Raw genomic sequence first — 128,372 nt, 5'->3', positions numbered from 1 at the left:
CCTGGAACTGGAGTTGTGGATGCTTGTGAGCTTCCCTGTGGGTGCGTCAAATCAAACCCGGGTCCTCTGCAGAAACAGCGGGTGCTCTTAACTGCTAAGCCATCTCTCCAACCTCTTAGATTTAATCAACTCATTGATTAATTTTGGTTTTTCAAGACAGGGTTTCTCTGTGTAACAGAGTCCTGGAACTCGATTTGTAGACCGGGCTGGACTCAAACACAGAGATCCTCCTGCTTCTGCCTCCTAAGTGCTGGGATTAAAGGTATGTACCACCATTCCCAGCTTCTTACTTTTATTTTTAGCATATAAAAAGTTTTTTAAAAATTGTACATATGCTGTTTGATACATGCATGCTTTGTTTAATGCTTAAATCAGGGCAAACATCTCAAATATTTATCACTTCTTCATGGAGAAAATATGAAAGTCCTTTCTTTTAACTTCTTGAAATCCATAGTACAGGGACTGGAGAGAGGACTCAGGGCGTAAGAGCACTGGTAGCTCTTCCAGAGACCCAGGTTCAATTCCCAGCACCCACCTGGCAGCTCACAGCTGTCTCTAACTCCAGTTCAGGGAATTCAACACCCTCATACAGACATATATGCAGTGAAACATCAGTGCTCATAAAATAAGTGAAATCCACAGTACATGCCTGCTGTGTGTAGTCACATGAGCTTATTCTACCTGTAACTTAGTAGCCAGTGGCAAGAGCTCAGCTCTCTCTAGAGCAGTGGTTCTCAACCTTGCTAATGCTTTGGCCCTTTAATACAGTTCCTCATGTTGTGGTGACCCCCAACCAGACAATTATTTTCATTGCTACTTCGTAACTATATTTTTTTCGAGATAGAGATTTGCTAAAGGGGTTATGACCCACAGGTTGAGAACCACTGCTCTAGACATTCCCTCTTCCTGTTCTCCCTAGCTGCTTCTTCCTCTTCCACTTCCTCTTCCTCTTCCTCTTCCTCTCCTTCTCCTTCTCCTCCTCCTCCTCCTCCTCCTCCTCCTCCTCCTCCTCCTCCTCCTCCTCCTCCTCCTCCTCCTTCTTCTTCTTCTTCTTCAAGACAGGGTTTCTCTGTGTAACAGAGTCCTGGCTGTCCTGGAACTTGCTCTGTAGATCAGGTTGGCCTAGAACTCACAGAGATCCTCCTGCCTCTGCCTCCCGAGTGCTGGGATTAAAGGCATGTGCCACCACCGCCCCGGCTCTCTCCCTAGCTTCTTAAAATCACCCTTCAACTCCCTAATTTCAAGGAGATTAGCTTTTTTTTAGATTCCATAAGAGTGAGATCTTTTCTGTGCTTGGACTATTTTATCAAATCTTACGTTTCATCCATGTTGCTGCAGATAACAGACTCCTACCCATCCTTAATGGCTGAGTGGTACTTTCCATTGTGTATGTGTACCGTATTTCATCTCCTGATCAACTGGTGCACATTTAGATTGCATCCTTGGCCATGGTGATAGTGAATTATTAAACACGGGTGTGCAGATGTCTTATAAATTAGGAAGAAATAGGAAGATTTGTGTTTAAAAAAAATCTGTATACATGCACCTTGATCTATTACAATTTTTAAGGTTCCTTGAAAATTTTTGTAGGGTTTATTTGTTTGTTTTGTATCCCAGGTTGGCCTCACACTTTGTAGTGAAAGCTGGCTTCTACCCCCAAATTCTTGGGATTACAAGTGAGTGTCACCATGCCCAGCTCAATGTCTTAACTTTTAAATTTTTTCCTGCATATGAGATGATTTCAGTTTCTGTAAACTGGATTCCAGCCTCCCGGGACTGAGAGCCGGAGAGTCTCAGTTGTCGTTATGGTGTTGACCCCTAGGTGTCACTGTTGTTCAGGGCCGTGTTTGAGCAGGTGTGTTGAGCGGACTGGCTATTAGAAGTCGTTCTGGAAGTTTGCCCCATTTTTATCAGCTTCCTTACCTTCCAGCACACTTCTCTCAGCCACACGGACCACCCGAGCTTCCATGGGATAAGCCCCAAAGAGAAACACAATGTTTGAAACTGTGGGTTTCTATCTTTTAAGTAAAAAATATGATTATGGGGTCTGGATAGATGGCGCAGCAGTTAAGAGCACTGGCTGCTCTTCCAGAGGTCCTGAGTTCAATTCCCATCACCCAAATGGTGGCTCACAACTCTCTGACTCTAGTCCCTTTTGACTGTAGTCCCATGGGATCCAATGCCCTCTTCTGGTGTTCATGCATGCAGACAAGCTGGGAGGTAGTGGCAAACGCCTTTAATCCCAGCACTCAGGAGGCAGAGGCAGGAAGATCTCTGTAAGTTCAAGGCCAGCCTGGTCTACAGAGTGAGTTCCAGGACAACCAGGACTACACAGAATCCCTGTCTGGAGAATCCAAAACAAAGCAAAACAAAAACAACAAAACAAACAAAACCCCCTAAAACCCAAGTGGCTGGGTACATCTGTGAGGGATTAAAAAAAAAAAATGTCTGGGACCATGGTCCTACCGCAGCTAGGGTCTGCATTTGCATTGATGTCTATGGCTCCCGTTACCACCGAAGGCTGAGCGGATGTCCCGGGGCTGAGCCGACACCTGAGGTGCCCAAGGGTCATGCTGCTGCCAGGACCATACAGATCCGGGTGGCCCGTGCTGCTGCCAGGGACCATAGTGATGTCTGGGTCTGGGTTGTGCCTGGGGACCATGTCTGGGTCCGTGACCCTACCGCAGCCAGGATCTGTGTTGATTTCTGTGGCTCCCGTTACCACTGAAGGTAGTGCTAGCCTGGGGTCTGGGCTGCCACCTAGGGTCATTCTGGGGATCTCGTTGCTGCTGGGCCCATGCTGACCTGAGAGTCCTACGCTATCACCGAGGCCCATGGTGACATCCAGGCCCAAGCTGTTTTGCTACCGGCCGTGTCCAGGTCCGTGGTCCTGCTGCAGCTGGGGGTCTGTGTTGACGTCCGTTGCCCATGTTAGCACAGGAGCCCGTGCAAACCATGGGTTGAAGTACAAGGGCTGTACCAAGATGGCCCCGCCCCTCACTGGCCTGGGGAGAGCCACTTCCCCTCTCCATGAGCATGGGAGAGCTGGCTCCGCCCCTTACCTGATGGAGGTGGGGTGGGGTGGGGGTGGTTCCATAAGCCCGGACTGACCAGCTCAGCCACCACCAAGGCATCCATCCAGAGCTTTTTTGAGTTGGCACTCCCCAACATCTATCCCAATCTGCTGGAGCATGGGAAGGGCCTGGTCCTGCAGAACCATAGCCACAGGATCTCGATGACTCCTGGCAGCAGCAGGATATCTGAAAGGAGTTTCGGTGAGTATCCAGTATTGATGGTGTAGCAGAAACTAGAGGCCCTGACCCTGACCAGCAACACATTAATTACACAGTGAACACTTGCAAGGGAAGCTGTTTGGACAAAGGGATGTACTGCACGACACACAGCAGCTCCCAATGCCACTGAGACAAATGAAGAGGTGGGAAAGACCGAGGATCGAAGAGCTTTTTTGTTTGTTTTTGTTTTTACATTTGTTTGTTTTTTAGTTAATATTCTGGTTTGTAGTTTTTGTTTTATTTTTATTATTTCTTTTTGGGTTTTCTTTTGGGGGGGCCTCCAGGGGGAGGGGTAAATACAGAGGGGCTGGGAGATGGGTGAGATTGGGGTGCATAATGTCTAATTCCCAAAAAATCAATTAAAAAATGTTTTTTTTTTTTTTTTAAAGATTTATTTATTTATTATGCATACAGTGTTCTGTTTGCATGCATCCCTGCAGGCCAGAAGAGGGAGCCAGGTATCATTACAGATGGTTGTGAGCCACCATATGGTTGCTGGGAATTGAACTCAGGACCTCTGGAAGAACAGCCAGTGTTCTTAACCTCTGAGCCATCTCTCCAGCCCCTAAAAAATGTTTTAAACAAAGTAAAGCCGGGCGATGGTGGCACACGCCTTTAATGCCAGCACACAGGAGGCAGAGCAGGTGGATCTCTGTGAGTTCGAGGCCAGCCTGGTCTACAGAGCGAGTTCCAGGATAGCCAAGGCTACATAGAGAAACCCTGTTTCAAAAAAAAAAGATTAAGGAGTTACAGAGATAGCTCCATAATTCAGAGTGCTTACTACTACTCCAGAGAACCCAAGTTGGGTTCCCAGCACCCACATGGCTGCTCACAACCACCTGAACTCCAGTTCCAGGGAATCTGATGTCCCCTTCTGGCCTCCACAGTTTCCTGAACACATATGGTGGACATGAACTCATGCAGGCAAACATACACATACACACACACACACACACACACACACACACACACACACACACACACACACAGAGAGAGAGAGAGAGAGAGAGAAAGAGAGAGAGAGAGAGAGAGAGAGAGAGAGAGAGAGAGAGAGAGAGAGTTAGTTTGGTTTTTTGAGAGAGGGTTTCTCTGTGTAGTCCTTGCTGTCTTGAACTCTTTCTGTAGACTAGGCTACCCTTGAACTCAGAGATTTGCCTGCCTCTGCTTCCTGAGTATTGGGATTAAAGGATGCACCATCACATAGGGCACTTGCAGATTTTTTTTTTTTGAGTCAGAATCAAAGTAGTGCCAGATTGTCCCTTGTTGCTATGACAGTGAGTAAGATGCTTGCAACTTCAGTGAGAAGAGGGGGCCAGGTGGTAGTGGGCACAAGTCCTTGAGATGGGCACTCATGTTCCAGGTACAGTTGCCTAAAAAAGAAAAGGAGGCTGAATTATCTTAGAGCAACAATCTCACTTCATGGCCAGGTATGGTGGCAAACTCCTTTAATTTTAGCACTCGAGAGGCAGAAGCAGGTGGATCTTTGTGAGCTCAAGGCCAGCCTGGTCTATATAGTGAGTTCCAGGACAACCAGAGTTATGTAGGGACCCTGTCTCAAAAACAAAACCAAACCAATCATGAGCATGATTGCCTCAGTTAGGGTTTCTATTGCTGCGATGAAACACCATGGCCAAAAAGCAAGTTGGGGAGGAAAGGGTTTATTGGGCTTACACTTCCATATTACCATTCGTTACTGAAGAAGTCAAGACAGGAACTCAAACAGGGCAGGATCCTGGAGGCAGGAGCTGATGTGGAAGCCATGGAGGAGTGCTGCTTACTGGCTTGCTCAGCCTGCTTTCTTATAGAACCCAGAACCACCAGCCCAGGGATGGTACCACCCACCATGGGCTGGGCCCTCCTCTGTAGATGAATTTCTAAATGGTCTTATTAAAAAAAAAAAAACACGGAGCCAAAAATTTGGGTTAAAGCCTTAGAGAGATCAGAGAAAGCCACCAGCCAATCTTACCTCACCAACTCTGCAGCTTCCAAATGCCCATCACTTCCTGTCTACCCAGGCCTTTATTGCCTTGCTGTTCTGGCCTCTCATTGGCTATCATAGCCCAGCTACCTCACTTCCTCTTCCTACACAAACCTGTCACTTTCTGTCTGTCTGTACAGACCTCCAGGTCTCTATGGTTGGTATTGGGGTTAAAGATGTGTATCACCACACTCGGCTCTATTCTCTAGTGTGGCCTTGAACACACAGAGACCCTGCCTGCTAAGTGATTAAGGGCGTGTGCTGCCTTGACTTCTTGTTTACTTAAAATGGCTGGCCTTTTCCCCTTGATCTCTAGGCAAGTTTTATTTATCAAAGCACAAATAAAATATCACTACATTTCAGCACAAATAAAATATCACCGCCCTCCTCCATTGATCACTCATTGGGAAAATGCCTTACTCTAGATCTCATGGAGGCTTTTCCTTAACTGAGGTCCCTTCCTTCCTGATGACTAGCTAGTGTCAAGTTGACACAAAACCAGCCAGTACACCAATCATCATGACCATCACTATTGTCATCATCATCTCATGTTTCTCATTGTAATCCAGGTGAGCTGGGCTAGCTGTGAAGTCAGTTGGGGGTGAAATCAACCTGCATGCAAACACATGCCAAGTAAGACTGATGGCCCACATTTAGTCCCTGTGATCCATGTAAAGGTGGAAGGAGAGAACCACTCCATAAAGTTGTCTGTAGTGGGTAGCCATTCCAGCTTTGATCTGGAAGTTCCAACCCCCATTGAGGCTTCGGTAACTGTCACGCCTACAAGGCGGGGCCAAGAGAGGACCCTGAAGACCAGAGATCCGGATGTGCCGCCTCTCTTGGTTCCTGGACCCTGGATGCTGGAGGTAGACCGAGCAGAGTTCTCCAGAGAACACTGCTGGACTGCGCTGCGCCTTTCCCAGACTCTGTAAACTATCCATTCACTTGTAAGTTACCCCACAAAATAAACCTCCCTTTTAACTATGTGGAGTGGCCTTAATAATTTCACCAATAGTTGTCTTCTCCCTCCAAGCATATGCTGTAGCTACTGCATCCTCCCTGATATACTATATACACAATAATAATAATGAATAAATAAACTGCAAAAAGTCACACTTCAGTTTCTTTGGGTCCCTCCAGGTAGGCCAGGAGGTTCACAGCTCTGTTCACCTTTTCCAATTGCACACATTTCTTTTATCCAGGCCAAGTGACATTTGGAGTCTCTTCCAGACACAACAGCTCACGGGCTTTATTCTTCAGGCACTGATAAGCCAGGCATGCCTCCAACTCCCCTTTAGACAGCCACTCCATTTAGAAGGATGAAACAGACTGTGCCCTTCTAGGCAGAACCTTTGTACGATAGAGATATATTTTAGCTGCTCCCACAGATGGGGAAACAGGATTGTTCCCCATTAACTAGCCCAGGTAGAAACCATCCGGGGCGAGCCTGTACCAGGCCTCTGGCTTCTAGTTGCTGTCTTGAATAGCTGGGCATGGTTCACTGCCATGTCTGTGTTTCTGTGGGTGGATGGGGCAGAGCACAGCCTTCCTGTTTCAGAGTGTGATCAGAAGTGGACACATTTCTTCCACTATTACATATAGGCAGAACCCAGTCACAAAGCACATGCAGCCTTATGAACCCAACTTTACTTATGGAAGCTGCCCATTAGTCAAGAACTCCGTGTTTTATGTTGAGAGGGTAGGGTGGGAATGAGGCAAGTAGCCTTCACCGGGTGCTGGGGTATCTCCTCCACGCAGTCTGACTGCCCGCCAACTCTGGATTCACTTGGATTCTTCTGTCATTTCCCAGGACAATCAGAGCCATCCGCTTATAGAAGCAGCCCATCATGGAAAATTCAAGGTTGATTAGGAAAGAGAGGGAAGGGAAGAGAGGATTGTGGACAAGGTGGGCAGCTGAGGCTAGGGCTTGGCCATGCTGGAAACCCTGTGGTGGCTACTGGGTAGACCAGAAGGCCTGGCTACCTGGAAAAGACTGGCTGATTAAAGAGAAGTGGATAACCAGAACAAGGTCGTGGCTAGCGCTGTTTCCAGCTGCCTCTGCTTCATTTGCTGTGCCCAGTGCTGCTTCTTTTACGGCCCCTGGCTTCTAGGAGCCCTGGATTTGTGCTATGATTCCCAGCATCAGACCATACATGTAACACCAGGAAATCATCTCTGTTTTAAGGCACTGTGTCCTCCTCTACAAAGGTGGTAGTCTTGTCTACCACACTTCTTCAAGATGTTTGAGCAGAGATGTAATATCGAGCATGAGAGCTTTGTGTCTGAAGTGGAATAGGCTGATAGTAGGATTCAGGGATAGGTCTCCAGATTGTTCTGTGTAGAGTGAGGTTTGGGCTGGAGAACCCCAGAGGCACTCATTCAATCAAGAGAGACTCGGCAGTCTGGGCAGGTGGGGACATCCCTGATTCAAGGGTCTTTTGTTTTTGGAGTCAGGGTTTCTATGTGTAGCCCTGGCTGTCCTGGAACTTGCTCTGTAGACCAGGCTGGCCTTGAATATAGAGATCCATCTTACCTACCTCTACCTCCAAAACGCAGAGATTAAAGGCATTTGCCACCATTGCATGACTGTGTGAAAAATTAGGAAGAATCTCTACTCTGAGGACTCTGAGGTGCACAGGCATCAGCTCTGGCCTGCCCACCCCTAGGCCCTTCTCTGAGAGATGACCTCCTGTCTTGTTTCTGTTGTGATTCTCATGCGTCCATGAGGCTGGACTGGAACAGACATGTTAGTGGTGCAGGTTGTATTTATTTGTTTGTTTTGAGACAGGATTTCACTCTGTAGCCCTGGCTGGCCTGTAGCTCTGAGCAGACCAAGTTAGCCTTCAACTCACAGAGGTCCTTCTGCCGTTGCCTTCCAAGGACAGGGATTCAAGGTGTGCACCACCACACTCCAGCCCTTATTTCCTTTTTTGAGACAGAATTCCATTCAGCCCAGGCTGGTCTCAGCTTCACTATGTGGCTGAGGATGACCTGAACTGATTCTCCTGCCTCCATCTCCGAGTGCTGGAATTATAGGTGTGCACCACTGTATATAGTTTATGAGGTGCTGGGAATGGAGACCAGAGCCTAGGGCACTCTACCAATCGAGTCACGCCCTTCCATAAGGGGTGGTGACTGAATGAACGTTGTGGGTGATGCAGATAGTGGCGGGGGGAGGGGGCTCAATCTATGAACTAGCCCATAAATGAACAGATTGCCCAGCCTCAGCTTAATGGGAAAAGTCTTTCCTTGATTTTTAAGTGAACAATACATTTTTTTTTCCTTATGGGAATTCTCATATGGGAATTTAGTACAATCATATACTTGGGAGTTTCCTTAATGTCATTTTAATTGTGGGTCATTAAAATAAAACATTTCCCTCTGAATGACCCTGAACCCTAGAGACAAAAGGTTGGGTTATTTGGAGTTAGACTTGGTATCTCAACCAACATACTGCAAACTGGGAACAAGCTGCCACGTCCTTGAATGCTTGGAAGTAGTTCCTTTGGGATTGAGTAAAAGCTCATAAGTGGGCCTTTTACTTATCGGAAATGATTCTTTTGTCGTTATTGTTGCTGGCTGTCCTGTTTGAAGTACTCACAGAAGACAAAACCTAATCTGTACCTAGTGTTAATACCATCAATTCAATTACAATACCGACCTGTTCTTGTTGCCTCTAGAATGTCATATAACTTCACGTTTACACAGAGCAGTAGTCCAGTCTTCTCCATGCTGGCGTGAATGTGCCTTCTGCCTTGCAGCTGGTCGATAGGGACATGTGTGGGACTTGCTGAGGCTGACTTCCCAGGTAGATCAGAGACAGGGTGGGTGGTGCTTGCTTAGTCTCACATCACAGCTTTTCTCTGGTCACAGTTTCCATTTGACCCCTGAATGACCTCAGGGCTACGGAATGTGCCAACCAGTGCTGGGATGTGGGCTGCTGCTTCCATATTGAGAGGCACAGCAGCAGTCTCGTCCAGTCAGATTCCATAGGCTCAGGAGAAACAAACAAAGAAACGAAAACCACTGCAATGTTTTGAGAGACAAGTCTGGCATATTTTAGTGGCAGGTTCTTACCTAAAACAAAACAAATCGTGGGCTGATTAACTCATAGTGTGTCGCTTCCCAGAGTTTGCAGACATCTTAGAGAAGATAAATTATTTTCAGGTTGTTTTACTGGAAGGCTTTGCTTGGTTGGGAGCGAGAAGTGAGACCTCAGCCCTTTCTCCCATTTAATCTGAGGGAAGCTTGGCTCTCAACTCCAGCCAAGCTGGAATTCCCCATCCAGTCACCTTGTTACATCTAAGATCTAGGATAGGACCTCTGGCTTCAGCTTCTGTCCCTGAGCCTAAAATAACCATGAGATATGAATATCAGTTTCAGAGGGTGAGTCCATGATTATCATGGTGGGAAGCATGGTATCAGGTAGGCGGACGTGGTGCCGGAATAGTAGCTGAGAGCTTACATCTGATCCACAAACAGGAGGGAGGGAGAGAGGAAGGGAGGGATAAAAGAAGAGAGGGAGGGAAGGGAGGGAGAGAGAGATTGAGAGAAATTGAGAGATAGAGAGAGAGGGAGCATGAGGGAGAGAGAGAGAGTGCATGAGAGAGCTAGCTGGGAATGTTTTGGGCTTTTGAAACTTCAAGACCCACCCCCAATGACATACCTCCTCCAATAAGGCTTTACCTCCTAATCCTTCCCAACCAGCTCCACCAACCGGGGACTGAACATTCAAATATGTGAGCCTATGGGGCCACTCTCATCCAAACCACTGCAGGTACCATGTTTATGGCTGGTACCCAATACCAATATATATATAAATAAAAAATCATAATTATCAAATGCCAAATAAGGAGTGTTTGGGAGATACTAAAGAGTTCATGAAAACCAAATCCACGAACTAGGCCATTTGAATTTAAACGGTTCCTACAGATTCATGTACTGACGGTTTTATCCTCAGCTGGTGGGGGCCGTACACATTCCTGGATGTATGGTTTTGAAGGTTATACCTGGGTGACAGGCATTTCTCTGTGGGCCATGAGGTAAACAGCCTCTGGCACATGCTCTTAGCACCACGATGTTGTGTGTAAATGTGTGGGGCCAGGAAACCATGGACTGGACCCGGTGAGCTGGTGAGCCCAAATGATTATGTCCTGTGTACGCTGTTCTCTCGGGGACTTTGTTCTGGCCCAGGAAAAGAGACAAGGCTTGTGCTCTTGTGTTTCCTCATAGCCAGGGTTTAACCAGCACAGATATGCATGAGGACAAACATCCAGACCTGAAAGGAAGTCGAATAGTCGGTCTAATGTTAGCCAATCCTACCTGTTTGGTCACTTCCGCTAGCTCAGGCACTGTTTATTTTATGTAATGTTTTAATTTTTATTTTCACATGTATGAGTGTTTCGCCTGGCATACGTCTGTGCATGTGCATGCCCGTTACTCAAGGAGGCCAGAAGAAGGCATCAGATTTCCTGGTACCGGAGTTACAGATGGTTTTGAGCAGCTACATGGGTGTTGGGACTCAAACCCAGGTCCTCTCAAAGAGCAGCCAGTGTTCTTAGCCATGGAGCCATCTCTCCGACCCTCCAGCACTGTTCAGGAAGCTGGACGGGGGTAGCATAATTTGTCCTTTATAAGTGTCATGGTCTGATTCATTAAAGTTTACCCAAATGTCAGGAAGTGGCCCATGTATAGAGATCCTGGCAGTGCCAGAACAAAAGATCATAAAAACATCGATTCGTATTTTTCCAGGAAGACCAGGTATCTGGTTTTATGCAGCTATTTTAATAGCAGGAGTGGCCATGTGGGAATATTTACCTGGAGGAGAACCAAGAGGAAAGCTGAGAGATTCTCAGCATTGCTCTCAGAGAATAATGTGCCACATCCCCAGATCCCCATCAGAATTTGCTGCCACGCCGCAGCTTTGGAGTTTTCACAGTTGTTCCGTGTGTGTGTGTGTGTGTGTGTGTGTGTGTGTGTGTGTGTGTGTGTGTGTTCAAGACAGGATTTCTCTGTGTAGCCCTAGCTGTCCTGGAACTCACTCTGTAGATCAGGCTGGCCTTGAACTCACAGAGATCTGCCTGCTTCTGCCTCCCGAGTGCTGGGATTAAAGGCATGCGCCGCCGCCGCCACCACTGCCCAGCTATGTTCCTTCATTTTTATCACCTCTTTCCTAGACAGAATTTAGGGCGTTGAACTATTTCCACGTACAAGTGGAAGGTTCTAGTTCTCCAGCAATGTTCTTTCCTTCTTTGACTAAATCAGGGGAGGGGATATTCCCAAGACCTTTCTTCCTGAGGCCATAGTTGACATAGAGGTGCGATTCCCTCTGGCTATTACCTAGTCCCTGGGAAGGGGAAATCAATTAGTTTTTCATGTGACTTGTTCCAAATGACTACCAAATTCTTATTTTAAAAACTCACTTTCGTTTAGATTATGGATGAGCCTATAGAGAAATATCTGCCGTAAATCAAACAGTGAAGGGGAAGATGAATAGGAATCTCTCATACACAGCTTAAGTAAAACATAGCTCTCTGAACAGATGAAGATAGGTCTCTTCTGTATCCCAGAATCTAATCAATATTTATATGTATAATTCAGCTATCATTTGGCTTAGAAGGGCTTCTTGGGAAACGTTATCATTTATACTATTTTCTACAGAGAAAATATTTTACTGTTTAAAATAAATTTAAAAAACTCACTTTCGTATTATTTGTTATTTTATTTTTTTGTATGTGTTCATGGGTACCATATGTGTGTGTGTGTGTGTGTGTGTGTGTGTGTGTGTGTGTGTGTATGTGTGCGCGCGCACAGGTGTATATGTGTGTGCTCCGAGGCTGGAGGTCAGTATTGTGTGTCTTCCTTATTATTGAGATGGAGTCTCTCACTGAGTCTGGAGCTTACTGATTCAGCTAGACTGGCTAGCTAGCAAGCATCAGGGGTCCCCTAATTATGCCTCCCAGTGCCAGGATTATAGGCATATGCCACTGAGCCTGGCTTTTTGTGTAGGTATTAGGGATCCAACTTAGGTTCTCATATTGTGTGACAACCCCTTGCTGAATGGGCCTCCCCCCCCCCCCCCCCCCCCCCCCGAGATAAGGTTTCTCTGTGTAGCTTTGCGCCTTTCCTGGATCTCGCTCTGTAGACCAGGCTGGCCTTGAACTCACAAAGATCCACCAGCCTCTGTCTCCCGAGTGCTGGCATTAAAGGTATGTGCCACCACTGCCCGGCAAATGGGCCATTTTTTAATGAATGATTATTGCTGATATTGAAGTATTGATATAAGAAGGTGAATACTTGTGGGACTCAATTCTCTAGAAATATTTATATATACTGTCATTTTCCTAAAAATCTTCATTCAAGGGGCTGGAGAAATAGCTCATCAGGTAAAGGTACCCGCAGCTGCAGCTGATGACCTGATCTGAGTTTAATCCGGGGCGCTCACATGGTACACACCGTAAAAAGAGAGAGATGACTCCATGTTATTCTCTGACCTCCACATGCTTGCCATAGCACATGTGTGTCTACACACACACACACATACACACACACACACACACACACACACACACACACACACACACGTGCATAGGCATACACTAAATAAATACAATTAAAAAACTTCACACAGAGACATGCACATGAAATAAAGAAAATGGAACTAAAAAACTCCATTCCAAAATCCGTTTAGGATCTAGGGATATAGCTCAGTTGGTAGAGTACCTGTCTAGCACTCACAACATGGCATAAACTGGATGTGGGAGTTACACACCTGTAATCCAGCCCTCGAGAGGTGGAAGCAGGAAAATCAGGTGTTCGAGGTCATCTTTGGCAAAATGTCAGGTTTGAGGCCAGCCTGAGCCACATGTGACTCTGTCTCAAAAACACAAATCCGTCTGGGCAAAAGGAACCTGCCTCCGCTTAATTCCATGGTGCAGGGTTAGTGGAAGCAAGAGCTTAGAGGGATCAGTATCCTGTCCTGCTTACTGATCCACAAAGGGGTAAGAGTCACCACTGACAGTAGCCTTTGAGGTTTCCCCAGAATCCAAAGGCTGCATGTGCTGGCCTGAAATGCATGAACTTCTCTGGTCAAGTGTGCTAACAGGATTCTGGTCATGGGGTGCCATCTGAGCCCAGGCAGAGATCAAGTGACTGGATTAGCGCACTAATTTAAGACTGTATATTTCATGTGGGTGAAGATTGGCTGAATTAGTCCATACACTGGTGATGGGAATGTATATTTAGGATAGTAGATTATGGTTTCATTTTAATTTTGTTTTTGTTTTTGTTTTTTTGTTTTTCGAGACAGGGTTTCCCTGTGTAGCTTTTCGTCTGTCCTGGATCTCGCTCTGTAGACCAGACTGGCCTCGAACTCACAAAGATCCTCCTGGCTCTGCCTCCCGAGTGCTGGGATTAAAGGATACTTATTTATTGTGTGTGTATGCATGTCTCTCTCTCTTTCTGTGTGTGTGTGTGTGTGTGTGTGTGTGTGTGTGTATGTTTACAGATGCCTGAGAAGGCCAGGGAGCATTGGATGTCCTGAAGTTGTAGGTGGTTGTAAGCTGCCTGACGTGGCTGCTGGGAACTGAACTCAAGTCCCCTGAAAAAAAACAGTATGTTTTTCACCTCTCCAGTACATTTTTTAGTTTCTTAAAAAGTTAATCATATAATTGTCATGAGACACAGCCTTTCAATTCTTAGCTGTTTTCCAAGGAGAAATGAGAATACCCATACAGACTTGTTCTAGAATGTTGCGCGAATCTCAATGGTCTTAATAAAAACCCAGAGTCAGATATTGGGGTAAATGCTGAAAGATCAGAGAGACAAAGGAACAAGCCACAGCCACTTCTCACCTCACCAGCTCCCCCGCTGATGTCCATGAATCCTCAGACTGAATGCCTCGGAGTCCTCAGCCGAAAAGGCCTCTAGTTCCTGTCTCCTCACACCTTGTATGTCTTTTTCCGCCCAGCCATTTCACTTTCTATCTCAACCTTCCTAGTGCTGGGATTAAAGGCATGTGTGCCTCCCAAATACTGGGGTTAAAGGTGTGTGCCACCACAGCCTGACTCGGTTTCTCTCCTATACTGGATCAATCTCCTGTAGACCAGTGTGGTCTTGAACTTACAGAGATCCAGACGAAACCCGTGAATAAAACTGAGAAAGGCTCTAAAGGGATGTATGTGACTTGGTACTGGAGAAGCTACGGCTAAAAGGGCTGAGGTCCTTGGAAAGAAGGGAACGAAAGCCGGGTTGGCATGAGAGAAAGGAGCCTGGTTAGGGTCCCGGGGTGCAGGCGGAACTGGATACAGCTTAGCTCTCTCCGTAGCATGTAATGGAGTCGTGAGAGTTTGGAAGAGCAGAGGCCGTCTGAGCTAGAGCTCTGCCGTCACTCTCCTGCAGCCCAGGACTGACGAGTACCTGGGACTCAGAGTAGAGGGCGAACCCCACAACTCAGAGAAAAACAGAGAATGCCCAGCTGCTAAGCAGGCACTCGGCGGCCGAGCAGACAACCCGTTCACCCCCAGGGACAACTCCTGCAGTTGTCCTGATACCTCACCCACCACACAAAATAAATGTCATTTTTAAGAGGGCTGTCTTGTCGTCCGTTCAAGTGGGCACTTTCACAGGTTTCGGAGAAAGTTTGCTTTGAGGTTTAACTAGGTATGTGATTTCTAGGGAACGCTACCTGGCTGTTCTGTGTGGATTTCCTCATCTGTGAAAAGGAGTGGTGTCCACCGGTAGGAGCCTGCCCTCACTCCTGCACATGCGCAGCTCGGGGTCTTGCGTCTTATGTCATCAGGGCGATACATCCGTGCCTTAAAAAGCCGGATGCAGACCCCACGCTCTCTCTCTGTTCCTGCTCTGCTCTGCTCCTGCCATCTTTCTCCCTCTCCAGGCCAGGCTCTCCTCTCTCCTATCCCCTCCTTCCCCCCCAAAAAGCTCTCTGTAACTCTGGTTATCATCCTTTCACATACGTGCTTGCAGGCAAAACAATTCACGTACAAAATAAGATAAACACATCTTTAAAAAATTAGGTAGAGTGATGGCAGGACAAATGGATGCATACTCCTCCACGATGCGTTTTCTCATACTTTTGTGTATTAAGGCTACTTTCAGAAAGCATTGTCCAAGTGAGGCTTTCTGGCCAGATTCTTAAAGATCTAAAGGATAATGAGTTGTGTGAGTCATAAGGACCCATTTATACAGTGGCTTTATTGGCAGGCAAGGGCTATTTCATCTCCCATTTCTCATTACCATACACAGACTATTGGTGTGGTGGATGCTGTGTGTGTGTGTGTGTGTGTGTGTGTGTGTGTACAGAGGGGTTAAAAAAGACTACATTAAGTGGTTAGAAACACAAAAGATAAGAAAAACCACAATAGAAAACGTGGTTTTCAGTCTTTCTTCCCACACTAGAAAAGGCTTTGTGTCTAGAAACAACAAAGACGGCCTGGAAATTCAGGCAATCAAGCATGCTGCATTAAGCAGTACGGGGCAGCGTATGCCTGAAAGCCCAGCACCAGGGAAGCCGTGGTGGGGGATCACACGTGTGATGGCAGCCTTGGCTCTGTCAGTTAATCTGGCCACAGCATTTGTGTCAGGATACACGCTTAAAAGCAGCACATGAGGGGGCTGCTCAGTGGGGAAAGGGGGGCTTGCTGCCAAACCTAATAACCTGGATTGATTCCTGGGATCCATAGGTTCAGAGAGTCAACTCCTGCAAGTTGTCACCTGATGGTCACACATGTGCCATAGTATATATACTGCCCCCCCTCCAATTAGATAAGTGTAATAAAATGGGGGTGGGGTGGGGAGCAGTACATAAAAGGATATCCTGGGCTGGTGAGATGGAAGGAATTCTAACAGGGAGGCGTCCAAACGATGGCAACGTTCCACAATGTACCTTTCTTAAAAACTGTTCGAGCTGGGCGGTGGTGGCGTAAGCCTTTAATCCCAGCACTCGGGAGGCAGAAGCAGGCAGATCTTTGTGAGTTCAAGGACAGCCTGGTCTACAGAGTAAGTTTTAGGACAACCAGAGCTACAGAGAGAAACCCTGTCTCTAAATAAATAAATAAATAAATAAATGCCCCAAATCCAAAACAAAACCTGTTCTGCTACCAGAAAGCTTCAAAGATCATTCTTGGAGGCTGGGTATGGCACGTGCTTTTAATCCCTGTACTTAGAAGACAGAGGTAGCCAGACCTCTGTGAGTTAGAGGATAGCCTGGTCTATATATAGCAAGTTCCAGCAAGAGCTACATAGTAAGATCTTCTCTCAAAAAATATTCCTACACGTAAAACTGATTTTTACTTGATTATTGCTTTAAGATGAACCTCTAGGTGGCAGGTCACGAACAGTGAGGTCCTAGGGGGTAAAAGTGCTTGCAAAGCAAGCCAGACAATCTAAGTTTGATGCCTGGAAGTTGTGGTTTAGAGAGAGAACCGACTCCTGAAAGTTGTCCTCTCAGACCGCCTGCATACACGTGCACAAACACACACACAGGTAAAACTTCTTTTGATTGATTTATTTATTATGTATACAGTGTTCTGTCCACATGTACGCCTGCAGGCCAGAAGGGGGCACCAGATCTCATTACAGATGGCTGTGAGCCACCATCATGTGGATGCTGGGAACCGAACTCGGGACCTATAGAAGAGCACCCAGTACTCTTAACCACTAAGCTATCTCTCCAGCCCCCCACACAGATAAAATAAAATTAAAAAAAAAAAAAAAGAACATGGTACCTGTTAAGAGGGAAACTACTCGCCCAACAAAGTTGTGTGTTTTAGCGGCTTCATCATATCCACACTGGCACTTTTTCTTTGGTACTTTCAGTCTCATGAACAAAGCAGGCAAGAGGATGGCCAGTTACCTTGTCTGAGGCCAGACACCTCATAAAATGTCAATCAAACCTAGGAATCAAAACTCGTCTCCTGATTTCAAAGCTCATTTTCTTTCCTTGACATCATTATAACCCAAAAAACTTAACGTATCTTTTTTGACTTTTGAAATAAATCCTCCATGGTGGTGGTGGTGAATATGAAAGTCACAGTGTGGAGGTGAGGACATTTAAAAGGCACAGCAAGTCTGAGGTAAAAGAGTCGACAAACCCAGGAAACAGTGTTACGTAGAGTGTTTTAGCCAATGAGTATTTATTAAAAGTCAGTGCACCAGGCACAGTTACCCAGTAGGCTGACAAAATACAAATGATGTAACCAATCCACTTATTAGCTTATCTGATTAAACAAAATACATTTCATAGAAATGATTATAAAACGCATTGCAGATAGAATGTTTTACACTTACAGATCTTACGGTACCCTAAATAATTATTAATAAAAAACATCCAACCCATACTGTAAGTAAAGTTAGCAAACCACCACTTAATTGCTTTATTGTAGGAGAGAGACAGCCAATTACCATGCTGAAATGGGATTTAGAGTCCAACACAGACATCCTGGCTCAAAACTGCTACTGTAGCCCACTTAGAATCTTAGAAACAGTACTTTCCATTGCATAGGAAATCACTATCACAACTTTTGGCTTAAGGATTAGTTGTGGTTTCAGAGTGAATCTAATTCAGTACTTCAGTCTGCCACCTCAAAGATTCCTGATCAGAGGTGGGGGAGAATCACTCCAATTAAGTACCAGTCACGGGGAACAAAACAGCCCAACACAGATGCAACCTTTAATTCACTTTACCAGACATGCTCACAAAACTAAAATGAAAAACCAAAACTCACAGACAAAAGAAATCAGAACATAAGCACAGAAGGAAAAAAAAAACCAAAACAAAACAGAGACCAAAACGCAGGTGTCTGAAGCAAGCCTGTTCATCTGGAAATATTCACTGCCTTGTTGGAGGCTCATGGCTAATTTAAAGGACCATATTGAGTTTGCTGGCATACGGTGTACCCCTTAGGTCTGAAGGTTGGTTGGGATGGGTGAAGGGAGCCGAGAGGAGGCTGGGGAGGGCTGAAAAGCATGGAGTGCAGTGTTTACTGACCATCACCATAACTCTCCCGCTACAGGGGTCCTCCAGGACCTTGCTCACCTCCCGAGATGGGTCTGTTTTCTTCAGGCAGCAGCAGAGACAAGGTCAACTTTTATTGCACAAAAGCAAAATCATTCCCTTTCCCCCTTTCCGGAGCTGGAGAGCTCCAAGTGCAAACACATCTGGATTCTCAGCCTCTTGCGCCTCTGGCCAGCAGGGGGCGCACAGCAGACTCTCTCGGGAAGCACCTTCTTCAAGGGAAAACGAGGTATTATGTTGGCCCCAGCATCTGGTCCCTCAGTCACCATTCTCAAGCAGCTTTTGTAGGTTGTTCTGTATCTTGAAACGATAAAAGAGATGCTGCTGTTATAAACTGCAATATGTATCTTAAAAGTATATCTATCTATCTATCATCTATCTATCTATCTATCTATCTATCTATCTATCTATCTATCTATCTATCTATCTATCTATCTAGTTTTTCAGAGCTGAGGACCAAACTCAGGGCCTTGTGCTTGCTAGGTAAGCGCTCTACCACTGAGCTAAATCCCCAACCCCTCTTAAAAGTACATTTGCTATGGCCGGGAAGTGCTAGGACCTTGTTCTACCCAGAGTAAAAAGCTATGCGGAGGTTAAATTTAAATATACAGCTCCGCCCTGTGGTTTTAACTAGCGACATAATGTTTAGCAATTCCATTACACATTGCTATGCATAACATCCACAGAAGACTGGCTTCCAGAGAGACCAACTACGTCATATGTTTGGACCTCAAGACTACAGTCCACAGTTGGGCATTAAAATGTTCTCAGGAAACACAGAATAGGCGAGTTTTAAAGAATTCACAGCAAGGGATTCTGAACAACCAATATTACTGATAGGTGTAGAGAACCTGTGGATTAAAAAAAAACATATTCTTCTACAGCCTGCTATTTGTGTCCCCCAACACAACGCAGGTTGAAATGGAACCCCCAAAGTCCTATGCCGATGGTACTTTAAGGTGGGGCTTTACTCATCATGGCGTTAATGGTTTGATATGAAGAGACACCCACGGCAGCAAGCTCTCTCTGTCTCATCACGGAGCTCCCATCTGCAGGAAGTCCTTCACTAGGTACGCCCTCCCTACTTTGAACCTCCCGGCCTCCAGAACTGAGAGCTTAATGTGCCCCTTCTCTTTATGAATTACCCAATTTGAAGCCTTCACTGAGAGCACTGCATAACTAAGACACCGCCTGGAGGAAGTCTATGACATCCTACAGGCCCGCTCAGGGTAAGAAAAAGAAAGGGCCTCCAGCATGCGTGGGCAGGTCCTCGGGTATTCTCGCCTTGACCGTGGCACCCCATACACAGGCTGGGTCTACATCTGACACTGAGGGTGAGGGAGGATAAGTAACAGGACCGTGTACACAGACAGCAAGTGACAGAGTAAGAATAAAAACAGAAATAAGACCCAAATTTATGTTCTTCTTACTACATCATTCTACCATGAATGCCACTTCCAGCCCGAAGAAAATAATAATAATAACTATTATTATTATTTTTTTTTTTTTGGTTTTTCAAGACAGGGTTTCTTTGTGTAGCTTTGGAGTCTTTCCTGGATCTCATTCTGTAGTCCAGGCTGGCCTCGAACTCACAGACATCCGCCTGCCTCTGCCTCCCGAGTGCTGGGATTAAAGGTGTGCGCCACCACCGCCCGGCTCTAATGACGAATTTTAAAGCATTCTGAGCTGGGGAGATGGCTCAGGGGATGTCACAGCTAGCTGCACCTTGTCACACATCTAGTGACACCTGGGAAAAGGGAGCTTCAGTGGAGGAGCTGCCTCCATGAGACCGGCCTGCAGCCCTGTCTGTGAAACATTTTCTTAACTGATAATTGATGGAGGAAGGCGCAACTCAGAGGGCAGTGCCGTTCCTAGGCAGGTGGGCTTGGGGTGCATGAGAGAAGTAACCAAGACCCGAGTTCCCAGCACCCAAGTGGTAGCTCGCTACTGTCTTTAACTCCAGCTTTAGGTGTGTGTGTGTGTGTGTGTGTGTGTGTGTGTGTGTGTGTGTGTGTGTGTCCACCTCCCTCTTCTGGCCTCTACATGCACTGTATACACCAGGTGCAAATACACACAACTCAGTCAAAACATTCAGATACATAAAATAAAATTTTTTTTTAAATCTAAAAAATAAAATTGGCCAGGCGGTGGTGGCGCACACCTTTAATCCCAGCACTCGGGAGGCAGAGCCAGGCAGATCTCCGTGAGTTCGAGGCCAGCCTGGGCTACCAAGTGAGTTCCCGGAAAGGCGCAAAGCCACACAGAGAAACCCTGTCTCAAAAAACAAGAACCAAAAACCAAAAAAAACAAAACAAAACAAAAAATAAAATTGGGGGTGGGGAGAGGTGGCTCAGTGGGTCAGAGAACTTGCTGTTTTGCAGAGATCCTGGTGTCAGTTTCTAGCACCCACACAGTGGCTTCCAACTGTCTGAAACTCCAGTCACAGGGGATCTGATACTCTCCTCTGTTCTCTCTGGGCATCAGACCCACACGTGGTGCTCTTATGTACACGCAGGCAAAATACTCATACACATAAAATACGTCTTAAAAAAGAAAGAGAGAGCTGGGCGGCAGTGGCACATGCCTTTAAGCCCAGCACTTGGGAGGCAGAGGCAGGAGGATCTCTGTGAGTTTGAGGCCAGCCTGGTCTACGGAGCGAGATCCAGGACAGGCACCAAAGCGACACAGAGAAACCCTGTCTCAAAAAACCAAAAAAGAAAAAAAAAGGATAAACATACCTATAAAGACAAACAAACAAACAAAAAAAGAGCAAAACCCAAACAAAAGAGATAAATAAGCAACTGATAGTCAAAAATCCAGTAGCCAATAAATATATCAAATGCTGATTTTCAGGAGTATTAGAAAATATAAATAGGGGCCATGGAGATGGCTTGATGGGTGTACTTGCTGTTCAAGTTTATTGAACCCCAGCTCTGTTCCTGGAACCCACTAAAGAAAGAACTGACTCCCCAAAATTGTCCTCTGACCCCTACATGTGTTCAGGGGCCCGTGTCTACACATTCCTCATACCCTCTCACATCCCATAATAATAAATAGAAACTCTAAGGACAATTCACGATGGGATTCGATTTCACAGTGTCAGACGATACTCAGGGGCCAGCACGGTGGGACTGAAAGACAAGGAATGGGGAGACATCTGAGGGCAGACCTCACGGGACTTGAGGGGCAGGGGTGGGGTCGCCCCTGGGTTTCCTGTGAGCGTGACTGAAGGGGCAGTGACAACCGTGAACAGAAACAGGGGAGCAGAGCTGAGGACTGACCACGAAGCATAGATACGACCGGTCTCCGACAGCGGGAAGGGATTGCTGCAAAGAGCCGAGCCACGTCTCAGGATTTCCCACAGTGTATTTGGGCCTTTTCGTTCCCGGGCTGCGCCAGGCAACTGCTCAGCCACCTCTGGGAACATTTCGGCCCCAATCTACTTTTTACAGACTCTGCTTCGGGAGGCGAGTGGTCGCCTTTCATTTCCAGCAGTCTCCCCAGCTGCCCAGCTGGGCTGGGTCTGAGCCCTACACAGACATGCCAACTGTGGATGGTGAACAAACCCTTCTGTGGCGTCCTGGCAGGGCCAGGCAGGGGAGGAGGGAGGATTCTGTGGGCATCTGATCCAAAAGAACAGCATTTACAAGTCAGAATGGGTAAAACTGAAAAACAACAGTGTCCCGCTCCGGAGAGCCTCAGATTAGGGTAAGACCGAAGGAGATTCGAAAGGACTGGACTGTTTGAAAGGAGAAGTAAACCCTGGTAATTAGGTGTATGTCCAGGATAGTTATGAATGGTCCTCTCCTCATTCATCCTCTTACCGTCTTAAATCTATGAATGAAGCTAAGGACAGGCCCGACCCAGGGAAGGCACTTTGGAGATAGAAGCATGAGTAGCAAATGAGAGGCAGGTTTATTTACTGTTAGGATGGAACCACACCCTTTCGAGTGCTAAAGACACTTTCTACCACTGAGCCAGTCCTAAGCAGAAGACTCCCCGCCCCCACTCCCGCAAGACAGGGTTTCTCTGTGTAGCTCTGGCTGTCCTGGAACTCACTTTGCGGACCAGGCTAGCTAGAACTCAAGAGATCCCCTGCCTCTGCCTCCCAAGAGCTAGGATTTAAGGCGTGTGCTACCACACCCAGCTTTTTTCTTAAATGATTTTATTATTTCATTTTATGTGCGTTGGTGTTTTGTTTGCATATATGTCTGTGTGAGGGTGTTGGATACCTTGGAGATGGAGTTACAGACAGCTGTGAGCTGCCATGTGGGTGCTGGGAATTGAATCCATGTCCTCTGGAGGAGCAGTTAGTGTTCTTAACGGGACACTTGCAGAAAGCAAGCAGTAGACTTCTAACCACAACTTGGCCAGCGGTTCAAATTCCAGGTCCCCAGATAACAGCCTTCGACCTCTGCCACTTGGAGCAAGGTAATTTAAAACTTTATTTATTCCTTATGAGTCAAGGTGGTAACGGATTAGACACATTGTTTTGTGTGAGCTGAGAGTCCACTCTGTAGCTAGTCAGTAGTTTCTAGTTGACTCCCAAATGCAAACCTCCATGAACCCCAGTGTCACTGATCACTTACCAGTGGTCTCATGTCCAGCCGGGGACACAAGCGATAGACCAGCTAAATCACTATTTTGTGGTGAGATTAAATTCTGTTAAATTCTGTTTGTTTATGGAAATAAAAGAGGCCAGTAGCAGCCGAGCGGCGGTGGTGGCGGTGGCGCACGCCTTTAATCCCAGCATTCAGGAGGCAGAGCCAGGCAGATCTCTATGAGTTCAAGGCCAGCCTGAGCTACAGAGCGAGATCCAGGACAGGAACCAAAACTACATGGAGAAACCCTGTCTGGGGGGGGGGGGGGGGGGGGAGAAAAGAAAGGCCAGTAGCAGCAGAAAGGAACCACCAGATTGCTTGCGTACTTGGGAAAAATCAACTTACCTTTTCTAATTTCACTATGTTAGCTGTAAGTTCTTGGCAAAGGGCCTCCACATTTAACTGTACTGGTGATCCCAGGCCCGATGGGACTGTCTGCCTGTAAGGAAAAAGAGAAACATCATTAAGAGCGACCATGGCAAAGACAGGCATGGAATGTTATGTTTGAACAGAAAACTATGGGGTGGAAGAGAGGACCAGCATCGTTTTGCCTGTAACTGTCACAAAGGCTGGGTAGTAATCCTCAACTCTAAGGTAGATGTGTATTGACCAGTTCTGAGTTTAGCATGAAATCTCTTAAGCGAATTTTCTTCAAGTGCCTTGTTGTGTGTTGGCTTGAACACAAAACTCAGACAATTGTTCTCAAGAATGTGGTTTCTTAGGGCCTTTGTTCAGATCCTAGCATCCTTGCCATCCCCACGACAGCGACGTGTTCATGACGGACTGCTGGTCTCAGCCATGATAGATGGTAGAAAGGGCCATTTACACTAGAGTGGTTGAAAAGCCAGGGAGTATCCTTATGAAGCCAGTTAAATTTCCTCACAGCCATGAGGGTCACCCCTCCCTCCCAGTTCTTTCCTTATGACTTGTATAAATATACAAATATAGCTCATCATACTCATCATACCAACTGACTACTCATGGCTGGAATTCTATACCGGGATGTTGTACCAGCTAATCCCACAGGAACTTTGGAGAGCTACAAGTAGGTACATTTCCCTGGAGGATGCGCTAATATCACTTCTTATATTTCCGTGGTCTGCATCATCTGTATATTTCTTGGGTGTGCTTCCTTAAAATTTTATTTATTTTTATTTTACATGTACGAGTGTTTTGTCTGTATGCATATCTGTGTACCACATGCATACAGTGCCCTTGGAGGCCTTATGGATGGTGGTAAGCTGCCATGTGGGTGTTGGAAACCAAACCCAGGTAGGTCCTCTGCGGAGCAGCAGTCATGCTTTGCATAGCCGAGCCATCTCTTCAGTGCCACTTGGGTGGGATTTAATTTTGGTGATTGAGTTCTTGGATGTCAATGACTGGTCTGACCTATTTTCTATCGGGTTCATTTTTGCGACAAAGGTGCTTAGTAAATTGCTGATGGCTGCTCACGTCTTAAGAGAGGTGTCTATTAGGAGCATGTGCATATGCTCATAAGTCCTTAATTCCTGGAAACGGAATTTAAACTCTCGATTTTCTAGTTGAGGGGAGTTGAGGTTGAGAGGACTGATGTATCAACAGGCAATTCTGAGGGACAGTGATGGTCTCACCAGCAGGCATGGAGCTGGAGAAGAGTGGTGGTCCCGAGGAGCCTGCCGCTTGCTCATAACACTGGCCAACTGTACGGGCTCAAAGGGAAGGCTCCTCAGCAAGTGCGGAATCAGATTACATGTGTGGATTTAGCTACCTGGCTCACTCTGGACAAAGGGCCCAGGGAAGGTCAGGGTCTGGAATGATGCTGTATCAATCGTCCTTCCATTGTGGGTGTCCCCTGACCTTACTTTGTATGTGGTATGTATGTGTGTGTGTGTGTGTGTGTGTGTGTGTGTGTGTGTGTGTGTGTGTGTATGTGTGTGTGTGTTTCACTTTTCCTTGTAAATTATTTTTTAGATAGTACTTCTTCTTGGGCTGATTTTAAGAGGGGAATGAACATTTTGTTTGTTGGAATTTCCCCCCTTTACTGCTAAGTTAATTATATGGTACTAGAACATGAGGTATATTTTTCTAATAAAAGCAACTCCTTGGAAGATAGGAAGCAACAGTGTGCAATCGTTTGGAGTCACCTCTAATACAAACAGAGAGTTGTATTAACATTTTTGAACATGACGGGAGGGCAATGGTAGGGTATATGGATCTGTTCTAAATTGTTTATTAGGCTTCTGAATACATGTATTGGTTCAAATATGTATTCGTGATCTCCAAATGACCTGTATGCAAGCATAAGACACAGAACAAGACCTTTAAGTAATTTAGGTGGACAGTGAAGAAGGGTCTAGAATGGTATATGGCACAGTAGAATGTTGTGGATATTTGCACACTGTGTAAAAATGTATTGCAGTGATTGGTGTGATATAAAGCCGAGTGGTCAATAGCTAGGCAGGAGATGTAGGCAAGACTTCTGGGTAGAGAGAGAACTCTGAGCAGAAGAAGGTGGAGTTGCCAGTCAGATGCAGAGGAAGCAGCATGGGCAGTACAGAGAAATGAGGTAACAAGTCACACGACAGAATGTAGATTAAAATAAATGGGTTAATTTAAGTCATAAAGCTAGTGGGACAAGCCTAAGCTGAGGCCAAACTTTCATAATTAATAAGAAGTCTCCTTGTTGTTATTTGGGACTGGAGGCAGAAAAGAAGTCTCTCTACATTAGGAGACTGAGAAGTGCGGGGCTGTGGTGGTGGTGGCGCACACCTTTAATCCCAGCACTTGGGAGGCAGAGGCTGGTGGGTCTGTGAGTTTGAGTCCTGCCTGATCTACATAGTGAATTCCAGTACAGAGAGGGCTAGGTAGAGAGACCCTGTCTCAAAAAAAAAAAAAAAAAAAAAAAAAAAAAAAAAAAAGTGATAGATGAAAAATCTTCACAGACACATTCAACTAATTAGTAATCATAAATATGGGCATGGGTTCCGTAAATAAATTTGTTAATATAAAGAATTACAAGTGATGACATGTGCTGAGTTGCTTGAATCATTTTTTTTAAACAAATGTTTTGACTCACTGCCACTTTCTTTTTCTTTTTCTTTCTTTTTTTTTGGGGGGGGGGGTAGTGGTTTTGAGACAGGGTTTCTCTGTGTAGCTTTGGAGCCTCTCCTGGAACTCACTCTGTAGATAAGGCTGGTCTTGAACTCATAGAGAGCTGCTTGCCTCTGCCTCCCCAGTGCTAGGTTTAAAGGCGTGCGCTGCCACCGCCGCCGCCGCCGCCGCCGCCGCCGCTGCCGCCACCACCAGCACCAGCACCACCACCAGCACCACCACCACCACCACCACCACCACTACCACCACCACCACCGCCTGGCATACTGCCATTTTCTAAAGATAGAGGTGAATGGTTTAAGGCCAAGGTCACAACCACCATCTTAGGATAATTAGCAGAATAACATTCGGCATGTTTCTTGTAGTATTGTTGGAGATGTTGACAGCAGCACAGGAATCATGCAGGGTTAAGTCACTCATTTCTGGACCCTTCTCCCTCTTTACACCCCCATTGCACACCCAGCTGAGTACTTCACACAGAACGTATTCTCAGTGTCTCCTAGGGAGGACTCTACACTTAGGTCAACCGTTACACCAATCGGAAGAGCAAGCACGGGGAAGCCATCTTACTCAGTACTGTAGGGATCCACAATGGACGTCAGGGACCCCAGCCGCTCCTCCAGAGTGTTAATTCTGTATCTCATGTAGAAGGTGGAGACGATCAGTGCACAGACACTAGAGAGGGGTAACGAGAAATTTCCAGTATGTTAATGGCCAGGAACTGATGTTTAAAAAACAGTGAACTTGGAGCCGTTTTTTCCTACTTTGGGAGCATTTTCAAAAAGAACCACAGGCTTAAGAGACTTTGGGCTAAGTTGAGGGACTGGAGAGATGGCTCAGCAATTGAGAACATCTGCTGCTCTGCCAGAGGACCTGAGTTCGATTCCTGGTACCCACAGCCATCTGTAACTCCAGGTCCAGAAAATCCAGTGGCTTCTTGTGACTTCCATGGGCACCAGGTGTGCATGTGGCATATAGACATACATGCAGGCAAAACATTCAAATGAAGTAAAAAACAGAAAAATAATAATAAAAAAGAAAAAATAAAGGTTTGATACATATTATAAAACTTACACCAAGGAGACTTAAAATCCCGCCACCCAAGTCCTCAAAGTGCAAAAATCAGCCATTCTTATAGGATTGTTTAAGGCCTGACCCAAGCTGGATGGCTAAGCTGAAGTTCCTTTTTGACACTTTCTTCCTCTGGCCCAGGAGCCTGAACAGAGAGCAACAAACCTTGTTCCCTGGAGAATCACAAATTCCTTGCTTTAATGGGGACCAGATGAGCATATTTATTCCCCTCTGGTATGAAAGACACCCTAGAACTGAACTGGATCTTCTCAGAAAAGCAATTGGTTATAGACTGGAAGCTGATGAAAAGTTAAACAACGTCTGTGCCTAAGTTGTCAGTAAAGATGACTGATATCTTGTTACAGATGGATGACATCTTGAAGATATTTTGGCTTCCGTTCAGAAGAAGTTGAACGCACAGAAAAATAAATAAGCAAGACAGAGACGCTTCAGAAATTACTGACTGTTGCTCAGGACTCAGTCCTGTGGCAGGCTCAGCACAATCATTATGAATGGCTAACCTAAGCCTGAGGGGAAGAAAAAAAAAAAAACGCCCAAGAAGGAAACGGAAATTGCCAAGAAAAATATGTGGGTTGTGTCAGCACAAGTGGGATTTACAATGACTCTTGGCAACATGAAGAGATTATTCATCTGCAAAACCGGATCGTTTGCATAAACCACTTACAGTAAATATATGGACTTACACAATTGCATAGAATATAAGAATATGACGGAGAGTTGGGCATTTCTGAGACGTGACTTTAGGCAAAATCCCGACAGTTTCTGACTGACCTGTTGAGTGGAAACCAAAATAGGAATATGTTAGCACCGCAGCATACTTCTTTCACTCAGCAATATTTCAACAGGGAAGAGGTACTTGAGATGGGGTCATTCCCAGGAGGAAGGGAAAGTATTAGTAGAAGCCTCCTCCTTGGTATTTTAACCAGTAGGTTCATTTATTTTTCCAAGTCATTTCATCTAATAATATATATTTGAGAGGATTTTTCCAGCCAAGTATTGTATTGGGGGGGGGGCAATAGAACAATGCAATACCATTATCATCATCATTATTATTAATTATTATTATTATAGTTAATAAGTAAGAAACAAGTCAGTCACGAGTTTTACCACCAACTTTTGGTTCATAATCTCAAAGTACTGTGAATAATGTGGCAACTTCCACGGTGACCCCTGGTAAAGCCCAGAACCAGGAACTACTGATTGAACATGGAAGTGGGATTTGACGTGCAAAGTCCCACCAGAGGAAGGAAGGGAGGGACCATGAGAGGCAATCCCAGTGTGAAACACTGGGGCTCTTTACAGGTCAACCAACGGGAATCTCCTGCCCATCAACAACCCTGCCCCTCACCGTGCGTAGGCAGGCTCTTGGCTTTCCCATCAGGGGCTCTGCTCCCGTGGGCATCTGTCCGAGGTGGTTTTGTTTCTCCCTTGGTGACATTCAGAAGTGTCTGAGACTCGGTCACATGGAAGTCTGTCAGGAAAATGAGGCAAGGTCAATTCGCTCCTCAATATATTTAACAATCATAGGGTCAGCTACAAAGCCCACGACTCCTTCATCTACATAATGGCCATTTTGTGGATCTCTCATGAGTGGGATGTGGTGCCTGGAGACTGAAGCCCAAAGTTCTCCAAGAAATAAAACGATGCGAGGGTGCTGAGGCAGCATCCACAGACAGTATCACCGACTCCTACTATTACTATTACTGAAACAGGTGAGAAACCTCACGTTGATCTCTCTCAGCCACCGTAGCATATCCGTGTAAGAGATGCCTGTTAAATATGGACAAAGGAGATGGATTTTTGCCATGGAGGCTACTCTCTTTCTTAGGAACCTTTTCCCCAGTTCTCCTTTGCAACTGTTAACTGGGAAGAGAAGGGTGGGTCTTGTTTTTCTTATTTGTTTGTTTCGTTTTGAGGTGGGCGAGGGGAGGGTGTTTTGTGGGGCATGAAATTTGAATCAGGACACGATTTCCCCAGACCTCGGGAGTTCTCGGATTCTGGAGTCTGCGAGCCAGAGCTGCTGTACCCTTCCATGTCTTGTCTTCGTCGTCGAACCACTCCATCCAGGTCTGAGAATTCATCGTTGAAATCCTGAGGGGGGACAATGACGTGAGGAGACAGGCAGGCCTTTGTAAACCCGAGCCCTCGGGCTTAAGCCTGACCCATAAAATATGAAAATGAAGCATGGGTTACCACACGCTGCAGGAGTTTCCTAACCTGGGAGTATCTGGTTACGGAAACTGAGATTCTTCAGCATGGTTAGAATTCTCCTTAGAAACAGCCCACGGCTTGTTTGAAACAAATATCTAGAGAAAAGCACCGGATGGCCGGTGAGAAATGACTAGTGGGAGGCTGAGAAGTCTCAGCAGTACTGTGCCCTGAAACATCGGACTGCTGCAGACACCATAAGAGAAGAGTAAACAGCTCAAATCCATTCAAATATGTAAACAAAAATATTGCAAATTATAATTAAAAAAAATGACCCTGGGCACAGAAAAGCAAAAAATACTGCTGGCCAAACAAACCGAGAAAAAAAAGCTGCAACCTTTTAAATTAGGTCCGATCAGGGTCGGCTGAGGTACAGAGGGTAGGAAGAAGATGTGAGAAAAGGTCACAGTTTTAATTTGCATTCCACTGGCTTCCCTGAAGTGCTAAGGCCTAGGGAGACACATAGTGTTCCCAGCTGGCCCCGGCAGAGGCAGAATTAGGCTAAGCTCTTAACCGTTCAGCTGCCAACTGAGAAAAGACTCATCTGGTAAGCAAATGAGCAACGTCTGTGTTTGAGTTTGTGGTCTTTGGGTCATCTCAACATTCATTAGATTCCTTACAATGATTTATAGGGTGACAATTCGATTGACTGATTTATACTTAATGGTTTGAGACAGGGTCTCCATCTATCTCAGGCTGGTCTCCAAGTCTCAAGGTAACTGAGGATGACCTTTAACCTTGGACCCTCCTGCCTCGACCTCTATAGGTGTGTGCCGCCATGCCCGCTCTGTTTGGTGCTGGCTCGGGACAGAACCATGGCTTCGTGCATGCTAGGCTGGCACGCTACCAACTGAGCTACAGCCCAGTCTGAACAGTGAAAAACTTTAGTCTCTTCAACTTACTCCCGACTTACTGGACGCTTATCCTGTACGGGGCAGTGTGCGAGCCACCTTACACACACGGATGCGCTGGATCTCCCCGCCCATGTGGTGAGCTCAGCTAGCATTACAGTGGATGAAAGAAGAGGGCCAGAGTGGAAGGAACTTCCATGAGAATGGACTCCAGCTGGGTGGGCTCAGACTGGAAACCATGTTTGCTGAAGTCTAAGTCATTGTGTGGATTCTGTACTGCCCATACCTTTCCCCTCCCCATGCTGTGGATCATCCTGACAGCTTTGTGGAGATGGAGATCCATCCTCACTTGAGAAGCATCAGTAAATGCAGTCATGTAATATCTAGCCTTTGTGGTTTTTGTTTGTCATAATGATTTTAAGGTCCATCTATGTGGTAGCATGTATTAATACTTCAATTCCTTTTTATGAGTGGGTAATATTCCACTGTATACTATATTAAAGACATCCCATTCATTAGTTAAAGGATGTCAGGGTTTTATCCTACTTTGGGGCTATTATGAAAAATACTGCTATAAACATTCCTTTTTGTTTTTGAAACAAGGTTTTGCTATGTCTTCTAGCATGGCTTATGTAGCCCAGTCTGGCCTAAAACTCAGAGCAATTCTCCTGTCTTAGGCCCTTAAGTACTGAGATTGCAGGTGCATACCACCACACCCAGGTAAACTTTCCTGTTCGAATTTTTATGTGAACATGTTTTAATTACACTAGTTTTTCAAAATGCAAAAGAAGATTCATAGATGTTGAAACTTTTTTGTTTTTGTTTTGTTCTGTTTTCTCTGGACAGCCCTGGCTGTTCTGGAACTCACTGTGTAGACCAGGCTGGCCTCAAACTCTGAGATCCACCTGCCTCTGCTTCCTGAGTGCTGAGATTAAAGGTGTGGGCCACCACCCACTGAAACTATGGGTTTATATTGCTTGACTCAAGGCAAACACCAATAATCAGTGTGGGGTCAGTGGTTTATATGATATTGTTAGACCTCTCTTGGAAAAACAAAATTCTATTATAGGTATGCATTGTGTACAAATGGGAGATACCACTGGAGGTGTTCACTGTAGTCTACAAAGCCTAAGGAACCATAACAGCGCTATACCTGCTACCTGAGGATAAGAGCTTTGCCTAGTCATTTCTGAGTTTGCCCATCTTTTCTAAGCTAAAGTCTTGGAAGGCGAGAATTAGTTTTAATTTTCCATGGTTTCTGATGGTGTACACCAGTAAGTACCCTGAATGGACCTTTGTGAGCTGAGCCTGCCTCAAAGAGCTTTGTGGCTCTCTTTAGAGGATCATTGTGTCTGGAATGTAGCTTAGTGGAGAGTGCTTGGCTAGCATGCATAAGGGCCTGGGTTTGACTCCCAGCACCACACACAACAAAACCGACAAGCAAGCGAAGCAAGGTCTTAGGTACCTCTGGTCTCGCTATCACATTTCTTCTCTGTAGAACAACCTATAGATTACTAGAAAAAAAGTTAGTGGCCTCCTTTGGTTCCTCTGCTTCTGGAGAGATAAGCTGTGCACTGCAGCGATCCCCCAACTACACTGGTCATGAGTTCTTCCCAAGCCCTGGCTGTGATGTGAGCACAGGGTAGCTGTGGCTCCATCTTTTGCTCATGCATTTAGATCATTATTTGGATGGCTTACCAGAGGCAGAGATGAAGGGCGATCTGTCCGGAAACTATTTTCAGCAGAAGATGGGTTGGGACTGTTACCAACACTAGTGTTCTGAAATCACAGGAATAAAATGAAAATCCGGATCAACTACAGAGCTTAGGAAACACCGAAGAAAGGCAGCATAGAATTCTGATGTCATACGCACCTCCAAGTGTCCACACACAGATTTTAGCAGTTTGTATGTTGAATCTCTGGAGAGTAAGGAGACAAATATGTACTGGAAAAAAAAGCACAATCAAGAGTTTAGAGTTAAAAAATTATTTGTCACGTAGGTTTTGTGTTTTCTTATAAACTTTTAAATTACATTAAGTGTTGGGTGTATGTGTGTGCACACGAGCACTCACATGTGAGCCATGGTGTCCCTGTGGAAATCAGAGGACAACTCTTTCCATCATGTGGGTCTTGAGGGTTGAGCTCAGGTCATGAGGCTTTGTAGTTCACACATACCTTTACCAACTGAGCCGTCTTTTTAGCCCCTAGCTTTTATATTTTCAAACGACAAAAGACCATCACTTTAACTATAACCTCATTTTTTTTTATCTGAACATTCAATTTTTATTTTATTTCTTGAATAAAACAAGTACAATCCCCCTTGTGTCTTTTTTTTTTTTTTTTCTTTTGAGGCAGGGTCTCATGTGGCCCAGGCTGGCATCAAACTCCCTATACAGTCAAAGATGCTCTTGAACTCTCGATAGTTCCGCCTCCACCCACCAAGGACAAATATTATAGGTGTGTACCACCATTCCAGTTTATGTGATGTTGCAAATTGAATTCACGGTTTCATGCTGCTAGGCAAGCATGTTACCAATGGCGCCACATCTCTGAGTCATTATCTCACTTACTATAGTAATAAAATCCCCAAATTCAATTTAAGCATAATTTAAAAAAATGGAGTAAAATGAAGACACCCAAAGGCTGACATGGGTGTTCCCTAAAAGCATAGATGCGGGGGCGGGGCACTAAGGCAAGGCTGGTAGTACAGGCTGGGTCCTCCAAAGTCCCCTCCCCTCCCGAGTGTTTTGTTTTTAAAGGTATTTTGTGATTCCTGGAGGAGGCCTGCGTTCTCTGTTCTGTCCTACATTTCTGTAGAAAACTTCCCAGCAGCTCTAACAGGGTTGCTCTTTTTCATGGCACTTCTAGATTCTTCCTTGTACTAATATGGACATTCCTCACCATCCCCTCCGCCCACACCATGGGATGCTTGTGAGTTACGGGGAAAAAATAAAAATCAAAGCTAGCCAAGTATTTTGGAAACAAATGACATATGGAAAGATTTTACTTCTGTGTAAATGATACATCTACAAGATTTGAAAATCTCCTTGTGTGTGTCATGGGATCTTTTCAGACTGAGTTTGAATGATCCCTCTCATTGACCACCAAGAGAATGATGCATGCAACCTCCAAGTCAACATCATAGTATTCCAGAGTAGTGGGTGCCGTGGGCTCTAGTACTGGACAGATCTAGGTGCAAAGTCTAGCTCTGATGTACACTGGCAAAGAGTAAGTGCTTGATCGCTATTTGTATTAAAAAAAAGGCGTGTTAATTTCTTTTTTAGTTTATCAGAATCTATCTATCTATCTATCTATCTATCTATCTATCTATCTATCTATCTATCTATCTATCTATCTATCTTTATCTATCATCTGTCTATCACATAGTTTGGTCATTTGTCTATCTTACTACATAGTCCAATCTGACCTCAAACTTATGATTCTCCCGGTTTGTTCCTCAGTACAGAGCTCCCAGATGTGCACACTTGGCTAGAACAGCTGTTATTTTCCCTTCTTATCCATACTCAGTTATCTAGCATGGTTAGAAAGTGAAGGCAGCTGCTACACTTTCATAAAAATAACAGGTGAAACAAATGTCTAAATGGAAAGGTTTCTGGCTGTGCATGTTAGGGCAGCCCAGTTCAGGAGTTATTCCAGCACATTGGTACAGAAGAGAGGCTTTGTGCGTGCATGCGTGCGTGCGTGTGTGCGTGCGTGCATTTGCACGTGTGTGCATGTTGTGGTGCATGTGTGGATGTCCAAGGATAACTTGGACTCAGTTCTCTCCTTCCATCACCTGGGTCCTGGGGATAGAACACAGATCGTTAGGCTTGGTGGCATGCCTGGTTCACATTAGGATTAGAAAAAACTCTAATTAATTGTGTGTGTGTGTGTGGGGGGGGCTGTAACCTGTGAGACTGGGGACCAAACTTAGGCTGCCAGGCTTTTGCCAGTCCCTTAGTTGCTTAGCCCAGGCTTCTCCCCTCTAATCCTCCCTCCCCCCCTGGGTTTCTGTCTGTCTGTCTCTCGGTTTTTAACACAAAGCCTCTCTGTAGTCCTGGCTGTCGTGGAACTCACTATTTAGATCAGGCTGACCTTAACCTCACAGACATCTGTCTACCTTTGCCTCCCAAGTGCTGGGATTAAAAGCATGCACCACCATACCCAGTCCAAAATTTTTCTTTTTCCTTTTTAGTTTTAATCTATTATTATTATCAGTGCAAGCATGCATGTGTGTGTATGATGTGTATGTGGACATGAGTGCTACAGTGCACACATGTAGAGGGCAAAGCACTATATTTGGGAGTTAGTTCTCTTTCTCCATTGCGGGATCTGGGGACTCAATGCTAGCTGTCCGGTTTGCAGTTAGCATTCTTATCCACTAAGCCAACTTGCCAGGCTCCCAGATCTTTTTTTTTTTAATGAATAAATTCTGTATTGGTGTCAACTGGATGGTGGGGGATGCGTTGTTAGTACACAGTAGGTTCCATGCCTTCGACGTACTTTCCAGAGTTGTTCTGCGTACAATGCACGGTTAACGCTGTTTGTTTTCTGTGCAGTTCCTGTAAACTTGCTATTGAAAAGCATTAAATTATAACAATCACAACAATAACCACAGACAAAGCAAAGGTGGTCCTGCACTGCGGTACTCACCCTGTCTGTGACCGTCGATATGATCAGGGCATTTGGCACCAGAAGGGCGGTTTTGGTTTTCTTTATCAGGGTGACGGAGAAAGCTGGGATAGAGATCTGAAACAGAACCATCCAGTCAACACCAGCTCAGACGACCCACAGCACTTCAAATCTACACTTGGCTCAAGATACTACCAGCAGGCTTCATGAAAAACTGAATCTGGGAGTGGTGGGAACATATCACTGAGCTGTTCAGACAGGGGTATCCAAAGCCACAGGGCACAGCTGGGAAGCTCTAGACATGGTAACAGAACAAATATTTATCCTGATGTTCATGCATCAGGGCTCAAGGCTCCGTGAAGGTCTAGGGCTTACGGGATCTGCTCTGGACTTGGTTTTTGGGTTGAGTGCAGGTGGGAGGGGAAAGCATGCCGGACAGAAAGTCTTGAACTTGAATTTAGTCCCGTTACTATATACATGACCTTCTCAACCTGACATGCTATCCAAGCAGAGCTTCTGCCTCCTGATTTATAAGTTCAGACAGCCTTCCTTAATATTCAGAATTTTTTTCGGGATTAAATAAGATAAGGTTTGGAGGACTTTCAGTGCTGAATAGAAACTTTTACCAGGTTCCTCATTTGTCTCATGATATCAGAATGCACAACATGTTCATTTCTGGCTCAAATAAGTAACAACACTCCTTACTTATCAAGTGAGACTGTCATTTAATTATGTCAATCATGTAAGGCTTAGATATCAGATCACGAAATCTGTTTGGAGAAATGCATGGCTCATTCAAGGTCCTGTACATCAGAACTTACAAACGTTGGAATCTGAACTGATCTGATCCAAAATGGTTATTTCCTCCCATATGATAGGCTATAAGAGTATATCAGATGACACAGAGAACAGGGACCACCACTGTTTGGTTTCAAGTGAAAATGACCATATCACCGTGAATCCCCAAACAGCCTCACACACAGGCATGGTTTAAAATAAAAATGATTCGACTTGATGCATAGGTACACACACTTACTGGAACATGTATTTTATAAAAAAGCTTCATGAATTCTGAAAGAGGTCAGTGGGTCAGTGGGGGAAGAGGAGGGCCTTGGGCTGGTTCTGCCAGTTTGAAGGAATGGAAACAATTTTTTTTTTTTCCGAGACAGGGTTTTTCTGTGTAGTTTTGGTGCCTGTCCTGGATCTCGCTCTGTAGACCAGGCTGTCCTTGAACTCACAGAGATCCGCCTGGCTCTGTCTCCCGAGTGCTGGGATTAAAGACATGTGCCACCGCTGCCCGGAAACAACCTCTTAATTTTGAATATCTGCATTCACATTTGGTTCCCTGAGATGGGTTATCCTCTCCTCTGAGGAGTTCTAGGAAGGGAGACTGTGAAAAATGAGGGACTGATCCCATTTAGATACTTTCCTAAAAGCTATTGTTTTAAAGATTTCTACCCATAAACATTCTCAAGGGCAGGGGATAATTCTGACATTGGAATTACTTTGGAAAAAAGTACTTGAGATCTACTATGATAATGATGAGTCCGATTTGACTTCTGAGCAAGTACCACAAGCACACAGTGACAAGGGGCCATAACTTCAGGCTTTCCTGAGCCATAAATGACCCAGAAGGAATTTTAATCCTCTGTTCCATGGCTATAAAATTATAACCGAATAACTTGTGAAATGAAGACGACGTGAACTTTCAGTGAGACTAGACGGAACATGATATATGCATGTCAATTTTACCGGCATCTGAAAAGACCTCGCCGGTAACGTGTGTTTCAGGGTAGACGTTTAGAAAGAGAACAAGCTGGCAGTCTTTAATCTTATTAGATCATGTTGGACTGAGGTCTGGTGATCCTTGAGGGAATTCTCCAAGACCTCTGAAGCCCAAACCTCTCTGACACCGTCTTTGGGGTGGGAAGACACAGACAGACCACTGTCCTGGTTTTCTTCCTGTCCCCTGCTAATTCTGTCTTCTCTCTCTGAGGATTAGCTATAGCTCACACAGAAGAAGCCCAAGTGTGTCCATGTATTAAAAAACCAGGGATACTCCTTTCAGTTTCTTTTTGTCACTGACGTACACGCACAATTTTCAAACCATTGCTAAATCCCACTAGCTGGAAGCTCACTCACTGCCTTGGTGAACTTATACGTTATTAAAAAAGAAAAATCCTTTGTTCAGAATGTCTTCAGTTCCTGGATTCTGATTAGAGACCCAGACTCACTCTGAATTCAGAGCCATGTTTATCCCACTGAAAAGCAGGACCAGATCACCCATGGACCAGCTTCTTTTAAATATAATTTATTTATTTTTATTTTATGTGCATTAGTGTTTTGCCTGCATGTATGTCTGTGTGAGTATTTCAGATACTGGAGTTACAGACAGGTATGAGCTACCCTGTGGGTGCTGGGAACTGAATCCAGGTCCTCTGGAAGAGCAGTCAGTGCTATGAACTACTGAGTCATCTCTCCAGCTCTGACCAACTTCTTATAATCCTGAAATCTAGAGTAATGGTGGAATACTACTTTGCATTGCACTAATTCAGAGAATGCCCCAATTCAAAATATGCCTGTCTAAGAATAACGTATAATAATAGAAAGGAACATGAAGTATGCTGCTCTCCAGAGCTAACACCAGCACAATAGAGAATATTCATCATATTCGTTGAGTGGTCCTTATAGGATTACCAGTGGCTGTAGGGAGAATGTTTAGATATAGTATATTTATTTCAAAGGGTTTTATTTCATAACTGGCTACTTTATGGCTATTAAGTGGCTTACTCATAATCTCAAGGTACAGTACCTGAAAACTCACTGAGGTCATGCAAAGCAGGAAGGTACTCCTCTGACCTCTGGCTGCCTGAATGAACTGTGCTAGAATGCCATAGTTCACAGGCACGACTGTCCTTTCCTTCTTTGTGGGACAGTCTCAGAAAGCAGGGCCTCGAGAAACTGCTATTTCCTTCATCACTGAGGCTGTTTGCAAGCTCTGGGTGTCCTGTGTCTCAGCCCAACTTTGTGTTTGACGGAGGATTCAAGGCAGCCACACCAAAGCATATTTGAGGTCATGGGGCTCTGACTTCCACACACAAAGCCTTGTACACTCAAGTTCCAGGTCCCTTGTGCCAGCAAGGGTAAGACACTAATTTACAAACCTGTTGTCCTAGGAACTGTTATGGATACAACAAAAATGGATACGTTTTAAAAGTTGTTTTTTTTTTTTTTTTTTTCCAAAGGGGGTAGTTGTTTGAGGCAGGGTCATATACAGTAGGTTAGGCTCACCTGGAACTCACTTAGAGCCCAGTCTGCCATCAAACTCATGGAAGCCCTCCTGCTAGGATTATAGGGTTGAGCCACCACACCCAGCTACATATTTTGGTTTTTAATGAATGCCTTTGAGATAGATGACAGCATGTTTCCCAGAAATGCATCAGTGTCTCTGATGACATGTGGGTAAAAGGGATTCAGGACTAAGGGTGGGAGACGTACAGGGTGATGTGTGTAAGGAAAGGGGGAAGCAGGCGGTGCTTTGGGGAAGGGAGGGAGTCAGAATCATCTGGAGGCATTTAGAGCCATCGGATTTGGAAGCACAAGAAAGGAAACTGGATATAAACTCAGGCTAAGGAGGGAAATATTTAAATATAGCTAAATTTAAAGTAATTTCTACTAAAACAGGCAATACCATGTTAACCCTTTCTTCTAAACACACCAACCTTAGTGTCTTTTCCAAAGACTTTGGAATGAAAACAAATCCAGTTTTCCGACACGAAGAGCTTTCCTTGGTATAGAATTTCTTTCTGGAGAGCACAGGTAAAGCCTAAGAGACAGACAGGTGGAGCAGCACCATTTAGAATCTTACCAAACTACTATTATTTCCATGATTTCTATTTCAAATAAAAAATTGTCTCTACTTTGGTGACAAAACACACATTCATACTCCAAAGTCCCATTGCTAGCCACTAAGAAAGGCAGGCCTCTTCAGGGCCAATGCCTCCATTTAATGCAACTCCATAATGGCCTGTCTTGTTTTGTTGTTGTTGGAGAGAGTTCAGCATGACCAGAGATGCTCCTGTCCACCATCTTTGTGACCCTGACTGAGCATGCCCCAAAACATTCAGGTCTGTCACTTTAACTTCCAAGCATGAGCTCTGTGAATTTGGGTTAAAGCTTGCCCAGAAGTATGTCCGTCCACCATCTTTCCTTCTTGAACTATGACCTTAAAATGGGCATGCTCAGAAGCATGTCCACCCTCAAAGTGATTTCCTACATGTCTAGCTTCCCAGAATAAAACTCCTAGGCTTGCTTTCTTTGAGGAGGGCATTGCTTTGGAAATAACTCCTGTGCTCTTTATCCGCTGCAGGCAATAGACTGTTCCCCATTTTAAAAAATTTCTCGCTATACATGTTTTTGCACTTACATACAATATGTGAATGTACTTTGCTTGGCTACACTATCACTTCTTTATGAGTTTTTTTTTTTTCTTTTAAGCTAAGGTGGTGGGGTTGGGGATTTAGCTCAGTGGTAGAGCGCTTGCCTAGCAAGTGCAAGGCCCTGGGTTCGGTCCTCAGCTCCGGAAAGAAAAAAAAAAAAAAAAAGAAAAGGTGGTGCTGTGTGGTCCAGGCTAGCCTGGAGTTCAAAATTTAGATCTGGTTGGGCTCAAATTTGAAAAGTTCCTGCTGTAGTCCTGAGTGCTGGGATTACAGGCACACATCACCATGCCCAGCTCCTGAGTCACCTTTAGCATAATAAAGTCGTCGTGACTAGCATGTATTTTTCAATTCAAAGTGTTAGAGACATACTATTGTAGAAATGGGAGGAGTGCAAGTCTACCTCCAGAAATCAAGAATGGTGTTTTCCAGACCTCTTCTATCTGCAACAGTGTGTCACCTGCATGCTAATATAAGCACTCCTCTCTTGCCAAGATCCTAATGACTCACTGATGGTCTGCCTGGGGAAAGAGCACCTGACCACACCTTCTGCGGGTTAATGAACAAGTATACATTAACAAGTATACACCGAGAGAGGCTAGAGTTGCATCGTGGGTCCTGTGATGAGCCACACGCCGACCCGGCATGCTGGGAAGCTGCTTGGGTGTGACCACTATGCTCTGCACTGCACAGGCATGGATGCTTCTGTACACCGGGGACGACTACGCTTCCTTTCAGCCTCTTGGGGCAGCCTTTCCTGCCCCAGGCTGAGTATCCTAAATCTCAGGATGACTCAGGCAAGGACGTCACTGTGGAACCTTCCTGAATGACTCGGTATCACGAGAGCAGACTGTTCCTTCTGTCTTACGCTCCAGGGTGCTAGTGAGAAGTGAGCGCAGCAGGTACTACTGTCATGGCACGACCTATACCTTCCAGAAATGTTTTTCTTGGTGAGCAAGTCCCTGAAATGTGCTCTCTGTCTCCCTATACTGTTGAGACAACTCAAAAAACATTTTTCTAATATAATTTTTATTTGAAGTGTATGCATGTTTTGTGTGCATGTATGTCTGTGTACCGTGGTCATGCTAGTGCCCTTGGAGCCCAGAAGAAGGCACCGATGCCCTGGGACTGGAGTTACAGAGAGTTGTGAGCTGCCATGTGGGTGCTGGGAACTGGACCCAGGTCCTCTGAAACTGCCGAGCCATGTCTCCAGCTCCTTCAGACAGACTTTTAAATATATAACTTAAACCAATTACAGGTAGGACTTACTTTGCCTCAGCGGCTCTTCAGTCGGGACATCAAGAAATAACTTGTGAAAGTGCATGTTCGCCTTGTACTGCGGGAGGGCAAAACACACACATCAGCACCGTCACCAGAGGTTGCCAACCATCACACTAGTTTAACTACTAATTTTCCAATTCAGTCCTTCAGGGAGACACAGGGGACGCAGGATCACATAGGTTCATGTTCCAACATAATTAACACCTTGTTGGGTGGCCAGCTGAGCATCAGATCAGGGCAAAGGTACTCCCGATAAGACAGCAGACGACATTCTAAGCACTTTCACCAGGGAAGGTGCTAGAGCCATACACCCAAGTGCCCTGGGGAAAGCTCAGGACTTAGAAGCTTTGCACTCAGCTAACCCTGAACTTGAAGTCCTTGGCCCTACTTCTGCCTTGGTGTGTGGTCATGCCCTCACCATTTAGCTCCCCTGGGTCTCTCAGTTTCTTTTTTTCTGTTTCTGATGTCAAAGGAATTCCCTCCCTTAGAGGGATACTTCCAGGCTTACACAGAGTAACACATTGGGAGAGCCCACCACTCAGGACAACATGTGGTCACCAGTACTACGCGGCCACAAAAGCACCTGAGGCCAAAGGCAGACGAGCAGGATATAACACTCCAGGGTGGTACAAGGCCCAAGTGTCTGCAAATTGCACCTGGCTCTACAACTGTGGAGATAATATACAGCCAGCAATTTGTAGCTAGTGAAATGCTTGCCACAAGCATCATCAGCACCCCAACTCCAAGTAGGTGGCACCCCATTCCAGGGTTAGGACACTGTGAATCAGGGGTATTGAGGAACATGGCCACACAGTGACTGAGAGACTGATCTAGGTCCTTTAGTGACCGGTTGCTCTGCTTCTAGAACGCTCCTAAGAAAGTATGTGCTAAGACAGTGGTTCTCAACCTTCCTAATACTGCCCATCCATACCATAAAATTATTTCATTGCTATTTCAAAACTGTAATTTTGCTACTGTTATGAATCAAAATGTAAATGTTTTATATTCAGGATATCTGATATGTGACCCCTGTGAAAGGGTCGTTCAACCTCCAAGGGGGTCACTACCCATAGGCTGAGAACCACTGTGATAGGAACTCTGGAAAGCAGGGTCTTTGATGCTGTGCTATCTGAACCAGCAGAGCTCTCAACGACAAAACCAGACCATCTATTGGCATAAAGAAAAGCTCTAGATCAGGCTATTAAGTCTGAAAAAAAAGGTAAGAAAAAAGGTTGGAGATATTCTATTATAGCTCTTGGAAGAATAAACAAGAGGACCATCATGAGTTCAATGGCAACCTAGGCAGCAGAGTATTGTTGTGGGTGGGTGGGGGGGCTGGGGAGAAAGAAAGGAAGAGGGGAAAAAAATCAACACAGCATATAAGTATATTATCTGACTGTTGACTGTCCCCCATGAGGGAGGGCAAAAAACAATCTTTTTTTTTTTTTATGGTTTTTCAAGACAGGGTTTCTCTGTGTAGCTTTGCTCCTTTCCTGGGACTCACTCTGTAGCCCAGGTTGGCCTCGAACTCACAGAGATCCGCCTGCCTCTGCCTCCTGAGTGCTGGGATTAAAGGTGTGAGCCACCACCGCCTGGCTTCAAAAAACAATCTTTAAAAAGGGCACACCTTGGTAGGATAGCTGTGGAAATTGAAAATCAAAAAATTAAATTTCATGCCCGTGCCCACTCTTTTGCTTAGTTCTTAAAAGGCACGAGTTCATGCATTTAGGGGAGACGTGTATAAAAACAACCTGCAGGACACTGGTGTTGAGGGGTCTTGCTTAGTAGTGGAGTATGTCCTTGGCACACAGGACTTGGGTTCAATTCCTAGAACCAAAACCCCCAAATAAAACTCGAATTCCCCCAATCTGGCCCCAGTAAAGGTGGATTCTGTCACCTCTCTGGGTGTATTCAGCACAGACAGAGTTGTGACCTGTGTGTTCATAGGTCTTGCTTCTCTGTGCGGCAGGTACCTGATGAGACTGTATTATAATTCGTGGATGCAGCGCTCCCCCCCACTCTGTGAGATATCAGACAAGCACCCGAGTGTCAGGCTCTGTCCCACAGCCTTGCATTCCGCCTCTCCATGTGTGCAGATGGCTCAGCTGTGGAATCAGGTCGGCCAGACGAGCAGCGCCCATCTGTCCTTCACATTCTCTAAACCCGGTGCCTACTTTGGCCCTGGTTGGTAGTCCACTGCATTTCTGGATTCTTACTCTCCATTGGCTCCCATGGCTGTGTCACCCCCAGAGCCCACACACCCTGCAGTCCCTCATTACCTGGCTGGAAGACGAAGACTTCTTTCTTTCAGTCTTACTTTCGGCTTTACACTCATTCTTATCACCCGACCAAGTGGAACCATCAAAACTGGATTTTGACCTGGGGAAATAAAACCCACAGAGATTACACAAGGAACTGTCTATGCCACTCATTATAAACCCTCACTGTTGTACCATGTCACGCGAAAGACTGACATTAGTTTTCTTCTTCTAGGTACTGGTCAGAGCTCACTGAACTCTGAGGGCATTTGTGAATCACATGACCAGGATGAACTCAGCAGGCTGCCATGATGAACTGCAGAAAGGGCATTTGAGATGTGAAAGTAATTATATCAGTTCAACAGTGTTTCTAATCAGTAGAAAGAGGAGTCCTTGAGGCCCATTACCCAATAAAATTACAGCTGAAGCTCAATCAAGGAATATTTTTGTTTCACAATCCATTAATATTTAATAAGAATTAACTAAGTGGAGCATTGTGCTGAAGGCCTTAGGCACACAAGACAGTCTTTATCCTTAGAGAGCTTGTGGGCACATGCATCAAACATTTTTTTTTCTTCTTCTTTTTGCTAAAGGCAGTGCATGCCGGGCATGGTGGTGCATGTCTGTGATGCTAGGACATGGAAGGCTAAGGCATGAGGCTTTGGATAAGGGGGTCTGACAGTTTGATTTCCCACTTGTTTTCTGGTCCTGCTCATGGCGCCTGTAGGGAGTGAGAAGAACGCATTGAGAAGTCTCAGAAAGCAATACTGTGTAAGGAAGTGCTCCACCCACCGAGGGTGGTGCTCCACACGGCTGTGCCTCTTCCAGATCATCAAAGGTAGCATTGTCGGTCCCATTTGTCCACAGTCCACACCTCTTCCAAAAGTCTCCCTGTTTCTGCAGTTTGGTTGGCAGGGATGAATGCATTTGAGGCCACCCTGAGCTACTCAGAATCTTCCAAACACAAGAGTGGGGTTTGGAAAGACGGCTTAGTGGGTAAAGAATGAGTGTTATTAACGCATGAAGACCCAGTCTTGGATCCCGAGTACCCACGTAAAAAGCCAGGCATGTCTGTGTTAGTCTGTAACCTCAGCATTTTGGGTTGGGTAGAGATAAGGGGGTTTGCTGGGTTTATTGCCACTGGCCTAGCTGAAAATGGTGGACTCCATGCTCAGCAAGAGACCTTGTCAAAAGGAATAAGATGAAGAGAGAGAGAAAAGGACACTTGAATTCCTCCTCTGGTCTCTCAGTGTATACACATGGGCTCACATAACCTTCCCCATCGTGCGCACACAAGGCATACCACACAGACACCATCATAAAATCCGAATCTTCCCTTGTCTGTTAAAGGCAGAGGCTAGAACTCTGGAATCTTGGTTGCAGGTTGATTTAAGTCTGCCTCTCCACTTTAAGCAGATGTGTGTGAGTCTGAGCATTTACTTCAACCCTGGAGCTGAGAACAGTCATTTCAAAGTGGAAAGCGTATATGAGTTCTAGAATTGATGCACGCATGTATTTTATAATTATGTAGTTGCTTTATTGCTAGTGGCTGGAAATAGTAGACAGCAGGTCCATAATATGACACAGTTTCCTAAACTGAAACTACTTATTTGGTTCAAAGTAGATCTAGGGGGAATCTGAATGAATTCAGATGCCACAGAGGGACAGACAGGACGGACGCTGGGCAGACAGTAGATGCTGGTTTTCTCTGCTATGAGAACATAGGCTGTACAATGTTTAGGCTTCTCCCAGCAGTTTATGATCCGTAAATCAGGAAAAGGACCTCTCAGCAACTCACAGTAGATGGACTTGACCAGCTCTGGACTAGCTAAAATGTTCTCTGGGAATTCTGGGATTATTATTATTATTATTATTATTATTTTAAACTATGTATGAGTTTGCCTATACTCGACCTGAAAAGATAATTATTTTTACAAATGTCAAAAATAATAATGACATTTAGATAGGTATGACAGTGCCCGACTGTAGTCCTAGTATTTGGGAGACTGAGGCAGGAAGATCATGAATTTAAGGCCATCCTGGGGGATACAGTGAGTTAGGGGCAAGCCTCAGCTACACAGTACATCACATATAAACAATGACAACCAAACAATGCTGGGTGTGGTGGTGCACACACTTAACCCGAGCACTCGGGAGGCAGAGGCAAATGGATCTCTGTGAGTTTGAGGCTAGCCTGGTCTGCACAGAGAGACCCTGTCTCAAAACAAACAAACATCAAGAAAACAAAATGACAGCAGCAAATAAAATAAGGATGGAATGCACCACTTCTGTTGGTTCAACGCACGTTATTGGAATTAGAAGGTGGCAGGCAGATGTTCTGAAGGACTATGCAGGGTAGGCAAACACAGTAAGAAGGGCAGCTCTCTCTTTAAGGGCTTGAAAGGCACAGTGGCATAGGGGCAGCCCTGTGGTGCAGACGGGAAGCTTCTTTGCATAGTACTGATTTCTCCGCATCGTCTCGGCCATGGTAGTCTCACTTCCTACAGCTGCCCACAAGCAAGACCAAAGCCCAGTGCTAAATGAAGGTGCACGCAAACGGTTAAGAATTTCCAGACGTCATGAGCAGAGCGTCAGTGCCCGGCCCTCTGCACCACTGCCAGGCCGGATACCCTCGTGGTTCCCCACATCTCCTACTGATGCACGCACAGTTCTCATTTGAAGCCTGGGGAAGTCAGAGAGAACCCAAGCAGTTGCAAGGTAACTCCCCAGTCAGTCACAGCGAAAGAACTGTGAGAGCGCACACATTGTGCTCTTGTGTGTGTGTGTGTGTGTGTGTGTGTGTGTGTGTGTGTGTGTGTCATTGGTGAGTGGGGCAGAGTGCTCTGCCGGGAAAACGGCTATAGAAAAATGGTGACAGATGAGACTCCACAAACAGGGTGTGCAGGGAAGACAGAAATTATTGGGAGTGGTACCTGAAAAGGGAAATCTGGGTGAGGAGTTACACTACAGGCATTGATTTAGGAGAGGGCCGAAAGGAGACAGAGGTGGAGAGCCAGGGATGAAGGGAAAGGTAGGACTTGGTTAACTGTCTCCTGGCAGAGGCGGGGGAGGGCAGGGCGTCTAACAGCTACAATAATGGGGAGGAGAGCACTTCCCCTTTGTGGAGAGTCCTAAAAACCACATTTAAGCCTGGGGACATAGCTCGGTGGGAGAACAGTTGTGTGTGTTCAGCCTCAGGTTTGATCCCCGGAACCAAAAAACAAAACCAAAATTAAAACAATAACAACAAAACTTCTCACACTTATTCCTCTGGCCACAAATACGTCTAAGCTCCCCCTTGGTAGTTTTTGCCTCTGAGAGTGATAGAGCCTACAGCTCTGTATTAAGACACATCACTCCTCCTCCCTTACAGCCAAACCAGGTCTCCTTCATAGCCCCAGTCCCAGGACATGGGTAGCTCAGCAGATCCTTGGGATGGGTTCTCCTCTGCTCTTTCCCGTGGCTCCCAGGAAAAGTGAGGGCGGTGTGCGTATGTGGAGGCTGAGCAGACACTGGGCGCATTCTGCATTGAGAGTAGACCCGCTGGCTTCCTCGGTCAACACATCAGTGTTTTCAGAAAGAGGCAGCCCTTCTGCAGAGGTTGAGGAGCAGGAGCAAAAGGTCCTGCTAGGAAGACATGAGAGTAACAGGGCAAAAACCAGGGCCATGCTCAGGGCATGATCTGCGTACAGTTGAGCCACAACCATAAAACCAGAAGCGCCAGTGTTCTCTACAAGCCCGAGAACAAAGGGTCCACTGAAGACTCACCACAGGCCAATGCTTCTCTTCTGGTCTGGGGACTCAGCCTCCACTGACGAGGTAGGGGACTGGGCTGTTGGCGACTTGCTGATCTTCTTCCTGTCCTCCACACCATTCTCAGCCTCCAAGCTGGAGAAGAGAGAAAAGCGCTTCACTTTAGACATCCAGAGGGAGGCGGGAGAAGCAATGAAGTGCTCCCGGGTTCTAGAGAGAGGAATGATCTTCATTCCTCACTGGCAGCCTGGTCAACGCTGGCAGCTGAGGTCCTTCCCAGCCTCCATCCTGAAGCCACTCTGTGGGAGCCTTAATGGCAGGCAGTCCCTGCAGGTGACACCTGCTTCCCTTGTAAATGTCTGACCGCCCAGCCCAGGACTTGCCCGGCTCCTGGCCTGTGCCTGTGGCCCCGAGCTGCTCAGCTCTGCCCAGCCAAGGCGTGTACTGTGCTGCAGATCACCTGGAGGCTGGGAAAGTCCCTGTGCGCAAGCGCAAGCTCATGGCTCACACACATGGGTGGCCTCCTGCAGGTGTCGAGAACCCCCACCCTCTCTGTTTGCACTTCTCTTATGTCACTTATCACCTTTTGTTATACTTATGACGGTCCCACTCCGGGTTGTTGTTTTAACTACGCACTTCCCTAAGCAATTTACAGACTCTAATCTTTACAGCCACCCAAGCTAAGTGGGAATTATTACCTTCATTTTATAGGTAGGAAATCAGAGGCCCTCACTGAATATCTTGCCCACGGAGCTCAAATCTATTTTAGTTCTGTCCCCTCATGAGGTATTTGTATATACGTTCTATTTCTAATTTCATCCACCCACCCCTCTACCCATCCATCCACCCACCCACCATCCATCCATCCATCCATCCATCCATCCATCCATCCACCCACCCATCCATCCACCCATTCATCCACCCCTCCACCCACCCCTCCACCCATCCACCCATCCATCCATCCATCCATCCATCCACCCACCCACCCACCCATCCATCCATCCATCCATCCATCCATCCACCCACCCATCCATCCATCCACCCATTCATCCACCCCTCCACCCACCCCTCCACCCATCCACCCACCCACCCACCCATCCATCCATCCATCCATCCATCCATCCATCCCTTTCTCCCACCCCAACTCACCCACTTTTTCATCTTATCCAATATGGGAGTTCCAAGGTGGGGCAAGAATTGCGTTCATCTTTATATTAACCATTCAACACAGCATGGCAGTGGGCTGTGAACAATGGGCTATGGAAAAACTAAGCCTGATCTTGGTAAGAGAGACAGGAAGAGGGTAGAGAAGAATGTAAATCAAGAGGGTTTGTTCACTGAACCGCCGACAAATGGATGACTGCCAGCGTGGTGGATGAGGCAGGCACACCAGTTGGTGGATGGAGACGGCCTTGGGATGGTTTGCGACGTGGGAAGTGGGAAAGAAGTGAAACTGAAGGAGAACAAAGGTGGTATTCACAGTCCAGACCGTCTTTGATCTTAGCCTGGGCCGTAAAAGCTCAGGAGACACACTTCTGAGGTTTCCCCGCACTCTACCGAGACAGAGCAGAAAGTCAGATGCAATAAAGCGGCATCGCTGTGACGCATTAGCTGAGTTTAATCCTAATTTATCATCTATTTGCTATTTCTGCTTGCATGTGAGCAGGCAGGAGGTTAACATGCAGGTGGGCTAAGTCCTGTGTATGCTCATTAACCATGTTTCACAGCATGCGGATGCTGCAGGCCACCCCAATGGGAATTATATCCTGCCATTGAAATCAAGACTGAGTATATCTGACAAGCAAAACCAACTCATCATCCCAGAAATGGCTGGTACTCTCATTTTGTAATTAGCATTTCTCTTTTTTTCCAAGCAGATAAATACTGAAGTTCAGAGACCAACCCTCTCCTTCAGTTTTTCTCAAGGTATATGAAGAGGGCTTAGTCCACACTGCACTGCTTCATAAGACAAGAGGCACAATGGAAGCCTTTGAACTATGACTGGGCCAGATGTGGAGGCACACGCCTTTAATCCCAGCACTTGGGATGTAGAAGCAGGCGTATCTCTGTGAGTGTGAGGGCCAGCCTGGTCTATACAGTAGAAAAAATGCTTTACTTTAAAAGTTTAGAAAAAAAAAAGTACTTTATTTAACCTCAGGGCCAATTTAATTTGTAACCTCAAAGAGTTTACCTATTGTTAAGAGGCAAGGTCATGTGGTGGTTTGAAAGAAAACGGCTCCCAAAGGGAGTGGCACTATTAGGAAGTGTGGCCTTGTTGGAGGAAGTGTGTCACTGGGATGGGGGCAGGTGAGGTCTCATCTATGCTCAAGCTACTCCCAGTATCTCAGTTCACTTCCTGTTGCCTTCTGATCAAGATGTAGGACTCTCAGCTCCTTCTCCAGCACCATGTCTGCCTGCATGCCGCCATGTCTCCACGATGATAATGGACTAAACCTCTGAAACTGTGAGCCACCCCAATTCAATGTTTTCCTATATAAGAGTTGCCATGGTCATGGTGTCTCTTCACAGCAACAGAAAGCCTAACTAAGGCAGGCCATCTTTGCCTGTTCTCTCTATTCAGGTATTTTATGTGTATGAGTGCTCTGTCTTCATGCACATCAGAAGAGGAGTTCAGATCCCGTTAGAGATGTTTGCAAGCTACCATGTGGTTGCTGGGAATTGAATTTAGGACTTCTGGAAGAGCAGTCAAGTGCTCCTTGGGAACCAGAGAGACTGACTTCTTTTATGTAGGAGATGACTTCATTTCAGCATCCACTTCAATACTTCCTAAATTTTACACAGGGTCAGATTGCCTCTTGGAGGCACAGCTGTGGCTGTCTTGTATGGAAAGAGCTGCCCCCCCTAAGAACCACTCAGAAGAGGGTGTCTCTCCTGATACTTGGCTCAGCAGAGACAGATGTACCTTGCTCTGAGCACATACGGCCTAGCAAGAACTTGGAGAGGAGCCAAACTGAGCTGGATTTCAGCCTCTCCTGGACTTGACTTTACTTGAGCAGGCACTCTTGTACAGGGCAGGGCTCCGAGGGTCGCATCACATGGTGGTTCTGTTTCTGGGACTCTAGATTAGCACTGGAGTCTCTAGCACACATCTCTAAACATCCTATCCGAACAGTGACTTTCAATGCAAGACACACTTCTACTCTCCTGGAACATGTGCAAATCTTCTAAGTCCTTCTCTGCTCGACAGCCCTACAGGGGGCACACTGGCTTCACAGCCTTTCCTACCTGGTCCCCTCCATGTACCTGCTGTCTGTCTTCCTTCTTTCCTTCTTTCCTTCCTTCCTCCCTCCTTTCCTTCCTTCCTTCCTTCCTTCCTTCCTTCCTTCCTTCCTTCCTTCCTTCCTCCCTCCTTTCCTTCCTCCCTCCTTTCCTTCCTTCCTTCCTTCCTTCCTTCCTTCCTTCCTTCCTTCCTTCCTTCCTTCTTTCCTTCCTTCCTTCCTTCCTTCCTTCCTTCCTTCCTTCCTTCCTTCCTTCCTTCCTTCTTTTCTTTCCTTTTAAGAGGATTTATTTTATTTTCAATTATATGTATGTGTCTGTGTGTGGGTAGGTACGTGTGCGTGCAGGTGCCCCCAGAGGCCAGAGGCATGGGATTCTCTGGGAGCTGCAGTTACAGGCAGTGAACCACCCAATCAATGCAGGTGCTAGGAACGGAGTTCTGATCCCCTGCCAGAGCAGTACATGATCTTAACTTCTGAGCCTCTCTCTCTCTCTAGCCCCTCCTGCTGGTTTCTTAACTCACCAGGTGCCAACACAGTATCTTGTATTATTCACTTTTCTCCCAAATGCCTTCCTTATTGAATTACTACTCGAAGTTCCTTAAAATTCAGGCACTTTCTGGTTTTTTTCCATGGCACCCAGCTTAGCATTTTATTCTACTGGTAAACTGACTGATGTGGGAGTAATTGTGTATTGTCTCAAAGAGGAAGTGAATTCCATCCATGGGCCAATTCAGTTTCAGGGTGGTGTTTATTTAAAGGTGCTAAGGGCTTAAAGAAGCTAATTCCCAACAAGCAACTTTCCTGCAGGGGCCCCTCACTTTGGATGCCTGTCAGTGGGAGACTAAAACCCACATCGAATCCAGACAGTGGAGGCCCACCCCACTGTGCTTGTGGGAGCAGTGCTCAGGGAGGACACCCCGTGTTTCCTGAGGCTCCCGGGAACTGGGGATTACTGAAAATGCAGCCAGGCGGGTTTAACTGGATCATGAGCACAAAACCCGGGTTCGTTGTTGTTTCTAAACAAGAAGACAAACCTTTTCACGGACAAAGACTGAAAAGAGTGGGGAAATCCAATCAGTCTCTTTCAACGAGTATTTCTTGGAAAGGTCTTTACTAGGCTCTGAGCTAGGATGTGGACCGCTCTGAGTACCTACAGAGGGACAGAAATCGCCCCAAACACAGGACTTATCTTCACCTGCCTTGGCAGGTTAGTTCTTCTCCCCACTTAAGTATCCAAGTTAGGCATCAGTCATAGGCCCCCAACGCCTTTCGGTAGGAATTTGAGAACAACGAGATGGCTAGCTTACACAAACAAGCCTGTCCCGGCCTATGAAGAGACTGCATTTCATACTAGCTGGGACAAGTCGACTTTAACACAACCCTGCCATACACGGTTACACAATTCACAAATAAAAACAGGTTGGACCACCCTTATCAAAAGGTTGATGTCCGTCATTTCCCAGACCTCCTTAATCTGCTGATGACTTAAATTTGGATTTCACAGTTTTTCAAAATTAGATTTCTTAGGTGGAGGCTAGCATCATTTCTTCTGGTGACTGTCCCTGGGAGTTCAAAGGACATCCAACATTCCTTTCTCTGGTGAGCACATTGCCCCGAGGCAGAAGCCTCGATGAAACTGCTTCTCAGGCGAAGGACATCAAGTGTCTTGCTGTGGCTTAGTCCCGGAAGCTGGAATCCTTTCCAGTCACAGTGACAATTCCGTGTTAAATTAGCCTAACTGAAGGCATCAAAAATAATATGTCACCAGACTTTCTCGTGCGAGGAAAGGTTGGGGTCATTTTCCAGCCACCTCTTTTTAAAACTATACCCTTTACCATCTCTAAGAGGATCTACGGAGGAAAAATTCCTGGAAATGGGACTGTAGCGGTTAAGGCCAGGTCAGAAGCAGCCCTGTTGCTGAAGACTGGGCCGCTGGACTGGGGATATTTGAGAAGCAGATTTATTCTCTAGGGATGGAGGAGGGTTCTGGGAATTGCTGGGTGACACCCTCTGTAAAAATACAGACAGTTGGTCTAGCTTCCAAAGGAGGAAGTAGAGTGGGCGTTAACAGGCAGAAGGGAAGATACTCCGAGAGAGACTTTACTCTTTTTACGGCTGTCGGACTAGTGAAGAGACAGTCCCTACAGAGCTGGAATTTCCCCCAAAATCTCACACCGGAAGAAGGAGAAGGCTGGAAGCCGTACCATTCAGAGGAAGTGCTTGATCCCTAGACACAGATCTCACACAGTTCTAATATCTTATCAGGCAGCCTTTCAGGAGAGACTGGACTGAGACAGTGATGGGTGGGACCACACCTTGACCAACACTGCTTAGTGATGCCTACTACCTCTTGTCTTCTATTTACACCTAGACCTCCAATCAGGACCTCAAAGGGGGACTAGAGTTTGGGGAAGGGTGAAGTGTTTACCAGAACTTTCTATTTGCTCTTTTTCCCCAATGTAGCCACACTGAACAAATCTCTTTTCTCTGCTTTTCACCGTTATGCATCTCTTTATTGGAATATTGAGGACAGGTGGCTGAGCCTATCTGGTTAGGAAGGTTGGGGCCCAGTCTTTGACCTTTGAACTGCAGTGACATGAGGTGTGAACGCGTAGAAGTTGGTAGTAGACATAAGGATGGCTGGAAGACCCTTCAGCTTCTCCAATGTGGTCAAGGCAGAATATCCCAGTGTAGATAGAGTGTATAACAACAGCTCCTGGTTTACAGTTCTAACCCAGCCTGTCTTTGTCTAGCTGGAGTTTATGTGTCTACATTTCTACTTCAGAACAGATACTGTAAGCACCAATACAGTTTGTATGTTACAAATGGAGAGACAAATTCTTCAACTAGTTTCACGCGGCTCAGTTTCTCTCCACAGAGGCATTTTCTTTCCCAGTAACTTGTGTGTGTCTTTCTTAGGAGACTCTGCGCAAACGAGCGTGTGCATATTATCCATGTAAAAGACAGCATACTATTTTATACCTTGCTTTTAAATAGGTTTAAAATTGTTTTAAACCGTGTCTCTGTGTGGGGTAGGGTGAGGTGGGGTATGTGAACATGAATGCAGACATCCACACACGCTAGAAGAAGGCATCAGATACCCTGGAGTTGGAGTTACAGGCAGCTGGAACCTTGGTGAGGGCAGGAGGTGCTCTCAACTGCTGAGCCCTCTCTCTGCCGCCTAAGTTTAAGAAAATTACTTACCTATTTATTTGTTTATTATTTTAGTGTGCATGCACACACGTGCGTGCGTGTGTGCGTGTTTGTGCATGCGTGCGTGTGTGTGTGTGTGTGTGTGTGTGTGTGTGTGTGTGTGTGTGTGTGTGTCTGGAGGTCAGAGGACAATTTGTGGGAATTAGTTTTCCCTTCTACTATGTGGGTCCCAGGGATGACCTGGCAGTAGCGCCTTCTTCTGCTGAATCATCACATCAGCTCCAGTGTGCTCTAAAAATAACAACAACTACAACAGCGTAAAGTACTGTATCTCGGTACTCTTTCCTCATCAGTATGCATAGATCTTTCTCATTATCACCTCTCTTCCTTCCTTCTCTGTTTCTTCTCTTCCTCTGTTCAACAGGGTCTTGTCATGTGACCCCGCCTCCTGGGGTGGGATGACAGAAGTCACCATGACTGAAGGACACCAAACCCTGAAGTACAGGAAGCAAGGGCATTCAGGACTGGCTCGGGGCCCAAAGACATCCTCCTCCTTCTGGGACAGACTTGTCCTCAAGCAGGGGACACTCTCTATCCACGAACAACACAGATCTGGGACAGACTTGTCTAGGGCCCTTCTTTTATTTATTTCCCTTCCTGACCAGTACTAGGGATGAAACCAGGGCTTAAACATGCTACCTAAGTGTTGAGTCAAGTCCTGAGCTCTTCTTCATTTTGAGACAGGGTCTTGCTAAGTTACAATGGGTGGCCTTGAAAGTGTAATCCCCCTGCCTCATCCTCTAGAGTAGCTGGGTTTACAGGCTCATGCTACTGGACTTGACTGAGTCTCATCATTTTTTTTTAAAGATTTATTTTATTTTGAATTGTGTGTCCATGTGTGCATGTGCACGTGTGGGTGTGCACGTGTTAATGTGTGAGTGTGCACATAGGACTACAGGTGCCTGTGGAGTTCAGAAGAGGGGGCTGGATTCCATAGAGTTGGAGTTACACTCAGTTGTAGGCCACCTGAGGTGGGTACAGAGACTGAATTCAGGTCCTCTGGAAGAGCAGGACTTAACTACTGCACCAGCTCTCTGGCCCTCATTTTTAACTAAGAAATGTAAATGACATTCAGCGACGGCCAGATTTTGTGGGAGAAAACCTGAAGTCCTAAAGAAAAAAAGAAACAAGATAAGCCAAAAAGTAACAATTTGGGGAAACTGACACCAGAGAACAAATAAAAAGGACTCAAAGCCTTCACAAGCAAGTCCTCAGAGAAAGAAGACAGAACCCTGTTGTGGAATATTTAATTATGTAAAGATGTGTTACATTTGTGTATGTTGCATTTGTTTAACTATGTAAAGATGTGTTGCATTTGTCTCACCTTGCCTGCCTAGGGCACCTGATTGGTCTAATAAAAAGCTGAATGGCCAATAGCTAGGCAGGAGAGGAACAGGCGGGGCTGCAGGGCAGAGAGAATAAGTAGGAAGAGAGAAGAGAAGAAAGAATGAGAGAAAGAAGAACAAGAGGAGGGAAGAGGGAGACCATGCCCGGGGCAAGAAGCCAGCCAGACACGAGAAGCAGTGAAAGATATACAGAAGAAAAGCAAAAAGCCCAAAAACAAAAGGTAGATAAAGAGAAACAGGTTAATTTCGGTTAAAACAAGCCTAAGCTAGGCTGAGCATTCACAATTAATACTGAGTCTCCATGTCATGATCTGGGAGCTGGTTGGTGGCCTAAAAGAAAAGCCTGGTACAGAACCCTGCCCCTACCAAACAACAGCAACAAAACAAACACAAACCAACTCACAGTATTGTGGAGGAGGAGAGCCTATCTGTCTCCTAACTCTTAGTTCAAATCCTGGTTATAGTTTGTAACACTTCAGGATCTGCCCATCCAGCTTCCCGGTCTCTCTGATGCTCACACGTTCCAGCCAGCCACCCTGCTAATTCCTAGGAGGAACTGCTGCCTGGGCTGCTCCTTCCGGGGGACATTCTCATCTTCAAGTCTTTAATAGTCACCTTCTTAGTGAAGCCATATTTTTAACAAGGGCTGGAAAGACAGTATCAAGCCAGAAAAAAATCAAGCAAGCAATTTAAGATGTGTAAGCCAGAAAAAAGTGCATAAGGATCATTAAAAAAGAAAAATGGGGGCTGGAGAGATGGCTCAGAGGTTAAGAACACTGGCTGTTCTTCCAGAGGTCCTGAGTTCAATTCCCAGCAACCACATGATGGCTCACAACCGTTTGTAATGAGATCTGGTACCCTCTCCTGACATGCAGGCATACATGGAGGCAGAATGTTGTACACATAATAAATAAATAAATCTCTTTAAAAAAAAAAGGAAAAAAAAGAAAAATGGGAAGCTTAAGGGCTATGGCTTTAGCTAGAGCTGCGTCTCAACAAAACAAAACAAAAACAGAAAAAGAGGGATCTTTGTTAATATAGAGAAGTTATAAAATACAGAGTACACATCAAAAACAAGTGGATTTCTTCTTAATCTGTGTAAGACCTAATGCCAGACTCCGTTCTTTCAAGTGGACTCTCTCAAGTCTTGAGGAGTCAGCCTTTGCTGGGAACAAGTTTAATTTTGCACACTATAAGTGATAGTGTGAGGCCAAAATCAGGAACAAGAACAATACATCTTGCACGTTAATTGGAGGCCAAATTGGGAAAAATACACCTTGCAGGTTAAGGGTTCTGTTTGCAGTTAAGACAGTTAAGAAGAAGTTCCTGTTTTTCCTATGTTTGTCTGACTCACTTGATCACATGTGGGCAGGAAACATGTCAGGATGTATGCTTGCTCCTGATTGGATGTAAGTGGGAGGTACATAGGCAGGAAATATGTCAGGATGTATGCTTGCTCCTGATTGGATGTAAGTGGGAGGTACATAGGCAGGAAATACTCCAGGATGTATGCTTGCCCCTGATTGGACCTGGTGGAAAATGCAGTGAATTGTGGGTTTTTCCTTTTTAAGCCTCTGCAAAACATGACCTGTGGCCATTTCCTGGGAACCCTTGGATGGTCCTGGCCAGAGCCCATCCTCCTGGCCAGTATTTAATTAAAGCTTGCTTCAAATTTGGCTTCAAATTGTGGTAGTGTTCTTATTCTCTCCCGGTGGGATTAACAGTATCCACCACGAAGATTGCCTAGGGAATCAGAGGTGTCTTCTAATGTGAAGAGGAGAATCAGGGAAGCTCTGGAAGTGAAGGCAGTTTGACTTTTTAAAGCCTGGACAGGTGGCAGGAAGCAGCAGAGCTGAGAGGCTGGGAAGCTTGATTTGGCTGAACAGACAGAGGGGACTGTCTCAGACTTCATTTGATTGACAGTGGGGATTAATGAGGATACATTCATTCGGATTAAGTAGGAGGAATGAGTTGAGATGTTGAGTGTCCACCATTCCTCAGCAGGGACTTGAGGGCATGCACGTCTCCGGAGCATTATATTTCCATCAGTGGGCAAGGAAGTCACACATGGAGGTCGGAGACAAAGACAATGGAAAAGCGGATGGGGGATGAATTCGAGGGCAAGACATAGGCGGCCCAAGGGAAGCCATCCAGAGACAATGTTGAGATGAGCGGGAAGAAAAGCCATGAGAGAAACGTCAGGGCGGGTGAGACAAGGTCATCCCGGGAGGGGAGCACAGCATTGACAGAAACAGTCCTAGGGTCACAGGAGGAAACGACCTGCTAGGAAGGGTTTTGTGAATCTAGTTTTAGGTAAGATGGACAGACGTGGGCAATGGATAGAAAATTGTGCCAAAAAATCAAATCAAGAAAGGCTAAGAGAAACTAACACTAAGAAGCGTACATGATGCTGTGGGACGGGGCACGGGGTAGGAGGCCCCAGTTTGCCAGTTTGGAACCCTGGGTTGAGTCTAGCACATAGCCACATCAGCCTCTCTGGAATCTCACAGCTCTCTCTCTGCTCCTGCTGATGTGGGTGGAGGCATTGTCCCTTCCCACCCAACCTTCGTTCCCGGTCCTTCCTAATTACCCCATTTCTCTCAAAGCCTTGAGCAACTCACGTAACTAACTCCACAGTGTTTCATTTTCAGGATTTGTACTCAAGCGACTGAAAAGCAGCTCCTATGAAAAACAGACAAATGGAAAGCCAGCCCCTCGGAGCATGGTCTGTGCTTTGTGGAGTTAGTGAGGGGCAGCCACAGTGGTAGTTCCCTTCACCCTGGGGGGACACACAGCAGTGATGTTCACAGTCGCTCCCATGGAGCTTTCTAAAACTTCAGGGCCTGATGCATCCTCCTCAGACTCTACCTCCATCGAGTCACACCACAGCTCCAGAGCTAACAATGGCCTTTCATGGAGCCCTGGATGTCACCCAAGCCTCTCCAGGGTCCTCCAGTCTCCACCTGCTTTCCATTCTGGCCCTGCTGTTGGTCTCTTTCACAGGCCAGTCCATCTCCCTCTGCACACTCTGCTCCCTCACATGGCCTCAGGACAGGTCCAATTATCTCTCCCCTATTCATATCAGCCTCTATCTCTTCATTCTCAATATCTGGATGTAAAAAAAACTGCAACTAATACTAGTTGACTGGACAATGCCTATAACCGATCCAAGGACAGACGCTGCATTATATAGAAAGCTTATCCTGGAATTTGGTCTCAAACCTGCATGGTAACGTCCTTTTCAAACGTGGGTGACAAGTCCCACCGGAAGAGGGCCCCACTGAGTGCTGAGGTGAGAGGGGAAAAGAGGCCAGTCTCCATGATTTCCCTGCTTAATTAGTATTATGCAAACTTCTTTTTCAAACAGATTATCAGTTAGGTGAGCAATAATCTGAAACCACACGGAAACTTGGAAAACTGTCCTGATTACTAGTGGAAACCACAGCAAGAAAAACCATAATCAAGTGAAATAATTTCTTGGCAGCGGCATTTTGAGGCCAAAGCACAGTTGGAAGCGACACAGGAGAATAACGAGGCGCTGCTCCATCAAGGAGGCGGCAGCTGACCGCCTCCGATCTCCAGCCGAGGTAGACTGATGCTGCCGATGGAGTTCTCATGTTATTTACACCCTCTGCATGGGAATATTAGCTTGCACTGCTTGGTACAAACAAAATATGCTCATTATATTTCAAATGGAAACCAGAATACAATCTCCTTAATTAATTTATTTATTTATTGTTTTTGAGAGCAGTCTCACAGGCCTGAACAAGGTAGAGCAGGCTGGCCTTAAACTTGTGGCCATCTTCCTACAAGCTAGGTACAGAAGGCTGGCCCTAAACTTATGACCATCTTCCTACCTCTGCCTCTTACACCAAGCTATTTTTTCACATTTTTGTCTCCATTGTTTTTAGAGGCTGTTCATTTACTAGTGATTGCTGAATATCAAAATAAATCACCTTTTATACACTTGTGTATATAAGTGTATATAAATATATAAATATAAATATGATATATTGCGGACACTTATTTGATTAAGCTGTGTTTAGGGAAAAATTGGCTTTTAAATACAATAGACACCTCACTTAAAAAAGTGCATAAAGTTCAGGGGGAAAAATGAGATAAAGTACAATATTAACAAACCTTCAGCTATTAACTACTATAAACATCAGAAATATCAAACAAGGTGGAAGAATTGGTTAACTATTTCAGAAAATAGCTAAAAACCAAAGCTGAAATTTTGGAGAGCGATGTGGTCATTGGGAATATTTTGGAGGAAGTAACATAGAAACAGAGTATGACATGTGACTAAATCAAAATAGCCACTTGGAATTAAACACAATCTCGAATGGTAAAATGCAGCAAAACCCTCTCTTATGGAAATACAAAACCGGGAAGTTGGGGGCTTCAGGCAAAAGTCCTAAAAGGCTGAAGGTATTCAAGGAAGGAAAAAGGAAAGAGCAAGGCGCTAGTGTACCAGAAGTGCTGGACAGTAGTGTGCCCGAGGATGAGTTTGCATCTAAGGATGCAGCAATGAGCTGCTGTCCTCCCTGAGGGAGGGGCGGTGGGGGAGAGGCGGGCGGAGATCTGAATGTAGAACAGTAACAGGTTCTCCCATGCATCCTGAGATGACGTGGCTTAGAGTCACGACATTGCCTAGTTTGGTATATTCCCTGAGAGCAAGGTCTGTAATGCCACAGTCTGAACGTTTGTGTTTCCACAAAATCCCCGGTCTCTCTGTTGAGAGACACTGGTTCCCAGCTTGTTCCTAGACACCACATAGCCTATCTTGCTCTTGAACTCGTCATGCCTCTGCCTCAGCCTCTCCAGTGTTGGGATTCCAGGTGTGTCCCACAATGCCCTGCTCTACATAAAATTCTCTTGTTGAAAATGCAAATCTTCAAATATGAAAAGTGAGGGGGTACAGTCTTTGGGGGGGGGAGGGTGATGAGTCAAGAAAGTGCAACCCTCACAAATGGAAGGACTGTCCTTCTAGAGGTGACAGTAGAGGTGAGTGGACCTGAACCAGCAGCTGGCCCTGCCACTAGAGACACAGATCTCAACTGTGTGCTATTTTGTTACAGCAGTCCGAACTAAGACACAAGGCTTTCCTCTTCCAGGAAAAGAATGAACCAGGACCAGGTGGGAATTCAGAGAGAAACGGGAAGGAGTCAGAAACACCAGAGAGCTCCTAATACACTTTATGGGCAGACCATTCCTTCTGGTTAAAACAAATAAATAAATGGTTCTTGAATTAAGTTTCAATTCTCTTGTTGAAACCTTAGTGAAATCAAACCTATGACAACATTTAAACCAGGGCATAGAGTGGGTAGGGGGCCGAATGTGCTGTGGTAGAAATACACTTATTTAGCCAGAAGGGAATATTTTACCTATTAACACTGCAATAGCATTTGAAGTTTAAACATACAAACAAAAGCCAGGACCACTGGAGAGGGCGAGGCAGACTCTGAAGGGACAGATGTTTGCTTTTGTTCTGAGGACTCCCCAGGGAGCCCAGCTCCCCTGCCCTGACCCTAGCCTGTGGGAGTGGACAGGCACAGGACCTGAAGCACAGAGTTTCGGAAAGCTGTACTCTGCACTGTGACCGACCGGGATCTCTGGAAACGATAGCCTTTCCTCTGTCCTCTGCCCTTCACTTCCCATGACTCTCATTCTGTCCCTTGTAGGACAATAAAATAAGTAAACACAGAGATCAAAAGTTAGAGGGAACCAAAGACCAAAATACATGGTCACGGCGGCTGGACTGAAGGGCACCAAATCCAAAACAGCTCCAGAATGTTCCAGAAGCCCCTTAGGCTTTGCTTCACCCCAGATCAAAGCCGCGGTTACTATTTCCTGTCTCCTGGGTTCTGACCTCCCATTTCAGGCTGCATATATCTGAGGAAGCATAGGGTGTTCACCACACGGGAGTTTCCCAGAGGCAGGCTCACCTGATGCCACATGACACCAGGTAATCAACGCAGCACGGGAGGGGAGGATCCCATGAGGAAATGTACTGTGAATAAATACTATGCATTATTAAATTCAGGATGCCGTTTCTAACTATCAGTCAGGGCTAGAAGCACCTGCTTGCAGTCCCAGCCATTTGGCGGTTTGAAGGAGGAAGAGCGGAGCTCAGGAGTATGGCCAGCCTGAGACCGGGTTAAAATAAAAATTAATAAAGCAAACCAGAAGCTAACTAGAGTCAACTTCTAGAAAAGTGACTGCCAGTTCTTAAAAACAAGATATCGATACATTAGAGAAAACAGCTTTCTACAAAAGGCTTTGTCTAACCCAAACACTCCTGCACTGGATACATTTACTGAAGAAAAAAAGCAGTTCATCGGTTCCTATGAGAAACAAACAAAGCTTTAATCCCACTACTCAGGAGGCAGAGGCAGGCAGATCCCTACGAGTTTAATGTCAGCCCGGTCTACAGAGGAAGTTTCAGTACAGTCACAGCTACATAGTGAGACCCTATCTCAAAAATAAAAAACAAACAAACAAAAAAAAGGAAAATAATATAGTTTTTGATCCATCAAGTTATAAGGGAAGCTTTAAAAGAGTTAATTACATTTTTTAATTACAGAAGAAAGTAAATGTCTCTCATTTGCTTTTGTTTCCCCAGGAATTTATCGCCATATGTGGTACATATTAACGTCAACAATAATTTCATATTTTACTACAATAGTAATATTTAAGTGCTATATTAACATATTGTTATAAATTTTGCAAGTATTAAGACATGGAAAACTACGAATGATAGTGCCTTACTGCTGTGGGAAAACAAGTGTCTGTCCCTGTATCTTAAATACTACCTTTTTATATTGACTTTATTTTTGTGTGTATGTGAATCTGTTTCTACGTGTATTTGCTTTGCTGTGTGTGTATGTGGCTACCTCCAGAATCCAGAACGGGGCATCAGATCCCCTGGAGCTAGAATTCCAGCCAGTTGTGAGCAGCCCATTGTTGCTGCTGGAAACCAAACGTGTCCTCTGCAACAGTACTCTTAAATGCTGAGCCATCTGTCCAGTCCCTAAAGACTTAGATTTAATGTGATTTCCATGAGACAATTACCCCCACCCTTCTTTTTTGTTTTTTCGAGGCAGGGTTTCTCTTTGTAACCGGTCTGGCTGTCCTGGAACTCACTTTGTAGACCAGGCTGATCTCAAACTCACATAGATCTGCCTGCCTCTGCCTCCTGAGTGCTGGGATTAAAGGTGTGTGCTACCACCGCCTGGCCAATTAACTCTTTTCAATGAAATAAACATGGTTTAATTAGTCTTACATTTGGCATCTTTATTTTCAATTTTTAATTTTCCCATTACAGATAAGTATTTTTTCATTGCTGTTTTGTTTTTCAAGACATTGTTTCTTTGTGTAGCCCTGGCTGTCCTGGAACTTGCACTCTAGACTAGGTTGGCCTTGAACTCACTGAGATCTGCCTGCTTCTGCCTCCAGAGTGCTGGAATTAAAGGCATATTCTTTACCTGTAGTAAAAGCATGTAGCCTTGGAAAACATGTCTCTTCCAGGTGACTTCATGCTTGCAAATCATTATTTGCATCATGGCCACCAACCTGACACATAACCCTCCCACAGCCTTTTCAGTGAGGATGTAAGACAGGTTCTGTCCATTCTCCAGACATGGAGGCAAATGTGAGAGCCTTGAGGAACCACACCGGGTGACTTCTGAAGGGAGCCCTGTCAATGCTCATCTGATGACCTTTCTGTCACCACGGCCAGTCAGATGGCCACCTTCTCAGTATTTTCTACCTGAGTTCCTTCCTTTCTTCCTCTAGTTTAGTTGGCTTAGCCAGGGTCCAAATGTCTCCTGCTTGGTGGATTCCCCTTCATTTGAGTTGAAATACGACACTTCCTTTCATGTTTATTGGAAAATAACTTAGCCATGAGATCTCTGAAAACGGAGCAAACAGAATCACACTGTCTGGGGGTGGAGTTCAATCAATAGAAAGCTCATCTAGTATATAGAAGTCCTGGGTTCAAACCCCAGAACCACATAAAACCAGATGTGGTGGCACATGCATATACCTCCAGCCTTTTCGGGGAGAATGAGCAGAAGGCTGAGATGTTTAATGTCATAAGTGAGAATGAGGCCAGCCTGGGGTACGTCATGAGATCCTACCTCAGAAACAAAAAAAAAAAAAAAATTGAAACAAACCGTTCAAAACTTAAGATCACATCATCCCCCTGCCTCCAAAGCCCTTGTAGTTCTCCATTGTCAACAGGATGAAGTTGAAATGAGGACATGGAATAGGTCCTTTGCAAGGGACAGCTGGATTTCTGGCTCTGAAGCCTAAATACCTTAGATGATTGGGTTGCCCCTGATTCAAGGTCTCCTGGGAGATCTGGACTTCTATTTTTTAAAAGATTTATTTATTTATTTATTTATTATTTATTTATTATGTATACAGTGTTCTATTTTTCAAAGATTTATTTATTTTTATTTATTTATTATGTATACAGTGTTCTGCCTGCCTGTATGTCTGCATGCCAGAAGAGGGCATCGGATCTCATTATAAATGGTTGTGAACCACCATGTGGCTGCTGGGAATTGAACTCGGGACCTCTAGAAGAGCAGTCAATGATCTTAACCTCTGAGCCATCTCTCTCCTGTACAATTTTTTTTTTAAAGCTCTGGATGGGGTCACACCCTAAGTGATGTTTGTCCTAACTTCTCAACCTTTCTGGATCCTGAGACGTGTCTTCCTTCCTCATACCCCATGAGCTGTGACTGCCACGGCAATGTGATCCCTTTAGTACTTGACTTAAAAGTTACAAGTGGGCTATGCTTGTCTTTTCCTGCTTGGGCTGTCCCTCGGCCCCTGAAGGGTAGTGTCCTGGTCCTGTCCCATCTGTGTAACCCACAAAGGTGTAAAGTCATTGGCCCCAAGAACTGCATGTCCCCCTAAAGTCCAGGCTATCTGATTTCCCCTTCTTTGCCACTCACTGTCATCAAGAGAGGCGGGCAGGGATGGATTTCCTGAGCTTAGGAATACTGGTGCAGGAAGGCCAGAGACATTCTCTTTTTTCTTTCTTTTTTTTCTTTCTTCCCAAGATGCTATGGTATGATTTTCTTCTTTTTTCTTTCTTCTTTTTTTTTTTTTTTTCCCAGAGACATTTTCTACCATGGGGTGGATCTTGATCTGTGGACTGGACCAGGGAGGGTGATTCACAAGGAAGCAACAGCTGCCCTCCAGTTCTTCCAGGAAGTGACCAGACAGGAGTCTGCGAAGGTGATAGGTTAGGAAGCTCACCTTCACGGAGGAAGCTTCCCCAGTCTTTCTCAGTGACTGGGTGAAAGGTAGTGGAATCGGTCTGGTGACGGAAGCCAGATGATCTTACCACTCTGCTGGGAGTGGCCATTGGGCTACAGTGTGGACTTTGTTTGAGTTGAAAGGGCAATGTTCAGATACCGTAGGCTGCAGGGAACTGGAAGAAAACAGGATGGACTTTTCTCCACTTATTCCTTCTTGGGCATGGAGAAGGCTACAGAAGAGTCTCTTCCGTGATCTGCCTCGGAAGCCTGAGGCAGATTCCGGGTGTGCCATCTCCCCCAGGGATGCTTATCATATTTGAGGGTCTTATGAGGAGGTGGGGATTTCCTATGACCAGGCCCACAGACTGTGTCACATCCGCATGGCAGGAGCTGTTCTTGGTTATGTCTTCCTCCAGGTCAGAAAACAGACATCTCAAAAGCCTTTGGGGAGGTCATGAACTGTCCACCTGACTGGAGAAGCCAGGCACCAGAGATGAAAGAAATGGTGATGATGGATTTCATTAGAAACATCTAGACTGACCTACTTTTTGAGATGACTAATAAATTTATATCATGATGAGGTAACAGAAGGCACTCGTTCAAGAGAGAGGGAAAGCCATAGACTCTGAAGCTAATCCTGTTTCATCTGTATCCCTGCCAACTACACCCACTTCCTATTTATTTTGAAGCAAATCCCCCACGCTATCTTCTCATCTGTGGCTACTACAGCATGTAGCTGGAGAAGAGGTTTCTCAATAACCAACAGCATGGCTGGGAGAGGGCACAGTAGATAAAGCTCTTGCTGCAACACAAGACCAGAGTTTGGATCCCCAGATCCCAAGTAAATGCTGGGTGGGTATGGCTGGCCAGCTGTAACCCCAGTGCTCTTAGAAGGCAGGGGAAGGGGATCCCCAGAGCAAGCCAGCAGCCTACATTTGCTGTATCTGTAAGATCTGGGTTAATAAGGCAGAGAACAATTTAGGAAGAGCTCCAAGCCTCTACACATATGTGCACACATGTGTAGACATGCCCCCCACACATGGGAACACACATATGCATATGCATGCACACCCCACACATACACATGCAGAACAAGTAAATAAAACCTAACAACAAAACCACAATGTCAAGTCTGAAAAAGGATTAGGAGTTGAAGATGCTATTTCTTTCTTTCTCTTTCTTTCTTTCTTTCTTTCTTTCTTTCTTTCTTTCTTTCTCTCTCTCTCTCTCTCTCTCTCTCTCTCTCTCTCTCTCTCTCTCTCTCTCTCCCTCCCTCCCTCCCTCCCTCCCTCCCTCCCTCCCTCCCTCCCTTCCTTCCTTCCTTCCTTTTTTTGCAGATGCTACTTCTAATGGAGTTAAATCCAGATGTTTTTCTCAGGATGGTACTAATGCTCTGCAGGAGGAGGCATGAGCCCGTGGACTAGAGCATCTCTAGACATACGGTTAGGCACTGGGTACCAGTATGAAATTCGAGGACCATATTTCCTACCTAGTCCACAGAGCTGCTGTCGGAGACCAGGGACCCTACCTACTCTGGCTACTCTGGGGAGAGGGAGAAATAGAAATGCCACTGCTTAATCTAACATCTGGGCCAGATCAGGTTTTCCAATTAGGAGATAGAGGAAGAGATTCCAATTACGTGGGTCAGCATGAATAGAGTCATAACTATAACAGAATGTACCAAAGCACACAGAATATCACTAGGCTGGGCTGGAAGATGGAGCCATATATAACGCTACAGCTGCTCCTTTCCTGTAACCCTTGTCCCATGCCAAAGGGACAGTCGTCAGACAAATCCAAGCAGCAGTAGACCTGAGAGTCCATCAACACCTTGTCCCCTGTGCCCATGGGTTATAAGTTTTGAACCCACCAATAGATATTGTGAAACTGCCAATACAAACTGCAGGCTGTACTGAATCCTATATGTACTATGTTCTTTCTGTACATACATACTTGTGATATAGTTTAATTCATGAATTAGGCACAACAGAAGTTGACATAACTACTACTAAAAAACAGACCGTATCGAAACACCAGTATCCTTATTCTTATAGTTCGGGACCCAGTATTAAGTCAAATAAGAGTCACTTGTACACCACCACTACTGTATCAGCAGAGAAGATGCAAGGCTAGTTAGATGACTAACAGGTAGATGGCGTATACCACCCCAATACACTGGAAAGGGTGTCTGGGTGGGAAGGTGTGGACAAATGTAAGAGTTTATCTTGCTACTCAGAAGGGGATGCAACCAAAAACTTACACATTGTTTACTTCTGGAATTTTCCATTTAGTAGTTCAGATTGTAACTAGAACTTTGGAAAAGGAGGGCTATCATATTGTACAGGAAAGTTACCATCTCTGTTGGGCAGTGGGTGACTGGGCCGAGGTGTCTTCGAAGAGAGGGGAAGAAAACTAAGAGAGAGTATGTGGGAGGTTCTTGAGAGTATAGGTTTTTGCCTGGAAGGGCCCTGGTTGTTGTTATCTAATTAATGGAACTCTAGTATAGAAAACAAAACAAAACAAAACAAAACAAACAACAACAAAAAACATTGCAGATTGAAACAATACTTAGTAAAACCAGAACTAAAATTAGAAATAAGACCGAAAAAATGTTTCTTCCTCTCTTAGGGTCATTTCAAGCATGCTCAGGCCACACAGTAACTGGCTCTGAACTCAAGGGACATTTATATGTCGGAGTCAATTGGTGCCAGGGGTCTGTAAAAACACACTTCTTAGCTCTGCATCAGACCTCTGTACATCTCATACTCACTAAGATCTTGGCAACATGGGGTCAAGCAGAGAAGGCATTACGATGTTTCTGTCATGCAGAAACCTTGTAAGGAGGCTGGGGGACAATGGTAAATATATCCCCCCGCACACCAGCATGTTCAAAATATGAACCTTATCTGGGTTTCCAATAGGAGGTACAATTATTGGTGATTTTTGTTTGGTTCTAATTTTCTCTACGATCTCTGGTTGCCAAAGTTTCATAGATGGTAATGTTTTGAAAATACGCTTTGAAAAAGGGGAATAAGAACACAATGATCACTGGGTGGTGGTGGCGCACACCTTTAAGCCCAGCACTCCGGAAGCAGAGCCAGGAGGGTCTCTGTGAGTTCAAGACCAACCTGGTCTACAGAGCAAGATCCAGGACAGGCACCAAAACTACAGGCAGTGGTAGTGTACACCTTTAATCCTAGCACTTAGGGGGCAGAGGCAGGTGGATCTCTGTGCTATGCGTTCGAGGTCAGCCTGGTCTACAGAGCAAGATCCAGGACAGCCAGGGCTGTTACACAGAGAAACCCTGTCTCCAAAAACGAAAACAAAGAGAGAATACAATGATTTTGATACCTGCTTTGTACCACATCTTAAACTGGAGCAAATTTCAAGTAAGTTTTTAAGGTGTGTTTGTGAGCAGCAGATTCACAAGAAAAAAAAAATCTAGAAGTCTTACAACACACAAATGTGATTGGAACCTGGGAAATGCATCTGAAATTGGGTTTTGGATAAGTTTCTTTTAAAGTTATGGCTGATGTAAATACTTAGGTGAAGGAATAAGATTAAGAGAGAGTGGGTTCATACACTACATTCAAATCCTGTCTGGTTTTGTTTTGCTGGGTATTTGGAGGGGCTGATAATCTTGCTAAAGTATTTTTATATGCATGGTAAGAAAAACAATTCTTTCTCAGGATAGTAGGAAAAAATTTATATGCATATATATATGTACAGAAATACACTAAAGTTTTTACTTCAGCCAATTAAAAAGTGTTTGCAACTGACCTGAAAAACTAACATAGCCCTATTGTTACAGCTATTAGACAGATGTTGCTGTTTAGCATTGGAACATACAGAGTACATTTTATTAGGAGCCTGTAACCGGCTAACACGTTTCTAAGCTGACTCTCATTGGGAGAGCTCTTATAGAATTAGAGCATACAGTCTGTTTTCAAAAAACCACTTCATATCAAGATTGCCTATCACTATGGTACCTGTGAAATCCTATGGGGAATCAGCATCCGCATCTATGTCTCTCTGTTGTGGGGTGATCAGATGACTTAACCATGTGAGGAGTATGGGGTGAAGGGGAAGGCAAGGAGTTTCTCACAGACTGCTATCGGAATACCTGTATACAATGGGATGACTGTAGAAGACTGGGACCATACATGCAGTACTGCCGAAGAGGGCTGGCCATGAATCAACCCCTCAAGCAGTCTCAACCCCCTCGGCACCCAGAGGCGAGCCTGCCGCTTTGGCCATCTACATCCCACAGCCCACACGCTGACTGTGACATGCAGCTTGGCTTCAGGGTCAGCTGTCCCAGCATGACAGAACCTCAGTCTGTAATGTAATTACAGTCTTCAGGCTGTTCCATCTCTACCAAGTGCAGCCAACCGTATCTCAGTGTTGAAAAGGCTTCTGCGGAGTGGGCAGCCGAGTTGAAAGGGGGAAAGAATATTCTAACTCATACCCTATCATAAAGATTTTTTTCTCTTGCTGTGATAACAGATGTTCATTTTAGGAAACCCCAAACGATATCAGTGGTGTAAAAAGAAACTGGCAATAACATAAGAAAGCACAATTTACACGGAACTCTTGTTGAGAAAGATCTTAGCGACCTTCTTCCCAGGCCTGTTTCAATGAATAGAAACATTCACATACGATTTTATATAGCAGGACCATGTGACTTTTTTTTTCAATTTAAAAAATTATCTAAGATAGCCCTGAGTTCACTCTACTCCAAGAATAGAGATAAATGATGCCTTTTATAAATGCCACAAAAGATCCCATTATATTAATGTATTATTTATTAGCCTCATCCAATATTGATGGCTCTTTAGGATGTCTTGTTTGAATACCATATTTTTTAAAATTTCACCTGATCCTTCCCTTCATATTTCTGAGTTTAACTCCATGGGCCTTTTTTTTTTTCCCGCCTCAAACTTACATCAAGGTTCATGCTGTCTTCTAGTATTTTTACAGTTCTTTTGTGTTTAAACACATGATCTGCCAGGAACTTATTTTAATTATGCAGTAAAAAGGTTTCTTAAATGGCTAACCAGTTACCCCATCTTTTCCTCGGCTGATCTGAAAATACTTCCAGATACATTCGGACTTCTTCCTGACCCTCCATCTCAAGAGCTTCCCCACGATGTGCTCAGGCCTATGTTCCTATCATTCTGATTTCACCTGGGCATTCCAAGGCCCCGCACTTTCATAGGAATCTTAGGGTCATTCCTAACATCTTTCTGAGAGTCAGGGCTCGTTTGCAGCTGCACATAGACTTCAGGAACTATTTATCATGTCCACACTCAGCTCTCTTGAAGAAGGTAAGTCCTCCATTTATCCAGGCTGTCTCCTTCAGTGAGCATATTGCTTTACTTTAAGTCTTACTGAATTCACTACTAGGCATTTTATATTTTTGTTTGCCTATCTGCACCTCTTTATCCAATTTATATTTAAACTCACTGTTGGTAAGAAAGCTGACTGATTTTTCTGTCTTTTTCTTGGCAATCAGAAAACTTACTGAACTCTTTAATTGCGGTTTGGCAATTAAATTGCAATACATAATACAACTTATCCTCTAATCCACTTGTATGTTGAGAAAGTCTGACATCCCACACATGACTCCTGACCTAGCTGCCTTTCTTTACTTTTCCTTATTGCCCTCACCCTCTGACATACTTTCCCGTGAACTCTGACACCTGGGTCCTTCAGGGTTTTGTTTGGGTGGCGGCTCATCGCCCTGTAACCTCTAACTGCCACAGCACAGACATCACTTCCTGTCACTACGGCTCAGATTGCTCCATGTGGTGGTCCTCCATCAACTTGGTGTCTCTCATGCCTCAACTGTTTGCCTGTGATCATCTCACCTCCTATCTTGAAGCCGCAGAGGCAGACAGCTAGCTGCCCTTGATGTTTCCATGGGCTGCTAGTTCACGACGCCTTCCGAACTTTGCTTACTTTCTTAGGCAGCTTGGACTACCTATGAGGTCAAGTCATATCACTCATCTGCCACACCCTCTAAGCACACTGTGCTCCTGCTGACTAGCTCAAGCCAGTCTTAAATGTTATAGTCCCTGGGTTCTAAGCAGGTAGGAGAAACAACCCAGTCCTTACTGTGGATTGAGATCTCTTCTGTCAGACAAGCAGTCCTCAGACATCCTCTCCTTCCATTCTCCAAGCTCAAGTTCCAGACACAGATCACACTTCTGAAGCCCCTAACCAAACATGGCTTATCTCTCTAGAGCAGTGGTTCTTAACCTTCCTAATGCTGCAACCCTTTAATACAGTTCCACTTGTGGTGGAGAAACCCCAATCATAGGCTTTGCTGCTACTTCCATAAATGTAATTTTGCTACTGTTATAAATTGTAATGTAAATATTTTGGGAGACAGAGGTTTGCCAAAGGGGTTACGACCCACAGGTTGAGAATCACTGCTCTCGGTGATAGGGCCATGTCCTGACCAAGAAAGGGAAGCCTGAAGTTCACAGACAACAGCTGTGTGTCTCCTCCTGACCAACAGTTACTCCATCAGCAAAGAATGCATCCGTTCACTCCTCCTGCTTCAGAAGGTGAGGTCTCTCTCTAAATCATGTTCAAGGCCATCTCTGACACCCCGGGGGTGTGTTCTTCCAGTTTCCAGTTATCCACATCATCTTTTCTCCCTTTCCTCTGTTTCCTCCCCCTGGTTTATACAACAGGCTCCCGAGTGTCATTGGTGAGCTTCCCCTGCCTTCACACCTCTGCCACGCCTCCTGAAGCTGCTGCAGTCTAGACCTGCTGACCCTGAGTCTCTCATTTTCCGTTACCCAGCACATGGCAGTTTGGCCTGTAGGCCTGTTGTTCACTCCACGAAAATTTCTCCGGTGATTTTTCTATCACTAAATGCCAAGGGCAATCTTCCATCGTTTTGGGCATTTGAACACTTGGTCCCCGGATGGCAGTGCTGTTTGGGGACATTTAGGTGGGCCAGCTTTGCCTGCTTCCACTTTACTCTCTCTGCTTTGTGTGCTGTGGTCTGCTACCCCGTGATGAACTCCTGTCTTCTGAGACAAAGAGCCCGAATTGACGCTTCTTGTCTGTAAGCCATCTTGGTCATGGCGTTCTATCACAGCAACAGAAAAGCCACAAACACATCACTATCGGATTCTCTTTTCCTTCTTAGCTGTTTTCATGACTCAGTCCCTCGGGAGCATTTTATTTTGTTTGATCAACTACTTGTTGGTGTTTTCTGCTGTGCTGTTTAATCTCCTGAAGTTTTGTGGCCTCTTCCTCTGACCTGCATGCCAACATCTGCATGCCAACATGGGCTCACCCCTCTTTTTAGTTCCCACTCTTCTTTCAAAAACTCCAGCCTGATCTTAACCCCCACCTGCAGGCTGGCAAATCCCAACTCCATCTTCCGGGTCTAATGTCCATCCCAAACTCAACTTTTATAGAAAGGAACCCACATCTTTAATTTCTAGGCTTTGTGGAGTAATATAAAAGCATCATCATCTGTTCTACTCTCCTTCCGGAAGTAAGAATCTTCCTTCCTTGTCAATCCAATACATCACTTGGTTCTTCCAAATGTACTCTTCTATGGGGTATACACATACACACACACACACACACACACACACACACACACACACACACACACACACACGCACACTGCAATTATTCAGCCATAAAAAGAACGGAATTCTGCCATTTACAACAACCAGGATTGGCACTGGAGACCATTATGTTAAGAAAGAAAAATACCACAATATTAACTCAGGTGAAATCTAAAAAGTTAAGGAACCCAAGAGAACAGTGTTGGTTACCAGAGATTGGAGAGAATAGAGAAGGCGGAGGGATGGAGAAGGTTGATGATCCATCGGTATGAAGTTACATACAGACAGGGGCAAGAAGTTCTGGTGTGCTAACATAATGGTAGAGTGACTACAGATAATAATGAGTTACATATTTCAAAAGAGCTAGCAGCTATTTTTTTTAAGGTTTAGTTACTTAATTTTATGTGTACAAGTGTGTGTCTGCCTATATATCTGAGTACCACACGGGTAGGGTGCCCAAGGAGGCCAGAAGACGGTGTCAGATCCCTTAGAGCTGGAGTTACAGATGGTTATGAGCCACCATGTGGGTGCTGGGAATCAAACCCAGGTCCTCTGCAAAAGCAGTCAGTATTCTTAACCACTGAGCTGTTTCTCCAGCCCTGGAAATCACTGTGTTCAACCTGATTTAAATATTATATGAAGTATATGTATATTGAAATATCACATGGTATCCTGCTAATAGGTAAGTTTTATGTATGTTAAAAAATAAATTTAGTTTAAAAAATTATATTGATTTCTGCCTTAATGTTCTTGAGGACAGAGTCTGTGCCAGATACTCCCCAATGCTGTCTAACAATGTAGGTACTTTAAAAACGTCCCTTAAATTCAACTACTATGCAAATATAAGTGTTCTCAAGACCACAAAGTATGCTACAAATGTTAAGTATATTTACCACGTGGACAGCTGCTACCCCTTAGTACGTTCCTAGTTTCACTTCCGAGGAAAGAGCTCTTTCATCTTGTCCTGTAGTCTTCAGACGCAATGAAAGGTCACCTCTAGACTTGAAATGTACCAGAGAAGCATGCAGTGCTCTTGGTGACGAACTTGGTCCTCACTGGTGTACAAGCTTAAGTGAAGTTACTCATTTAGGCATTTCACTGTGACACCGTGGCAACGTGGGGTCACGAGAATGCAGCTGAACACCGATACGGACCCACAGTGTGTAAGGGGGGTGGTCTAGCTTGGTTCCAGTGGCAGACCCACCTTAAACAGGTGTGAGTTGACTTAAGGAAAGAAATTAAAGAATTAATAAAGATGCTGAATCACTCCGGAAGGCGAGGATCCTCTTCATGTTGACAAAGCTGTTTCCAGTTTGTTCAGGCTAATAGAATTCTTTACACAAAGGCACCAAACAGTGCTGAGAAGTAGGGCAGTTTCTTCAAAGACCGATTCCTTAGGTTGGCAAGGCTCTAACAAACCAGGTCATTCCTTTCTAAAGGAAGGAACTGAGGGCCTGAGGAGAATGGTTCCCCTACAGTGGCAAAGCGTTGGTTGCAGAGCCAAAGTTGGAAGCAGAGCCAAGTCAAAGCAGGGACGGGATGTCGGCTCACAGGGCTCCAGGCCCTCCTCTTCCCGTTCTCTCTGTTCGGGACACCCCTAAGTTCACATCAAAAATACAAATCCAAAGGGGCCAGTAAGATGGCTCAATGGGTCTAGGGACTTGTGGCGAAGCCTGTATGACCTGAGTTCAAATCCCGAGGATCCGCATGATGGCAAGAGAGAACTGATTCCTACAAGTTTTCCTCAGATGTCCACAAGCATACTGTAGCATGTGTGCAAGCACTCACATGCGCTTGTGTGCACACTCACACACTTACACACACACACACAAATAAAATATAATAATTAAAAAAAAACATACCCTTGAACTTAGAAGGGTAGTATTTTTATTTTTCAGTTCATCTATTTCATGTGAGTGTTTTACCTGCATGTATGTCTGTGTATCCTATGGCTGCCTGTTGCCTGCAGAGGTCAGAAGAAGGTGTCCTTGGAACTGGAGTAGCAGATGGTTGTGAGCCAACATTTGGGTGTTGGGAACTGAACCCAGGTCCTCTGAGTCTCTTCAGGCCTCTACTTTTTTTTTTTTTTTTTTTTTGAGACAGGGTTTCTCTGTCCTGGAACTCACTCTATAGACTAGGCTGGCTTTGAACTCACAGAGATCTGCCTGCCTCTGCCCTCTGAGTGCTGGGATTAAAAGGCATGCACCACCACCACCAGGCTTCTACTTTATTTTTTAATTATGTGTATCCGGGTGTCTGTGCACATAAGTGCAGGTTTCTGCAGAAGACAGAGGTGTCAGATCTCTCTGGAACCAGAGTTAGAGGTGGCTGTAAACCACCAGCCGTAGATGCTGAGAACTGAACTCCAGTCCTCCAGAAGGGCAGAATGTGTTCTTAACAGCCAGGCCATCTGTCCAGGCCCTCTACCTTACATTTTGAAGCAGGGTCTCTCACTGAGCCTGGAACCCACCAATTGGCTATAGTGGCTGGCTCCAGAGATTCTGTCTCTACCTCCCAACACTGGGATTACAGGTGCACTCTGCGGCTTGTTTTCATGTGAGTGCTCATTATCTGAACTCAGACTGTCTTAGTTGGGGTTTCTATTGCTATGAAGAGACACCATGACCACAGCAACTCTTATAAAGGAAAACATTTACTTGGGGCTGGCTTACAGTTTCAGAGTTCAGAGGTTTAGTTCGTTGTCATCATGGTAGGAAGCATGATGGCACTCAGACAGACATGGTACTAGAGAAGTAGCTGAGAGTTCTTCATTTGTGTGAGCAGGCAGCAGGAAGAGAGAGTGACACTGGGCCTGGCTTGAGCATCTGAAACCTCAAAACCCACACCCCTAGTGACACACTTCCTCCAATAAGGCTACACCTCCTAAAGCACCACTCCCTAAGGGCCAATGGGAGCAATTTTCATTTTAACTACACAGAGGTTCTTATGCTTTCACGGCAGTCCCTTAAAATATTCTTAATGCTAATGCTATATCAGCATTTATCTGAGTATATCAAAAGAATTGAAAACCATTTAGAACAGAATAGCAATCATAAATACTTGCAGTTTTCACAGGGGCATTAATTCTAGATCTGGATGTGTAGAAATTATTGTAAATATTGCCCAGAAACTGTCTTGTTTTATAGTTACAACTTGTTTTTGATTTTAAAAAAAAAATGATCTTATTTACAGAAAGTTTTAAAGGTATTTAAACTATTCTTGTCCACTTTATTCACCAAAATTGGCTTCAAACAACTTCAGGCTGTTTCCAGAACTTGAATTCTCTCTCAAAAGAAGAGACTTTGCCAACCCTGTGGCTATTTGATTAGGCTTGAAAAGTAACTCTGCAAGATGGATTTTCAAAAGATTTTGTGAAACTGTGGCATTCTTGCTCAAGTTCTTGGGTTCCATTGGTGACTACTTTAAAACAGACAATATTTACATGCTCTTCAAACAAATCAGTCACAGCCCTCTAGAAAAACATTCTAGAAACATCTGTGCAAAGAAGAACCACACTATGGGATTTATTTTACTGAGGTGGGGACTCTCTATGTAACCCTGGCTGTCCTGGAACTTTCTTCACAGACCAGGCTGACCACAAAGAGACAGAAATCTGCCAGACTCTCCCTTTAGAGTGCGGGGATAAAAGGCATGTGCTAGTCTGTCTGGCTTCAACTATAGGCTTTTAAAATAGGGCATTTATGAATAACTACAGTGCACATCATAAAGCAGCAATGGAAAAATATTCACTTCTGTTCTGTCAGAGCAGAATGCAGGCAGATCTCTGAGTTCTTGGCCAGCCTGGTCAACATAGCGAGTTCCAGGACAGCCAGGGCTATGTAGACAAACTCTGTCTCAAAAACTAAAAGCAAACAAAAGACAATGAAGTGATAACTGGGACTGCTCAGTTGGGAACCTCCCCCTCCACTGGGCTCAGAAGTCCCGGAGCTAAGGCCATGTGACAGCCACGTTCTGATGGTTTTGTTCTGATGGTTTAGAACAGTGCAGTCACTGTGTGGGTAAATAACCATGCTGCAGAGAAACTTGGGAGGAGTGGGGTGTGATAGCAATGTCTGCCACTCACTAAGCTCTGTGGTCCAGATGTGTGTGATCAGCCTTCAACCTCATGCAACCCCCAACCCAAGTGCAGAACTTCTTCTATCTGATCGTGCGTCACATGACGATGTTCTGGTCAATGAAACACTACACAGATCACAGTGGCCCATGAGACTGTAAAGGATCTAGAGGGCTCGGGAGATGTCTCAGTGGTTAAAGCACTTGCATTCAAGTATTAGGACTGGAGTTCAGATCCTTAGACCCCATGGAAATGCTGAGAAAGTACGGTGGGTGGCCTGTTATTCCAGCCTCGGAGGGCAGAGATAGGATCCTCAGCGCAAGCTGGCTGGAGAGGCTGCAGTATTCACAAACTCTGGATTTGATAGAGACCCCCCAATTAAATAAGATGGAAGAATGATTGAGGATGATTCCAGACAACAACCTTGGGCCTCCACATGCATGGACACCCATGTGAATGTGCACTCACACATGTGTGTTCGCACACCTGCAAATACACACACACACACACACATACACATAAGCATGGAAAAAAGAAAAAAAATGCTATAATGAGTTAAAATAATTCCTACTGACTAATTAAAATAATTCCCGTGACATTACAGCATTATAACATGGTATCGTGATGTCCTCTGTGTTTATGGTGATGTTGGTACAGGGTAAATAATTGTAGGGCCAACTGTACAAAAGCATAGTAATATTATTATAAGGTACACAATGTTCGATAACGACAACAAACTTTTAAAAAAATATTTACTGCCATGCTTTTTATGCTCTCCAAATTTACTCTCATATATATATATATATATGTATATATATATAAATAAAAGATCACTGTCAGTATGGCAGGTTACACCCCCTTTTTAACAAGTTCCTCGACTGCATCACTTTCTCTTGTGCTGGATTTAATCTTTTACTGTCTCCTTCACTAAGGCCCTGGGGGGGCAACAGATTAGACCATTACAAGAACAAGCAAAAGGCTGGGTGTGCAGCAGTCTGTCGTAAGTACACTCTCCGATGTCCACACCAAGGCAGAGTCCCCTAACAGCGCCATTTCTCCAAATGTGTTCCCATTGTCACACAACACAAGACTGGATGTCCACCTGAAATTCAGCGTTGTAAGGAAAACAAAACACTGGATAATGGCCTCACAGGACAACAGAATAAAAACATTTGCTTTATTCTGTTAGAAGAAGTGTGATACGCCCAAAGTGATGCCAAAGATCAGCAAGGCATTGGAGCGCCTTTTGTTGGATTTAACCCATGCACAAAACCTGGCAGGTCAAGGCTAAGGATTCACAAGAGGAAGTGCCATGAGTCAGGGTGTGAGGATCCGGTGTCCTGGGTAAGAGCACAGGGCAACGGATGTGATAAAAACCAATCGATAACACTGAAAGAAGCTGGGTGCCACAGAAACACAGCACATGTGAATTTCTGCATCGAAAACGCCAAGCCAAAAGCCATCAAAGACTCCTCAGGGTCACATACCAGCTCGTCGTATGCCACTGGAAGAATTTAAACCTTCTGAACTTTGACAGTTTACTTACTAAGTATTACATCTTTCTCCCACCTCCACCCCATAGTACGTCCCAGGCCCTTAGCATATACCAACACAGCTACAGTGTATGAAGTGCTGGGAAATGTCAGCCCTGGGCCAAGCGCACCTCTTATGGTCCCGATTTAAACTTCAAAGTGAGCTGATACAACACAGGCTATGAAATGGAGGCCCAGCTGCTCCGTACTTGGCCAGGGCCTTTCTTGTGGAATTGGTCTTCTCAACTTCTCCAGTTTATGACCCCCAGAAAGTTCTGACAGGAACCAGCTGTGATAAAGACAACGCTGGCTCGCTGGCTCTCACCTTGGCTGACAGACTACTGAAACAATGGACTGCAAGAGACAGAATTTCCCTGGAATCTCGAGCTAGAGGAAGGTGTCTGAATCCCCGGGGCAGCCATGAGGGGACCTTGTCTCCCAGAAAGATGTGTGCAGTTTTCAGACCACTGTGCGGGAGACTACGGAGTGTAGTGAGGGGGTCAGTGATGAGGGGCCACGGCTTAGTTATGCAGATCTCTGAACCTTGATCCTGAACCTCAGGCCACGCCTCCAAAAGTGGACTGGGGTGGTGGTGGTGTCCCCAGGGTCCTCTGCCTCTCTTCCTACTTTGGCAAATCTCCCTTTCCTGGTTTTCAGTATTAATTTGGCTCCCCACCCCCCCTGGTTTTTCGAGACATGGTCTCTCTGTGTAACAGCTCTGGCTGTCCTGGAACTCACTCTGCAGATCAGGCTGGCCTTGACCTCACTGAGATCCGCCTGCCTCTGCCTCCCAAATGCTAAGATTAAAGGCATGCACTACCACCACCCAGCTTAATTTGGCTTTTTTAATTTAGCTTATCGAGAAGAGGTGACTGAGCCTGGCTTGTTAGCTCTACCAATCCACAGACTCTGACCCTAACTGCAGTAACAATCTTTTGAACTCACACCCACAGCAAGAAACGACCCAGGGTATACAAATATATAAAATAGGCCTACAAATGAAGCAGTGACTGATAATAAATCATAAAGAAATGTATTTTAAAACAATTTTTGCTATATGTATAATTTTACTATATCTTAGTGATGGATGTGCTTGATTATTGTAATATAAAGGATTAAATTTTGGTTGAATATTTGATACAAGTACTACAAGGGACATCTTATAGAGTTGATAGACATCTTGATTTGATAATTGTCAATGCTGAGAATATTCCTATGCACAAATTCAGCAGAAGTATGTTTGGGAGAATTTCAGACACTGTATTAATCCCAAACTAAAATTGGCTGAACAATTTTAAAAAAATATTTAAAATGTGTACATCACAGGCATGCAGTGCCCTTAGAAGCCAGAAGAGGGCATCAGATTCCCCTTGAAACTAGAGTTACAGATGGCTGTAAGCTGCTATGTGGGTGCTGGGAATCAAACACTGGAAGAGCAGTCAGTGTCCTTGATACCTGGGCCATTTCTCTGTAGTGGGGCCCCCAAACAGCTTGACCATAGAGCTGCCATGACAGGCTTAGAGGCCCAGACACAGCTTCTGTGACAGGCTTACTGGCAGGCAACACCCCTACCCAGGAAAAGCCTTAAGCTGATACCACCCAGGGAGGGCCTACATCTAAGGGGAAGTACCTGACATCCTAAACATTCTAACCATTAGATAAGGTTATAAAAGATGGCCAGATGTCCCTGAATCTTGCACACACCTGTTTTTGTTTTATAGATACTACTAGACAAATGTCAGCCAATCAGGGTCCTGAACCCTGGAAATCTCCTCACCTCAACCACTGCTATGATAAAAACGCTACCCATGTAGGCTCAGGGCTCTCTGCTCACACCACTTAATCAAACAGACAGAGGGACCAAGCTCAGAACTTGAAAATAAAGGCTCTTTGCTTTTACATATGGGATTCGGTCTCTGTGGTGGTCTTTTGGGGGTCCCCGTGTTCTGGGCATAATACTCTCCAAGTCAGCAACTTAAAAACAGCAATTTTTTTTGTTTTGTTTTTTTGTTTTTTAAGACAGGGTTTCTCTGTGTAGCTTTGCACCTTTCCTGGAACTCACTTGGTAGCCCAGGCTGGTCTTGAACTCACAGAGATCCGCCTGGCTCTGCCTCCCGAGTGCTGGGATTAAAGGCGAGCGTCACCACTGCCTGGCTCTAAAAACAGCAATTTTAAAAATCAAACATTCTAACATTATAATCCAAAGATATACTGATTTGATACAGGGCAGGGAACGATGACAGGAAAATATTAAGAAGTCTGTTATCCACAATTAAACTGTTACATCCCTGTAAGAGCAGCAAACTTTGTATGTGCAGTGAAAATACCACAGTTTATAACGGAGAACAGTCTGGGATCTGGGATGGCGTTTCAGGCAGTGTTTGCTGGCATGATGTGGCGAGACAGTATGCACCCTACAACGTCTACTTGCTCTGCGCTCAGAATCAGGGCGGTACAGAAACCCACAATGCAACACGGCAAGGAACACCTCAGGTTCATTATGTGTTTGATTTTGAATTAACTGTGGCCATTTCATTCAGAAACCCGTGACTGTTGCCAAATTTTTCTTGACTCCCACATTCAGTAATATATCCCAAATGTGGATTGCATCCCACAGTTTAAACAGTCAGGTTCCAGGAAGACCCAAAATCTCAACTCTGTTTCTCTGGATAAACCAGCAATTTCCTGTGACATTAACCCAGCCATAGAGCTGATTTGGTTCACTACAGTTATTTTCAAACACTTTCAAACCAGAACATGTGTATCTTTATCATTCAATGTCTCCCTACTGAGGACTGCCTTCCAACGTACTTTTTGCACTTTTTAATATAGTATAATGTTTAATTCCTACCCCAAAGTTTAAACTAGCCACTGAACTGGGGTTGTCGAATTTGATGACTTAGAGATAGATGAACATACACACACACACACACACACACACACTCACACGCACACGCACACGCACACGTACGCACGCACTAGCACACACACATGGACAGCAGCATAACATATAATAGGTTCTTGTACTTCCTGGGAACTTCGAAAGTTCAAAGTAAAGCACTAGAGAAATCAAGTTGCACTTGGTTAGGACTGACTCTCTTCTCTTGTTTCCAATTCAGGACCACTCCCTCACTTTTTACTTTGACTGTCAAGTACACCCAACATGCCACACCCCAACATTATCTTATGTAGCTTTAAAGAGCTTAACAGAGCTGGTGGGGTAGCTCAGCGCGTAAAGCCTGCTGTCAAGGCTTTATTTCCAGGACACGATGAAGGTGGACAGAGAAAAATCAGCTCTGTGAAGTTTCCCTCTGACTCCATACACATGTGTCACACACACACACACACACACACACACACACACACACACACACACACACACAAATAAATGTAGTAAAAGGAAAATTTAAAAACCATGAGAAGCTTAACTGAGGACTGGTGAGATGGTTTGGCATGGTTCTTGCCACCAAACTGAGGACCTGAGTTCGATCCCTAAGGATCTACATGGTAGGAGAGAACCAACTCCTCTGACCTGTACCCCTACACACACATGCATGCGCGCACGCACGCGCGCGCGCAGTGCGCGCGCGCGCGCACACACACACACACACACACACACATACACACACACACACACACACACACACTAAGTTTTAAATGTAATGAAAATTTTTAAAGCTCAGGAAAGCTTTATGGGCAACTTTTACTGCAAGTTACTCATTTTTACTTAAACTTGAAATTTTTTTTTAAGATTTCATTTTATTTATGTATGAGTGTTTATCTGCATATATATAGATAGATATGAACCTATCTATCTGTCTATATATGCATATGTATAACACGTATGTGACTGGTGCTTTCAGAGGCCAAAACAGGACATCAGACTCCCTGGAAATGGAGTTACTAAATGGGTGCTAGGAATTAAAACCAGGTCCTCTGGAAGAGCAGCAAATACTCTTAACTTTTGAGCCATCTCTCCAGCCCCTTGAACTTGAATTTAAAGTTAAAAAAAAAAAATGTCCCCAAAATAACTACTGAGAATACCAGAAAGTGTCCTTTGAAGGCAATGTTTCTATCATGCAATCCATTCTCCTGTTCTACTTACACATGGAGTTAAATAGATTTCTATAGTCTTATTTGTTTATTTATCTATTTTTTGGTGTAGGGGGGTCAAATCCAGGACCTTACGCATGTGGGGCAAGCCCTCTCCCACTGAGCTTAAATTAAAATCTGTATGTCTCAAGTTATTAAAGTTCAGATTTAAAAAGATAAATTGCATTAAAATGTATATTGCAAATGTAATTCATTACTCATTATTCAGGATATGATCCAAAATAACATTTGCTGAGAAATATATCTTCAGTTCTAGCCATTTGTTGAAACTCAGTAATAGTACCTTGACCACTATTAAATTAGGTCTATAATTTTAAGGAGTGAGTCATTTGATAATTGTTAAAAAAAAAAATGCCGAGCTATATGTGAACTATTCATGTAATGGTGCATGAAAATTCAGAATGAAAAATGTAATAAAAATAGTGAAAGCCAAGATAATAAAATACACAGTTAAATTATCCATTTTGGTTCAAAAAAGGGGAAAACTGCACTTTTAAAAGTATCTTTTTAAAAATTATTTCTTTTAAAGATTTATTTATTTATTATGTATACAGTATTCTGTTTGCATGTATCCCTGCAAGCCAGAAGAGGGAGCCAGATCTCATTACAGATGGTTGTGAGCCACCATGTGGTTGCTGGGAATTGAACTCAGGACCTCTGGAAGAACAGCCACTGTTCTTAACCTCTGAGCCATCTCTCCAGCCCTTAAAATTTATTTTTAATTGTGTGTGTCTGTGTGTGGGTATGCTCATAAGTGTGAGAGGAACTGCAGAGATAAGAAGCATCCGATGCCACTGGGGCTGGAGTTACAGGCAGTCATGAGCTGCCTGAAGTAGGGAGCCAGAAATCAAGTCAGGGGTCCTTTGGAAGCGCAGTATGTGCTCTTAACTACCGAGGCATTGCTCCAGCCCCAGGTTCACTGCCTGCTAACAACAAATCTGCAGCTTGGTGAGAAGAGAGCCAATTGCCTCAATGTCTAGCACAATGACCGAAAAAGCAGTAGCTATGGGCAAGCAAATGTACCTAAAAATAGCTGACAGAAAGTGTGATTCAGACAACGAACATGTGGCGCTCCCCCTGACACAGTCAGGCTGAATGCAGGTAGAAGCTTGCCAGATTTCTTAATCAGGGAGCCACGGGTCTCCACCTCCCTAGCTCACCAGCAAACCATTCTTAAAAGTCACCATTTGTAGGTCACCTTGAATAAACTCCTGAGAAATTTAGTGTGTGTGTGTGTGGGGGGGAATGTAATCAGTTTATAACCCTTTCCCACTTAGGGGACAGATACCCAAGAGCATCTAGTGGGTTGAGATTGCCAGCAATTGACAGCAGTCCCTGGTACAAGCTAACCCTTCAATAAACAATGAATAATTATTATGACAGCAACACTGAATTCCAACAACTGATGACATCTATACAAGGTGAGCACTGATAAAGAAGGAAGAGCTGTTTGTGGCTAGTGATAGGTAGAAGGTTGTACATGAAGGGAAACTGGAGTTGATTTCTAGAGATAAAAGAGAAAGGAGAGAAAAAACTGTGTAAAGAAGCAGAGGTGAGCAGAGGGAGCTGGGATGGAGACAACTCAACTCTGTTCTTCCTCTATAGTGTCTCCTCTGTCAGTTTTGTAAGAATATTTTCAAAATTTAATTTCTCTATTAATATTTCAGGTGCTGGGCCTCACACAGGCTATTCAAGCAGCCTCCTTCTGAGCTAACATTACCCCAATTTTTAAATTAAGAGTTTAAATGTATTTATTTTTATTTTATGTGTATGGCATATGAGTGTTTTGCCTGCATGCACGGAATTGTACTGTGCATGTGTCCGGTGCCCCTGGAGGCCCGAAGAGGGCATCAGACCTTCTGGGACTGGAGTTATGGACGGTTGCAAGCTACCATGTAGGTGCTGGGAACCAAATTTGGGTTCTTTGCAAGAGCAGCCACTGCTCTTAACCATCTCTCCAGCCCCCTTCATCAAAACTTTAAAATGACTAATCATGACTACATATATTTATGGGGCATACACACACACACACACAAAATATGAAATGAGTAAATCAAACTAATTAACATATTCTGCACTTCACTACCTATCATTTTTTAGGAGGAGACATTTAATATTTTTCTACTTTGAAATGTACATTATTTACGTCACTTTAGTTACCTTGCTACTCAACATAGCTCACATTTATTCTTAACATCCATCTGACATTCTGTCTTCTTTATTACAGGTTACACTCACTTTGTTTGTGCGTGTGCACACCACGGCACATGTGGAGGCCAGAGGCCAACTTTTGGGAGGCAGTCATCTCTTTCTACTATGTGGGACCCAGGGATCCAACTCAGATCATCAGCTGACTTTACACTCCGTGCTATCTCATCAGCCCTGAAACTCTGTGGCCTGATCAACAACTCCTCATTCCTTCCCACTCTGTACTCTGGCTATCACTCTACTTCTATGATGTCATGCAGTATTTGTCACGCTGAGCTTGGCTTATTTCCCTTAGCATAATGTCTTCTTGGTTAATTCATGTCCCAAATGACAGGACTTCCTGCCTTTTTGAAGCCAAATAGCATCCCTATACCACAGTTTCCACTGGGCATATGGACTAGATTTTCTTCATCCCTTCATTCATTAATAGATAAAGGCTGATTCTATGGCTTAACTGTTGTGAGTAATTTGGGTATGGACATGGTGGTGCTCTGTGTTTCCTCTTTAATACAGGGTTGCTTAGTGTGACTACCTCACTGTCAGTGACATACAGGTGGCTAATATTTGGAAAGGAGGTTGAGATGATCTATGCGCATCCAGAATTAGAAGGACCTTAAAAGTTCGGCAGAAAACTCTGTTTTAGAGTAGGCTATGGAGAGCCACTCTGGTGTACAGACTCTGGAACTAAGGCCCAGGGATAAATTACCATCCCGTGTTTCTATCTAGAGAGAGAGAGGATGTGGGCAGGAATCTGAGCTGTTGTTGTATTATTCCTGCTTAGCTTCTCAGAGCTTCAACGCTCTTATTTGTAAAATGGAGTTATAATGATGCCCGTCTTATTTCTGTGTGCAAATGAGTGTGCAGTGTTGAGCATCTTCTCTCTCACATAGCAAGCGTTCTCAACAGTGCCCACTATTATTACCTAGGAGGCTAGGCTCTGGGTCAGAAGGCGGTGCGGTTAGGATGCCATTCTAGTACTTTCCCACAAATGTTTACTGAGACACTTGGAAGCCCACAGAAGGAAGCACAAACGTCTGGTAAGCTAAAATGATTCCAAGGGACATTGTCACACTAGTACACCCACGACAACACTCCCTTCTTTAAGTAACTCGTATCCTGACACCAGAGCAAGAGTTGAAGAGCTCAAAAGAAAATGTCTAAAATCTAGATGGAAACAAAAGTGACTCTGGCAGGCTTAGAAAGTGCTGCTGCGTTGTAGGGACAAAGAAGTTAGCAAATTCTGCCACATTTTACCAAAGATGGCAAGAGTTAAGACATCTCAACTATACGGAAGATCCAGTTAGAGGTCAAACTTTTTACAGTACCTTGTCCACGTAATGTGGCAATGGCCACATTTGAGTCTTGCCCATCCGACCGCTCTTCTGAGTTCCAGAAGGACAGATGCAAAACCACGTTTATCTTTGAACTGACCACATGATTGGACAAGTAGGCACTGCAGTACTTGTTAACCGAAATGAATTTGTGAAATGGATTATTCCAAATAAAAGGCTTGTGTTGGAGCTATGAGCTTCGGTATGGTCAGGCTTATTGTTTTCTATGAAAGCATTTCCCTAATATCTAAGCATTGAATGAACAAAACTTATACCAATGCTGTGGTAGAGTTTCCAATCAATCTGAAGCACAGTCTTATCCACGGATCTAGACACCCGGGACATGGAGATTTCAAAGCTTGGCAGCTGTTCAGTAGACTTGAATTATTATTCTTTGTGTAACTGGAAGTAGACTGCCTTGGGTCAATCTAGGACTAGGAATTTCAAGACCCAGGTTCCCTAGTCCCCTTTGCCACTCAATGCTCTAGTCACAATGTCTATATCATGGTGAAAGGATTATCCATACTGAGTTTTCTTTGGAGAAATAAAGTATACATAAACATGATAAACAGGTGTTACTTAATAGTTCATCTTTTTCTTAGATCTGAGTTCTTTATTTACTTTTGGGGTTTTTGAGACAGGGTTTTTCTATATAGCCCTGGCTGTCCTGGAACTTGCTATGTAGATCAGGCTGGCCTCGAACTCATGGAGATTCTCCTGCCTCTGCCTCCAGAGAGCTGGAATTGAAGGCATGTACCATCACACCCGGTCATAGATCTGAATTATTATTATACAGTTAGTATTTTATTTGGGGGTGAGGAAGAAACACGTTTTATGGGGGTTTTAGTTCTGGCACCGTTTTCTCTTCATCAAAAGGAGTAGGAACTATACTACTTCTTGACCTTTCCAGTAAGATCAAGTGCAGGATGAGCAACATTAGCTTAAGCTGCTGGACACTGGATGGCAAAGAAGAGAGAGGTCAGGGGAACAGAGACCTAGGAGACAGAATGGCCACAGCCTTGGAACCACAGACCATGGCGGCTAACAGCTCTTCTTCCCAAATTTCCATGTAAACTCAAATGATAGAATCCGGAGCAGTGGTCCTCAGCCTTCCTAATGCTGAGACCCTTTAATACAGTTCCTCATGTTATGGTGACCCCCAACCACAAAATTATTTTCATTGATACTTCGTAACTAAAATTTTGCTACTGTTATGAATCGTAATGTAAATGTCTGTGTTTTCCAATGGTTTTAGGCAACCCCTGTGAAAGGGTCGCTCGACCTCCAGAGGGGTCATGGCCCACAGGCTGAGAAATGCTGATCTAGAGCCTGCAGTCGTGCTTGAAAAGTCCTCCCGTGCAACAGGGCTGTGATTCACAAACAGAACACCAGCAACAACCAAACACCTACATGATAGTCATACAGGTTGAGTCTTTACTCTTAGAAACTATCATTGATAGTAGTATCAATAAAACATTCCAGGCCCACCAACAACTTAATAGCATGAAAGAAAATTGGGCTTATTTAGATATTGATTGTGCCATTAGTTAATGTTGCAGTGATACGTTCTGACACATTATGGTGACAGAGCATATCAGCAAACAGTCAAAGATTCCTTTTTTTCTTTTAAAAAGAGGAACAAGAATAACAATCATTTAAAAGAACCACACCTCTAGATTATTAAACAAGCATTCAAAGTAGCACCAGAAAGGAAAGAGAGTACCCTTACAGGGCGTAAATCCTTGTGATGGAAATATTTGTTCTCAGTGCGAAGGATTTACAGGTCAGATAATGTTCAAATCCAATATGCACGGAAATGCTTTAAGAGTACAGACACAGCAGCATTTGAAGTGTTTTTGTCTTAGTACATATTTCAGGGTTCCTTCACGCTACTGTAAATGGTGTGTGTGTGTGTGTGTGGTGTGTGTGTGTGTGTGTGTGTGTGTGTGTGTGTGTGTGTGTGCACAGACTTGGAAGGAAAGCATTACTTGTTTCCAACTACTTCTCTCTTAGGTGGAAACAGTGAAGAGGAACTCTGAGAGCCAGCCACGAGCTCTAAATCAAATAAAGTACACATTATTGTGAAAGCGATCAACACATGACATCCAATAACCAGAGACACCTGGATCTTCCCAGAGATCAATCACAAATGGAAGAACTGAAGCAAATTTTAGCAAGGTTTCTTGACATGGCGCCAAGATTTGAGGAGTTTCCCCAGATCTCTTTTGGGAATTAGAAAACATCAATTATGCTTTCGGATCCAATAATTCTCACCACCACCGGATCGCAAAATAGACAATGCATCTTTAATGAGGGAAGGCAGGGAGAAAGAAAAGGAAAGAGTTGGAGAAGGGGGAGGGAGGGAGAGAAAGAGACATAGACAGACAGACAGACAGACAGACAGACAGAGACAGAGGAAGGCGGTCTCTACAGAAGTTTAGAAAGCCTTCCCCATCGGAACGCAAGCTAGCAATTCGGTCTGGACGCGTCCCCACCCCCAGAGGTCACTTACTGGACTGGGCCAACTTTGCCTTCTCTCTTGCCGAGCACTTTGGCGGGCTTGGCGTCCTCCACCTCTTGCTGGAGCTCAGTCATCGGGGCCGCGTCCCGGGCGTAGCCCAGGACTTGGCTCCCTACTCGGGGCACCCCGCTCCCGGCCCTCTGGCGCCTTAGCCCTGCGCATCCAGGCGGCCGAGCTCCGGGGCCCGCCAACCTGGACACGTTGGAGCCGGCGCGATTGGTCCGAGCCGGGCCTGGAAGAGCCCAGAGGGAGGGAAGGGGAGGGTCGAAGCAAAGTGACAGCCCTTTTCCCCAACCCAGGAGGCAGAGGGAGAGCAAATGGAAACCTGTTGAACTCGTCTTTCTGGGAGAGGACGCTAATTGGCCAAGCAGGTGAAACATTTGCCTCACAAGACAATGCAGTAGCCGCCTGCTGCTCTGGGTCTTCTCCCCCGGGGCTAATCTGGGGCGGGGGTGGGGTCGGGTCGGGTGGGGGATGGGGGTGAGGGTGGACTGGGCAGGAAGTGGGCCGCCCTGCGTGGTGCTGGCTCACACCAGTGCCCGGCGGGCCAGCCCACTGCCTCGCCTAAATTATCCACCCAGGGTAATCTCACTGGGGACAGCCTCTCTGTGCTAACGATAGAGCCCCTCGGTTTGTCAGGAGGGAACAAAAATAAGAAGTAGTCACTTTTAAAAACCCCGTCTAGTTCTTCAGTGGGTAAGAGATGGGAGAGGCAGCGAAACAACCTTCGAAACTTCCCTAACCATCTTGGTGGGTATGGTTTGGCGGAAGGATATTCCATTACCATGTCTACATCTGCCATAAGCGGATGTGTTTTTTTGTATATACGGATGGACATTTGGGGGCGTCCTACCGTCCGCGGTTCTGAAGGATGCTGCCTATGAACCGGTGACCAAGTGTCTGTTCAAGTCCCTGAGCTTCCATTCTTTCGGATGCTTGTCTAAAAGTTGACATGCTGGGTCACATGGTTCCATGTGTTGAACGTTCCGTTTTGATGGGTAAGTATTCAGGTACACCCTTACAGTTGAATTAAAGAGCGCTAAAATACTCTTTAGCGTCTCAGATTAGGACTTCAGTGGTGTGGCTGTAAGTGAGGCAGAGCTAGGGGAGGTCATAGAAGTGGGGCTTGTGGGTAAGTTACCAGCAGTAAGGAACCTGCCTTGTTTTTACTTGCTAAGTTTTAATCACACCACCAAACGCTAATTGTTTATTCTTCCAGTTACTATTTTTTTTAAATTTTATTACAAAAATGGCAAATAGGTAAAAACGTCACACACAAAAATTAACCAGAACCAAAGTCTATACAGCTCAGTGAACTTCTCTGCCGTTAAAACTGGCATTCTGGCTGAGCAGCAGTGGGGCACCTCTCAACATTCGGGAGGCAGAAGCAGTCAGATCTCTGAGTTCGAAGCCAGCCTGGTCTACAGAGAGTTCCAGGACAGCTAGGGTGACACAGAGAAACCTTGTCTAGAACAAACAAATAAGCAAATTGGTATTCAAGACAGAAGCTCTGAAGCTCCACCTTCAATTTTACACTTTCAGTATCCAATATATTTTATACACTTATCCAAAACCAAAAGGACTGATAAACAGAATCAGAACTAGAAAGACACTTAGCTTTATATCTTCTTCTATAACTCACGTTCATCACCTGCATTGTCTTTCTTCATCTAATATTGAGACTTTCGTGGTCTCTTTTCATGTGTACTGTATCCACATGTACATTTGTTTACATATTCACATATATTATTGGCCACATTCCACATATGAGAGAGAACATGTGGGTGTTTTTCTTTCTAAGATTGTGTGACTTTGCTTAATATTATACATCCTAAGTCCATCCATGCTCCTACGATTTTTTTTTTTTTTTGGTTTTTTGAGACAGGGTTTCTCTGTGTAGCTTTGCGCCTTTCCTAGAACTCACTCTGTAGTCCAGGCTGGCCTCGAACTCACAGACACCCACCTGCCTCTGCCTCCAGAGTGCTGGGATTAAAGGTGTGCGCCACCACCGCCCAGCCCAGCTCCTACAATTTTTTTTAAACTCCATTTTCGATTAGAATTGAGTAGTATTTCAACACACACACACAAAATTTTCATGATCCATTCATCCATTAATGGACAATGAGATTGATTCCAATTCTTTGCTACAGTGGATGAAGCAGCAATAAACATGGGGGTGCCAATGTCTCTGTGCTAGGCTATGGAGCTGTCTAGACATATGCCCAGGAGTGAGATAGCTGGGTCCTTTTGGTAATTCTATTTCTATTTTGAGGGAGAGGAATCTTCAAACTGATTTCCACAATGGCTGTATTAATTTGTACCCCCACCAACAATTAATCAAGGTTCTCTTCCAACTACTATACAATCAAATCAAGCACAGTGTATACAATATAGCATCAGTCAGTCAATAAGGAGGTCTCATGTGTAGGACAGAGGCAGATGGTGTTGCTGAAGATTTGGAGGCACTTTGACCTTGTGCTGATGGGAAACTCATTACTTTTCTTCCTTCAGGCCTCTGGAAACCTAAATTCTTTTCTAACATCAAAGAAGAATTCCAACTCATAGTTATTCCAGTTATTGAAATAACTTTGGTAGAAAAATGTGAACTCATCTTTTTGGAGGTAGAAGCTTCAAATAGTTTAGAATATTGGTCCAATGTTGACCTTTACTTAGCATTGGTCCGATCCACTGAGCATCTGTCACAAGTTCAAGGGTAGAGTTCAAAGAATGAGTTTGGAAATTTGAGTAGAGGTGTGGTTGTGGTGTGTGACCAAATGGTTACCTAATTCACAGAACATGGCAGGGTGTATATCTATTAGTCAATATGACTAGGCATTAACTGGCTTCACAGGCCAGTATGGTTGGTTACTCACAGTCTGATGATACATTTTGGAAGGTGCCTATGATTTTTCAAGAAAACTGGAGGCTCTATAATAATTTACCCGTGCCCAGGATTCATGGTCAAAGTAACCCAGAAACACTTATCAGTCCATTTGTGTTTTCAATTACAGCCAGTTATCTGAAGGGGAAAATGGAAAGAATTTGAGAGAGGAAGAAGACAGTAGAGCAGTGTCACTGGAGAGCTTAATTCTAAGAGGTTTGTGCTGTTTGTTTTTGTTTTTTGTTTTGTTTTGTTGTTGTTGTTTTGAGGCAGGGTTTCTCTGTGTAGCTTTGGAGCCTGTCCTGGAACTCACTCTCTAGCCCAGGCTGGCCTCGAACTCACAGAAATCCACTTGCCTCTCCCTCCCCAAGTGCTGGGATTAAAGGCTTGTGCCACTACCGCCCGGCTAATTCTAAGACTTAAAGAAAAGTTTGTAAGAATCCAAATTGAGAAATATTACTGGAGGCTGATCACGTTTGAATGCTCAATATTAAATAAGAAAGTCTGGTGAACACAACCTTGACAGTGGAAGAGTGTATTGTAGGCCTCGGAAGCATCTTCCATGGAACCTTTAAAATAACAAGACATTTGAAATCAATGGAAAGATTTTTGAACCAGAATTTCCAACCCGGGTAACAGTGTATGTTAGGACATTTAATCACTCAAGATTTCTGCCTAGAGATGAAACAAAACCCGTGTTTCCCCACCTGTGTTGAGAGGAAAAGGACAGAGTGGCGGAAGGTCCTAGGGCCAAAGGGTAGTTCAAAACCACTAGCATATATCTGGTTCCATGAGAACAGAAGACACGATACAAAACCTCCTTCACTTCAGCATTCTTTACATTTTAAAGATTTAAATTAACCTCTTATTTACTTAATGTTTTTAATGCAGGGCCACGAGCCCTGCTTGCCTTGAACTCACCACATTTGGCTTGTGTGTGGTGCTGAGGATTGAGCTACAGAGCCTTGTGCATCTCAGGCAAACACTGTACCAACTGAAGTACATCTCAGCCCTTCATTCCAACACTCCTCAAAAAAACGAAACAAATGATGCCACACGCTGTGGTTTAAATAAGTGTTCCTTAAAAAGTATGGTGCCCAGCTTAGGGCAGGATCACAGAGATGGTAAATCCTTAGGGACGAGGTCTAAAGGGATGCAATTAGGTCACAGGGGCCTATTCTCAAGGATATTGGCTCTTCCTACTTTTTCTCTTTTGTTTCCCAGCTACCAGAAGGTGAGCAGTCCCCTATGGCATGCCCTCTCTCCACACTGCACTTCCTCTTAGCAACTTCCAAAACAATGGTACAACTGATCAGGGACCAAAATCTTCAATACTGTGAACCAAAATGAGCCTTTCTTTGTCTATGAGTTGATTTGTCTAACTTACAGTTATTTTGTTAGAGTAATGGGAAGCTAGCATGCCACATAAACAATAAATTAAAATCTACTCCATATTTTAAAACATCTGCCCATTTTCTAAATGGTAAATGTTATTGTGAAGTGGGAAGGCATCTGATGTCATCCAGATGAGTTCCGCACAGGCTTTGGGTAGAATCCAGCTCTTATACCTAATGAGAGGAGGACCTGGTACTTGAACTTAGGTCTTCTGACTCAATGTCAACTTCTTTTCTTGTTTTTTTTTAAATGCTTATATTTCTTTTCTTTTTTTTTTTTTTAGAATTTCATATAATGCGTTTTGATCAAATTCATCCTTATTCCATCCCCTCCAGCTCTTCTCCTGTTTCCCTCCACTGTTCCCTCACAACTTTATGTGTTTTGTTTGTTTGTTTTGTTTTTTAAAAACCCACTGAGTCCACTTAAAGTTGCTAGTGTGCATGGATATAGGGCCATCTACTAGACCATGGGCAGCCTCTCAAGGGCTGTATCCCTGAAGAAAACGGATCCTTCCCCAACAACCGTCAATTGTCAATAACTTCTTAACTACAGGTGGAACTTCCTGAGTCCTTCCCTGGTCCATTCTGGAGGTTTCCTCTGGTTTGATCTTGTACAACTCTTCTCCAAGCAGTCACAGCTGCTGTGAATTCATGTGTTCAAATGCCCTGTCGTGTCCAGCAAATACTGTTTTGCTGTAGATGTCGACTACTTCTGACAATTTTTCTCTCACCTCTTCCACTATGATCCCTGACCTGAGTCCTGGGAAAAAGGGATGGAATATAGGCATCCCAGCCATAACTGAGCACTTTTAGTCTTGTATTCGCTGTATGTTGACCAGCTATGAGCCTCTGTATTAGTTGCTATCTACTGCAAAAAGAAGCTTCTCTGGCGAACACTGAGAGATGTACTTATCTATGCTTGTAAAGATAAGAACTTAGGGGGCAGTTTATTATTATGTCCATCTAGAACAATAATAGTGTTATGTTTCCCCCCAAGGGCCTATGACCTAGACAGTCATAGGTTTTTGGCTCAGTTAACGGTACCAGGCACGCATTCCATCTTGTTCAATGCCAACTTCTTAACACTATTTAGATAGTCACTCCTGCTTCAGTTGGAATTCTTGTGCTTGAATCTGATTCACATATTTGTATTTTGTCTTAATGTTACTGGGGGAAATGGGAAACTTGCCTACCACACACTAAACAAAATTTAAAAATCAAACCTCTATCACTTTTAAAAGATGAATCTGATCTTCAGGGAGTTCAACAACAACAGCAACAACAAAACTCACAGTGTTCCCTAGAAGATAAACACCCTGTTTTCTTGCCCTCCAGTGGGGGTGCTTGTAGGATTATAGAAGCCTGAATAATACAAAACACATTTTGTTGATGGCAAAAAACATGTGCTATGTTGGAGAGTGTGTTGAAGGAAAGTCCCATTAGGTGCCACAGGTGTGAATACAATATCTGTGGAGAAACAACTTGTCAAAATGCAGAAAACAACTGACCATGAGGACCCAACCCAAACTGGTATACCTACAGTGCACCCCCTACATCTATGATGGCTCAGGTAATGTGTGGAAGAAGAAGCAGAAAGGTTGTAGGTACCAGAGGACCAGGATATCTCCCGTGGGACAGTGACTTCTATGCATGATAGATAGGAAAGCTGCCTCATGAAATCTCAACAATATAATTGCCTAAACAAGGCTTGGGTAATGACAACCCCAGATGACGTGTGTCTTAGTCAGTGTTTCTATTGCTGTGAAGAGACACCATGACCACAGCAATTCTTTGTTTTGTTTTTGTTTTTTTTGAGACAGGGTTTCTTGGTGTGACCCTGACTTATCCTAGAACTCAGTTTGTAGATCAGGCTGGCCTCAAACTCACAGAGATTTGTCTGCCTCTGCCTCCCGAAGACAGGGATTAAAGGCATGGGCCACCATGTCCAGCTTACCACAACAACTCTTATAAAGGAAAACATTTAAATGGGGTGGCTTATAGGTTCAGAAGTTTGGTCCATTATCAGCATGGTGGGAAGCATGGCGGCATGCAGGCAGACATGGTGCTGGAGAAGGAGCAGATAGGTCTACATCTGGATTGACAGGCAGCAGGAGGAGGCAGAGAGAGATTCACTAGGCCTGACCTGAGCATCTGAAACCTGAAAGCCCACCCCCAGTGACACACTTCCTCCAACAAGGCCACACTTCCTAATAGTGCCACTCCCTGGTGACCAAACATTCAAATTTATGAACCTTTGGAAGCTCTTCTTATTCAAACCACCGCAACATGTCAATGTGGACAGAAAGAATTTCCCATCCATTAATGAAGAGTTGCTGACACTCCGTGGCTGCTGACAGAGGGAGAATCAGTTTTCTCCAGGGACAATCCCCTTTATAGGTTGTCCAATCCCAAGTGACCAGCCCTAAACACATGTCTAGATGAGCACCATGAAATGACCTCAGTAAGTTGTGTGTACGTGCGTGCGTGTGTGCATATGTGATTGTGTACATATGTATGTATATATTACCTATATGCATATGCATGTGTAACAATAAACATTAAAAAAGAGGTTATGGCCGGGCGGTGGTGGCGCACGCCTTTAATCCCAGCACTTCGGAGGCAGAGGCAGGTGGATCTTTGTGAGTTCGAGGCCAGCCTGGTCTACAGAGCGAGATCCAGGAAAAGGCGCAAAGCTACATAGAGAAACCCTGTCTCAAAAAACCAAAAAAAAAAAAAAAGAGGTTATGAATTTGAAAGGGAGTGGGTAGACACAGGAGGAACTGGAGGGGCAGAAAGAAGAGGGGAAATGAGTCAAGTATAATATTCATGTATGAAATTCTCAAAAGATAAAAATTTAAATCTAAAAATAGCTCGTATTCAAAGAAATGTTTGAATTTAGAGCTATTTTTGGCGGCTGTATTTTGAAGTTTCCAGTTGTTTGATAACTGTCTATCTGAAACTGTAGGGGTTTCAGCAATAATTTATTATTATTATTATCTCTCATAGTTCTGTGAGCTGGATGCTTGTCCCTCATTGGGAAAACAGTAACATGGAGCCCAGGGATGGAATCATTCAAAAACTCAACTGAACTGAATATGCAAAGTGCATTTGCATTGGAAGATCTGGCTCTTCTGGTGGACTAGTTAGTAGGCTGAAAGCCAGAGGGATATCCCAGTCTCCCTGTATGATATTTACTGAGTAGACTAGCTGTGGAATCCTTATCTAGAACATTGAGATCTGGATATGCTTGTCTCTGTGTGTGTGTGTGTGTGTGTGTGTGTTTTAACTTGGTCCATTATCGTCATGGTGGGAAGCATGGCGGCATGCAGGCAGACATGGCGCTAGAGAAGGAGCCGATTGGAGCCTTACGTCTTGCAAACCAAGGTTGAATCTTCGGGTTCTTTATGAGACAGCCCTGGAAGCAGCCATGCCACTTCACCTGTGTTGGGTTCTATTCATCAAACGTGAGCCGCAGACCAGCCTAGATTCCAGATGTGAATACCAGGAACCAGGTTGCTAGGGCAATGTTGTAGATATATGAGACACAACAGGGAACAGAAGGGTAAACACCCACCTCGTTATGAGTCCTACATTCTAGCTGTAGAAACCAAAATGGGAAAAGTACAACCAGCCCTCTGTAGTCACATCTTCTGTCTCCTCAGACGTGACTAATTGCAGGTCGAAATGAAGATGGGCCTACAGTGGATGTGTCTACACTAAACACGCATTTCCGTATTTGTATGACAACTACCTACACAGCATTTCCCCGATATTAGGGATTGTAAATGACTAGAGATTTAGGTGTTTTTGTTGTTGTTGTTGTTTTTGACACAGGGTTTCTCTGTGTAGCTTTGGAGCCTTTGCTGGAACTCACTCTGTAGACCAGGCTGGCCTTGAACTCACAGAGAGCCACCTGCCTCTGCCTCCCGAGTAATGGGATTAAAGGCCACCACCGCCCAACTTTTTTTTTTTTTTTTTTTTAATGACTAGAGATTTAAATGCATCTTTTACAACAGATTTTATAGGGGACTTTAGCCTCACTGGCTTTTGATCTTAGAAATGATCCACAGAGGATGCTGAGGGACCACTGTATCTGAGTGGCATCGTTTCTCAATGCCTAAGAGATACAAAGACAATGAAACAGAAGAGAGTAGATGGAGAGGGAGACTTGTTTTCCATAGGATGATCGGGGATGCCCCATCAGAGGTGACTGCTCAGCTGAGCTTTGAAGGACAAGAAGGAGGAAGCCCATGAAGATCTGGATGCAAAGCTAGCCTGCCGGAGGGAAGAGTCAGGCAGAGCCCCTGAGACTGGTTGCTGAGCTTGGCATATTCTAGAAACAACAACAAGGCTGCTGCTCTGTAGTCTGTCTGCTGTAGGAGGAGGTAAATGATTGTCTCACACAGGTAATGAGTTTTCTGTCTATTTTTTTTTTTTAATCAGTTCTCATCCTCAAGAATGGAATGGCCCTCAAAACAAGGACCCTGTCTGTTGTATTCACTACTCTACCCGAAAGTGTCTGCTTCATGTTAAATGCTGTGGGGGTTTGAAAGAAAATACCCCCCAAAGGGAGTGGCACTATTAGGAGGTATGGCTTTGCTGGAATGGGTTTGGTCTTGTGGGAGGAAGTGTGTCACCCTGGAGGCGGGCTTTGAGCTCTCATATATGCTCAAGCCAGACTCAGTGTCTCAATTCACTTCTTGTTGCCTGCATATCAAGATGTAGAACTCTCAGCTCTTTCTCCAGCACCATGTCTGCCTGCTCACCACCAGGTCCCACCACGATGATAATGGACTGAACTCTAAGCTGCCCCTCAATTAAATGTTTTCCTTTATAAGAGCTGCCATGGTCATGTGCAGAGGCCCACAGAGGTTTCCTAGTGAGATCTGAGCTTGCTTTACCCAGCAGGGCTGCGTTAGAGGATTACTTGACCATGTGTGCGGTTACCAGGTGATTGGAAGGGTCTGCACTTGGTTGTGCTGGGGGGGGGGAGATCTTTTGCTCCACCCCTTAGCATTTCTATAAAAGACCCTTTAGAAGATACAAGAGGGGCTGGTGGATATTGATCCAGACCCTCCCAAGGCTATCTTGTGATTCTGTTTCTCTCCCCTCTATCTTTCTACCTAATACTTTTATCCCTCTCTCCTCAAGAGTACCCTGGGGAAAAAGTGAGGGTGGGTCTCCCACAGTCATGGTGTCTCTTCACAGCAATAGAAACCCTAAGACAGACGCTCAATAAATATTTGCCAAGTGAATCAATCATTGGGTCACTGTTTATTAAGACTGGTGCCCAACCACACTCCTGTAGAATTCTCACTGACCTAAGGCATTAGAACACTGGTATTTTCCCACTCCACAAAGCGGGAAAGGAGGGAATGAAAAAGAAATACGTAATAGAAAATTTCTCCTCACAACTGAAAAAGAAAGCCACTGGCTCATGCCACATCTCACTTTTCTAGTTGAGTGCAAGTGTCCCTAAACAGAACGGAGGTGTCCAAGACTCCCAGATGGTCTAGCCCATGAGCCACTATTTATGACATACAGATACAAGGCAGAGTTGCAGATGTCTAGAAACATCCAAACAATCTCTTCCTTCCTTGTTTTGGGATGGTGCCATCATTCATGGGACTGGCCTTTCTCCCCACCCCCCCCCCCCCCCCCCCCCCGGCCCCACCCCACCCCCACCATCTTTTGACAGGTCCTGTTTCTCTCCTGTGAGTACTTGACAGGGTGGTCCACCATTGCCCTTATCACACTGTCCTGACGCAGCTAATGGTTACTTAGCCTTAGAGTCGTTTCTGCCTATCACATTCTGTGTTACTTCAGTTGCACACTTTTTTGTTTTTGGTTTTTCGAGACAGGGTTTCTCTGTGTAGCTTTGCGCCTCTCCTGGGACTCACTTGGTAGCCCAGGCTGGCCTTGAACTCACAGAGATCCGCCTGGCTCTGCCTCCCGAGTGCTGGGATTAAAGGCGTGAGCCACCACCGCCCGGCCAGTTGCTCACTTTTAACTGCTTGTTTTTACTTAATTTCCTTTTCACACCATCATCCTCCTTTTGGACAAACTCTGTTAGTGTTTTCTCATCTGGCAATTCTTTTGCCTATGCACCACTATTTATCTTGAAACACTGATTCACAAGAATTAAGTCAGCCCAGAAGAAATACGCAGGAAGGGTGGCTGAAGGGTTGTGGATTATCAGCTAGCTACAGGTTTGCTTTGCATTTTTGCTCCGTTTTAAAAAGAGAATCTTCATGTGAGGCAAATTGTGCCCAACCTCCTCTTTCTTCCCCTCTCTGTTCGTTCCCTTTCTTTTCCCCTCCTTTCAACAGTTTTTTTTTTTGGGGGGGGTTTATTTTATGGACCAGGTCATATTCTGGGTGATGGAGCTATAGAAACAAACAAGCAGCATGCTTGCTGTAAGTGAACTTGCAATCGTGTTGGAGAGCAGCTGCACATATATTTCCCAAGCATATATCCGTAGACTGTTTTATTTCACAACTAGGTACTTGGTACTAAGTACTGTCATGATGTCAATGAGTGGGAGAGAGAAAGGACTGGCCATTTGTTCCTGTTCTCCTGTCTTAGGTCATACAGAAGCCACCTCCCCTCCCCCACATCTGCACAACTTTTTAGAACTGGCCCTAGCCTGGAGTAGGAGAACTGGGCTCCAGTCCAAGCTCTTAGCTTTGGAATGTGACGCTATTAATGGAGCACAGAATGAAAGTACCCAAGCTGCAGGAAGGACAGGGCCAGCTAGAGCAATGGCATTTCTTTTTCCTTGGACACAATCTAAGCAGTGGGAAGGGGGAGATGACATGTGAGTTTTATGTGAACCAATCGCAAAACAACTGAAAACTTTCCCGAGGACAGAGTAATTATTACAATCTATTCGTCTGAGAAGACAGGGCCTTTGCCTTCTTCCCATAGGGCTGTATGCTTTGCATTAGTTTTTACTTAAAAAAAAAAATTCCAGATGGAGTCAGCACATTTCTCTGTGTGTTAAGGTCATAGATTAATTAAAATCAGAATTCAAATTTAATTTTTATTGTAACCAAATAAATGAGCTAAAAATTAGTCTTACTCCATATCAGCTGGTAGGTAATAGTCTGTCTACCAAGATGTGTATCACAAGGAGAGTTGCTGGAATGCTTGGTGTTATAAAATTTAAAATTATAAAAGCAGATCTGTAGTAGATAGTACAAAGCAGCTCCCACTGAGAGCTGCTGGATATCATCCTGGCTTCTCGATTGTCTTGGCTTCTCTGCTGCACCTCCAGATGTTGCCCAGTGTTTATTTATTTTTTTTTGTCTTTGGATGTTCAAGGGATTGTTTGTGGTGTCCTTTCAGTTACCAGGTCTTCCTGTCGGAGCTAGAAGTTTCCCTTGCGTGAACTCCATTGGGAGGAGCATGTAGGGCTTGTCTTGGCTGTCAGAACCCTGACTGGGGGTGGAATAAGGGCATGGAAGGCTGAGAACAGTCAGGCTGACCCGAGACTCTTCATGCGAATTCTGTTGCCTTGGATGGATGACTTACTTTCTCTAAATCTCACTTTCCTCATTTTGGGGGTGGGAGGTGGGGACATAAGAAGCATTTACTTTCTAGAACCACTGAGGAATTTTAAAAGATTATTGTATTGGGACTAGTATGCCAGACACATGGTAAGGTTTGATTGCTCTGAACTATTAACTATCATCATTATATTATTGACCAAAGAATTGCTTTTAACAAATTGGGAATATGGCCGTCCCTTGCTTCATCAGTCCTCAGCATTTAAAGTCTACTCATAGTATATAGAATATTAATGTCACATGCTGGAGGAAGTTACTAATGCTACATGAGATGTGACCTATGCCATCCTCTTAGTAGTCAATCTTATTCAGGCTAATTTATTCATGTCAGAAGTTAAGGTGATGCCTTTAGGTTAGAGGCAGGGATATATTTAACTCGTTAAATCTCAGCCCTAATCTCTCATCTTCCTGCCCACCCCTCCCTCCATCCTCCCCCACCCCACCCCCACCCCCGCCGCTGCTGCCACCCTGGACAGAATGTCTTTCTTAACAGAAAAGCTTTAGCTTAATTAGTAAAAGAGTTATTTGAATTAGGAGTTAATCAGTTTTAACTCTTATGGAGATTTGTGGTGGCTTTGCTCTGCTTGGGACTATCCTGATTTAGTCCTGTCTCTCTGGGATACTTATAAGTTCCATTTCATTCCCTAAACACGACTCTGTAAAATGTAGTGGGAGATGAGACAGTGTCTTATTACATAGTCCAGGCTGGCCTCAAACCTACAAACTTCTTGCTTCAGTCTTCCGAATACCCAGATTAGATGTGTGTTACCACACTCATCTTTAACCTACAGGGTCGACCACGCCAAATATTTCAAATGACCAGCGGCTGCTCTCTGTCAGTCACTGTGTTTCCAACATTTTTATTAAATGACTTGAAAGTTGCCAGCATGTCGAGGTGAAAACAAATGTATTCAGTTATCACAGTTGCTGGGCAACAGCCCAAGCTCACCCTCCACTGAGAGATAACCAGAGCATGTCCTTAAGCACAGAGCTGGTGGCTGACAATCCAATCAGAAGTTCGGATCAATCTTATTATTTATCTTGACTTTATTAAACACAGAGCGAGTAAGTTTTGTTACTCACTGAGGCACACTATGTGTATATGTATATGTAAACAATCTGGCTTCCTTCAAGTGATGCTTTCCTGGACCGTTTTGCTTTAGGGAGGAAGAATGTAAGGCTGCTTCTCCTAATTCCCAGGCTCTGGCTTTCAGTTTAATCACTTGGGGTTCTTATTTCTTAGAGGCTCGGGTACCTAATGACTGCTAAATGTCCGAGGGGTAAGCTCTGCCGTGGGAAAACCATAGCATATGCCCGAGAACACAGTGAGATCAGCTCAGGACCCTTCCCTTTGCCCATATTACCTCCCATTTATGTCACTTTATCGACAGGAGCTCTGAAAATGTTCTTTCTCTACATTGACCTTAGCAGTCAGGTACCTGTTTGTATAGATTGAACAAATTCGTTGAACATCTCAACACACATAAGTTAAGTTTCAATTTTAACAATTTTTTAAAAAAAGCTCCTACTGTCTTCTGTCAAAACTGGTTTAAAAAAATGTGTGTACAGTTAGTAAAGTAACCGATGAACTAAAACACAACACGCACCGAATTTTTAATCTCATTTTGTCTCTGTTCTGCGGATAAATAGCTCATTATCTCTGCTTTAAATATTTGATGATAAAACTTCAGTGATGACAAAGGAGTTCTTTTTTTTTTTTTTTTTTTTTTTTTTTTTTTTTTTAATTTATTTTAATTTATTTTGCAATACAATTCAGTTCTACATATTGGTCACGGATTCCCTTGTTCTCCCCCCTCCCGTCCCCCTCACCTTCCCCCCAACGCCCCCCCCCATTTGTGTTGTTTCTTTTTTTTTTTTTTTTTTTTTTTCCCCTTTTCTATTTTAATAAAAAGGAAAAAAAAGAAAAAGGTTATAACTAACAAAAGAAAAACTATATACAAAAGTACAATGACTATATACAATATATACAAGTAATAAATGTCTAAACAATGTCTAGACAAAGGAGTTCTTGATTGGGACTTTCTCCCTGTCCTTTCTCTCATCCTTCTTTTAGTTCACACACGGTAAAGTGTATGACTCTTCACCACGGAAACCTAGGGAATATTTGCTGACAATGTCCCAGGCCTCATAAGTCCCGGTTTATCAACAGTGTGGGTCTTTACTTCTTGACTCTAATTGGTTGTGCAGGTCTTTCAAAGGTTAGTTGAGGGGTGGATTCAAAGGGCTCAAGGAGAGTAAGTAGGGTATTAACACACAACATGCTCTATACAGATTAGAACCTTTGGTTTTAGTGAAGAACTTACTAACATCAGAGATTCTTTGTTTTACTTTGTTTCTGCCCACAGGAGGCCTGTTAATGATGCGCAGCCAGCCCTGATCGGATTGACTAGGTGTAGGTAGTTTGGGGACCGAGATTTTTACCAAATTAAAGAAAAAGGAAATAAGGCAGTGGGGGTGAATTGAACTGGGTGCTTCTAACATGTCAGGTGTCCCTGTGAGGGACCTCGCACTGTGACAGTAAGAAACAAAGACTTGTTGTGGTGCCAGGGATGGGCTACTTGTCTCTGCCTTGTTGGGATGGGGAATGTTTTTGAAATGTTGTGTCAATTTTTTTTTTTTTTTTTTTTTTTGGTTTTTCGAGACAGGGTTTCTTTGAGTAGCTTTGCGCCTTTCCTGGAGCTCACTTGGTAGCCCAGGCTGGCCTTGAACTCACAGAGATCTGCCTGGCTCTGCCTCCCAAGTGCTGGGATTAAAGGCGTGCGCCACCACCGCCCGGCCAATTTTTTTTTTTAATTAGAAAATCTAGTTTAAGGGAAAAAGTGTCCATCGTTTTGACAATGGGAGTCAGTTTATTAGTCATGGAAAAATTATTTTTTTTTATTTTGTATTAGTGGCAAATGCACATTCAAAAATAGGAAATGACTTTCAGGCTCCCTTGGCTTCATGGGTATGTAGTTCATAGGCCACAAAGTTCACTGTTTTAAGTGTGCACTTCGTGGGTGGGGAAATGGCTCAGTGGGTTAAGAACAGTTGCCTTTCTTTTAGAAGACCCAAGTTTATTTCCTAGCACCCATGCCTAGTGACTAATCACTGACTTGAACTCTAGCTCCAGGGAGCCCAACACCCTCTTCTGAGCCCCCAATGGTGCCTGCACACTTCCACCAGACACTCACATGTACACACAGAGATGTACACATGAGTAAAAATTAAAATAAATAGTAAAAAGTAAAGTCTTATGTGTGGTGGTGCAGGCCTTTAATCCTAGCATTAGGGAGGCAGAGGCAGGCTCTGTGAGTTCAAGGCCAGCCTGATAGTGAGTTCCAGGATAGGTAGGGCGATGTAGACAGATCCTGTCTCAAAAACAAACAAACAAACAAAAACAAACACCCCAAAAGTAAAGCGTATATCTCTATGGTTTTGTATCACTAAACAGAATTGTGCAAGTATCATCACTACCCAACCCTGGAGCATGTTCATCATCCCCTCTCTGTAAACAGACAAAACCAAAAAAGCAAACCCTCAGCACTCTAGAAATCCAAACTCTGTATCTATTGGTCATCAGCCCCATTGTCCCTTCCTCCATCCTCTGGGACTATCGTCTGCATTCTGTCTAAAGATTTGCCTACTTTAATCACGTTATTTAAATGGAGTCATGGAGCCTCTTGGAACTAGTCTTTTTCATCTATGTCACAGCGTGCAACAGTATTTCATTCTTTGTTATGACCAAATAATATTCTAATAACATTAATCTCCCACATTTTACTTATTCATTCTTTAGTACATTGTTATATAGTGGCTATTTATTATAGATATTATATATTTATATACAATTATATATGCACTATAAGCAACATTGTGGTGAATATTTATGTGCCAGTGGGGGCTCTGTTGTTAGCACAAGTTTTCTCCCAGCTTTTCGGAGGAGGTGTAAATGACCCATAGGCATAAGCAGGTGTTTCCATGGACACATGTAAATTTGCTGAGTCATATCATAATTCTACGTTCTACTTTTTGAAGAACTTGCCAACCTGTTCCTTTCAAAGAGGTTGTGTGATTTTACATTCTCAACAACAGTATGGAAGACTCAGTTTCTCTACACACTCACACTTGTTAGTGCCTGTCTTCGTTTGTAGCTGTGTTAGTAAGCACGAAATTGTACCATTGTGGTTTAAGTTTTCCTTTTTTAATGACAAATGATTTTTAGTGCAACATTCTACTGTACTGTATGTCTTGTCTGGTGAAAAAAATCTGTTCAAATCTTTTGCTCACTTTCAAAAAGACTGATTTATTTTTATTTTTACTTTATTTGTGTGTGTATGTGCGTGTGTGCACATGCATGCCACATGGGTATGGGTGCCTGTGGAGGCCAGAAGAGGGCATCAAATCCCCAGGTATTGGAGTTACAGGCAGTTGTCCGTCACCTGGCATGGGTGCTGGGAATAGAAGCCAGGTCTGGAAAAACAGCATGCCTTTCTTAACTGTTGAGCCATCTCTCTGGTTCTTCACTTTGTTCCTTTTTTTTGCCCTGAGTCAGGGTTCCTCTGTGTAGCCCTGGCTGTCCTGGAACTTGCTCTGTAGACCAGGCTGGCCTTGAACTCAGAGGTCTACCTGCCTCTGCCTCGCAAGTGCTGGGATCAAAGGTGTGCACCACCACCGCCCAATTCACTCTGCTCATTTTTAAGTGTGCTGCTACCTTTTCACTGTTGAGTAGTAAGAATTCTTAATACGAGACCATTATCAGATACCTGCTTCGTAAATATTTTCTTCCGCTCTATGTGTTTTCTCTCATTTTTATGTTGGTCTATTGCATTTGATTTATTATTGCTGCACTAATACTTTTGGTTTCATATACTAGATTTTAATTACCTCCTTCCTGTAGGAGGGCTGTGTATTTTAGCCCAGTTCTGCTACTTCAGGAAAGAGGGAGTTACAGATGGGAGGAGCAGGGTCACAGGGGAGCTGAGAGAGTACGGGGTTTAGAGACTTCATCTGGAGTCCAGCTCCTCTCTTAGCCTTGCCATGCCCAATCCCCAGCTTCTAATCTGGAAGATGGAGCGACAGCAGTCTCCATTTTATAAAGTCATGTTTGGATTAGCTCTCGGGGGAGGAAGACATTGGCCACCGGAGACTGCTCAGAAGTGTTACGTTGCTGTCGTTTTTATTAAGAGACGGTGGAACTGGGTCTAATGAGAATCATCTAACAGCTAAGTCGCCACTCTGTTTCTCAGTGTGTTTTGATTGGCTGCTCAAATAAAAGTCCATGGTTGTCTACCAGCCAACTTGATAGGCACATAACAATTATGATTTTATTTCCTTCGATCTCAATGATAAACAACTCTTTGGGGTCCAAGGAATCATAGATTAAAAAGAATCTGTCATTTGTGGCATAAATGAACATTTTATCAGCATGTTCTTGCTCTCATTAATTAGTGGCTATTTATATAGTTACATGGAAAAAGAAGAGATAAAACTCCCTCTTTATCAGTTAGATATGGACTATAAGAAAGGAGACTTAAAAAAAAGAAATAAAAAGAAAAGAAAGGTCACTTGATATGCAGTTAACTATTTACCATGCTTTGCAGCATTATCTCAGAACTTCCATTTGGGTAAAGAAGCATGTGAGGGCCAATCTCTTATTGTTGTTGTTATTATTATACTTAATTTTTTTTATTATTATCTTATTTTATGTGCATGGTATTTTGCTTGCATGTATGTCTGTGCACCATGTCCATGCAATACCCACAGAGGCCAGAAGAGGACGTTGGGTCTCCTGGGTCTGGACTTATAGATGATTATGAGCCACCAAGTGGGTTTTGTGAATTGAATCTGGGACCTCTGGAAGATTAGCTGGTGCTCTTAGCTGCTGCTTTATTATTATATATTATTTATTATCACTCTAGCTCTGTTTTATTATTATAAACCAGATATGGTGAAAGTTCAAAGTCAAATGGTCTTAGTTCTGCCCACTCCTGTAGGCAAGTGCTCTAGTAAATGAGGAGGTACCATTCAGTAGAGATGCACTTAACAGTATAGATCTATATCTATAGCTATATAAATTATACAATGTAATTTTATGAAATTTTTATTTAAACAACTCAGTATTAAATTTTACTTCATAAAAAGTCTGATGACCATCTCCAGGACCCAAATGGTAGAAGGAGAGAACAAATCCCTACAAGTTGTCCTCTGACCTCCAGATGCATGCCACACACAGTGCATGCCCCTTTCCCCACAAAAGAAAAAAAGAAAAGAGAAAAAACAAACCCTATCACTTCTAGGCCTTTTGGATAAGATCACTCATTAAAAAGCGTAACTCTTGGGCTGGACAGACAGTTCAACCGGTAGAGTCTAGGCTTGCAACCCTAAAGACAAAACAGTAAAGCTCTTAATTGATAATTAACATGCAATTATATTTCTAGGTGCTGAAGAGCTATCAATTAAAGATGATAAATATAGTGAACTTATATTTCTCAGTGATGAAGATACTTAAACATCTTTTGGGAAGAAATCATAATGACCCTCGGAATTAGCCTCTGCTGTGAGATACTTACTAAGTGAAGCCAAAAGTTTTTGGTTTTGGTTTTTCTTATCTTAACTTTCAACCCTCAAATCCAGGAGACTTGGGAGGAACAGAAGATACGCTGTGGCTGAATTTGGAGATTTAGGCTAATAGTGTGATTTTCAAAGTGGACACATGACTTCTGGTTGGTGTCTGTGTTGGTCACAGAGACTGGAAGTCCTGCAAGTAGGACCTGGGTCTTTAGCCATCTAGTTAACTCAAGGAATGGCTGCTTCCAACAGACTTTCTTTTATGAGCAGGTGTATGCTAGAGAGGAAAGGGTGTGTTCTTAACCCTCTCCCCCAGGAACTCTAGGGGGAAAATATTCCTTTGTTTCTGTGTGAATTCCCAATCCTTCACTACCTTAAAATCACAACAGCCAACTTTAGAATGTTTGTGAGTGTCACATACTTGTTATATATACAAATACACAAGCACACACACACTCTCACACACACACACACACACACAATAGTAAATAGTACAATTTACTATTGTACATATTTCTGAATTCCCCCTCCCCCTCCCGGGACTCTCTGCAGACAAAGGACAAGTGGAGTGGCCCGTGCCTTTAATCCTAGCTCTCATGAGACAGAGGGAATTCAAGGACAGCTTGGTCTGCACTGTGAGTTCTATCCAGAGCTACATAGTGTGACCCTGTCTCAAAATAACAATGACAAAAACCACGACAGCAACAACAAAACCAAAAAATGAATTCTCTGCAATCTTGATTCTCATCCCCACTTCACTGTTGAAGAAAATGAGACACACACACAAATGGATAGTTCATAAGTTGGAAAGTCAGTTGTACACCAAGCAGTGCTCCTCACACCAACGCTCCCCAAAAGATGCCAGGGAGCTTTCTGTGACTGTTTAAAAACATTACCCATTACACTTCCTAGTTCACCACTTCCCAGAAGCACTCAGAACATATGCCACTGTCTTTTATGAGTCCCCAACATGCCATGCGTCAGCTTTGTGTTTCTTCCATTTTCTGTGATGGTGTTAAAGAGAAGTGTGTTCAACAGAAACCATACTTTTGTAGTGTGTGTGTGCAAGCGTGTGTGAGTTGTGGGTATGTGCATGTATTCATGTGTGCACATTTTGTGTCTGTACATGTCGGGGCCAGAGGGGCAATCTCCAATGTCATTCCTTGGGAGATGTCCTCCTTGGTTTTTGAGACAGGGTCTCTCACTGGGACCTGAAGCTAACCAATTTAGAGAAGCTGGATTGCTCATTAACTCTATGGGTCCTTCTGCCTCTGTCTTCCCACATTGGAAGACTACAGCTCATGCTGCGGCTGCTATTAATTATTATTATTATTATAACTACTACTACTATTTGAGTGCTAGGAATCAAACTCAGGTCCTTATGTTTGAGTGGCTGGAACTTTTTGAAGTGTTGACTATTTTCCTGGGGTATGAATATGGTTTTTGTCAGTGAGAATTCCTGGAAGCAAGCTGTGTCTTCAGAGGCTGACTGATTAGAACCACAGTGATGTGGAGAGGTTGGAATGTTGCAGGTCCAGGGCTCATTACCTTATCTCGACTAGCTTTAGCACCCTGAATGTCTTGTCCACCTCTGTGGACTAACATCCTGTGGCTAATAGATTAAAAACCTTTTGGGAATCTCAGATAGCATCTGAGGCCTATAGAAAAACTTCCCTCATCTTGCTATAACCACCTCTCTGATGTACCCATCCACATGTATTAAACTTGCCTTGATTTATGACCGTCTTTGTCCTGTAAAACAATAAAACTTCATGAAACGGCTTCAAAATTGGAACATGGAATTTGGTTTAACCTAAGTCTGTGTTCCTGGGCTCTGGCCACTCAAAATGGCTCCAGAATAAACACTTATGCCCTTTGAGGCAGTGGTTCTCAACCTTCCTAACGCTGCAACCCTTTAATACAGTTCCTCATGTTGTGGTGACCCCCCCCCCCCCCCCCGCAACCATAAAATTGTTTTTGTTGCTACTTCATAACTGTAATTTTGATACTGTTATGAATTGTAATGTAAATGTCTGATTTGCAGGACATCTGATATGCGACCCCTGTGAAAGCACCATTGGATCACAGTAGGGTCATAACCCACAGGTTGAGAACCACTGCTTTAAGGTAAGAACTGTGGATTTTTTTGTTTGATTTTTGTTTTTGTTTTTGTTGCCCTTGTCTAACTTACACTGGAGTTTTGGGAAGTAACCCCACCAGGAGTTGAGGTGCATCTGTCCACCTTAGTGGAAACTCACGGAACTGCATAATCAGTTAGGGTCAGCAATCCCCATAGTTCTCTTTAAAAACAGTATGGTGCCTATTTCTGAATGTCCCTTCTGGGGCTCTAAAAGCTATCCTAGGTGACATAAACTAAATTATCATTGAATTTTGAAAATAGTGGGAATAATTTGGATCCAAGCCAGGTGAAAGGCAATGAAGTTGGGTAGATTGATTCCATCCGTGCATTCACTCCCATAGCTAATTTCATTTTTATTGGTTTTATTTCCTCACATACCAGCACAGAAAACTTCCTTTCTTGTTCTGTGCCTTGCTTTCCTTATCTAAGCAATGTAGGGAGTGATTGTAATCCATCTAGTTTAGTGAAAGGCGCTCAAGTGTATGGAAATATTCCCACACACAAGCCACTATGCAAACACAAGAGACAGTTACTTGTAGTGGGCTCTCTGAAAGCACTCATTCATCACGTGCACGCTTCCTGGCAAGCATCTCCATTGCTCTCCTGCTACGCCATGCTTTGTCTTCCACAGAACTGCAGAGGAAGCAGTTCCTAGAACTTTTAATTCAGTTCTCCTTGCTTGTTTTTTATTTTGAACAGGAATGCTAAATAAATCTCAAATGAACAAAGACAAAATCATATAAACACATCTGATTTTTTTTTTTAAAAAAATCTGTTGATAAGCTCTTATTGAAAGAAAGGGTAACTAAGTTAAATTAATCTGTGTGGTTTTAAATTTTAAAGATGGGTTAAAAAGTAGAACATAGATGATTAAATCGTGCTTTTCTTTTGAAGAACAGTTTTGGATGATCTGCAAATTTTAGTAGAATGAAAATTGCTCAAACCTTTCATAAATTCTCTCTCTCTCTTGAGACAGATTTCTCTATGTAGCCCTGGTTGTCCTGGAACTCTCTTTGTATACCAGGCTGGCCTTGAACTCACAGAGATCCACCTGCCTCTGCTTCCCAAGTGCTGGGATTAAAGGCCTGCACTACCATCATCTGACAAGTTTGGCTTTCTTATACATTTTGTTGTTGTTGTTACCAAAAAGATGAAATACTGGTAACAAGAGTTGCTTCCAATCCAGCATGAATTCCTTATAGGGGTTAATCCCCTCAGCTGGCCAAATCACATCTGTTCCTTAACCCAGCACTTAACAGTATGTGGCCAGGGTCAGGGTCTATTCATACCAAAAGCTGAGATCAGCCTGGTGAATACAGTCAGTTGTAGTCAGAAGTGGACACAGCCTTCGGGGAGGGGCTGGGGTTGTGAAATTTTAAGTTTTTCTCTAAGAAACATCATGACTAAAAATCAGGTACAAAGGTGAGTATATTATTCATTTGTATTTTATTTATTTATATATTATTAGAATGAGGAAAGAAATCAAATTATCAATTTGAAAAAGGCAACACATTCTGTAACATCTTCAAATCTAGAAAAATAATCCTCATGTAGCACAAGGATTGATTAATCACTGGACAGAGTCTCTGATTTGAAAAACTTAAAATTTCACAACCCCAGCCCCTCGAAGGCTGTGTCCACTTCTGACTACAACTGACTGTATTCACCAGGCTGATCTCAGCTTTTGGTATGAATAGACCCTGACCCTGGCCACATACTGTTTATAATATTATAAACATATGTATAATTTTTGCCAGTAGTAATTTTTTCAAATTCAAATCCATTCTTGTAAGTGCTAATCTATGTAACACACCGATGTCATGGCTGTCTTTGTATTACTTTGAGGTTAGGGTCGTTCCCCCCCCCCCTCCCCGCCGTAGGACTTCCGACACACTAATGTGTGCAGTTACCGTAAAAAGGAAAGCAAATCTAAGACTGGTTATTTATTCCATCAGCTGAGTCTTGTCTATACAGTCACCCCGAGGTGACTGAGCAATAAGACAATGGGGCCCATCGCGTGGAACCTGCACATCTAATGATGGGAAGGGCTTTTTCAAAGCCTAGCTTCTGGCTCCATGCACTTCAAACCCTTCTTTCTCTTCTACTACCCACATGACTCTAACTTGCAGCACCTGTTGGGGATGTTCACGTTATGATGCTATCAGCGGTCCTGCATCCCTATGCCAGTAAGCGGAATGAATGAGCTTAGTAAGTCATGAGGATGTTTCCGAAAGGCATTCCAACCCCAGATGGTCAGCAAAGTCTAATGTGCACACAGAGATAAAGGTGAATTACAAAGATAGATTCCACTAACTCCAGCTCAATGAGTGTCCAAACAGCGTTCCCTAGATCAGAATGTCAAAGATGCCCTTGGCTGTTTGACCGGAGGTGAAGTGTGGCAGAGGGAAAGCGAGTGGAGAAATGCAGCAATCAAAACTGCCGTTAAACACACAGGAGTGTGTGAGCATCTCACTGGAAACGCTCCAGGAGCCTTGGAAGGTAAGTGGGGGAGAAGGTTAAGCTGTGTTGGCTTGGTAGAAAAAACAATCAATCAAACAACAAACCAACAACCACACCCCAGTGCGATACATTCTGAAAACTGGCTGATACAGGACACGGTGCCCACAAATATAAAAAGACTGCTGATTTGGAGGTGCCAGAATTGGGGCCTCAGGAAAGTCCCCCCCCCCCCCCCCCCCCCCGAGGTTGTATAAAGCCTTTCAGAAGGTACATCTTGAATGAGGAGCAGGGGTCTATGAGGCAGTCATAGGGGAGAGAAGGACATGCTGTGAATTTGAAAATCTGGTAACAGCATGGAGCTGTTACCATGTACTGAGAACTTGTTATGTGCTTTGAGGTTACCATGTACTGAGAACTTGTTATGTGCTTTGAGGTGGTGTGTGGAGGTGTTGGGGGAGAGACTCTCTCCTAGCACTGATAGCTGCTGAACATGTCCATCCATTCCTGCTCTGAGAATTCTGACTCTCCTTGGAAGAGGCCTTTAACCTCCTCATTCTGACCTCCACAGCCACACGCCCCTACACCCTGGTGCTCTTCACTCTCGCCGCCTTATGAATCTGCTTGTCTTTCACCCTCCCCTCTGAGGGTCTCCAGCAGCTCTGCCACTCTGACCTCCTTCACAGGGACACTCGCCCCACACTCAGGAAACAAATGACCACCCTAACACAGTCTCCCTTTCTTTGACTGCTCCCAAGTCCTCCCTGCTCCTGGAGGAGGGAGCAGCGATGTCAACATTTTCAAAACTCAGTTCCCCTGAAGAGTCTACATTTCCCTCTTGTCTAGGCGTAGGAGTGAAACCCAGTCTGCGGGGTTCCTGCTCGTCAGCGGGTGAGGACTAAAAGCTCTGGTCCTTAGCGTCTGGCTGAGCAAGAGAGAGGCCTGGGAGAGGAGAGATCAAGAGGGAAAGTGGCCGCTGCTAAGTGGAGAAGTAGGAGCTGAGTCAGGTCACCCAGTGGAGTCAGCAAGAGCGTGATTGCCAGGCTGCCTTGCACTTCAAAGTCGGTCCCCAAACCAGAGCTCAGGGACAGCTGTCAGGCATGGCTGGTCCTCTCTCCTGCATTCCAGCACAGCTCTGCCTCGCTCTTGACCTGTTTACCATCATGAGCCTGGTGTGGGTCCCCAAAACCCATCGTGGACCTTCCACTTAGGTGCCAATGAGTAACTTTCCCCTTGGTCTCACCGCCAACCGGCACAATGGCTCTCCCAACGCTACTTGGCCCAACAACAATTCTTGATTTTTCTATTTGCTGAATGATTAATTTAATTAATGAACCAACATTTAATTATTAATTACATCAAATAAATTTAATAATGTTATTACAATTTAATTATTAAGTTGAATCAGCCTAACTGTTAGTTTGCCAAAGCTTTCCCCAATCAAATGTACACAAGTTTACAGCAATCTGTGTTTCCTTTTTTGTTTGTTTTTGTTTTTCGAGACAGGGTTTCTCTGTCTAGTTTTGGTGCCTGTCCTGGAACTCACTCAGTAGACCAGGCTGGCCTTGAACTCACAGAGATCCACCTGGCTCTGCCCCCCGAGTGCTGGGATTAAAGGCATGTGCCACCATTGCTCAGCTGCAATTTGTGTTTCTTAAAGGTTGTCCAGTGTCCTGTGTATTTTAGCAGATGATTTTTTTTTGTTTGTTTTTTTTTTTTTTTTTTTTTTTGGTTTTTTGAGACAGGGTTTCTCTGTGTAGCTTTGCGCCTTTTCCTGGATCTTGCTCTGTAGCCCAGGCTGGCCTCGAACTCACAGAGATCCACCTGCCTCTGCCTCCCGAGTGCTGGGATTAAAGGCGTGCGCCACCACCGCCCGGCTGCAGATGATGTTTTTGTGATTTTGAATGTAATGATACCGTACATATTATGCATTTTCAAATGGGGATCATCTTGAAGGGAGTTAAGGAAGTGCTCAGTAGCTTTTTTTTTTTTTTTTTTTTTTTTTTGAGACAGGGTTTCTCTGTGTAGCTTTGCGCCTTTCCTGGAACTCGCTTTGGAGACCAGGCTGGCCTCGAACTCACAGAGATCCGCCTGGCTCTGCCTCCCGAGTGCTGGGATTAAAGGCGTGCGCCACCACCGCCCGGCTGGCTCAGTAGCTTTTATAGCTCCTTGGAAAACCTGAATTAGAAGGGTAGTTTAATGTCTTAGCCTGAAAAAGATTGATAAATACTGAAATGTTAAAGGAGTCCCTGAAAATTGGAAACAAGGGGGCTGGAGAGATGGCTCAGCAGTTAAGGTCACTGGCTGCTCCTCCAGAGGTCCTGAGTTCAATTCCCAGTACCCACATGGTGGCTCACAACCATCTATAGTGGGATCTGATGCCCTCTTCTGGCGTACATGCAGATAGAACACTCATATACATCAAATAAATAAATCTTTAAAAAAAACGAAAACAAGAATATCTGGAATTGCTTCCTATATGCAACATTCTAATACTTTCTTACTTGTATAATTATTTAAAAAAAAATAAAGATCAGAAGGGTAAAAACAGGTGGGGCGATGGCTGGGCATGTAAGAACACTTGAAGATCTGAGTTTCAATCCCGGCACTCATATAAAAAGCTTAGTACTGTGTGGGGCAGAGACAGGAAGGTTGCTGGGGTTAGCTGGATACCAGCCTCATGTCAGGTTCAGAGAGAGACCCTGCCTCAAGGGAATAAAGTGGATAAGGAGGGAGCAAGGCATCCAATGTCCTTTTTAGGACAGTGCACAAATGCACATCTGCACACACACACATGTATAATACACCAGACCACACACACACACACACACACACACACACACACACACACACACGCACGCACACACACACACGGTAAAAACAAAAATATTAATATTTCTAACCATACTATCATCTACAGAGGAACATTTTAAAGTTTATAAATTATCAAAACTAATAAAAGGATGTTGAATAAAAGATCAGTTTAGAGATGTGCCCAAATACATGTGAACACAAATACACTTAGGTACACACACACATACATGTGTAAAAATCCCCTCAGTCAATTTATAAACCTAAATACATTTCTATATATTAACAAAGTAACTGCAATAACTGTCTTTACAATAGCAACACAGGAACCAATTACCTAGGAATGAGTATAATAAATGATTTATAAGATCTTTGTGTAGAATGATCTAACATTTTGAGAGTTATAACAGATGATCTAAGCAAATGGAGAGATACACGGTGTCTATAAATACGGATATTTATGCTGTAAAGATGTCAAATTTCCTTAAATTGAACAATTGGTTCAATGTCATTTCAATTAAAAATAAAAGTCAATCCTAAGACTCATAAGAGTAACTATGCCCTCCAATTAGGTAAGTAGTCTGATTTTTTTTTTACTATAATGTGATTAAAAATTAGTAACATGATATATGACAGATTGATTTTGCATATTAAGCAGAAGAGGAAAGGCTAGTCAATAAATAATGTGGAACAATTCAGTATCTAAATAAAAATTCTAATGCGGGTGATTAACATTAGGAAACAAAGATAAATTCAAAATGTAAGAAGACCCTAACTTAAAAGGAAATGTTAAACAACCAAAATCTTGTAAGGTCTTTATTGTAGAGAACCACAACCAATCACAATGCAGAGTCATGGAGCTCAGTTCCAGGGGATACATCTACCAAACACCCTATCACCTAAGGCTCGGGCAGCATTTCGGAACAGAGACTGAAAGACTATAAAAGCCAGAGGGTCAGGGAGTTTGCTGTGAGACTATGTCTTCTCGTAATGTCAGAGGCTACACCTGTAAAGTGTCACCAGCAGGACTGCCTAAAGATGAGCTGAATAAGAACGATACCAATAGACCCACTGAAGTGGATGGTGGAAAGCCCACGGGGCCTCACCCCTATACAAAGCACTACAGACAACTGAGGAACACGGAGAGTGGGAGAAAGTTTTCCCTAGTGATGAGTTCCCAGTTAGTTACACAATACCAAATGGTCAGCCCTGAAAACATACATACAAGGATCATTATGCAGACTGAGGTTATGTTTTAGGAATACATGTGTATATACATCTTATATGCATGTGATAACAATTGATGAAAAAGAGGGCATGAATTTGAAAGAGAGCAAGGAAGGGTGTGCATGGGAGGAAAAGGAAATGATACAATTATATTATAATCTCAAAAAATACAAGAGTAGAAAATAAAGTCTTGGACATAGTGTGAAAAGACAAATTTGAATGAAACAAAAAATGTTACAAAACCTGCAACTGACAAAAAAAAAAATTACTATCCGGAGTATTTATAAACTGTCAACAAGGAAGAAGAAGATAGTGAATCCATCAAAGAAGTGGAGTTTAAACATGGCAGCTATGCTGGAATGATGCTCCTTTTGTTAACGAGGAAAGCATGTGAAAGTTGCACCAGGATTCCATTTCCTACCTTCCAAGTTGGGGAAAATGTCAAATGAAGGCAATTCACACGCCCTTGAGCACTGTGCTGGCGGTGGTGTAACCAACACAGTAAGTTGGAAAAGAATCAGGCATCGATGGGCCAAGTTAATAGTGTCCATGATCTATAACGAGCAAATGCCTCTCCTACCTGTGTACCCCTGTGGTGCTAAGGCACAGCACACCAGGAGACGTGAGCCTAATGATGCTTTCCTGGTATGAGCAATGACCCTGGAAATAACATTCTGGGATGCGGAGTGCACATCTAAAGTGAGATCACATCTTACTCTCCTCCCCGACCCTCAGGACGTCTTGTGATACTTGGAAAAGGATGCCAACCTTCACCCTCCCCTTTCTGATCCTGTCATGGACCTCTCCAGATTCCTCAAGATTTCTGTCTTAGTTAGAGTTACTCTTTCTGTGATGAAACACCATGACCAAAAGCAACTCAGGGAGGAAAGGGCTTATTTCATAGACGCTTCCATATAACAGTTCACCACCAAAAGCAGTAAGGGCAGGAACTCAAACAGAGCAGGAACCTGGAGGCAGGAGCTGATGCTAAGGCCATGGAGGATGCTGCTTACTGGCTTGCTCCACATGGCTTGCTCAGCCTGATTTTTTAAAATAGAATCCAGGACCACAGGTCTGGGGTGGCACCACCCACAATGGACTGGGTACTCTTGCATCCATCACTAATTAAGAAAATGCTTGCCGGGTTGTGTTGGCGCACGCCTTTAATCCCAGCACTCGGGAGGCAGAGCCAGGGGGATCCCTGTGAGTTCGAGGCCAGTCTACAGAGTCAGATCCAGGACAGGCACCAAAACTACACAAAGAAACCCTGTCTAGAAAAACCAACCCCCCCCTCCCCGCCCTGCAACAAACAAAGAAGAAAATGGAGACAGGCCAATTTTATGGAGGCGTTTTCTCAATTGAGGCTCCCTCCTCTCAGATGACTCCAGCCTGTGTCAAACTGACATAAAACTAGCCAACACAATCTGCTTTATCCCTGGAACATGCTACTTTCCATACTGTTCATGGCTGGCTCTTTCCATTGGGTTCAATATCATTTCCTAGGAAAGCCCTTTACCATTTCACTTAAGTTATTTTTTCTTCCTTATTCTCTCTCTTGGCTTTGACTTGTTTCCTATTAAAAGTACTGATTTTAAATTATGCATTTAGGTATGCATGCATGCATCTATTTGTGTTTTTTTTTCCAGGCCTCCAACATTAAACATCATCTCCAAGAAGCCAGGGATTAGCCTTCTCTTGCTCATGATTGTATCCCCTCCATATAGCCTGGCACACAACGGTTACTCAATCAACTTTGGCTGAAATGCATGCTTGAATAAAAATAGTGTGTGGATTCTATCTGCTTCTATTTAAGGTAGTTTGCTGATCTGAGAATCAGCTTTATCAGCTCCAGTTCATGGGAAGGGTAACAGGAAACCAAACAGCCACAGCTACAGAAATTCCCAATATATATTTAGAACATAGAAGCTACAGAAATTCCCAATGTATTTAGAATATAGAAGACATGTTTTCTCGTTCTTATTTTATATCTGAAAAATTTAACCAATGTGTGCCCAAACATTTGTTCAAGTACTTTCAGTAATTTTATACATAACATACCAGGATGATTCAACTAGATTAAAGGTTCTTCAATTCGTACACTATTTGGAGGTATGTTAATGTATTTTTAGATTGTTTCCAGTACACATTTAAAAGTAACACTCATAAATGCTAAGATGGAGAGCTGATGTTAAATATTATATAGCAACATAGATCTGGATCCTTTTAGAAAGATGTGAACATTTAGATTTCGGCAGCCTTTTCTTTTTGTAAGGATTTTATTTTTAAATTGTGTGTGTGTGTGTGTGTGTGTGTGTGTGTGTGTGTGTGTGTGTGTGTGTGTATGTGTGTGTGTGTGTGTGTGTGTGTGTGTGTGTGTGTGTGTGTGTGTGTGTACATGACTCCAGTGTCTATGGACAGCAGAAGAAGGCATCAGAGTCCCTAGAACTGGAATTACACGTGGTTGTGAACCACTAGACATGGGTACTGGGAATAGACCACCAGTACCTGCAAGAGCAGCAAGTACTCTTAACTACCCAGCCATTTCCCCCTTTCTTTTTATTCCATTTACTTACTGAGAATTGTGTTTATTATATTTACTTAAATCACACCTAGTAATGTATTTTTGTTTGCTAGTGCACCTTATTTTTCCTCATTATTTCTGCACACCAGAGAAGAGTTTGCATGGCTGTCTAACAGGTAGGCTAAGACAACACATTTGAGAGTCAATTGAAACTCAACAAAACACAAACATATGCTGCAGGGATTTTACATTTATTTTTTTAAAAAGATGTATTTAATTTCCTTTTCTGTGTATGAGTGTTTTGCCTGCATGGATATCTTTGTACCACATGTGTGCAATGCCCAAGAAGGACAGAAGAGGTTATCAGAGCTCCTGGCACTGGAGTTATAGACAGTCATGAGCCGCCATGCAGGTTCTGGAATTTGAACCCAGGTCCTCTGCAAGAGCAGCCAGTGCTCTTAACTGCTGAGACATCTCTCCAGCCTAGAGTTTTACATTTTCAGTCACTCGACTAGCCACTAAATAATGGGTGGGAAAATTTAAGCTAACATGAAAACTTACAGAAGAATTATTGAGACTATATTAATAAGGAATTGAGTTTTCATTAGTGACATGTAATTACACCATATCAGAGCAGCGCATTGATAGTAACAGAGCTAAAAGGGGATATGTCCTAACTGTGGTCAAAAGTTCTATAAGTCACCGTACAGTATAGAACTGAACCTGAGCACATAGTAATATTCAGTATTTAATTAGAAAGGCAAAAAACAATTGTCTGAATGTCTTAAGAACTGCGACTTAATAACATTTCAATAATAAGCCTGATTTCTGGTTTGCTTGTCTAACTCCACTTCCTGAAAAACCTAAGAGCAAGTCAAGAACGAGGAAATTCCCAGTGTCCAGTTATCTGCTATGAATATGGAAGAAGACATGAAAGATTGGGCTGAGTGGCGGCAATACTTGTCGTTGTTTTTATTCATTTTATTTCATTTTTCCCCCTCTCTGAGCGTATCCCTTCTCTCCACACCCTTCCAATTCCACCCGGCAGGGTGCCTGGCCTAGGAAGTCTCTGGCCAGTGTTTCTCCACCGAATGGGGTCGGAGCTCTCCAAGGGCCATCTGCTGGGTGGCCGGAGGTGGCCTGGGTAGCCTCCTGGATGGCCAGGGCAGGGTTGTACTTACCCGAGGAACAGAAAGCTGGGGCTGTCAGAGGAGCTGTTTAGGGCCTCGGGAGTGGTCTTCGCGCTACTGGGAGTCTCGAACTTGAACACATTGTCGCTGGAGGAAAGTCTTTTCTTCCCCATTGTGCTCTTGGCCTCCAGCACTTCAAGAGGTCAGCTCAGAAGCTCATCGATAGAGCTCTCAAATAAAGTGAAAATTGTCGTATTCCAGCAGCAGTCACAGCTCCTGCCGTGCAGGAAGCTCCTACCCTCCTCTGATCTAGCCCAGGCAATTTTTTTTTTTCTTAGTTAATGAGTAACGTATCGGTATGACACAGCATGGTTCTCATACTACTGACGTTTGCTCTGAAAGAGAAACAAATGTGTTTGGGGAGTTCAGCTCTCACTTTATTAATATGAACATTCCTGAGTCTGTGGACTTAGGCAGAAAAACCTATGGAAAAATAAACAATTAAACCAAAACCACGGAGGAGCAGAGCAGGTGACAGGTAGACATTAAAAACAGGGTGCCCTTGCTAAGCGCCTGAGCCTGCTGGGCAGGGTGAGGAATGTGGATGTGCTCTTTCCCCACATATACAGGAAATAATCCTCATCATTACGCCCAGGATGCTTAAAGCTGTGCAAGCCTTGGTCCTCAGAACCTGAAGGCTTCTGGACTTCTGATGGATATGGATAAGGCACAGTCAAGCGAGCCCAAGAACTCTGGCTGTACATTCTGCTGAGTGACAGCTGGCCACAACCTTTAACAAAACCGTAACAGCAAAGACACTTAAGAAGCAAGAGTTTGAGCCTCGTCTCTGTCACTGGCTGACTGGGCAGCTCAAATGGTCCCCACCCTACTGTGTTTGGTGTCAATCTCTCTGCCTCATGAACTTAGACGATAAGGACATGGAAGAACATGTCATGGGGATTTGTAACTAAGCATGAGCCGATATACATTGTACCCAAACCCAGGAAGTCCAGAAAGGACATTTCTTTGTGTGATAATATTCAACTGCTTGATGCTCATGTGATGGAAAACATCAGTGTCTTCCCACCAGTGCTTCCACAGTTTGTGCCGAAGGAGCCTGGGCTTCTGTCATTGGCCAGAGACACTGGGAGAAGTACAGATTCGGAATATGGAAGGGAGCAGAGATTCCTGGGAAATCAAACCTTCAGCCTTGGTCACATTATCACTCTGCTGATAACCAGGCAGGGCCGGGTTTGCTGACTGTACCACTGCCTCCAAGCATACTCTGGGGATGAGACAAAGTATGTCTTTCAGTGGAACTTTCCTGGTACAAAGTAGGGTGACCTGATGATCTTTGTCTGCCTGGGATTTTTCTCCTTTTAGGCCTGAATGTCATGACTCCTAGGAATCAATCGTTGCTGGGAAAACTGACTGGTGGCCACACTAATGTCCTGCGCTGAGACTCCCATGGTATCTTGGACCAAGCTGCCCCTGTGCTTCCTGATGAGGTGGAGTCTATGCCTCTCTTTTGTTCCCCTGCCTTGGTATTTCCATTGTGTGGGAAATCACCTTGCAAAGACATGGCATAAAAGCTAAGTTATACTAAAGTGTTGCATGATACCGGTCACCAGGTCTCTTAAAGAATCAGCCACCAGCAAGCTAGTCTCTATCCTTGTTAGGAAAAGTCTGCTCAGCTCAGATGTTAACAAGCAACAAAGTTCAGGATGTTGTTTCTCTCCTGCAGGTATGGCTTTTAGCCAGAAGCAATGTTTAACTCAGAATGAAATGTCTCCGAGGGAGAAAATTCTGGTGTCAGTGTGATGGGCATAGCTTTTCCTAGGAAGGCTTTCCTAATAGTCAATTAACAAAATATCTGTCCATTGGCAAAGCTCTCCACTAGCCTCCGACTTTTATTGCCCCTCTGCCTGTTCTCTGTTGCGCATTCTCACAATCTGCATTTCAGTTTAAAAGTCTTGACCAAGATGATGTTCAAAGTCTTCTTAATCTCTTTGTGTAAACACCACAGAGTAAAATTTGACTCTAGATATTTTTTTTATTCTTCAATCAAACAAGGTCCATAGTTCCAATAACTTGCCATTGTGCAATGATGCCTATCTTGTTTACTTGAGCCCAAGCATTCTGAAGTCCATGTCTGAAGACGTAATACACCTTCTGGTGCTAGGCTAGATTTGGGGTGGGGTCTTTATGACTGTACAATCTTTCCTTCCTCCTCTTTCCTCTCCCCTCATATTTTCTAGAAGTGTGGAGTTTGGATATCAAGACATACAATCAAACTGAAAACACCAGACAAACAGTTCCAAACCAACTTCCCAGAGGCATGGAATATAAAATTCTATTTATAAGTGAGTGTTTCCTCTGTGATGAAGCAGAGTTGGAAAGATTTGTAGACTGTGTCTAGGCTGGTATGAATGGCATTAACTTGTATGCTCTAAGTTCATGTTACTGCCCTTTGGGCATGAAAGGTTCGAGTATGCAGTCTGTACACAGACGGAATCAGAAAAATACTATGGATGACAGGGAAGATTATGATTTTTAAAAAATGTTTATTTTCAGTTATGTGCAAGCTCCTAGGTCTGTGTGGTGTGTGTGAGTGTAGGTGTTCACAGAGGCCAGAAGAGGGTATTCAATACTCTGGAACTGGAGTTACAGGCAGCTGTGAGCCACCCAATGTGAGTGCTGGGAGCCAAACTTGGATTCTCTGCAAATTCAGCAGTGTGTGCTTTTACCCATAGGGCCATCTTCTCCAGCCCCAAATTGTGAGTTTTGAGCTGGCCATGTTTTCACTAATTTTGAGTGGAATCACACATAGTACAATTAAAACATGTGGTTTCTTTTCTCACTGTGATGGTAGCTGTGTGCCCAATCCCACAAGCAAAGTTAAGACTCTGGGGACTCCAAGTGTCCCCATTTATGGTAATGGTTTCATCAAGTAGCTTGTAGTGTTCCAGGCTAACTCATTGGCTGCATTTCATATAAAGTCTCCTTCAGTGTCTTCGAAATTTTCTGTTCTATGATTTCTATGACGAAGATTGGAGATGAGGATGAAGGAAAAGACAGACATTGCCCTTGACATTATATAATTATGTAACTCTCTGTAGAGGTCGTGACAACAAGAGGAATTTTGCCTCCAGAAAGATTAGAAAAGTTAATCTTCCGACTGGAGTAAACAGCGCACACTTGAGGCAACCTTTCCTTTGTGCATTTATTTGGACTTTGCCACAGAAGAGAGAGAAATTTGAAAACCCACTTTCCAATCCTAGTCCAACCACTGCCTGGGCAAATACTTCCATTGCTCTCAACTATCTTTGCTTACATTTAGACATTAAAGTACGGTTGTTGATTTGGGGCTGGTGAGACGGCTTCGTGGGTAAAAAAAGCTTGAGACCAAACCTGACGATGAAAGTTCAATCCCTGGGAACCACAAGCAGGGAGCAGAGAAGCGATTCTGGCAACTTCTGACGTCTACATCCAGTGAGCAGTGTACACACACCCCTCCCAACAGAAAACAAACAAACAAAGATAAAAACTATAAAAAAGGATTCCTCTTCTCCCTCCCCCTTCCTTCTTGTTTCTCTTCCTCTCCTCCCCGCCTCTTTCTCCTCCTTTTCCGCTCGACATCTTTGCAAGGCCCACTGCCCAGAGCCCGCACCTCTGGATCATGGTTCCACTCTCATTTCACAACGCCAGAGATGCACGAGGCCTCCCCGGCAGTCCACTCTGGTGATGAGGCCGCTCTCCTGCTGAGGTGGAACGTGTCTTCCACCTCACGTAATATCTTCTATGGGAGCCCGAGGGAAAGGGGTGAGTGTGGGTTCAAAGTGGTTCTCCTCACTGTCAGAGCGTCGCAGTTCCTGTGTGTGTCAGGCGCAACTGTAAATTCCTTAGAACATGATCACTGGGCCATGTGGCGAATAGAGGTGTCATGTTTAAAAAGCTGCTGCTGCCTGGGACCCAAAATGGACCGATCAGTTCTCCCATTCACAAGATAGGGACCTTCCAGATCTTACTCTTCCTCGTCAACACAGGGTGCTGTCCATCTGGCATTTTGTTCATTTGGCTGGTTCACACTGACAGCAGATAGCGGACCCACAAGAAATCCACCACTTCTAAGTTTCTCAGCTGTGGTGCTGCAGTCACAGAGACGTTTGAAAAGGATTAAGTGACATTCAAAAGGGGAAAGGTCAGAAGGCCAAGGGTTCTAGTTGACCCCGTTCTCACGCCATTTCAGGTTGGGTGAGGCCCTGCCGGAAGGCAGATACTACTCACGCCATGTGCCTGTCCTGGGTGAGCTCTTTAGGAGACTCTTGGCTGTAGCTGACTGAAAAGTTCAGCCCACAGAAGGGTTACCTTTGAAATACCTAACTGATGCTATGGCTTCCTTACTCTCTGTCTAAAGCTCCTCTCCCCATGCTGTAGCTGCCTGCTGCCAGGGGCTGACCACCTCCATGATGGCTTAGCTCAAGTGACGTGGTGTTTGTTCCTTCTCTTCTCCATGGCTTGCATGTCCTGGGGCTTTCCTTTTTAACTTTAATACATTATCCTCAATCGTCCATTTGAGTTCATTCTTTGCCCTTGAGCTTCTGTTTGTACCCATTCTTAAATTCTTTTATAGAGGAGACTAAAAACCTCAAGTGGGACCCCTGACTTCCCAAGACGGCTCTGCGGGGACTCTCCCAGTTTTCTGGGAACACTTGCTGCCAGCCTTTTCATTGGCAAGGAAAATGAACCCGTTCCCGCACCCCTAGATGCTCCATGATCCCCAGTACCCATGTAACAGACGTGGCGTCATGTACCTGTAACTCTAGTGCCTGGAGTGAGGGGTGGGACGGAAGTGAGCTGGATAGCCAAGCAGGCTGGTCAAAGCTGTGAGCTTTGAGACACTATCTCAAAAGATAAGGTGGAAAGTGACAGAGTAAGATCCCCAAAGCTGACCTCTAACCACCCCCCATGTATACATACAACACCCCCCCACACACACACACATGCATGCCATTCATTTTTAGCATTCTCTTATGGTGATTGACTGACACATTTCATATATAACAATGTTATGTTTATAATCTACCTTTCCAGAAAACAAAACTCTAATGTGTAGTGTTGGATGATTTCAATCATGTAAATTCTCCCACTGTGGCTGATCCCAACATGATGCCCTCATGGCTTGGTGACAGTCAGTCCTTGTGAGTCTGCACAAGCTGACTCGCTCATCTTGAGACAGACACTTTGACATTCAAGCCTGGGTGCTGGATAAAGCACCTCCATCTGTCCGCAGGACACTAGACTTAAGTAGCCTGTGTCCTCTGATTTAATTAGCATTATCAGCTGACACACTGCATAGCAGCTATCTCATACTCTGCCTTTGGCTACATATAAGTTGGTAATTATTTCTGGAGATACTATGATTATCTGTGCCTCCGTAGGGGCGTTTTTGGTGATATTATTAGAATAAAATGCATTATAACATAGAAGTTACAATTTTCAAGTTAATAGGTTGGTGGTATTATTCATAAAATCAATGCTTATTTATTATTCTTAAAATACATAAAGCATAAAAGTACCCCATATTTCTTGAGAAAAGCACAGTTCATCTTGTAGTATCATCACATTTACATTTTACTCCCAAAGCTTGTCAAAGTAATTTGGTAGTCCTAGAAGTACGTCCAACATGACTAAATATGTTTATCACTTTTGAGAGCCCTTATCAGAGGGAGTAATAAAAAATATGTCTTCCTGGCTCCTTCCTTCCCAGAGGCCAAGGGCAGTTGAGATAACAGTAACAGTATCGTTGGACAACCTCAGGACACAGGTTTGCATTCACCACCGGCCATGATGGATTTGAATGATGTTGATTGATGGTGACCTTGTCAGAAGGGATGGCAGTTGACTTCAGGGTGTCAGCCCACCAGGAGGCAAATCCCTGATGAGTGACTCTCCTATCGACAAGGCTCCACAGACTTCAGAATGTCTTTTGCTTCTGCTGTGCCTTTACATGTTTGCTGCTGCCATCTTTCTCTGATATCTGGCATGGTGTGAATGGGTGTGGGGAGATCCCCACTGCCTGTAATGTGGTGTGTTTATCTCATGGAAACATCCTGTACTACTGGTCATTTTAACCTGTGGATTATTATGAAGATGATCTCTTCCTAAGCTGTACTGTTTAATTGATAATGTTAGTTTAAATAGAGTTTTGATGGTTAAAAATAAAACAAAGAAGTGTCACGTAGCTAAAACACATGAGTTTCTACTGAGGAACCATATAGACTGTGGCTTAGATTAATGATTAAGAAAAACAATTGAGTCCCAGTAGCCCAGCTAGTTTAATTTTTTTTTAAAATCTTAATGTTGGGAGATGTGTTCACACGTTTTAGAGTGCATCACAGCTGAAACAAAGCTTTGAAAATAACTTAAAGTTAGAGTACGATGTTTTTGTTAAATCGCTTTGAGGTGAAAAACCCAAGAAGACAATCTAAAGTTTTAGAAAGGCACATAGTTGAGTGAGGAACTCTTTAAGGTCAGGGAACAAGAACAAAGCAGCCCAGTTATCATTAGCTGACGTGCCTTTCTTGCTAGGATTGGTTGATGATCAAAGATGATGATTAATTCCTTGTACCCATTTTTGCCCTCCATCTCCTGATAGAAAAAACTATTGATGAGCAGGTATGTAATTTAAAGTAGAGCTGACTGGTTTTCATGTATAAAAGTTTAGATTTGCTATTCCTTTAAGATTCCTTATAAGATTACCTTTCAAGATAAATAATAAAGTGATTGATTCTTCCTTTGTAACCGCCATGTGCAGCCTGCCAGTAAAAGAAATGGCTGAGAAAAATATCCCCTGTTTGCTCACACTCTGTTAATCTGTAACAAGTTACTTAGACATAAATGTCCGTCGGTTCTTGGGATGACTTTGTTTTAATCATGTGAGGGAGATGAAAAACACGTTTTTACCTGTATTAATTATAATCATTCACTTGAATAATAGAATGGAACCACATTGTAATTTCTATATTGCCTGAAAAATTTTGTCAGGGGTGTACAAGCTGTAGACAGAATACAGGAAGAGAATGCAAAAGAAGAATAAAGAAAAGGCCTGAAGGAAACCATCAAGAGAGTGTGTATCTTTCCCTTTACCCTCTTAGACAAAAAAGTCACAGTACATCAACTCTGTGGGTTTCCCATTGAGCCCTGCATTGCTGGAGGCTGGTCCCCACAGGTTGTGGAAGTTGATTATAAGATTTGGGACTAATATGGACCTTACAAAGAGTCCAGTTAAAATAGCTCTTGTTATAGATATTTCATCTCTGTTTGGAGGGGATGATGACCCCTCCAGGAATAATCAGTAGCAAGATGAACACTGCTCCAGGCTCCCTTCATTTCTGACTCCGTAACCAGAGGCTTTCTACATGACGGCGCTCTGTAGAAACGCTCCTCGTTGTGACTCATGGGAGATTAACTCCCTTCAGCTGCAACCCATCAATGTGTGCTGTTTGATCCTTTTGTTCTGTTTGGTTTGTTGCTGTATTTCTTCTTCCTCCTCCTCCTCCATCTCCCTTCTGTTAATTAGCCTTTTATCTATCTATCTATCTATCTATCTATCTATCTATCTATCTATCTATCTATCTATCTAAATTGAAGGTCCCTTACTGGTCCTGCTTTCATGAGTGGCCAAAATCGAGGGGAAGGGATGGGCAACCAGCTGGCTCAGGGAGGGTCATTTCCACATACCACTTACACACAGAACTAAACAGACCAGCACAGAGTCACTATTGTGGTTAGAAGTTGGCAGCATGGCATGGAGGCGGGATGAGGAGTAGGGATGTCATAAAAAAAAAAATACAGGCTCTCCCCAAACTGGGTGTCTGGGAAGGGACTTGGTCTGCAACAACCCAAGAGGAATCAGAAGATCAAAAAAAAAAAGCAGTTTTGGAAGGCGGGAACCACCAGGGACTGAGTGGGGAGGACGGTCCAGGGGATGGGGGTGGGGACATTTGACAACCGGGATGAAGGGATTGCCCTCCCCCTGCTGGGCTCCCCCAGCCCCTCCCATCTGGTAGGAAAGGGACAGCCTGCAACACCCAAGAGCAGGTCTGGGGCTGCCAGATGCTCCAGGCAGGGGGCTGGAGGCAGCTCACAAAGCCTTGTGTTCCAGGGAGATGACAGCAGCCACTTAGTTATTTTGCCAGGGTGCGGCGGTATTTGACCACCTCTTAGCAGTTTACTTGTGATTCATACTTGATCACTGTCAGATTCTTCTTGATAGCATCCTCAGGGCTGACATTTTGCTCTTAAGGGGTGTACTGTCCGGGGCCTAGAAGATGAACACCAAGTCCTCCACCTTGTTGATTGCATCGTAGAGAGCATAGTGGCGGTCCTTGTCTGGTAGAATCTTGACAAAAGTGGTGTAGGGTCTTCCACAGTCTGCCCCCACATCTCCCACAGATCCCCAGGATCTCCTTGCCCTCCTCCAGGATGGTGTTCTTCTTGTCCTCACGCAGGCAGAAGAGCCGCACCTTCTTGCGTTCCTTCATTTCTGGTGTTGAGGACTTGTGTATGTTCATGTCATTGAACACCTTGATGACATCATCAGAGACAGTCACACCAGAGGCCGTGTTTCCAGAAGCCTTCAACACAGCAGTGAGCCACCGCAGCTGCTTTGGGATCCGACTGAACTGCTGTATTTCTCCTACATATAATTTAATAGTTTTAGTTCACCCGTGAGTGGAAAGTCTTAATCCCTCGGTGTTAATTCCGAGTGTGTCGTGAGGTAGAACGCCCGCTTCTTGTTGTGTTTGTCCATGCACTTTCACTGAGAAGACTATTTCCACCTCGGATTAATAAGCTGCATATATTAGTTATTGTGTATTCACGGGCCACTAATGCTTCTCAGCAACATAAATAGAAACATATTCAGAATTGGTGAGTTCTCTATTACGTTTGAAGTAAATGGCTGCCCAGCGATGATTCAAATGCATGTCTGTGGGATCGAAGCCCAGCATCCTCCCGTTGTTTCATAGGGCCTCTTCAAAAGGAAATACAGCCCCCGTTCTCCTAACCCATTGCATTTTATAATATGCTTTCTGTTCCCATCATCCCTCACAGGTAGTATTTTTTTTTTAAAGATCTATTTATTTATTTATTTATTTATTATACAGTATAATGTCTGTATGTGTCCCTGCAGGTCAGAAGAGGGCACCAGATCTCATTATAGATGGTTGTGAGCCACCATGTGGTTGCTGGGAATTGAACTCAGGACCTCTGGAAGAACAGCCACTGTTCTTAACTGCTGAGCCATCTCTCCAGCCCCACAGGCAGTATTTGTCTTCACAATGTTGCCCGTGACCATGGCGGCGCCTTGTCACGTGTATCTGGACTTGTTCTCTTTATTGGCCTATTTCTGGGCAGTTAGCCGCCCCCATAACCCTCCAATAAAAATCTTTACTGTTTGAAGATGGACATCTTTGAGGTATTTAAAAAGAAATTGGGGGTGGAATAATAAAGAATTAAAATGTACCTCTACCTAGCTGCTAATAATTTGATAGAACTTAAACTAGAAAACAAAGGAAAATTCCCCAAAACCAAAAGCCTGACCCACAGCTCCTGCTTAAAAAAAAAAATTGAAATTATTTTTTGATTCTCTCTCTTTCCCTCTCCTTCTCCCACCCCCGTGTTTGTGTGTATGTGTGTGTGGTATGTGTGGTGTGTGTGTGTGTGTGTGTGTGTGTGTGTGTATGTGTGTGTGTATGTGGTGTATGTGGTGTGTGTGGTGTGTGTATGTGTGTATGTGGTATATGTGGTGTGTGTGTGTGTGTGTGTGTGTGTGTGTGTGTGTGTGTGTGTATCTATGCACATAAGGCCAGAGGCATGGTGCTGAGAACTGAACTCAGATCCTCTGTGGGAGTAGTACATGCTCTTAACAGCTAAGCGGCATCTCCATCTCCTCATTAAAAGGGACTCAAGAAACAACCTAAAACCAAACCCATCTTTGTGGATTAAAAGGCACTTTAAGCTGACGCACTGAAGAGGGAAATAGAGCGCGCTCCCGAGCACACTGAGTCTTAGGCTGCAGCCACACCTTTCATGCTCTGCATCACTCACCTGCCTTCTCTGCCTGAGTTCTTCAACTTGAACTACACAAGAAACTCGCCTAAGTCTGCTTGCTATGCAATGAATATATACTCATTTTTAGAAGTCCCCGAGTACATTCAAGTCTATACCGTGCTCACTTTTGCTCAAGGCTCTAAAGACAAGCAAGGAAAGCACCTCAAGGAACAACCGAAGACTTTCTCCACGCAGAGAAAAAGGACCTTTCACCTAGCAAAGCATCTGCACGCCGCTCTCTCCACTGTTTGCTTTTCCAGGTCTGAGACCTGTCACTTACAATTCCATGTCCAGATCCTCTGCTTTCACATCTCTCCAGGGGAGCAAATTCTTCCAGGGCATGAGCTGAGCTTGTAGTGTTTGCTGGATGCTCCTCTTTGGTGACAGGGGCTGCTGTGTTCCCTTCATCTCCAGAAGCCAGCTGATCCAAGAAACTCTGGAGAGTACCAGGAAGGAACTTTGAGTTTATGCTCCACCTGGCCAATGGCAGGCCTGTGAGCCAAGCCTCTGGTTTCTCTTTCAGAGGCTTCTCAGGAGGATGGGATCAGCCACACCCGAAAGTCCACCTGTGGCTCTGAAGGTGACCACAGGAAATCTGTG

At 44.3% G+C, this 128,372-nt stretch overlaps 1 protein-coding gene, 1 long non-coding RNA gene and 1 pseudogene across 8 annotated transcripts; 1 reads left to right on the top strand and 2 right to left on the bottom strand.

Moving 5' to 3' along the window:
- Positions 1-17,404: 17,404 nt before the first annotated feature.
- Gramd2b (GRAM domain containing 2B) lies at positions 17,405-87,154 on the bottom strand. The gene is made up of 14 exons (XM_052742205.1): positions 86,949-87,154; positions 46,522-46,641; positions 42,775-42,874; positions 40,484-40,550; positions 38,501-38,604; positions 34,800-34,895; positions 32,020-32,091; positions 31,845-31,925; positions 29,067-29,178; positions 28,436-28,558; positions 27,771-27,858; positions 26,566-26,670; positions 23,251-23,344; positions 17,405-18,604 (listed from the first exon to the last, which is right to left on the bottom strand). Exons 1-14 carry the CDS (start codon positions 87,029-87,031, stop codon positions 18,563-18,565), a joined length of 1,287 nt encoding a protein of 428 aa, XP_052598165.1. The 5' UTR covers positions 87,032-87,154; the 3' UTR covers positions 17,405-18,562.
- Positions 87,155-87,213: 59 nt separating this feature from the next.
- LOC128112836 (uncharacterized) lies at positions 87,214-125,154 on the top strand. Of its 7 annotated transcripts, none has more exons than XR_008219196.1 (7): positions 87,214-87,328; positions 89,969-90,054; positions 107,415-107,497; positions 109,850-110,009; positions 115,652-115,818; positions 119,915-121,478; positions 123,427-125,154. It is a non-coding gene; the product is annotated as an uncharacterized LOC128112836 (long non-coding RNA). The 7 variants fall into 7 exon arrangements; XR_008219194.1 differs by having other exon boundaries at positions 119,915-120,019; positions 123,427-124,849; XR_008219199.1 differs by lacking the exon at positions 115,652-115,818 and having other exon boundaries at positions 119,915-120,019; positions 123,427-124,851.
- Positions 125,155-125,699: 545 nt separating this feature from the next.
- On the bottom strand, positions 125,700-126,670 carry LOC128113095 (cofilin-1-like; annotated as a pseudogene).
- Positions 126,671-128,372: the final 1,702 nt, after the last annotated feature.

The sequence above is a fragment of the Peromyscus californicus genome, unplaced genomic scaffold (assembly GCF_007827085.1).
Source record: "Peromyscus californicus insignis strain IS unplaced genomic scaffold, ASM782708v3 Scaffold_17__1_contigs__length_78620276, whole genome shotgun sequence".
In the NCBI taxonomy this organism is placed as follows: domain Eukaryota; kingdom Metazoa; phylum Chordata; class Mammalia; order Rodentia; family Cricetidae; genus Peromyscus; species Peromyscus californicus.
This window is presented reverse-complemented; position numbering and strand designations above follow the sequence as displayed.

Coding starts and splice junctions, on each gene's coding strand:
- Gramd2b (XM_052742205.1), bottom strand. CDS start 87,031: ATGACTGAGCTCCAGCAAGAGGTGGAGGACGCCAAGCCCGCCAAAGTG. Junction 26,671..27,770: donor CTTATATTCTATGCAATTGT/GTAAGTCCATAT, acceptor ACCCCTCTCTAG/TGTCTGTGCACTGATCGTCT. Junction 23,345..26,565: donor GTGGATCCCTACAGTACTGA/GTAAGATGGCTT, acceptor TTTTCCTTACAG/GCAGACAGTCCCATCGGGCC.